The 133,667-nt window shown below is 40.7% G+C and overlaps 6 protein-coding genes across 16 annotated transcripts in view; 2 read left to right on the top strand and 4 right to left on the bottom strand.

Annotated features, from left to right (window-relative positions):
- Positions 1-16,370: 16,370 nt before the first annotated feature.
- Positions 16,371-18,424, bottom strand: LOC131247950 (late embryogenesis abundant protein At5g17165-like). Its single transcript, XM_058247933.1, has 2 exons — positions 18,259-18,424; positions 16,371-16,897 (listed from the first exon to the last, which is right to left on the bottom strand). The coding sequence occupies exons 1-2, from the start codon at positions 18,366-18,368 to the stop codon at positions 16,633-16,635; spliced, it is 375 nt and encodes a 124-aa protein (XP_058103916.1). The 5' UTR covers positions 18,369-18,424; the 3' UTR covers positions 16,371-16,632.
- Positions 18,425-68,884: 50,460 nt separating this feature from the next.
- Positions 68,885-69,547, top strand: LOC131249459 (protein PELPK2-like). The gene has a single exon (XM_058250270.1). It carries the CDS (start codon positions 68,885-68,887, stop codon positions 69,545-69,547), a length of 663 nt encoding a protein of 220 aa, XP_058106253.1.
- Positions 69,548-70,917: 1,370 nt separating this feature from the next.
- LOC131247949 (uncharacterized) lies at positions 70,918-92,953 on the bottom strand. 8 transcript variants are annotated; one of them, XM_058247928.1, is made up of 24 exons: positions 92,454-92,572; positions 91,996-92,137; positions 86,214-86,552; positions 85,850-85,918; positions 85,633-85,770; positions 85,400-85,517; positions 84,828-84,910; positions 83,816-83,911; positions 83,041-83,209; positions 82,818-82,960; positions 82,641-82,727; positions 82,340-82,525; positions 80,620-80,787; positions 78,064-78,184; positions 77,904-77,973; positions 77,570-77,657; positions 77,355-77,475; positions 76,312-76,505; positions 76,095-76,203; positions 74,431-74,586; positions 73,427-73,529; positions 72,723-72,896; positions 71,988-72,133; positions 70,918-71,218 (listed from the first exon to the last, which is right to left on the bottom strand). In XM_058247928.1, exons 3-24 carry the CDS (start codon positions 86,454-86,456, stop codon positions 71,025-71,027), a joined length of 2,976 nt encoding a protein of 991 aa, XP_058103911.1. In that variant the 5' UTR covers positions 86,457-86,552; positions 91,996-92,137; positions 92,454-92,572; the 3' UTR covers positions 70,918-71,024. The 8 variants fall into 8 exon arrangements, with proteins under 8 accessions (XP_058103911.1, XP_058103913.1, XP_058103908.1 ...); XM_058247930.1 differs by having other exon boundaries at positions 86,214-86,505; XM_058247925.1 differs by lacking the exon at positions 91,996-92,137 and having other exon boundaries at positions 71,988-72,054; positions 86,214-86,505; positions 92,454-92,911.
- Positions 92,954-94,759: 1,806 nt separating this feature from the next.
- Positions 94,760-96,081, top strand: LOC131247948 (protein SENSITIVITY TO RED LIGHT REDUCED 1). Its single transcript, XM_058247923.1, has one exon. The coding sequence runs from the start codon at positions 94,848-94,850 to the stop codon at positions 95,727-95,729; it is 882 nt and encodes a 293-aa protein (XP_058103906.1). The 5' UTR covers positions 94,760-94,847; the 3' UTR covers positions 95,730-96,081.
- Positions 96,082-97,776: 1,695 nt separating this feature from the next.
- Positions 97,777-119,173, bottom strand: LOC131247946 (E3 ubiquitin-protein ligase SINAT2-like). 2 transcript variants are annotated; one of them, XM_058247921.1, is made up of 4 exons: positions 118,869-119,173; positions 101,825-102,450; positions 99,875-100,261; positions 97,777-98,238 (listed from the first exon to the last, which is right to left on the bottom strand). In XM_058247921.1, the coding sequence occupies exons 2-4, from the start codon at positions 102,035-102,037 to the stop codon at positions 97,918-97,920; spliced, it is 921 nt and encodes a 306-aa protein (XP_058103904.1). In that variant the 5' UTR covers positions 102,038-102,450; positions 118,869-119,173; the 3' UTR covers positions 97,777-97,917. The 2 variants fall into 2 exon arrangements, with proteins under 2 accessions (XP_058103904.1, XP_058103905.1); XM_058247922.1 differs by lacking the exon at positions 101,825-102,450 and having other exon boundaries at positions 118,869-119,166.
- Positions 119,174-125,544: 6,371 nt separating this feature from the next.
- Positions 125,545-133,667, bottom strand: part of LOC131247945 (uncharacterized protein At1g51745-like) — a 10,631-nt gene continuing 2,508 nt past the window's right edge. For 2 of the 3 annotated variants that reach the window (XM_058247919.1, XM_058247920.1), the window contains exons 2-3: positions 132,797-133,667; positions 125,545-127,918 (exon numbers count right to left, since the gene is read on the bottom strand). The exon at positions 132,797-133,667 is cut by the window's right edge and continues 205 nt beyond it. In XM_058247919.1, coding sequence (XP_058103902.1) covers positions 126,570-127,918; positions 132,797-133,667 — 2,220 coding nt within the window. In that variant the 3' untranslated portion in view covers positions 125,545-126,569. The remainder of the gene's footprint in view (positions 127,919-132,796) is intronic. The other variant, XR_009172101.1, reaches the window with a different exon arrangement.

The following is a 133,667-nucleotide window of genomic DNA, read 5'->3' as shown; positions in this document are numbered from 1 at the left end:
ATTTAGATTTCATAGGGAATACGTTCTCAAAGAACTCTACATCCCTAGCTTCTATAATTGTATTAAGATGTAGAATATTATTTTTAGTTTTTAAAACTAGAAACCTGTAGGCTGCACTGTTTTGTGCATACCCTATAAATACAAAATTGGTCATTTTAGGACCTAACTTTCTTTTCTTAGTTTCATGTAATCCTACTTTTACAAGATACCCCCACACTTTAATATATTTTTAACTAGGAACATGATTCTTCCATAGTTCATATGGTGTTTGTTCGGAAGATTTAAAAGGAATCCTATTTAGGATATAACAAGCAGACAAAATTGTTTCTCCCCATATATTTGAGGGTAAGCCTGAACTGTTTAACATGACATTCATTATCTCTTTTAGAGTTTTATTTTTACGTTCTGCTATTCCATTCTGTTCTGGTGTATAAGGAGTTGTTGTTTCGTGAACTATTTCACTCTTTTCACATAATTTTCTAAATTGAGAAGATTCATATTCACCTCCTCTATTTGTTCTAAGTCTTTTAATTTTTATATTTAACTGATTTTCAACTTTAATTTTGTATTTACAAGAAGCATCTAAAAATTCATCTTTGTTTCTTAATAGATAGACTCTACTGAACCTAGAATAGTCATCTACAAAAGTTATGTAATATCTTTTTTCACCTCTAAACATGTGATTTCTAAAATCACCTAAGTCACTGTATATCAATTCTAATAGAACAGATGATCGTTCTATTTGTTTAAAAGGTTTTCTAATAAATTTTGATTCTACACATGTTTCACATATATCGAATTTCTCATTAGATATACTAGGTAATAAACTAAATTTTTTTATTTTCTTCAAAGATACTACATTCACATAACCTAATCTACTATGCCATATATAAAAAGGTTCAACGATATAAATAGAACTGGATGTCTTATTATTATTATCATTAGATGCATTTACAATGAATAAATCATCACTACAGCATCCTTTATCAATAAAAGTTTCATTCTTAGTCATTACAAGTTTATCTGAATCAAATACTAACTTGATACCAGCCTTATTGAAGAGCAAACCAGAGATCAAGTTTCTTCTAATGTCAGGCACATGTAGGACATCATTCAACATTAGAGTCTTTCCAGAAGTAAGTTTCAGAAGTACTTGTCCTTTCCCTACAACTGGAGATGTTCTAACATTACCCATGAACACTTATTCATCATCTCCTGATACTTGGTATGAGGTAAACATGGTACGATCCTTGCACACGTGCCTAGTTGCACCAGTGTCTAGTACCCACTCAAAATTGTTTACAAGAAAGATTTCTGACACCACAGCTACTATCATGTCAGACTCATTGCCTGTTTCTGTAAGATTAGTCTGCGACTTATTTTTAAGTTTCTTAAGCCTGTATGTTTTAATGTGATGCCCAAGCTTTCAACAGTTGTAATAATTTTCATTTTTCTTGAATTGATTGTTTGCATTATTCTTTTTGAGCCTGCATTCACTTGCGTAATGTTTAGGTTTGTCATAGTTATGACAGTTGTCATTTTTCTTATTATTTACCCGACTTGATTCCATAAGATTCGCCTTTGAATCTATCTCATTTCCATTTTCTTTTTGGTCCCTGATTCTATTAGCATCCTCTATTCGTATATAAACAATAGTGGTTTTCAAATAAACACCGTTCTTTTTATATTTCATTCTATTCTTATATTCTTTCCAGGAGAGCGGTAACTTTTCTATTAGCGCTTCTGAAAAAAACACTTCATCCAACTTAATTCCTTCTGTCCACAGTTCATGAACTAGATTTTGAAAATCATGAATCTGATTAGTGATGGATTTATCTTCTGTCATTTCATAATGAAGGAAATTAGCAATTGTATGTTTCTTAACATCTGCATCTTCCAATATTTACTTCTTTTCTAAAGCAGTCCATATGTCTTTAGTAGATTCATAAGAAGTATACATGTCATATAGTTCATTGGACAAAGAGTTTAGAATATAGTTTTTACAATTATTTTCTTCTGCTACTTCTGTTTGATGTGCAGGATCTATAGTAAATGATTCAGATATTATGTATGAAACTTTAAGGATGGTTAATGCGAACATCAGTTACTGTTATTGTAGTCATAGTCTATGTAATTCAACAAATTCGATTTCAAGATTGTTGGAATATTTGGTTGAATTAAATAGACTATTAAAATCGAGAATCAAAAAAGAAAATAAAGTTTTTGAGAAAAATGACTTATTGAATTGAGTCGAGGCGTGACTGAGTCACTTGGCTTGAAATCGAATTTGCTCCCCTTAGACAGCATCCCAAGTGCAACAGGTTTCCAGAGCAATCGACCTCCATGATACAACGACTATGACTTAGTCCTAGCGGTGCACTCACTGTACGCGAGCTCAAACCACTTACAGTTTAATCCGAAAGTGCTGAGTTGACTCAGCGATGAACTCAGTAAAATTCTTAAACCAGAATAGCAGAGAGAGTTTTATAAAAGAGAAGGATTTTCATATTTTTGAAACTGGAACGGAAGTCCTTATATAGACTCCGAAGTGGTGTATAAGCACCATTTACAAAGGGTTAGGTCCGTTGGGTTTAAACCCAACAGATGCAACCAACCGGAACGGACACACCTCTCTGGTTTAAAATGAAAAGGCAAAAGTGCGAGTAAACTCTCGCAAATAAAGTCTCGCGAGTACCCATACACACACACCCACACGAGTATACTCACACCACGCCCACGCCCAGCTCAGCCCGTCTCATCTCGTTGCGTCGCACACACGCACACACACATGGACATGGACACGGACTCGGACTTGAACTTGGCTCAGCTCGACTCGGCACGGCACGGCTCGGCTCGGCTCGGCGAGTGCGCGCGTGTGATCAATGGCATATATTAGAGCGATTGGCATAGCCCCCCCTCAGGACTAAATTCACATGCCCCCTGAATGGGGCTCAAGCCCAAGGCAAAACGCCTATTTTACAAACAAGAGAATTTTCTTTGTCAAATTCGATGTGGGATAAAACCCACACCTCAAAAACACCAAAATTTAACTGTGAAGGGAAACCACCGAAAATTTGAAAAATTAAATTTTAATATTATTTTAAAATAAAATACAACAACCCTATCCACCAAAGTTGGTGGGACTGTAACACCCAGGCTTTTCAGGGGCCGTATAAGAACTCGGCTCCCGAATTCCCAGGTGCCACTGGTGCCCTAGTGGGCTTAAAATTTTAATTACATTTGGATGATCTCTTAAACAATGGAGAGTTTAGCAAGGCATGAAGCATAAGTAAGTCATAAAGCAGTATCAAGTGCCACTAAATATAAATGTATCAAACCCACAAATCCAAAATCATCTAAATAGGGAACTAGGTCCCACCCATACATGACCCAAAGTGACTAAATCCTTTGCCCATACCCCGCGGTAGCCCGAACTCTGACTAAAAGGATCCGCCAAAAGTCTGGAAGCAGGGAAGCTCCTCTACCTCATCCATGCTCATCCCGCTCATCTCGTCGAGCTCTACCTCACCTGCATCTAATGACGTATCTGGTTGGTGTTTTAAAATACCGTCCCAGAGTAGGAGTGAGTAGCTAACTCAGTGGTTACTATTAGCCTTAAGTTACAATAAGCATCAATTATATGATGAATTTAATGAAAGGCATACATTCACAGATCCCTAACTAGTCTTGTTAATGTATATGTATGTATTATGATATGATACATGACCTCGCAACAACACTCCCTCGAGTGACTTCATCTCACGCTCGCTCATGACCAACACTCCCTTATTGCGACCTCAACTGCCGAGTTACCAAATACTAGCTAATGCGATGCATGAATAATGTTAACCGAGTATTTAATTAATTTCGTTCATCAAGAAGATTGGAAAAACTGGTACACCCTACGTATCATTGCCTTCAACTGGTTGCGAGGCCAAGGCCCCTCAATGTGCGAGGCCAGGATCCCGCGATCCTTAATCCCATCGGGTTCCCCATCTCTGATTTCAAGCACATGGGGAGTGCTGAGAAGAGAGATCGCTCGCGGTCACTATGGGGAGGCTCGTCACCCCAGCGTAAGCCGACAGTTCGGACACAGTGTCCCATTCCACCATGCCCGGCTCTCGAGTCTGTGGATCGGTTTCGAATGGTTATCAATAGGCTTCAATGGTTGAAGGGTATTTCAAGTTTTATACAGGCGTGAGCAAACAAGGTTAACAAACATGGTTGGTCAGTAAGTGGACTAGACCATGCGAGTTCAGGCGAGTGCACGACGGACGACATCGAGTACAAGCAACCCATGTAGTCCAACTACAATCGTCCATTCGCATCTGCCCAAACCCACTGGTTTAGCCGCAAGATGGTCCTACCAATGGGACCACCTCCTCCCACCTCAGCTCCCTAACTAACTTAGGGGTTTGATAACATTCAATAATATTCCAACAATTTAGGATTCATCTCCTAACACTAATAAGGTCATGCACTCATACATCAAACATAAAAATTCAGATTTTCTACAATGCAACTACTAACAAAAATTGAAATTAATGTATGTGCGCGTTTGTAACGTCTCAAAAAAATCCGTACAAAGACCCGAGTACCACCTCAGACAGAAATCACCCAGAACCAAATCCTTTAGAGATTAGGTTAATATTAGCAAGTGCTAAACAAGAGTGCTTATGAAATTAGCACTACTCACTTTAAATATGATCTGTAAGACCCAAAACGTGCAGAATCATTGACACTACATTACCTTGAAATCTAGAATCCATCTTAAAACCCAGTTGCTCTCAGGAGCACATTGAAACTTCGTATCGGACCTGGACCGCACGTCGAAAGTCCGATTACCCCAAAACTATATAGTTATGACCGCATTACTGGACTTGATAACCGCCTTAGAAATCGAGTCCTAACTGTGTCTAGAAATGCACAACTTGAGCCCAGAGCGAAGAGGGTGAGAAACGTGAAAATATTTAGAAATAAAATCTAAATTTAAGTAATTTGAGTCGTGTCGCTTGCGGGCCAAATATAAGGATTCAGATCATCAGAATCTAACCCAAATACACCCTCGGATCAGGAGAATTGTCCCTCACATGTTGATGTACTTGTGGCCCTGATCGAGTGACCGTGGCCGCTAAACTGAAACTGATCCGCCACGGCTGATCTGTAAATCCGACAGGGATGAAAACTCAGCCTAACCTAGATCCATGGTCAGGAAGCTTAAGTCCGACTGCACGTGAAAAAGGGGCCACCAGAAGTACTCCGTTGGACCGGAACGGCCCATATTTGGATATAACTTAAGTATACCTTGGCCCTGCGGCCATTCCCATCAAACCTGGGCCTATATAAGGACCTTAAGCGCCCTCTCTCATATGCCATACGAATTTGATAAAATCCTAGTAGAGAGAGAAGAGAAAAGAGAAGGAAAAAGAGAGAAAGTAAGGGTGAGAGTTGGAGATTCCTTCTGGGATTCGATCTCATTGCTCCTCGGCCTTAGCTACCGCATCTACATCGCTATTCCAGCAAATTTCATTCCACTATTGGGTAAGTAAACCTAACCCTAATCCGTTTTAGGGTTTCTGATAGTGTAGGTTATCAAATAGCTAACCTAATTTATCCTATAGGTTGCCAAATCTGCCGTAGGCAAAGACTTAGCTTTAAACTGAGTTCATTACAAGTCTACCGGCGAAAGGTGTGGACTATAAACGTATAGGTTATGGTTTTCAAGGCTTTCAATGTCGGTTAATGGTTTATTACTGATGTGGGTGCAATTTCACATGCCAATTGAAATGTTTGTATCGCGTTTCTGATGTATATGAACTATATTGAGTTTAGTGTATTCCATGTATATGTAGAAAGTATCATATACGTATGAAATTTGAACGTGTGCTTGCCATGATTAATTATCATATGTTTATGCTAATTGTATGTGTAACAACTCCTTGGGGAAAGGATTTGTCCTAATATGTGTTATCACCAACATACATCATGTATGTTGGAATATGTAGTCTAAGTGGTTGTAGAAATGTCTGAATAAATAAGTGTGTAACATATTGTACTTTTTATGAGCGTTGAGAAGAGATTCTCAATTACCTTAACGATGTGTATGATTTCCTCCATGTAACTTATCTTCTTTGTCTGTTTTACTTAGACACTACTTATGTGTGAATTCATGTTTAAGTTGAAATCCATCAAATGCTCACATGCTTGTATGATTGGAATTGTTGATCCAATACTGTTTTGATTTGCTTGTATGAGTATCTGTTATAATTGAATGTGTTTGGGACTACGGAATAATCCAGGCAATCGGTAACAGGTTCTGATATGGTGGCTGAGGCTGTCTCGCCACATAGGACGTGTTCGATGAACATGAGTCATACCTTGGTTGTCGGTAGTAGTTAGGCCACACGGAGTGCTTACGCACTTCATGTCGGTCAATTCAACGTGTGCTCGTACCAGTCGAGCTCTTCAAGTAACCCGATTGGCCCTAATGTATGTTCACCATGTATGGACGCTGCTTCTTGAATCTAAGGTACCAAACTCACCAGTGAAAATTTTTTTAAACCTTGGTACCTCGATCCGCTAAGACTCATGAGCTGGGCATGATGGTATGGGACACCGTGGTCGAGCTGTTGGCCTACGTTGGGTGACGAGTCTCCCCGTAGTGACCAGTGAGCAACCCAAACTCGTGAGCCGAATACGGTGGTATGGGACACTGTATTTGAGCTGTCGGCCTACACTGATAAGGTGACGAGCCCTTTGTAGTGACCTCGAAAGTACACTAAGACTGCGTAGAGGCGACGAGCCCTTACGTAGCAACAAGATTACACTAGGCCTGCACTGATAAGGTGACGAGCCTTTTGCAGCGACATAGAACCGTATCATCGTATGAGATTTACTAGGATTGATGACCCTAGAATGGATCATTGTTTGAGAATTGATATAAGGGAGGTACCTTAGCTTCCCAATCCTGCTGTATGAAAAGGACTAATAAGAACTTGGTAATCATGCTCATGCACCGCATTACGTGTGCATTTGGCGTAGCAGGTCAAGCACTGTGGCAGTGTTGCATGCGCGATCGTAAGACAAAGTCGCTGAGGGAGCGTAGGCGAGGGCATGCATCATTATTCATATCATTCTTGCATTAATCACAGTACTTAGGAATGTTTGCTTGTATTGTGTTTTCATTACTACTTGACTGAATTGATAACATATTAACCTTTGCTTTATTGTTCTACTGAGTTGATCACTTACTCCCACGTTCTGGGACGGTGTTCTGAACACCCACCAAACTCTGTCTTAGTTGCAGATGATGATGCGACTCAGGAGGCGGAGCCTAATTACTATGATGATCAGGACGAGTTCTCGTATATGCAGTTCTCCGGGGGTTTCGCTTAGGCCATTCGGATCGACGGAGACACAGGGTTTATTTTTGTAGTTGAACTATTTTGAACTATTACTTGTATATGATGACTCAGTGATGTATTCATACTCTGGAGACCGATCGTAATCTTTTGGTTCATACGCATTTATATATATTTTTCAGTCTTCCGCTTGCGTTATATGAATTGATCTGGAGTATGAATTACTATTTTGGTATAATCCCACTCGTGATTAATGCACTAACACAGACAACATTTAATCATCATTATTTATGTTACATAAGTGATGCGTTGGAACTCGTGAATTGAGTTTATGCTCAACTCCCGATTTTCAGGGCGTTACAGTGTTGAGTGGGGTTACCGACGAGATCAAGAGCTAAACATCATTTATAGTACAAACATACAATAAGGATTAATGTTAGCACAAACTTACAACAAGAATTTATGTAAGCACAAACATACAATAAGAATTTTATGCAATCATACATGCCACAAGGAAGGTTATACTAGAATCACATATGAGATGTACATGCCACTTCAAATCAAGGCCAATCATTTTGAAGAACAAATAACCAACACTTAACCATTTCATGGGATTTAGGAGGACCTATCATGTAGGGTCTTGGCTAGGTTCTCTCTAGAATACTCAAGCACATCATCCTAATATTCATAATTATTAAACTCATAGTAGAATTGGTGCTAGGCCACCTGAGAATAATAATCCGTACCTTATGACGAATCGTTAGATCCACGGCACCCGTAGGGTTATGGTGTTAGGAAATCATTGTTGAAATGTCTAAATAAGCATACAAGCTTGTAAGAATTGGAAGGAATTTAACTCAAGACCTAAACCTACATACATAACTCCATGCTTACCTTCAATCGTCGCCGAATCGACACTAATGAAGGATGATGTTGCTATAGAGGAGATGAGAGGGTGAAGGTACACAAACCCTCATGCTTTCAAGTTCTCCCTCTCTCTTTCTCCTCTTTACTCCTCTTTCTCTCTTTCTCTCTTTCTCCCTTTCTTTCTTCTAGGGCAAATCGTATGAGGAGAGGGGGTGCCCAAATGAGGCTCTTTTATAATGCCAGATTTGGTGTAAATGGCCGCAAGGGTTGGGTTTTTACTATATTAGTCGTATGGGAGGGTTTTTCTAGCCTCTAGGTCCCATTACAGGGTGTACATATTGATATACACCATAGGATAGTTAGCCCTAATAATGATCTGCATATGGACATATTCGGCCCGCCATTTGGATGCGCCGATCGACAGATATGATTAGAAGTTTGTTCAACAGTCACCGATGGTCGATCAGGGCTATACGGATATGAGCAGAAAAATATCCTTACTCCCCATGTGAAGTTTGGTCGTAAACCGACGATCCAAAATCCTTAACTTTGCATAAGAGTGGACAACCCAATTCAATTAAGTTTCAGCTTCTTCCTGTAGGGTATTTGCACTTCTCATGCACTCGTCATTTGTCTCAAGTTGAAAGATTCTGGAAAGTACCCAGGTTCGACTCCCGCAATGGACGTCAAGCCCAGTAAGACGTACATTATTCTATAGTTATAGAACTAGTGGCCCACCAACAAGCGGTCTAGAATTTATTCAGAAAATCGGGGCATTTCTGGAATGAATTATGTATTAAGATTTCTCATAGGCAATGATTATGGTTTGGATTAACTATGTTCATAGTGTGGCCTATTTATAACTAGTGAAAGTGGAGATTTGGTCATGATTACTCTAAACCGTCGATTTTAGGGTAAAAGAGTAACGGGGTTGATTTGGTCTATTAGTCAACATCCGGGCCTTATCTAACTCGACCTCGGTTAGATATTTAATTTAGTTATGATTGTCTTGATTAGTTAGCGATGACTCGATTAGATTTGGGCCCTATGTGAGTAAATCATGGGGCTAAACTTGATGTTCAAGTGATTGGGCGAATTCGTTGGCTTCCTATGGTTGATTAATCGGACTTGTGCGGTTCTTTACTGGTTCCACCCGTGTATAAACTAATATTGAGTGCTAATAATCAGTAAGTAATAATATAAGTTAATTACATAAAAAATTCAATGATTTTTGAAAATCCAAAACAGTGAAAATCCAGGACGTTATAGGGACCCTGACTGTGGGGCTGATAGTGATGTATGTGCCTTAAATCTACACCGTCCAACCATTTTGAAAGCTGACTCAAATTTTAGGTGAGAAACAGTGGTAATTGACCGTTAAAAACTTCAGGTGAGCCATAAAAGTTTTGGATTAAGCTGATATTTGTGTGGCCTCTTCGGCCAAATCTTTGTGACCTTATCAACGGGTTGAATGGAAAAGAAATATCGCGGTGATATACGCTTAGCATACTGATTAAACTCTATAAGGTTTAACATGATTTAAGTATTTTATCTACCCTGTCTATTCATTTTATTGATAATTTTAGAGTTTGAATACAAAAACGAAGCATATAGAAAGCTCAAATAGACCACACTACAACAAACCTTGTGGATTTAACATATGCTGTTGCAAAATTCTTGGGGCCATAGGAGTTTTGGTTCAAGCTTATGTTTGTATTTTTCTTTCATCCATGTCAGTATGAACTTATGAACTTGCTGGATGACAAATAAACATCACTGAGGGGGCGTTTGGTGCATGGTGTTAGATGAGATTAGGTGGGATGGAATTGCATTTGGTCCGTGCCAATTCCACCCAATGTTTGGAAAGAGTGGAAAAGCATGGAATTAGATTATATGGAGTTACATTGGGTCCGTGCCAATTCCATTCAATGTTAGCATGTTGTGTAGGTCCCACTATGATATGTGGGCTATATCCACAGCGTCCACCCATTTTTCAAGATCATTTTAGAGCATGGGCCAAAAAATCAGAAAGTGGACCCCACCATAGAAAGTAGCGGGGATTGAATACCTACTGTTGAAAACTTCTTTAGGGCCACATAAGTTTTGGATCTGCCTCATTTTTAGGCGCATGCCATGAAATGAGGTTACAAAACAGATGAACGGTTTGGATATAACACATATGTGTTATTCTCAATAGTTACAAATGATGGTGGGTATATCCATTCAATGTACCACCGTATTACAGACATAGCATGGAATTAAGCTTATCCCATGGTAACAGGGACAATCGCTGCCATGTGTACATTTTTTTGAATCCCATCCCACCTAATCCTTCCCAATGCCATGCGCCGAACACCCCCCGAGGGGCTTAGAAAGGTTCCAACGGTGGAAATCGTCATTCCCACTGTTTCTGGTGGTATGATCTACTTGATCTTTGGAAATACTTCAATTTTGGGATCAACCTCTTAAATTTGATGGAAAAAAAGGATGGACGGCGTGAATAGACCAAGTAAATTCACGGTCGGACCAGTTGAATTTACTTAATAGGATAAGAGCATACTGAGTTACTCAGTACGCAATCCAATAACATTTAAGGCACATATATCAATGTGGGTACCACAGTTATGGGTACCACTCACCTAGGTGGACCCAAGGTCTCCCCTAATCCGTTCGTGTTGTATGGGCAGGTGCAGAATCCAATCCCACCGGTGGAGTACCTAATCCGACTCACCACCGGAAATGGTGATTACAACATGTAATTTGTGTCCGGCCCATGCCCGGACAGACTAGTTCCAGGCAAGGTCTCCACCAGGCATACCGTGATGCATGTGTTTTATCGATGTTATCCACCCCTTTTCATAGATCACCTTACGAGATGAGCCTAAAAAAGCAGCAGATCCAAGCCTCAGGTGGAATACACTGAGGAAGCAGCGTTGAAAATGAAATCAAGGTTGATACATTCGTAGAGCTCATCATAATGTTTATTTGCTATCTAAACTAATCATAAATGAAAAGAAAACACAAATATCAGCTTGATAAAAAAATTCTACTGCTCTTGTGAAGTTTTTAATGGTGATCCTTTAACTTCCATTGTCTGGTCTACTTGCCTCATTTTTCAACTCATGTTCTAAGATAATTTGTCAAAATGAATGGATAATATAGATAAAACACATGCATCACAGTGGACCCCTGACAGCCATGCCATGATTTATAAAGATCCTTACAATTGATACGGTTGCTTGGATTATATACTTTGGTGGATGGTAATGATTTTCATACTCGGGTCATCATTGTCCAGTCATGCACTTTTTTTTTAACGGATGGGATAATTTACACATGTGTCACATGGCAAACAAAATGCTGTATTGGTTGTCCATTGCTTTCTATGATGGGCCCACATGATGACTATATCAACTTTAATCCTTCACTGCTTTCTGCAGTGTGGTCCACCTGAGCTCTGGATCTATTTTATTTTTGGGCGAAAGACTTAAAACGATCTTGCCAAATGTAAAAACGGTTTACATATAACACATACCTCAGGTGGGCCCCACAGAACTTGGTAGCTTCAACGAACCACCAAGGTATGTGGTGTGGCACAGCAAGCAATCCGCTCCCGATAAGGTAGGGACCGCATGAGACCGAACATGGAGACACAAGAAAAGTCAGAGCATGAATATTGGTGCCTACTCTTCCTCAACTTTGGGGATTTGGATAGCTTTTTGGCACGATCCACAATGTGATAAAAAGTTCAATGACGTGGCACAAGCATCCTAAGCTATCTTATTCATCACGGGCTGGTTCCCCAATACGCGTCGGTATGCATGATGTAGATCCATCTTAGAGTTACTACGGCAGTAACTTGGTGGGCCCCACCTCGATGTTTGCATGATGTAGATCCAAAATTCAAGTGGGTCAAGTACAACATGAAAAGGCCGAGACGTAAAATGCCCACAGAGAAATCCTTGCGAGTCCACCGTGATGTTTGTATGACATCCCAACAGTTCATAAAGTTTTTTTAAATAATTTTTAAAGAAAGGTGGAATTACTCCGCAACAGTTTATAAAGTCATTTCCATAGGGAAGAAATGAAAATACAAAACTTGAACGGGTTTGATGAAAGATCCATGGCCTACACAAACTACAGTTGGGGTCTCCTCTCCATTGTTCCATGTGGTGTGGCTCACCTAAGCTGTGGATTTGGCCTATTTTCCAACTCTAGACCTAGCATTAAGGAGGTGCCTCATTAATGGGCTGGATTCCACATGGACAACATGGTGGGCCCGAAAGAGGTTGGTATTTTATGTAGTTGCGGAGGATTTGCACGCCTAGCCAACTTGGGACACGCATCCGTGTTCTGCGCAGCCAAATGCAAAGGGAGAAGACCCTGGTTACTTAGAGCGTGATGGCCGGGCACTTAAAAAAGTTAATTACTTGGAAATTGTATATATGGCATGCTAGTAATTAAGTGAAACTGTCCAAAAGTGGGCCACCAGTTTAGATATATTACGAACAAAAGTTATACTTATTTGAATTTCTTACAGTCAAATTGGTGGATATTTAGGGCTCGTTTGGATCATAAGTTGCTTAAGATAAGTTACTTATGCCACAAGTAACTTATCTAATTAGTCTCTAATTATTAAGAAGATAAATATGTTTGATAAACAACCTACTTATCAGCTTCTCCTCTCTTTTCATCTCTCCTATGTCTCTCTTCAGCAACTTATGAAAAGTAGAAAAGCTAATATATTTAATTATAGTAATTAAGTACATTTAAGTAAAAAGACTACTTATAACTAATCATAAACTAAACTTATATTATTTATTATCGATTGCTATAAGTAGAAAAAGTAACTTATTTGGTGGTACCCAAAGGAGCCCTTGCTGTGCGGCTAAAACTGGAAATGGTCCACATATTCAAGTTAATACCTACCATTTCTGAGTGCCCGCATATCAACTATCAATACAACCAGAGTATCAAATAACTGCCCCAACTTGAACGTGACAATGTGGAAGTGAGACTGGTTGTGGTTCTTAGGGCGAGACCGTCTATTAATGTACACTAGTCTAATGATAGGCCATTCTGCTTATATATAGTCACACTTGTGAGATCTTTGCTAAGACCACACTCATGCAGTAGGCATGTTAGCACATTAGTTCAAGAGCAAGAGATTCATGAAGACATCTAGAATCAGACCAGTCTGTTTGACGTGCCAACTCTAAGAAACAAAAGGATGGCTTGAAACAATAAGGGAATGCTTTTTAGGTCATCAGCCTGTTTCTAACACTGTGGCGGCCCAACTGAAGAATGGGAATAGACTGATTTTAGGCCAGATCATCTACATGATCAGGCCCATCTGACGGGCAGTTCGGATCTCGCTCTGGGGAATGGCATGCCATACTAGAACATGTAGAAGATGTCTTGCACACGGGCCCCATCTTAGGTTGTTTGGATGAGAGTAAATGGAGGTAAACGGGCGAATTGGGAGTAAATATGGGTAGATGGCATTTGAGGAGAGTTTGGTGGGAGTAAATGCGTGGAATTGAATTGAAATGGGAGTAACAAGCTTCTAAATGGGAGGATTTGAAAGTAAATTCGGTGAAATGCTCTTCCAAGCTCTCATGGAGAGTCGCACAAGTAAACAAAGATGGTGATTAGCACATGTTTGCCATTCACATGACGAACTAATGATAATATGAAATCATCCTATTATCAGCTACATCACTAAAATCACACAAATAAAATTATCCAAATTGTTTAAAAGGTTAGCCATCTAGATGGATATGTACAGAATATTGGCCAATTGTTTCTTTGCAGTCTATTCATCTGTGGCCTATCCAAGGCTTAAAATTTTCTCATTTTCTGCCAAAGTATGTATATGGTTATGGTTAAATCTAAGTCGAGCCATACCAAGGTTGACTTAGAGTTATCAATAAGCAAAGCTTCGGGTCGATAGTGTCCGACCCGACCCGATTCCAAGTTTTTTTATAGAACTTTGACACCTACCTGGAACCCGAAAGAAGCCATCACACATCCGACCCGTAGACTCCGACTAGGATTAGTTCACTCATGAGCTCAGACGGCCGTGAGTAAAGCTCGACTCAGATGAGAACGTGGCCAAAGATTGTGCCAAGGGATTAACTCCTGTAATGCATATCTGGAGCGTCATTTGGGGCACGATCTCCGGGTAACGGTCGACAACAACGTGCACGTATCTCTCGCATGATGGCGGAGACCGTGCCGAGATTATCGAACATGTTTATTTCAACCCGAAGGTATATATAGGGGACATTATAACAAAGAAAGGTTTGCAATATCTCACACCCCAAACCTACTCTACTCAACTTGACTCAGATTCCTAGCCTGACTTTGGCATCGGAGGATCTCCTGCTCAAACCAGGGTCTCCTTTGTCTTCCCTCTATGCAGGATACGGGGTTCGGTCCAAGTACCTAGAACTCGGTGAAGGGTTAGCCAAATTTTAGCATCAACATATATCATTGGGTTTATTACAATCATTCTCTTAAGTATAACATAAGTACACTAATTTTGGATATTAAAACTAATTTGGAATGTTACTTATGTTCCTGTAAAATATACTGAAAAATTTCAATGCATTTCATTTTCTTTCATTGACACCCAGCCAAACAAACTATTTGTATTTCAAATATACATCTAATTTACTCTCATTCAAACGTAACTGAGTGAGTCATTTACACCCAATCCATTTACCTCTATTTCATTTTCCATTTATCTTCATTTACAACCCAAACGAGAGTACCTTCATTAGGGAGCAAGGTCACCATGCACGCATGTATTGTATGAAGTGATTTAATAGACATTGAGTAATTGCAGGATATGGTGTGCATCTTAAAATCAAGGCACCAACCACAAGTGTATTATCTTAAGTGATGTAGAACGTGATACATTTCTAGCATAGTTGGATCAAAAGAAGGTGGATAGTAAATTGATCATAACTTTTGATCTGGATATCGTTATGAAACGCAACCTATCAATCTTTACTTTAACGGGCCATCCGAGGTGAACCGACCTGCACAGTGGGTTGCATTTGTCTGTTTCACTAAAAAACGTTCAGCTTAAAATGAAAATTTAAAAGAAAAATTAGTATATTTTAGTAATTCTGATCTTTAAATATATTTTTTATTTTTAAAGTTTTAAATTTTCTTCTTTTTAGAAATAACTTGTAATAATGCTAAGACTCTTTGAGCAAAAGTTTATTTGAAATTTTTATTTTTAAAAATTAGGCTTTAGAAGAGTTTTAATAAAATTAAGATTTTTATTAGAGTTAAAATTTTACTATTTTTGGTTTTTTTTTTCTTTATTAATGGTTTAATAGACATAACATCAAGCAATTTACGAATTTTTTAGAATATTATTTCTATCTTCTTGTTTTTTTCTTTTAAATTCGAAAAATCTTTGTGAAGAGTTCAAAGAAAGTTTCATGGATTCGAATTAATTATCCTTGAGGAAGACAGTGATCAATCTCATCAAGTTCATCCCTGTGCGAGTGATTGTAGGATATATACGTAGGGTGCATCTCAGCACTTTATGGTCAGGTTTGCAGTTATAATAAGTGGGCCCAAGGTTCACTAATTGAAACCATTGCTCTGTTGTCTCTTAAGTTCATGAGTATGGTTTTACAAAAAAAAAAAAAATTCTCGTTGAATTTGTTGCTTCTTGATAGACGGTTAAGAAAAGTAATATAGCAACGGTCTATGCTTAACTACTGAAAATTTTCCCCTTGGGACATTTTAGGGCATTCACCACCTCACCAGCGTCAGCTAGGGCCATGGGGCCCATTTTTAGAATTGTTAGATGATTGAAACCATCCCATCTTTTGAGCTCCATTCTAGATGGGCCAATTTCCAATGACCGTGCTGAATAGGGTCGTGACTATTGATTTGCCGGGTTGTGTTAACCGTTTAAATTTTCATTTTCAATGGACCAACTTCATCAGTAAAACATCCATGGTCAGACTTTTATCCAGAGTCGTGGATTACGGTCCAGAAGATGAACGGTTCTTATCATTCGACCGTCTATGTACTTGAAACCAAAGAGGAACCCCGTGCTGGATGAGAGCGGGCAAGTGTTAATGCATGAAGAAAACGAATCGCGACTAATTTCCATTTCCCAAGCAAAATAAAGTCTTTCTACGTATATATGAAACCAGTAGTAACACATGGAGCAAGCTCCGACCGTAGTACAGACGTATTCGGCAAACATACCAGTACAACATACGTACATGTATTTATGAATATAACAAGCTTGCTACGGCTACTAGGCATACGCAGCGTAGGAAAGGAAAAGATAATACTAATAATGCCAGTGGGCCACACGAGCAGGACCAGAGGTAATCGTGTGGAGCCCACTCCTTCCCCTTCCTATATTTCACGCGTGGTGGTCCTTGTCGACGCCGTCGACGGTTCGGAACCAGGCCTGCTGCTCCAGGACCGAACCATTCGCGGGGATTGGCAGGGGTGAGTAGCGGCCCCCACCAGAGCAGCCGTTGAGCTCGGGGGGCCCGAAGACTCCGGTCTGGGGATGTGGGGCCCAGTACTTGTCAGACGGGGGATCGATCACATCGTCCGGTACCACGGTTGGACGTACCTGATCGTCCACGTTCTTATCGTACACCGAGAAATGCACGCCCCTCCTGTTTCAAATACCGCAACAGATATAAGCAATTCAGTTGTTGACAGAAATGCCCTTCGAAGCTTAACTTATTACCATATAAATACCGTACAAGGAAGCTATCGAATAAAGGGCGTAAAATCTTCTTCTTTTTTTCTTTTTCTAAATTAGTTGGCTAAGAGACACGTGGCCATGTTCACAGAAGAATCGGGCAAATGGAAAACCCTTGATCAGAAAATGGGCTTGTAAGAAGTGGGTCCCACTTTCTTTTATGGTGCATGTACTACCATGCTCCGGCGGATTGACAGAGCCAGGCGATCTCATGATTTATCCCCACCAACCGTCGTGTGCAACGGAAAAGGATGGGTTGCCTGTGACGGAAGCGATGGGCAGCTGGGGAGTTCTTAGACAGATACCAACCAACGGCTCAGATCGTCAGATTCGAGGTCCACGTTTTCCGCATAGGGTGCACGGTAGTATTCTATTTCTCACGTACTCGAAAAGGAGAATACCGAAATAGTACAAGAGCAGAGTTAAAAGAGACTCAACACCAAAGTAGAATAAAGAAAAGAAGAAATCCAGAGACATGGAAAAGATAGTCCGAGACACCATCGCAAATGCCGTACGGAAGACATTTCTCGTGCTTCTCGCGATATTTTGAAAATATCTTGATCCATGGTTGTGCTGGACTTGCCAGACACAACTCGGCATCCGCAACCAAAGAGAAACGGAAATACCTCGTAAAATCTCGAGAGAGAATCCGATAAATTGATATATAACTCGAGAAATCGACTCGGGAAAGAGCCTTGCTCTTGAAGCTCAGGAAGGTAGCAGTTTGTCCGAGAACAGTCTTGGAGAGAGGTTCCGTTTTCGTAGTCCGCGGACCACGGAATAGTCGAAAGTACAAAACCCACATGCTTTGAGCTCTGGTGCTTTCCCTATCAGAGTACGTCTTTTCAAGAAATCGTCTCGTATCGTACTGGACCGCCGTTCGTCATTCAAATCGGCGGCTGAAACGCAAAGACAAGCGAAAAAAAGGAAGCCGAAATTCGTACTGACTACAAGGAAACGATGATCCGTCCGAGTAGTAAAACTTCTTTTCAGAATCTCAAGAAGAAATTAAAAAAAAAAAAATGGAAACCTGCGATTGCCAGAAATAACAGAACGGAAAGAAAAATGGCGTCAAATCGAGTTTCGAACAGCGGAAATTCATGAGATTTTCGATCAGCCTGGCCAAACGCGGCACCAGAATTCAAATTCCTCAAAACAAAAGAAAAGAGAGAGAGAGAGAGAGTTTTGGGGATTTTTTTTTTTTTATCATCCCGGCCAAACGCGGCCTCAAAAATTCAAAAAAGGGTAAGTTTTAGGGATTTTCGAGATTACTTGACAGCAGAAACCGGCGATGACGGATCTCGAGAGCTACCGATCCAGTTTCCTTTGACGAATCGCTTCCCAAAGCTCGCGAATCCTCGCCTCTGCAAATTGGCTGCCATGCAAGAGAGAGAGAGAGAGAGAGAGAAGGGGGGGGGATGGGTACGATGAAGAGTCTGGTATTCTCGTTTCTATCGCCCCCGTAACTATTTATAGGATTTCGCAATCCGACACCAACTCCGTAACTGCTTATCTTTCCGTCGTGGACAATGTAACCGTACGATATACATTTACGGGCACTTAACGGCGTTAGGGACACGATCTCCACGCGGAGGTGAATTGTTTCTCTCTGACCATGGCATATTCGTTTCCTCACGGAACCTATTAAACGGCGTTTGGGGTATCTTGTAACGGCGTCATCCGCATTTGGTTGTTAGCTCGTTGTTGAAAGAGAATGGTTAGGTGAAAATACTGTAGTATCCTTAAGTTGTATCCATGCTACACGTGGGAGGTTGATCTATCAATCATGACCATCCATAAGTTTTATCCCTACAGTGGATGGAAAATGGTATGAGATACACATGGATCGGATAATCTTATCTATGTGGTGGCCACCATCAGTTCAACGGTATAAACCAAAAATGAAAATGTTAAGGGCCTGTTTGGCCGGACCGATCCCACTGTATTAGGAGGGATTGGATCACGACATTCCAGGATATGCATGACGAGCCAAACAGACCTGGTGAACTTGTCCTGGGATATAAGTAATCCCATGGATCTTAAAACAATCCACTGACATCACCATCATTACCTTAAAATTGATCCCATCCCTTAGTTGGACGGATTGGAAGGTAAAATCCTGGGATATGCCGGGCGTGCCAAACAGATCCAGTGAACTTGTCCCGAATATAGCAATCCCATGGATCTTAAACCAATCCATTTACACCACCATCATTACCTTAAAATCCATCCCATCCCTCCTAAGCCCACGGGATTCGCCCGGCCAAGTAGGCCCTAAGGGAGTGGTGGTCAATGCTGTTTGATTTGTGTAATTTAGGAAATTGAGCCATCTATCATGGGTCTAATTTATGAACAGCCTAGATCGGCCTTACCTGACCAACTTAGATAAATGGCTCTGTCATATTTGGGGAAGCGGATTGGCTGGTGTACCTCACACCAGCTATATAGCTGCTGTATTGAAGTCAGCAAGTTCCGTGGGTCTGTTCATGAGGTATGTGCTATATCCAAACCGTCCATCCATTTGGCAAGCTCATCTTAAGGCTTGAAACTAAAAATAAGATAAATCTATTAATTATCAAGTGAACCACACTGAAAAAGGAAGTGGGAGATTGAACGCCTACCATTGAAACCCTTTTTCGGGTCACAGAAGTTTTGGATCAATATGAAATTTGTTTTTCCTTTTCATTCAGGTCTTTGTGACCTTATGAACAGATTGGATGGAAAATAAACATTATGGTGGGCCCTACAAATTGTTTAACGGTGAAAATCATTATCTCCACTACTATTTATAGTGTGGTTCAGATGATCTTTGGATATGATTCATTTTTGGGATAATGCTCTAAAATGATCTCTAAAAATAGATGAACGGTGTAGATATAATAAATACATCACTATGGGGCCCATAAAACTTTGATCTCCTTTGAACCATTCGTACAACTCGGAGCTCGAGAGCCACCGGTGCTCGTCTTCGCGCAACACGTACCTACAGCAGCTATTTAGCTGGTGTGTGGTACACTAGGCAATCCGCTTCCATTTGGGTTCTTACGGCAGGATGCTGTCATCTTGCGATAGCGTATTGCACGTGTCCAAAAAAAACAGTTGCTTGATTGAGCGGGAGCGGACTAGGTTTTACCGGGTAACACCTTAACCTTACCACGCGGCCCACCTTGATGATGTGTTATATATTCACGCCGCCCAACCGTTTCACCAGCCCATTTTAGGACGGCGTCGTAAAAATTAATCATATTCAAATTCCGGTGGACCACACCATAGGAAACAGTCGCGATTGAGTGTCTCAATTAAAAATTCCAAGGGGCTGTTGTAAGGTTTTCAAAATGTTTATTTGCCATCCAACTTATTGACAATGTTGATAATATCCGAATAAAGGAAAAATACAAAGATCAGCTTGACCAAAACCTTTATGGCTCACAGAGAGTTTTTAAATGTCGTTCATCACAGTTTTTAGTGATATGGTCACATTTGGAATTTTTAAGGTTTGGGTGGGCTTTTTAAAATAAGATGGAAAAACATATGAACGACATCAGTATACAAAACATACATCAAGGTAAGTCCACACAATTAGAGTAAGACTGTCTAAGGTGTGACTGGGATAACAGCTAATCCACTCCAAGTTAACTGTGAGTTCGGTCAAACTGTGATAGTGGGCCCACCTTGATTTATGTGTTAAATGTATGTGTTGTACATCTGTTTTGCTAGCTCATTTTGCATTTAGATGCAAAAAAATGAACTAGATTCATTGTCTCGTAATATGTGACCCACCTGAGATTTAAATCTTTTTTCTTTTATTGCATATGCACTAAAATAAGCGGGTAAAACGGATGGACAGCATGAACATACAACATGTACATCAAGATGTACCCAATGGTCATGGATTGACCAAACTAGGTTGCCTGTGCGCCCACCGTGGAAGTTCCTCTACTATGGAGGCTAAGTGGGGCTTGAAGAGATGCCACTGAGAAATTCACTTTGTTCATTAGCTTTTCAAGCTCACAATAAGATAGGAGATAAAAATCAGGTAGATCCAAAACTCGAGTGAACCACACCACATAAAATTGAATTCCTTGTTATTGAGAACTTTACGAGCACAAAAGTTTATGGACTAAGGTGACATTTGTGCCTACAGTTTATCCTAGTTGTTGGTGGTCATGTGTAGTGTGTACAGGCGTGCCAGAATCAATAAAGTGGGTCGATCCAAACCAATCAACTTTAACCTTAAAGCGCTGAAATAAGCAGATACGTCCAACATGAATGTATATGACCAGATTTTGAGAAGATCAATTGCTTACTCAGTCACTTGCAAGATTTTATAGTGATTAGGCGATAATTAGAGGGTGAAATTCTTCCTCTAAAGATAGGTTTCTTTGTGCCTTCCACAAGAAAGTACTTTTCTGAATACCAGTGTAATCAAACAAAAGGAAAAACTCACAATCGATTAATAGAAATGACTGCAAGAATGCCTCTCTTGAAAGAACAACATAATATTAGATAAATTAATGACAAACCCAGCATATGAGCATAGATTCGAATTACAATTAAAATTATAGCTAATAATTATATGTAACGCTCCGAATTTTCAGGACCCGAATATATGACTCGTTTCCTAAAAATTCACGTGTTAACCTTAAAAGATTGTCAAATTCGAGTATTTTTTTTTCTTTCATCAGAGTAAGCAGATGAGTGTAGAATGGACAAGGAAGTATAAAGAAACATTTCAAATTTCATTTAGAATATACAAGAGGTTGCCCATAATGACGTATAAAACCAATATCTCCAAAATTAGCAAATACAAGAATTACATGATCTAATACATGAGAAATAGTAGAATGTAAGTAAATTTGAGCCGCAAGACCCCTCAGCTTCTCAAAGTAGATACAATCATGCAAACCTGGCACTTGAACCCGCGTCCTCATCAGCCCGAACTTGAAAACCACTTAAGCCACCTGTGCTACCTATACAGTTATATTTATTTGATGGATAAGTGACCAACTCAGTGTGAATTTCCATCAAGATTACACACCGCTGCATTAGGTAACCATAGTTATAAAACAAAGCATACAAAACAATACATGATGCAAGTCTTATTATGTGCATAGATGCATGAATGCAATCATCACCCCGGGGATGCTCATCCGTGCGAACAGTGGGCTCGTCACCCATGCAATCATCGAACCTGAAAAAATCATTCAGTCAGAATAATACATACATCACGTATGATAGCAATAGATGTTGGTCTATATCATGTCGAATTGTTAATCCATGATTAGAAATTTTAAACATTAATTGAGTCATGATTTCACACATCATACCTAGCTTACACATTAAGGCTTCAATTTGATATTGAATTGTTAACTTGGCGATCAGTAAGCATAGAAGGAACCGACCTGGAGAATTTGTCCATCATGTTAAAAAGAAAAAATAAAAAAAGGTTGTCTATTGAAAGGGTTGGGTGAATGGTCTTCACCATAAGTTTGCTCCCTATACGTGAAGGTTCGATTCCCCAAGGTTGACATTCAAAAATTGTTGGGTGACTGATCTTCACCATAGGTTTGCTCCCTATCGGCGAGGATTTGATTCCCCTCCTTGGCGTTATTTTTAATAACAAAATCAAAGGATGGTAAAATGAAAAGATGATCTATGAGGCAAGTTTTGGTTTGGGTTTTGGTTGTCCTAAATACTCGTTTTGATTATCAATGTTAGCATGAAATTGACGATTAGATCTTTTAATGATGATAAGCCAAGATTGCACCATACACCCATGAAACTCAATGTTTAGAATTATTTTTAATTGATGGATTAATACTTTGAACTTGATTATAAAGTTTACCGTGTGCTTGAGTTCAGGAGAAAGTAATGCCCAACATTCATGAATCTTAGAATTCTAGTATCTGGATTGCTTTTCATAAATCACTCGAGTTCATAGAAATTGTCCTGTAATTCTCAACTTATTTTTCGCTTACTTTGCTCAGGACTAGCAAAATGCTGGTTGGGGGTTGTGTTAAGGGTTGAATATTACATATTAGACCCTAGTTATTACCTTCTTTTACGAACATAATACTGTTGAATGCCCTATCTTAATCGTGTTTATGTTGCAAGGTGACTTTAGGAGCTTAGAGTGAAAAAGGGTGTTAAATGCATGGATTTAACACTCAGAATTCACCAAAGCAAGGGAATGACTCCAGGGGACCAAGATCGACGGATTTACATGCCAGAGATCTGAGAAAATCGAGAAACTGAAGCTCAAGTGGCCTAAAAAGGGTCCAGAATGCGAGATCATAGGGTTCTCACCATCCGTTCGGCTCTAAACTTTATATCTGGCCTTAGGACCCTAAATAAACCATACACATCGACTTTCAACCATTGGATCCCTGTGAAAGTGGTCCAAAGTTTAGATCAGCCCATTAATTATTGATTCGGAGCACACCTGGTCTCTGGATATGCCTCAATTTTGGACTCAACGCCTTAAATGGGGAGAAAAAATGAATGGATGGATTGGATTTCTCATAAACATCACAGAGGACCCCACCTGAGTTAGGTGTGCATAATGTACAAGTGCACTAGCCGCGCACGGCTATGCAGAAACGGTCAAACCGTTTGTTGACCGCAAAATTCAAAAACGGCAATAGCCGTTCTCTGTTGTTGTGAACAGAGCCATCGGTTGGGTCTTGTGGGCCACCATCGTGCATCAAAGGTCCGATCCGAACCGTCTATGAGACTCACCTGGCCACTCTCATTCAGGTCTATTAGGCAGTATTTCGAAAGATAGCAGAGAACTGATCTAAACCGTCCCAACGTAAGATGAACGGCAGAGCAAAAGATCCTGTGGACCTCATTAAAAGAACGAAAAAATTACACATTTCCAACCTAAATTCTGAGACTAATCCGGTGGACGGCGTGGATTTTTCAAATTTCAGATGAAGTGTGCCTCACCAAGTTTCAGCGCAGCTCCCCTGCGTATGGGTTGCGCAGGTACCGCGCGTCCAAAAATTGCCCAGATTTTCTGGGCTGTTACACGTCTGTGGAGAGGATCGGATGAATGATCCAGACCGTTCAACCTCTTGAAAGGGTGGTCCTAACTCTATCCATGATGTCCGTTTCGAAATAATTGGATAGTCAGTTAAGCAAACCGAGTTCAAAAGCAAAGTGTTTTCGCTCCTTTTTACGCACGCTGCCTCTCTGCTGCGAAAGCTCTCCAGCCGAACTTGCTAGTTCTATATAAAGGAGAGGGGAAAAGAAGGAAAGGGAATCAGATCCTATCCAGGGATTCAATTCAAGCGAGGAGCTATGCAGCCGTCGAGTGCAGGAGAGAGTGTGCTTTTGTTTCCTATTTTCATGTTTTCTTTCTTAAATTTTGAGTGTTCTAACTAGCCTCTCCATGTCAGGCTAAACCTCTTAGCTAGGGCTAAGAGGTGAAACTTGTAATGTGATGGGGTGATTTTACGTCTTGCATTCATGTTAAACTGAATTGATATTAATTTTAGTTTGATTATTAAGGGAATGTTTTTAGTTTTTAAAAGTTTGTTGTGACTAAAATTACAATGGGTTTGTGATAGCTTAGAGCATGTTCTTTTCCTTATTTGATTATGATATCAGGAAGCCCTGTTGTCCACCATCGTCTCCTGGGCATGGTTGGATGACGGTACCCTTCCTAACCTTCATACATCTTATGATTGGTTATTAATTAGTTTAATTCTTTTGTTTGTTTTGTCTCCTGGGCATGGTTTGGTGATGGAATCCATTATAATTTATATACCTTTCATTTCTTGAAAACTAGATCAAAGAAAGTTCAGTTCGATTTTCATGGTTACACCCTCCAACTGGATGAAGATGGGACTTTAAATCCAGTTGAGTTTTTGAAGTAGGTATAAGATCTCCCTGATCTCTACAAGTGGATCCTCTGAATCTCTAGTTTCCTACTTCTGATTTCTCTAAGTTTTAAATAATTATTTCACCATTATTTCATAAATTTCATTCGATTTAGATTTCATCTTTGGCTAGTTTTAATTCTACTTAATTTCATATCACATACAGGTTCCAGTCTCTCGAGATTCGACCTCGGTCTCACCGAGTTTATTACTATATCACAACTCTATACTTGGGGTGTGAATATCGAATAGGCTTCGACCAGTCGAAGGGACCTTCGACTAGTCAAGTTAGCCTTTCGATTGGTCGAGAAGTACGGTGAATCAAGATTTAAGACATCTGTTTTACGAGAACTTAAAGGATTGCCAGAGCATTGCATGAAATTAAAATAATTATGTCAAAACAAGTTTGGACGTTAAGTTGCCCACCCACCAAATAACTTCCAACATGCATGCGGCATCCAACCCATTCATCCATGCTGGACACGATCTTCCACTGGTAAATTTTTTGGGCATCATCTATCTGAAGTTGTTTTCATAAAGCCTTCAATCGCAATCAATGACAGCGAGGAATGCGTTGGCGGTGAGGTTTTTTATCATCCGCCGTTAAAAAGTAGGGCCAACTATATTGACGGTCCGAAATGCACAGGCAACAAAACCAAATGGTTGTTGGTGCGGCAATGATTTTTCTTTTAAGACATGGATTTAGTAAAACACGAGAACATCGCTTTCCACTATTCGTTGCCAGCAGCTTCCTGGAAGTTTCGCGAGGAGACTTTGGTACGAAAGCGTAATCACGGAAATTGGAATTTTGGAATTTCGATTTCTTTACTCGACCTGTCAAAGCCGACGAATTGATAAGTGAGGTTCGCGAGCAGACTGTTTGGCACGCGCCATTCGCACCTGCCTACTTGTCCCTCATGCGTGAGGAACAAACTGCCATGATGGTTATACCGTGTAATTGGTTTGCATCAAATCTCACACCGGTAGCATCATCTGGTGGGCCACACAATTGCAAAAGAAATGAACGGTAAAAATCTTCCCACATTTAATGTGCTGTGTTTCCCTATCAAATCGTCCAAACTTTGAGATAACGGTATACTGTGGTATGTTCCACCAGATGGATGGCTTGGATCTTTCACAACTATAATATATTTGCAATAACAGAGTCAAGTGCAAATAAGGCGCAGTCGGTGTGGATGGCCATTACATTTGATAACGTAGAGAGCGGGCGGGTCCCCCGCGACCCCCACGACACGTCATCAGGTGTACGGATATCTTGAGACTCAACTTCCCTTGCCAGTAACGAGACCGGACTCAGTGTGCGTCCAGTAACGTGTAGTAAATGGTATCCAACCCTAGAAAAGAAACGATGGATGAACATTTGGATCAATCCTAACCGACTAAAAGATGGGCTACCTTGTGAATTGGCTATTAACAGGATTTGAAACGGATTGGACTTTTATATTTTTATGGATTCTGACCTTTTATTGATTGATAATTATGGGTGATAGATTGAATCGTTATCTACTTTCAAACAGCCTGAATATTTTGACACGGCCCATACAAGAGATGTGGCCCACTTATTGGATGATCCAGATCATCTACCACATAACCACACAGGAACTCGTAGGTTTATACCATTAGTTAACTATTTACTAGATAGTAGTGTCACATAAACCCTCCGTCTTACAACCGGTCCAATCAGATTGAAGGGTGATAGATTCCCTATGGGAATACATGACAATTGCTCGTGTCCCACCGGTGGGACTGGCAATTGATCGCTCCACCCTGACAATTTCGGACGCGGATTTCCTGCGAAAGCCTTTCACAGGAAGTTCCTGCGCTGGGAAATTAGGTGGGGCCCACTGTAATGTTTGTGAGAAATCCTCTCCATCTATCCTTTTTGTGAGTTCATTTTAAGACATTTTATCAAAAATGAACCGTATCCAAAGCTCAAGTGAGCCGAAAATGTGATAATTAAATGTCCACGGTTGAAATATTTGTGGGGACACAGAAGTTTTGATTCATGCCAATATTTTTGTTTTCAGTTTATCCCAACATGAATGATGTTATTAATGGTACGGATGACATCTAAACATCACTTTTGAACCTAGAAAGGTTTCAACGGTAAGAATTTCCCTAACCACATTTTCTTTTAGTGCTGCTCACTCAAGCTTTGGATACGGTTCATTTTTTACAACATGCTCTAAAATGAACTCAAAAAATGGATGGATGGAGAGGATTTCTCACAAACATCACAGTGGGCCCTACCTAAGTTCCCAGCGCTTGAACTTCCTGCGAAAGGCTTTCTCAGGAAATCCGCGTCCGACAATTTCTATCTTGTTACGTGCGTGGGACATCCACACCATCCAAAAGATGGGTCCCACCATCAGAATTAACCTGTGCATAGATCGGCTGGATCCATTCATCAAGTGGGTCAAACCTGTACTTATTTCTATTTTATCAACTGATGAGCGGATCCGGCTGATATTTGCACGAGGTGATTCTCATGGTGGACCATCTTATTGGATGGCTTGGATGTTGCGCACACATGGAAACAAAAGTCTGATGGAGCCCACTATGTTGTACATATAAAATCAACTCCGTTCATCAAATGATAACCCTTCTATTCACCGTACAAACAGAAATCAGCCGGTCAAAAAACTCAGTAATTTCCACGCTAGTGGGAACAACATAAAATAGCGCTCAAACCTCAGGTGATGGGGACTACTCCTGTCTAGACACACCGTCAACCCGTCTGACCATCTTGTTTGGTCCTGATTTTCAAATATTGGTATCAATATTCGCATTAGAGGTAATCATACATCTATATTCACATAATTAGAGGTTTTGAACTATGTGGCAAGAAATCTTTATGCGCATTGAAAATCATAGTGGCATTGTAAACCCATCTCTTAAATAAGTTATTTATACTCTTGTCGAGTACCATTCTTGAGACGAAGGCTCAAATGAATTGTACATATCACATACATGGTTCAAATTCAACTTTTGCTACAACACATTCCAATGATTGTGGGACCTACTTTTGCTAAGACATATTCAAATGATTAAATTGTTTGAACAATTCAACATTTCTAAAGTATCCGGTGATGGTAATGATGGCTATAATGGCCACCACCATAACCTTAATTATAATACAGGTTGTAACAATCCATACGGTCTTGATAACAATTGTTAAAGTATATTTTTTTAATTATTAAAAAAAATTATATTGTATAGGCCGGTGAGGGATCATTACAAGACTGTTACGGCTTTTATGGACAGCGTAACGGACTATTTCAGCTTTTAACAATTGCTGCTATTACTTTTATGTAACAACCTTCACAGATTCCTAACAACCGTTACAGCACACCATGATCACAAAACATATATTTATTGAAATGATATTATGGGATATTTTTTGACTTTTAAGTTTCCAAAGAATATCCAACAATCTTGTGATACATTTAGACTCAAACCATAGTTTCATGATATACTTTGAATTACTTGCAATCAACATCTGCAGAGTCTCTAATTAATTTCTTAGTGTTTATATATCACTCATCGGACTCTGCTAGAGTATCAAAGTTATAGTTTAATGGAAAGGTTGGAAAGGTTGGGGATTTGTGAGCATACCGTCCTGAGTTACACACAGGCAATAAGAACTTACAAACGTGGTGCACATGTGACTTGCAAGAAGCCCGTTCATATAGTTGGTACCCGTTTAGATGGACTGGAAACTAAATTTAAACAGATCTAGTTTTCCAACTAGATAATTTAGCATTTAATGGATGGTTGAGATGAAAATCTTACAATGTTTCTGTCTGAAATAAAGAAATCCGCACTAAACAAAGGTTACAATCTTTCAATCAACCTTAATTTTGGAAAATAATGTAAGTGAGTCCACAATTTGGGCAGTTTGAGTTGAGCCATCGCATGCCGCGTGCACAGTTTCTAAGTGCCTACGTTTCAACCGTTGCACTCTATCAAAGTAGCAACTAGCTAACTGGCTAACTCTGTAAGTGACGCAGGGATGAACATGATGAGGATAACTACTCCAAATCCACGGAGCCTCTCTGAACTACTCACAGATACTTCTCGTATCCACTAGGAAAGAAAGCAGAAAATAGAAATAAATTTTAAGAAATTCGAAATTGATTAATTGATGAATAAAAACAAGTTCACAACCCTTTAAATAGGGGTACCAAGCAATAGGAAAGAAATCAGAATCAAACTATAACTCAAACTCCTAGAATCCGCGACTTACTATAAATAGTAAACTTATTATTTATAGACGATCGTGATGTCTACTAGTGCGCAAGGTTTTCGGTCAAAAATAGTAAGTGTCCTATTTGGCTTCACCAAACCGTTCTCCTAATTATTCTAAGCTCTTTTCACGCTGGGCGCAACTCCTAAAGCCCGACGGATGAAGAGTTATAATCAAACTAAAACTTACTATTTATAATAAAAATGAAATTAAAACAGGAAAATGACCGTCGATCCAGGAATTTTTCGTAATTCCGGGTTGCGCAACCCAACGTAGCGGGGTTGGTTGGCTAAAGTAACTCGTTTTACCCCAAAATCATATATTTTACGTCAGGTAACTCATTCCAGATTGCAAGATACGCCTGATCTAAGGTTCGACAATCCGGATCACTTCTGTCATCGACCGAGCCTTTTTTTATCCATCTTGGGCATGAAACTGTCCGCGACCCGCTCTACATCAGCTAGGGAACTGATTTAGTGCCTCCACATCGTTTACTGTAAGTGACATGCTTAAATTTGAACCGTTAATTCAGCAAGTCCAGCAGTGGATGGGGCCATAAACAAAATGTCAACCTATTGCGATGGTCCTAACTGAAGACAAAACTAGTATTGAATCAGGTTCAATGAAAAATAATTTCTATGCTTAAATGATTACAATTGTCTGATCATATGACAATTTTAGGTTAGTGGCCAATCAACAATGGAACCAAGGGGATGAACGGTCTGAATCTTGTCCAAGTTTTCCATATCGTCTCCCTTTTCCTTTTAAGAAAATTGACATTTTAATAGTATGTAAGTCATATGCATGGTTTTTTAAACTCCGTGACTCCGATAGATTCGTTCAGTCCGAGGCCGAGTCACGACTCGCTTGAGTGGGGTGTGTCAGCCCGACTCATCTGAGTCAGGGGTGACTGAGGAGCGACTCGCCGTATCAAACCGGATTGGGTAGTACCTAATCCGAGTAGACTCGGACGAGTCCAATCCATCCGATTCTTAAAACCATGACTGTATAGTTAAATAATTGCCGTTTAAAATGGGAGCTGATCCTGTGCATTCGGAGGCATGGTATTTATCTTGCACACACATTCTTTACTATGCACGTGGCACACATGGATGAGATCCTGACTGTACATCAAATGGGATTCAGTATTGATGGGCTGTTAACTATGCCTTGATTAGAAAATCCTCACCATCTAATCATCAAATCTCTTCTCATTGCATGTGATCCCTTGCTACTTTTTGCCGTCCACCTGTACACCGTGGATTAAAGTGTAAGGATATGATCAGTCGGATTTCTCGTTTATAGTCTGTCCACTGCTGGACCAGATAAATGCATAGTCCGAATCTCCTCCATGTAAGCGATGCGGGGGCACTATAAACCCGTATCACTAGAGGCACCGGATTAACACCCACTTAGAATATTTCATAAATTGGGCCCTTTCTGCTAAATAAATAAATAGCAATTCGTGCCGCATACTACACGCCTTTGGTCATGCCTCGGTCCTCACACCGCGGCATGGACAATGTATGGTGCCACGTGTCATTCTTATCAACTAGTGATTTTGGTGCTAGCCACGCGTCAAGATAGGGTAATCTCGGCGGCTAAGCTTCGTAATTGTAGGACGGTTGGTCTTGGCGTATGGTAGTAGTAGGGGTAGACTTCCAATCAGAAAGCGGCACGCGGCGTTCAGTTGGAAATCGGATTGCATGGTGCATGACAGAGCACCGGTACGGTGTATACCTGTCCATACAATTTACCAATTCATGAGTCAAAAAATAAAATAGGGTATATACTAATTCCAAAAAATACTAAGTCATGACTCATGAGAAATAGTTGAGATAGAATGACCACTGGCGAAAACTTCTTCAATGACTGTGTGATCTTATAAAATTAAAAAAATATATATCACCGTGAGCCTCGGGAAGGTTCCTAAGGTGAGGGATCATTATCTCCTTCACATTGGGAAAGCAAAAATGTTTATCTGCTATCCAACATTTTGATCATGTCATGCGGACCTTGACGAAGGAAAATGATAAATATTACTTCGATCCAGAACTTTTGACCCTTGAAAAGTTTTAATGTTGTGGATTTTAACGTTGGGGATTCAATCACAGTGTTTTTTGTGGTATGCTTCACTTAAGCTTTTGATATGCTTCATTTATGGGCTGGTGCGTTAAGATAAACTGAAATAATGGATATCAAACATATAAATCAAGGTGAGCTTCATAGTCACGGATCCAACAGACCTTTGTAGTTCCCTCGATTGCTTGTGACCCACGGGCAGACATATTCCTGTGCCCAGGGCTGTGTTCGGCTCTCAGATGTGACAAATCTGCCGGATACATCTATTTGAAAGTTCAAGGTAGGATAGGACTCTAAAAATAAAGAAAGATCCAAAACTAAGGTCCAACAAACGAAACAGTGAAAAGAGAAATGTACACCGTTGAAACTATCCTGGAGCTGACCATGATATTTATATCCCACCGAAACAGTTCATAAGGTTTTTAGCACTTCGATAAACTGTACGCAAAAACATCATCCTCATACAAACCTTCTGTCACCAAAGACGTTCAATCCCCACTGTTTCGTATAGTGTGGGCCCACATGACTTTTGGATATACCTGACTTTTAGACTCCAATCCTTATTGTCATCTGGCAAAACAGATGGGCGTGTAGGATTTTTCAGGACATCTCTGTTGGCCCCAAACAGCACAGGGCACAGGAACATCTCTGTGCCCTGGTGACGGGCAATCCGCTTCGTTTGGCCGTGCACACAAGTACACAAAGAAGTGCTCCTCACTGATGAGATGCAACGGTACATAAAGGGCTTCGTCAATCCACACCCTCTATGCTTTGCCACGCTTGCCATGTATGTGGGAAATCTAATCCGTTCATTAAGTAGGCCCCACTGATTCCATGGACTATTAAAATGTCTCGGCCGGGCCACTCATACAGTAGGCAACACGTGAAAACTAGCGGACGGCTTTCGAAATTGTTTCCATTGGTCCATATTCGACACGTACTATAGCTTATCTGTTTAGTCAACTGTCCTGATTTTCCTGAAAAATCAACTGCACCGCAAGTTTCAGCTGATTCCATGGTTCTGATGCCGCACACTCAAGCTAGGTTGGCACGTGTCACACGATCAGCGTTGCGTGTTCGCCCAGCAAAGAAGTATCAAATAATAAAAATGTCACTTTCAAGAAAAAAAGCATGAAATGGAGCTTTATTATATTCCCATTGCTGATTTTCGACACAATAAAGATATTCTCGAGTGTAAATTACAAATCACGTCAAGCAGATGAACAATCTGCCCCCGCAATCTTGAGACCTCTTTATGGAGTCCACTGCAGTATTTTCTTCTTACCGTCTATTTTAGGTAGGCCACATCCTGACTGACATTTTAAACTGGCATATACTAAACTATCATTATGCTAAGCATATTAGGATCCCCGCCCACCATGGGTGGTGGAGGTTGATACACCAAGAATCTGGGCTCCCTAAAAAGAACGGCCTTATCGATGAAACTATTGAGATATAGAGTTTGAAAAACTATTTAAATAAAATAAATTTAAATTGATAATAAGAAAAAACTTATCAGTTTATATAAGTCAAGGCGTGATGTGAGTTACTCGGCTTGAAATCAAATTTGCTCTCCTTGGACAGCGTCCCAAGTACAATAAGTTTCCAGAGCAATCGACCTCTAGGATACAACGACTATGATCCGGCCCTAGTAATGCACTCATTGTACATGGGCTCAAACCATTTGTAGTCTTAACTTGAACCACAATTTTTTAAAACAAAACCTGATTTTGTAAATCCATTACAAAACTTAATAGCAGAAGTCTATTTATAGACTTTGTGAAGACACTCTTAAAGGTGTAGAGACACCCTTTCAAAAAGGCTGTAACTATTAGATTTAAACTCAATTAGTGCGACCCTTAGGTTTCAAAAGACACAACTTTTCAAAACAAAAATTGAAAGGATGTAACCTTTCAAACTTAAGTGAAAAGACACATCCGTAGGAGCCCATCTCAACGAATATTTTGAAATATTAAATTATTTTTAAATAATTTAAAATACAATAATCCTCCACATGTTTCAAAATTTTTGATATTTCCGGTTAAGATAGAAGAGTTGTGCAATGGTACCGATGTCACCATAGACTTGAACCGACATTAGAATAAACATGACAGGTCTAAAGAAAGCAGGTGACACCATAGTATTGAACATGATTCCTTTTGTTGTAGATCGCAAATACATGCCGCTCATATAACTTTTTCGCTACAAGTGATACTGCGGTTCGGTGCATTTCGGTCATGCACCATTACCTAAATTTCTTGAGTGCTCTACAGAATTCGCTTAGATTTTCATAGGATGCGACCTTCACCTCCACACCTATATAGGTGAATTTTATCAAGTGTACGCAGTAATTAGATACACAACCAAATATATGGCTATGGATTCATTAAAACTTCAAAAACTCATCCTTCTTCATTGTTACTTGCACTATATACCATAAAATGGGCTCATTTATATCAATACAATCATCTACTTCGTGTCTTGTTGTTTAACCATTGAACTTATCTGATAGGATCTCTACTCGTATAGGTTGAGTTGTCAACACTATTAGCTCATATATTAAGCCCAGCCTCATCCTCTTCGATGTATTATTGATTAATCTTTTAGATGGTCATTTGGTCAGAGAATTTATGACCTGTAGGCTTTTTACCTCTACCCGTCATTGATCTTTCAAGCTTTCACTTATTACGGAAAATTAACCATTGTTATCTTCCATATGAGTTAGTCCATATCTTACTCTCAGATCATCCTTTCAGACTATTTATAGATCATCACCTTGATAAGATATTGCTTCATCAACTAACTACACAAAAACGAGCCTTTGGTTGGGTGGATTCCTCTTTTTGCTCCTTAATCAACTCTTCGGTAGTCAGTTGCATCCTTTTTTACTAATCATATCTCAAGTCAACGCATACCAAACTCATTTCCAAACTCACAGAATCAATAATTACGACTCCATTAAGCAAGATGCATTTTATCTTTCATATGAGTTAGGCCATATCTTACTCTCAGTGTGGCTGATCATCCTTTCGGACTAGCTATAGATCATCACCTTGATAAGATACTGCTTCATCAACTAACTACATAGAAACGAGTCTTTGGTTAGGCGGATTCCTCATTTTGCTCCTTAATCAACTCTTCAGCAGTCAGTTACATCCTTTTTTACTATTCATATCTCAAGCCAATGCATACCAACCTCATTTCTAAACTCACAGAATCAATAATTACGACTCCATTAAGCAACAGATACTTAGCATCACTTTTATTATGATATCATTGGCTCTTAATACAACCAACTTTCTTAACATTGAATATACTCTTACCATTCAACCAACTTCACTAGACCACGTTTAACTAACTGGTGGTAAAGTCAATGGAGCTTATTGTATCTGCAGTACAAAGAGGCTGAAGTAATATATCATGCATAGACATATGACAACTAAAATAGAGTATAACCTTCATGTAATCATATTGCAACATTATCATATTTCCCTGACACATGAAAGGTTAATCAGTTTATTAATTAGTGATTAGAATTCAATAGAATTAATGAATATTTGGTAACTGAATATGGAGGAGAAATGTTCAAGTTCATTATCAAGTATCTTGATTGACAGATTAAACAATGTGCTTCATAGGTGCATAAGTTTAGCCATTAGATACATTTGTTGATGGTAAAACAACATATGAACTTATAGTCTTATATGAATACCGATCTCAAATATCCAAATTTAGCCTCCAATGATAATAAAATATAGCCTAAAAATCTCATTGATCTAACAATCATCTTATGAATTCAAATCACTAATAATATTCTACTCAGTATGTCACGCCCCAAACTCGGGAACCGGGCTCACAAAATTCCCGATCGCCGAATCTGGCGCCGACAGCCTCCGTAGAACCCCATTCTCGGCTCCCAGCGCCCATTCGCCAGGTTCCGATCCTGGGATACTACAAGGAGGATTTTTAACATCCGTTTGATTCGTAATAAGCATAACCAAAGGCATAACCCACAAACAACAACCAAAAACTCCATCACATTTCCACTATAATCAAAAACTTTACAGGTACAATGAGCATAAGGGAAATACAATGAAGATAGACCAAAACTCCAAAAGAAGATCAGCCACGCGTCCAAGCCTCAGCGCTGCTGCGATCCAACGTCACCTGCACGCAACGGTCGTGCATAAGCTTATAGAAAGCTTAGAGGGTGGTGAAAGTGTATGCTCAAGGTGATAATGTAGTGATGCAGTATCAGAGTAATGCGGAACATGCTGATGAATGCTAAGAATCCCATTAGCCGTACCAAGGCCATGCGGTGCAAAGAATGATGTCGGCCATACCAAGGCCATGCAATGCAAAATGCAAGTCAAGCATACAAATCCTCATCTAAGTCCACATGTCAATACGGCTCAAATCTAGAATATCACCGGGGTCTAGTACACTCCAAGCCAGATTGCCGCCCCATCGCGCGCAATAAGGTGAGTGGAAAAGACCTCACTATCCGCCTGCCAATATCGGGCTCGGCTCGTCAATAGCGGACCCATTCCTCGAGCTGGTCAGACTCAGCCTAGCATTGCCCCCTACTCTCGGGCGGGTAAGGCCGCACCCCCTTCCAACCGACCACGACACAGTGGAAAACGCAACCGTCTGGTAATCGGCAATCAGCGCTCATGCATCCACTCGGTCTAGACGTTGGAGCAACCTCCTGGTACCATAAGGGTTTAGGGACTTTCACCCAGGGATATCTATCGCACCCCATGTAGAACAATATTTTCGGTATCCAATCCTGCCAACCACGATGCGTCTGTGGAGGCTATGGCCCTGATGTCGCTAGGGCGTAGAGTAACCATATCACACAATGCGAATGCATGAATCACACTATTCAGTCATGCAGCAATCCTGCGCGTATCGTGCGCTCATGTAGGGCAACACCCCCTATGCGGGAGTCCCTAAACAATCTACCCAAAGACTTATGCTATGATCAGTCATCTCTCATATCAAGCATACATATGATGCATATGATCATGAATCATGGAATTTAAATATGTTATATGGGGTGGATGACGTGCATAACGAAGGTGGGCCTAGACGGCCTACACATAACATGCACGAGCCTAACAATGGGCCCTAGGGAAAGTCATAATGCGGACATTTAACCACACTATACTTGCAATGTGGACATCAAACCACCATTGCTCCCAAGGCATAGACGTGAACATCATCATGTTGGGATCGTACATTGCAATGGACCTTGTGCACGTCCCATTGGGCCTTAAATACGTCAAATGGGCCATATCATATGGGCCTGTACTCATCAAGTGGGCCACATCATCGGGCCGCATCAATGGCCTTATGTGCATTGCAATGGACTATAAACCGTGGGCTTTAGAACGTATCAAATGGGCCTAATCTTATGGGCCTTATGTGTATCACATGGGCCACACCAATGGGCCCTGAATGCACATCAAATGGGCCTCAACCCATAGGCCCCAATATGTCTCAATGGGCCTTAAAACATGGGCCCTTAATACCTCAAATGGGCCTTGACCCATGGGTCCATAATACATCAAATGGGCCTCGACCCCTGGGCCTTGCACATACATCAAAGTGGGCCTCAACCATGGGCCACAAGTACTGAGGTGGGCCTTACCTATATATCAAGGTGGGCCTCAATCAAGGGCCTCAACATAGGTAAAAAAATAAATATATATATATATATATACATAAATATAGTATATAATATAGATATAGTATATAATATATATATATATATATAATACATAAAATATTATATGAAATATAATATTATATATATATATATATACACACACACACACACACACACACCCAGTGGCTCCACGTCCACCGTCCAGGCGGACGGTGGGAATGAAACACATACATCAATGTGTGCTCCATGTGGGGCCCACCATAATGTTTATGTTCCATCGAACCTGTTCCAGACCTAGGTGAAGGGTGAAAATAAATTTCACCCCGATCCAAAACTTCGTGGCCCAAAAAGGGGTTCCAAGCAGACACTAATTCACACCGCTTTTTTGATGTGGGCCGCCCGAGTCTTGAATCAGTCTGATTTTTAGGGCTTACGCCGATAGTGGCCCACCCGATGAACGGTTAGATGAGATATAAACATCAAGGTGGGGCCTACTACTGTGGTGGTCGCTTCACGACACGCCGCCCGGGACGCGCGCAGTCCGCGGCTCGACGCAAGAAAGAAGGCGCTTGCTTTTATTTTTTTTTGATTTTTCGTTTTTCATGGAATTTGTAGTGTGGGTGGTGTCGCAGATCTGCTCCGTCCAATGACTCCCCATGCTTCGCAGTAAAAACAAGCCCAATATTGGGCCTGTTTGTGTATAGGAGCAATATGGGACATTTCAATGGTAACCTCAGTTTGCCATGTTATGGCTCACCTGAAAGTGATCAGCCCCATCTTTGGGTTCAACGCCTAAAAATGGCTTGGGAAGGGAATGGACGGTATGGATTTAATACATACATCAAGGTGGGGCATACATGAATAGGCCACCCCAAAACTTGGGAAAAAGTTGATATTTGTGTTTTTCCCATTTACACGTCCAGCGTCCAGGGACGACGCTGGACTGTCTGGACACTTGAGGTGGGCCTGATCAGGTGGGCCACCACTGATGAGTGGTGTGGGTAGTACACATATAAGGTGGGCCCCACTCAAATAAAATACTTACTACATGGTGGGGTCCATACAAGCGGGCCATACAACCTTATCATCATACAACAAGATAAAAATAAAATAAAATAAAAATAAAACAAAAAGGGAGAGATATAGAGAGTGAGACTGTGATGGAGGGACCCCGGCACTATGGGCCCTCCCTTGCACTAAATCATACATTAAGTGGGTCCCATTACAAGTGGGTCCATGGAATTGAAATCCAACGGTGGAGATCCCTTCTCCACTAAAATAAATGGTCTAGATGACCCTAAACATGGAAGGAAATAAACATCATGATGGGGTCCATGGAGAATGGCCCCATCATGGAATGATCATGATGATCCAAGTGGGCCATCGGCCACAACCTAGGGTCCAAAGTGAGATCCGAACCATTGATCGGTTGGCCTCACTTGGCCCATCTTAAAAACAAAAAAAAAACTATCCTATCCAAACACCCACCGCTTGATCTTCTTGCTCCCTTGGCTTCCTTAGCTCCTTGTGCTACCCTTTGATGGAGGAAGATGGGAAATTGATGGTTGAGATGAGAGATGAAGGGGTAGGAAAGGTGGACCTCACAAATGAAGTTTTCTCACCATGGGGGACTCATACGTATGGTGCTCTCTCTTGGATTTTTCTTTTAAAAAAAGAATAAGAGAGATAGTTGTAAAGGGAGGGAGAGAGAGAGAAAGAGATGGGTGATGGAGTGATGGGGGATGTACTTGAGGTATGGGATGCTTTAATGGTTGATTGATGGGACTAATTGTAGAGATTCCCTCGAAATCCGCAACGCGCGGTGTTTCTTCGGAATAAACGCTGATCGGCATCTTCTTGCCTGGATATCGGTTCAGTGCGCAAGTCACGGCGTTGGAACCGCGGCGACGACGCGGTCGCTATGATATATCTTTCAGACCAAGCCGACGTCGGTGCGCGGGACCTGGCTTAGGATCGTGCGCAAACACCGAATACGGTGCGAAGGTTGCCGGAATTTGACCGAAAGGACCGCGGAAGCTAACGGAACAGCATGGATTAGGACACGGGTCTTACAGCTCTCCCCTCCTAATAAAAATTTCGTCCTCGAAATTTACACAATCACCGCAACAAGGCAGAATTCAAGAGGGAGAAGAAACATAACATCACTATATAAAATCAGAGATAACATACAACATGCAACACAATCAATCATCAAAAAGATGGGGATAACGCTCTCGAATCTCAGCCTCACGCTCCCAAGAAGCCTCCTCAACAGAATGGTGACCCCACTGAACCTTCACCAACGGGATGACCTTAGTCCGGAGGACCTGTTCCTTCCGATCAAGGATACGGACTGGCTGCTCAATATAGGAAGCGTCCTCACGAACCTCTAACGGCTGCCAATCGATAACAGGAACGATGTCTGACCCACACTTCCTCAACATGGAGACATGAAAAACGTTGTGGACGCCAGACAACTGAGATGGCCGATAGGCCACGGCGCCAACGCGCCCAGTGATCTCAAAAGGTCCTATGAATCTCGGGGCAAGCTTGCCCTTTGCTCCAAATCGAACTACGCCCTTCATGGGCGAGACCTTGAGATACACATGGTCCCCTACATCAAACTCCAAGGGACGACGCCGACGATCAGCAAAACTCTTCTGCCGGCTCTGAGCTGTGCGCATCCTCTGCCTGATGATATCAATAGCCTCTGACGTCTCCTGCACAAGCTCGGGACCTAAGAGACGACGCTCTCCCACCTCGGCCCAACAACTCGGTGATCTGCATGGTCTGCCATATAGTGCCTCAAAAGGAGCCATGCCGATGGTCGCCTGATAGCTATTGTATGCGAACTCCGCCAATCGCAGATGCTCATCCCACTACCCGAAATCAATCGCGCAGGCCCGAAGCATATCCTCAAGGATCTCGGTTGACCCTCTCGGTGCGGCCATCGATGCTGCCGGATGGTACGCGCCGAGCCGCAAATCGTAACCCATCGCTCTGGAAGCTCCCCAAAACCGAGGCGTGAACCTCGGGTCTCGGTCGAAATGATCGAGACAGAACGCCATGCACTCTCACAATATCCTCAATGAATAATCTCGCAGGTCTCCAAAGGCCAAGTCGCACGTATCGCGATAAAATGTGCCGACTTCGTCCTTAGATCAATGACAACCAGATGGCGTCATGACCGCCGAGTCCTCGGCAAGCCCATAATGAAATCGCCGACACGTGCTCCCACTTCCACATCCGGACACTCAAAGCCAGGGGGTCTCCGATGATCGGCCTTGACACGCCGGCACGTGTCACACTCGTCACAAAGCCGGCGATCCGGCGGTTGGCCAAAATACTGTCGCCTCATGTCGCGGTACATCTTCGTCGAGCCAGGTGGATAGAAAACCGCGATCGATGTGCCTCGGTCACCATAAGATCTCGGCGTAACTCGAATATCCGGGACACATAATCGGCCTGCGGCGAAGTCCACCATCTCGTACTGCCAATCCGTCCCGACTCTCGATGCCGCCCGCTCGGTAATCCTGTAACGACTCGTCAGTGTGCCGAGCCTCGATCACCCTTGCGACAAGAGAGGGTTGAATCGTCAGGCTCGATAACTGCACGATAGAAGACTGCAAGCCAAACTCAAAGTCGTACTCTGCTACATCCTCGAGCATCCGCCACTCCTGAATCATCATATGCGCCACCAGGCCTCGTGGCTGACGGCTGAGGGCATCCGCCACCACGTTCGCCTTACCCGGGTGGTACTGGAGATCGAAATCATAGTCCTTCAGGAGTTCCATCCAACGCCTCTGCCTCATATTCAACTCAGACTGTGAAAAGAGGTACTTCAAGCTCTTATGATCAGAAAAGAGCTCGAACCTAACCCCATAGAGATAGTGTCTCCACACCTTCAGTGCGAAAACAACTGCAGCCAACTCTAAATCATGCGTGGGGTAGTTCAGCTCATGGATCTTGAGCTGGCGAGACGCGAAGGCTACAGGTCTACCGTGCTGCATCAGGACAGCACCCAAACCAATATGCGAGGCATCGGTGAATACAATAAATCCGTCACTCCCAGAGGGAAGAGTGAGGACAGGAGCGGACGTCAGACGGTCCTTTAACTCCATAAATGCTCGCTCGCAGGCGTCACTCCAAATAAACTCTGCGCCCTTCCGGGTCAACCTGGTCAACGGGGCTGCAATACGAGAGAAGCCCTCAATGAAACGCCGATAGTAGCCCGCTAAACCAAGGAAACTACGGATCTTGAACGCGTTCGTGCCACTGACGCACTGCTCAACCTTCGAGGGGTCCACTGCGACACCCTCCTCGTCACCACGTGACCGAGGAACTTCACCTCCTCCCGCCAAAACTCGCACTTCTCCGCTTCAAACGGGTGTGCGCGGAGGGTCTGCAACGTAACCTCCAAATGTCGCTCATGCTCCTCACGAGTCCTCGAATAAATCGAATGTCGTCGATGAAGACTACAACAAACCGATCGAGATACGGACGGAAGACCTCGTTCATCAATCGCATGAACACTGGCGCATTGGTCAGAAGGACATGACCAAACTCGAAATGACCATAACGCTTCCTAAGTCCTCGGAATGTCCTCCTCTCGGACCGAATCTGATGATCAGAACGCAAGTCAATCTTCGAAAAGAACTGTGGACCGCTGATCGAACAAATCATCAATCCTCGGGAGCGGTACTTGTTCTTGATCGTGACCTTGTTGAGCTCGCGGTAATCTACGCGAGCCTCAACGAGCCATCCTTCTTCTTCACGAAGAGTACGGCTCTCCCCATCGAACTGCTGGGACGGATAAAGCCTAACTCACGCAACTCGTCCAATCGTCAGCAGTTCCCGCAACTCCAATGGTGCCATGCGATACGGGGCCTTGGAAATACGCGGTATCGGGCACGAGATCAATCTGAAACTCGGTGAGTCGATGAGGCGGTAATCCGGAATCTCCTGAAACACATCGGAAAATCGCAAACCACGAGCAGGTTGACGCTCACCGCTAAGGGCTCCTCTATGGCACAAGACATCAAACAAGACAGGCTCTCCTCGGCTCAAGAATGAATCGAATCGCAAGGGTATACAAAACGTGATCGCCCTCGCGGAACAATCCAATATGGCGTGATACTCGGCAAGCCAATCCATGCCCAGGATGACATCGAACTCGGACATCGGCAAAGCAAAAAGGTCGGCGGCAAAAACATATCCCCAACTAAAACGGCAAGACAAGCAAAATCGGCCCAACATCAGTCTTTCCCAAGGGAGTTGATATTGGCCAACCCTCACGAGCAGACTCCAATGGCAAAACCGGTCGATCGGCAAAACTCTTCAACACAAAAGAATGCGATGCACCGGAATCAAACAACACACGTGCAATGCATGCAAATACCGGAAGTATACCCTCAACAACTCCTCCGGATGACTGAGGATCCCGCTGGGCCGCATAGAATCGAGCTGAGCGGCTGGAGGAGGTGCTCCCCTCTCTCGAGCATGCTGCCGCTGCGCCGAGGCGGTCGAAATGCGCTCTGCGCTGGCCTCGGAGGCGAGTGCTCGATGCTGCCGAGGTGGTCTCGGTGGTGGGGGGCCGCCGCCGCCTTCTTTGTGGGGGCCTCTGCCCGGCGCGTGGTGGAGAGGCCGTGGACCTCTCTGCTCTGCTGGGCGAGACACTCCCACATACGGTGTCTGCCGCACCGCACCTAAAACAAGTGCCGAGAACTGTCTCGGAGGTGGTGCCTTGGAGGTCTGGGGTCTTCTGTGCTCGAAAGGTGGGCGACTGTGCGTCTGCGGTGTCGACCTGCTGGGTATCACCGGAAGGAGCTTGCCTCTTCCGGTCCTTCCTCTGAACCCGATCAGACTGAGAACCGTCCCACTCGGCCTCAAAAATCGGGGCCTTCCGCACCACTTCCTCGAAGGTAGGGAGCTCATGCCCAATAACACGGCCTCGAAGACCACGTAAGCCGGCCTCGAATCGGCGGCTCTCCGCTCCTCATCATCCACTAAATAAGGTGCAAATCGGGACAGTGCTACAAAACGAGCGGCATACTGAGCCACTGTCATATCACCCTGCACCAAGGCCTCAAACTCCAACGCTCGCTGCCGTCGGATGTGATCAGGAAAATACTGTCGGTCAAACCGATCTACAAAATCCTCCCAAGTCCATACAAAGTCAGCGCCTGCTGCTCGGGAGACTGACGCCCACTAATGCTCAGCCTCACCATGAAGAAGAAATACGGCTAATCGGACTCGCCACTCAATCGCGCATCCCATCGTCTCAAATATCTTCTATACGTCGGTGCGCCATCTCTCAGCCACGGTCGGGTCTGGCTCACCCTGAAAATGCGGGGGATCGAGGCGTCGGAACTCTCGAAGGAGGGCACTCGAGCGCTCCTGCTCTGCCTGGGTTGAACCGGGTGTCTGCTCTGCCACTGAAGTGCGGCCGTCACGGCCTGCAGCATCTGCAATCGGGAAGCACTCACGGATACGGTCGGCTCCGCACTAGTCTCGGGTGGAGGAACTGCACCCATAGGCTGGGCAGCATGAATCCATGGTGGCATCCTCAGGTGGGGCAGTAGGGATCTCGGGTGGTGGGGCAGGAATCGTAGGTGGTAATGCGGGAGCTGCAGGTGGTGGAGCGGGAGTCGATCGGGTCACTCTCCTGCGCGCCATGTCCTACAGGAAAGAGTGAAGGTGCCTATCAACTTTGAAAACTCTCGGAGGCACACTCGTTAAGGGTCGGTAATAAAAGATCGCTAGACTACCCGAACTTAGGACTTAAATCATTCATAGCAGACATGTAATGTTGTTTTTTGGTTATTCCCGAGTTATGCTCTGATACCAACTTCTGTCACGCCCCAAACTCGGGAACCGGGCTCACAAAATTCCCGATCGCCGAATCTGGCGCCGACAGCCTCCGTAGAACCCCATTCTCGGCTCCCAGCGCCCATTCGCCAGGTTCCGATCCTGGGATACTACAAGGAGGATTTTTAACATCCGTTTGATTCGTAATAAGCATAACCAAAGGCATAACCCACAAACAACAACCAAAAACTCCATCACATTTCCACTATAATCAAAAACTTTACAGGTACAATGAGCATAAGGGAAATACAATGAAGATAGACCAAAACTCCAAAAGAAGACCAACCTCAAGAAGATCCAGCGTCATCGCCTCACACACAGCGGTCGTGCATAAGCTTATATAAAGCTTAGAGGGTGGTGAAAGTGTATGCTCGAGGTGATAATGTAGTTATGCAATATCAGAGTAATGCGGAACATGTTGATGAATGCTAAGAATCCCATTAGCCGTGCCAAGGCCATGCGGTACAGAGAATGATGTCGGCCATACCAAGGCCATGCAATGCAAAATGCAAGTCAAGCATACAAATCCTCATCTAAGTCCACATGTCAATACGGCTCAAATCGGGAATATCACCGGGGTCTAGTACACTCCAAGCCGATTGCCGCCCCATCGCGCGCAATAAGGTGAGTGGAAAAGACCTCACTATCCGCCGCCAATATCGGGCTCGGCTCGTCAATAGCGGACCCATTCCTCGAGCCGGTCGACTCGGCCTAGCATTGCCCCTACTCTCGGGCGGGTAAGGCCGCACCCCTTCCAACCGACCACGACACGGCGGAAAGCGCAACCGTCTGGTAATCGGCAATCGGCGCTCATGCATCCACTCGGTGCAGACGTTGGAGCAACCTCGGTACCATAAGGGTTAAGGGACTTTCACCAGGATATCTATCGCACCCCATGTAGAACAAGATTTCCAGATCCAATCCCGCCAACCACGATGCGTCTGTGGAGGCTATGGCCTGATGTCGCTAGGGCGTAGAGTAACCATATCACACAATGCGAATGCATGAATCACACTATTCAGTCATGCAGCAATCCTGCGCGTATCGTGCGCTCATGTAGGGCAACACCCCTTGTACGGGAGTCCCTAACAATCTGCCCAAAGACATATGCTATGATCAGTCATCTCTCATATCAAGCATACATATGATGCATATGATCATGAATCATGGAATTTAAATATGTTATATGGGGTGGATGACGTGCATAACGAAGGTGGGCCTAGACGGCCTACACATAACATGCACGAGCCTAACAATGGGCCCTAGGGAAAGTCATAATGCGGACATTTAACCACACTATACTTGCAATGTGGACATCAAACCAACATTGCTCCAGGCATAGCCCTGACGTGAACATCATCATGTTGGGATCGTACATTGCAATGGACCTTAGGCACGTCCCATTGGGCCTTAAATACGTCAAATGGGCCATATCATATGGGCCTCGTACTCATCAAGTGGGCCACATCATTGGGCCGCATCAATGGGCCTTATGTGCATTGCAATGGACTATAAACTGTGGGCTTTAGAACGTATCAAATGGGCCTAATCTTATGGGCCTTATGTGTATCACATGGGCCACACCAATGGGCCCTGAATGCACATCAAATGGGCCTCAACCCATAGGCCCCAATATGTCTCAATGGGCCTTAAAACATGGGCCCTTAATACCTCAAATGGGCCTTGACCCATGGGTCCATAATACATCAAATGGGCCTCGACCCCTGGGCCTTGCACATACATCAAAGTGGGCCTCAACCATGGGCCACAAGTACTGAGGTGGGCCTTACCTATATATCAAGGTGGGCCTCAATCAAGGGCCTCAACATAGGTAAAAAAATAAATATATATATATATATATACATAAATATAGTATATAATATAGATATAGTATATAATATATATATATATATATAATACATAAAATATTATATGAAATATAATATTATATATATATATATATATACACACACACACACACACACATCACAGTGGGCCCACACACTCATCACAGTGGGCCCACGCACTCATCACAGTGGCTCCACGTCCACCGTCCAGGCGGACGGTGGGAATGAAACACATACATCAATGTGTGCTCCATGTGGGGCCCACCATAATGTTTATGTTCCATCCGGACCGTTGATAAGGTCCAGCAGACCTAGGTGAAGGGTGAAAATAAATTTCACCCTGATCCAAAACTTCTGTGGGCCCAAAAAGGGGTTCCAACGGTAGACACTAATTCACACTGTTTCCTTTGATGTGGGCCGCCCGAGTCTTGGATCAGTCTGATTTTTAGGGTGGGCCCACGTCAGATAGTGGCCCACCCGATGAACGGTTTAGACAGCATATAAACATCAAGGTGGGGCCCACGGCTACAGCCGTGGGTGGCTGTTCACGGACACGTCCGCCCGGACGCTGGGCGCGGCCCTGCTTGCGCGGCAGCGGCCTTCTTTTTTTTTTTTTTGATTTTTCGTTTTTCATGGAATTTGTAGGTGGGGTCCACCTCTTGCAGCTGCTCCGTCCAATGACTCCCCATGCCTCGCGACAGTCAAAACAAGCCCAATATTGGGCCTGTTTCAGTGTATAGGAGCAATATGGGACATTTCAATGGTAACCTCACTGTTTGCCATGTTATGGCCCACCTGAAAGTCTGATCAGTCCCATCTTTGGGTTCAACGCCTAAAAATGGCTTGGGAAGGGAATGGACGGTATGGATTTAATACATACATCAAGGTGGGGCATACATGAATAGGCCACCCCAAAACTTGGGAAAAAGTTGATATTTGTGTTTTTCCCATTTACACGTCCAGCGTCCAGGGACGACGCTGGACTGTCTGGACACTTGAGGTGGGCCTGATCAGGTGGGCCACCACTGATGAGTGGTGTGGGTAGTACACATATAAGGTGGGCCCCACTCAAATAAAATACTTACTACATGGTGGGGTCCATACAAGCGGGCCATACAACCTTATCATCATACAACAAGATAAAAATAAAATAAAATAAAAATAAAACAAAAAGGGAGAGATATAGAGAGTGAGACCGTGTGATGGAGGGACCCCGGCACTATGGGCCCTCCCTTGCACTAAATCATACATTAAGTGGGTCCCATTACAAGTGGGTCCATGGAATTGAAATCCAACGGTGGAGATCCCTTCTCCACTAAAATAAATGGTCTAGATGACCCTAAACATGGAAGGAAATAAACATCATGATGGGGTCCATGGAGAATGGCCCCATCATGGAATGATCATGATGATCCAAGTGGGCCATCGGCCACAACCTAGGGTCCAAAGTGAGATCCGAACCATTGATCGGTTGGCCTCACTTGGCCCATCTTAAAAACAAAAAAAAACTATCCTATCCAAACACCCACCGCTTGATCTTCTTGCTCCCTTGGCTTCCTTAGCTCCTTGTGCTACCCTTTGATGGAGGAAGATGGGAAATTGATGGTTGAGATGAGAGATGAAGGGGTAGGAAAGGTGGACCTCACAAATGAAGTTTTCTCACCATGGGGGACTCATGGTGCTCTCTCTTGGATTTGGATTTTTTTCTTTTAAAAAAAAGAATAAGAGAGATAGTTGTAAAGGGAGGGAGAGAGAGAGAAAGAGATGGGTGATGGAGTGATGGGGGATGTACTTGAGGTATGGGATGCTTTAATGGTTGATTGATGGGACTAATTGTAGAGATTCCCTCGAAATCCGCAACGCGCGGTGTTTCTTCGGAATAAACGCTGATCGGCATCTTCTTGCCTGGATATCGGTTCAGTGCGCAAGTCACGGCGTTGGAACCGCGGCGACGACGCGGTCGCTATGATATATCTTTCAGACCAAGCCGACGTCGGTGCGCGGGACCTGGCTTAGGATCGTGCGCAAACACCGAATACGGTGCGAAGGTTGCCGGAATTTGACCGAAAGGACCGCGGAAGCTAACGGAACAGCATGGATTAGGACACGGGTCTTACACAGTATGATTCGACAGTTTGATTTATTTTCATGTTAAGGTTATGTTGGGCTCAAGTTATGAGAAAATAAATTGCAAATTTTGATATATAAAACGAAAGGCTCCTAATGTCATATCATGATTTGAGAAAATCTACTTAATGCAGGCTTTCTCAGGAGTCAACAATCTTGACATTATCCAAGAGGTAAGCACTATATATTTCTTGAATTTTATATATGTGTGATAAAATGGCATGTGTTTGGGATATAAAGACCATATGTAGGTCATAGCTTTAGTACCCAAGATAGCCTTAGCCCGACCCATCTGACAACTTGAGGATTATACTCTGTACTAACCGGGGTTACAACATACCCGGCCAATTATTCAGGAATTCAGGCCTCTCATATGTTTGATCATAATCTAACCATTCTCAGTTATAGATATCAAGATCTAAAGTACTCTAACTATTATCAGTCGGTGCATATATTCACTTTTATACATGAGTTTTTACATGTGATCCAAAAAACTTACATAACAAGTATCTACAAGATTCTGACCATTAGGTGAGATATGATAACTTTAGATTCTATGGGTCATGGTTCACAAACCAGGTTGGTGTGGTTTCATTTTGGGTTATTCCAACCAAATAGATACAACCGTAATTCTTAAATAGTTTTTCAAACATATTCGATTTCAAAATTGTTGGGATATGGATTTTGAAAAACTATTTAAACAAAATAAATTTAAATTGATAATAAGAGAAAACTTATTGGTTTATAGAAGTCGAGACGTGACGTGAGTCACTCGGCTTGAAATCGAATTTGCTCCCCTTGGACAGCATCCCAAGTGCAACAGGTTTTCAAAGCAATTGACCTCAAGGATACAACGACTATGACTCGGTCCCAGCGATGTACTCATTGTACATGGACTCGAACCATTTTTAGTCTTAACCCGAACCACAATTTTTAAAAACAAAACCTGACTTTGTAAATCCATTACAAAACTTAAAAGCAGAAGTATATTTATAAACTTTGTGAAGACACTTTTAAGGGAGTAGACACAACCTTTCAAAAAGGTTGTGACTACTGGGTTTAAACCTAATTGGTACGACTCTTAAGTTTCAAAAGACACAACTTTTCGAAACAAAATTGAAAGGATGCAACCTTTCAGACTTAAGTGAAAAGAAACATCCATAGGGGCCTGTCTCAACGGATGTTTTGAAACACTAAATTATTTTAAAATAGTTTAAAATACAATAGAAATTCAATAATCATTGTTTAAAAAAAGAGAGTTATATGAAAATCAAAATGTTTAAACAATTCTAACCTTTGATTGGTCGACGCTTGTACATTGAAGCAGGACAATTTGATTTTATATATTTTTAACAATCTAAGTAAATATCCACCAATCCAATATTCCAATAAATAAATAACCGTGAATTTTATTTTATGACATATCTTAATAGGGATCCATGATTTGGACAAGTATTAAAGTTTTTCTTTTATGGGTTGTACTTTGAATCCTATGAGGTCCATGTTCATGTACTTGCAATTGTCCACCGGAATCTTATATACACCTATATATTCCAAGTGGACTTGGATTCGGTAGTGACCCCTCCATTATTGAAATTGATGCTAAAAAGACTCTATATATCCACCCTTCAGTATTTGTTCTATGCATAGTGCTCATCAATTCTACCAACTCATTTTATAGCATAAGTAAAAAAAAAAAAAAAATGTGGAAGATTCAAATATCAGGTGGACACATTACAGGAGATGCATGGTAGTGGTTGAATGCCCATCGTTAAAAACTTTTTGAGAGCTACCAAAGTTTTGGATCAAAATGATATTTGGTTTTTTCCCTTCATTCAGGTCTCCGATTAATCAACAAGTTTGATTGTAAATAAATAATACAATGGGCCTTAGAAAATTTTTATTTGTGGGTGTTCAATCACAATTGTTTCCTATGATATGGTCCACTTGAGATTTGCAATTTATGCAAGTGATGAAGGGTGATTGAACGCCGGCCATTAAGATTTTCTTTAAACGGTCAAAATTTCACAGGCAGCAAAACTAACCAGTTGTTGGTGTGGCCATGATTTCTTTTGCCTTTTGTCTTTTGTCTTTTTCTTTTTTTAACCGAAAAGCAAGCCATTGATTTCATAATATACAATACCCATAAACAAATTTAAAGAAATAAAATTACACTACATATTGAACGTCTGCATGAACCCAATAAGTCTCAACTTTTACTACTTTTAAAAGAAAAAAATAAATGAGAGCATTTTTGTAATTTCATTCTTCATAAAGCAATTCGATGTATATGTAGAGCAAGTCGTGGATATATTCTTAGCGCAGCTAGACCAAATGAAGTTCAAACGGAGGCAGAAGTAGCCTCTTAGATTTGAGCCAATTCCTAGTAGGGCATGGTATAATTGAGCCCCAGGCATGTCCCGTTTAAGGAAATTCATATAAAGAGCATGTACAGTTTGAAGTTTGAAATGTAATTTAGTCATAACTTTTAATCCAGACATTGTCACAAAATGCACAACATTTTGATCTTTATGTAGGGGGTCATTCGGGGTCAACTCATCCCCATAACTGGTCACGTCCGAAAACACACTCTTCAGGTTTAAAATTATGATTTTATGAAAAGTTTACTATTTTCTTAAAAAAATTATTTTCGTCGCTTCCTTTGGAATTTAAGAATTACGGTCTTTTTACAAGTTGCATGTAATAAATTGAAATATTTCGATAATGTTTATCAAACTTTTTATTTTTTTGGCAAACTAAGCTTTATAAGAGTTTTGTTATTTTAGGTAACTTGGAAACAAAGTAGGATTGCTTTAAAAGAGTTTTACTATTTCCGATAACTTCTAAACGCATTAGAGATTTTATTTTTTTATTTTTTTATTTTTTTTTGTGACACTTTCACAATTTTAATGAAAACATTACTCGAGAGTTAAAGCAATTTAGTTTAGACTTTCTTATTCATTTGAAAAAACTATTTAGTAATTATAATAAATATTTTATTTTCAGAGAGATTTTTCTAATTATAGCATTAGAAAAATGACATACATCTGAGACTCTTTCGAGAAATTTCCAGGCTGAGAAATTGCCAAGGATAAGATTTGGAGAAAGACGTGGACGCTTCCAGGTTGAAAGTATCCTCTGAAAAGGATACATAAATCAGGTACACATAGCCTGATGCATATACCTGTGATGTCCATGATTAATCGTACCGTCGTATGATCCATGTTAGGACAGCTACTTTGGGTTAACCCAAACCGGTCCCAGTTACAACCTAACCTGTATTGGCCTGGAGCAGCCTGATATGAGACGTTATGACCCGGCATGGGTGGTTTATGATAAGATGCACCAAAATCAATTTTTAAACTTTTCTGTAGATACATAAACATGAACAGTAATCTAGTGGGTTTGATTTCAGCCAAAACATGAACCTGCTTATTAAATTCTCGGGTCCAGAGCTCTCCCGACACCGTCTAGTGCACCAATAGTCGCTCATAATTCCTTGACTGTATCTGTCAGGTCCATGTCATAGGCCATAATTAACAGCAGGGCCCATTAGATAGACGGTCCAAAATTCAGCAGCTGCAAAACCATGCGCATGTGGATTTGATAGTTTGAGCAACTTATTCAGCCCTGAGATGAGTCGCTACTTTGCTTGAATCGGAGGTGACTCAGGGTATCGAACTGGATCAGGTAGGAACAATTCCAAGTGAAATGAACGAGTTCCCAATCTTAAATCGGAACTTCGTTTTCAACTGACAGAATGTTTCGGGTGAGATTCCTGAAGATTATGAATTTTAGTAAATAATGCCTCTAACAAGGATAAAGAAAGAGAATTTGTCTGCCAAATTCCTTAAAAATTCGAATTTTACCGAAATATGCCTCCACAAAATAGATTTAATTGACATTGCTTTTCATGAGATGAAATTACCAAATTACCCCATATGCACCACCCCACGATGATGATTGCTCAAACGACGAATCCAACTGATAGAATCATCAGATGGGTTATGTGTGAGTTTGGATGTTTTTGGGCATTGAATATTAATTTTTCTGTTATGGCCGCTTTCTCATATTTGATCCAATAGAATTTTCATTTTTCCAGATAAGATTCATCTGTTGGATAGGTTGGATGTCATTCACATGCAATCGGCCTCAACGTTCCAGAAATCCAAGTACAACGGCCTCAGTGTTCTCGACTCCATCATTCTCGTTTGAAGGAATAACAGGAAAGTTTCATAATTTCATCTCTCCAAAAGTTCCGGTTTTGGATTCTTGCCATAAACAATATGGTGAAGTGGCTTTGAAGATTTAGAAATTACAAAATTACTCTCATTTATTTATTTATATATTCCTTCAAACATGTGCTGGAGTTGAAAATTATAAAATTCATGTTGAACCACATGACGTCTAACCCGTCCGATTGATGAACCCTATCACAAAAATTAGATGAATGAAATTAGAACAAATCCAACCGGTAGGGAGGCCACATTAAATAAAATAATAAACACAGCTAAAAACATCTAAATCCACTAATGATTATTGTTTATACCTAACCTGACACAGTCCACGTCAGCGAACGAGAAACCACCACATGTCGGCACACATGTACAAAAGATGTGTCACCATTGTTCTTATGGTGTGGTTCACTTGAGATTTGGATCCGCCTCATTTTTTTAGATAATTCTCTAAAATGAGGTGAAAATGAATGGCCATCAGGGATAAGATGCATACATCATTGTGGGCCCACAGCACCGACCAGTACCAAACTAGGCACTAGAGGGGTCGCTCACGGATCTGAGACCATGAGCATCAAGCATTATACCATCTAGAGTACCATCTGACTTCATGACTAGTTAAATGGGCCAACATCTAAATCAAAGACAGTTAAATCCACTTCTTTCTTCGCACTAATATCACATCAGACTCTACATTTTCTCTGCCAGCTCAACAGATTCGGAGACAGTAAAATCGACCTGAAGTTGACATTGGATTTGGTCCTTGTTTCTGATAAATAAACAAAGAAGTCTTAAGACCAACATGGTCCACACAATGGATGGATTTCAACTTTTCATTTCTACAATAACCAACCTGTCCGATTGGTGGATCATAGTGAAGATAATCTTGTGATAAATTCAGCCCCAGCCATATAGATGGAAGTCTTAAGACCAACATGGTCCACTCATATAGATGGACGGCACTTATATTCAGAGACAGTAAAATCGACATGAAGTCGACATTGGATTTGGTCCTTGTTTCTGATAAATAAACGAAGAAGTCTTAAGACCAACATGGTCCACACAATGGATGGATTTCAACTTTTCATTTCTACAATAGCCAACCTGTCCGATTGGTAGATCATAGTGAAGATAATCTTGTGATAAAATCAGCCCCAGCCACTCATATAGATGGACGGCACTTATATTTCACCATTTATCTATGAGTAAAAGTTGTTTCCTATGATTTGGTCCGCCTAATGAGAAGATGGGATGGGGAACTAGCTCATCCTCCGGTGGGACCAACCAGTTGGAAAGGTTGGATGTTGCATGCACTTAATTAATAAGTTAGAAGTTATTGGTTGGGTGAACCGGAACTTGTGGTTGATGGTTTGGACATGGGACCTTCTCGTAAAATAATTAAAATTTAAAAATTTAAAAAAAAAAAAAACAGTACATGTCCAGGTCCAAACCATCGACCACAAGTTCAGTCCACATTATTCAATGAACCCCTAATTTCGGCCTTGGTCCATGTTGGGTGAAAATAGTCTAGCACAAAAAGTTTATGATAAGCTCAAGATTCGGCTGGAATGAGATAGGGGTGAAGTTTTTTAAAATTTTGTATATTACAAAATTGCCCTTATATATTCTAATGGGTTGCGTTCGTTGGATTTGAGCCGCATTGATTGACTGTTGTACATGGTCCAAACATAACACAATTGAAAAAACATGCTGGAATTTTAAGCTCGAATCAGCACTCTGGCCTAATACTCCATTGCAAGTCCAACTCAAGGCAGGCCAATCTTGAAAGCTCAACAACACAGCCTAGTCGATTGCTAACCCTACATATCACTGGCATATGCAACTACCAAGTTGTGTTGCAGGGTTCACCATGTATCATTAGACAACAATGCCAAGATTTTGGTTGGTCAAGTTCGTTCTCTTGAACTTATGATTGCATGGAATGAGTTTTTAGTGTGAATATCATTTTCAAAATTTTTATGATTTTTTTAATTTCCTATAAATATTAGTTTGTTATTTCCATTGCAAGTTTTTCACTCAATTATTATTTAAAAAATAAATAAATTAAATTAATATATGGTCTCTCTTATTTGATAAACATATCTATTCAATAATATATTAAATTACAATCCCATCATTCAAACACGATAAAAGTAATTTCTTTTCAAATATTATTTTTGCAATAAAAATTCTCTCAACTCCATTCATTTCCAAACATCTAAATTGTGTGGCGTCCCATGCATCACAATGTTAAGTGTCCTAACACTGTATTTTATGCAAACAAATATTTGTATCAAATTAAAGAAGATTAATAATGAAATATCATGATATTTAATGCAACCAAACGCACCGCAAGGGCATTGACTAAACTTCGAAATTCCATATCATGTACCCACCAAACCCATATCGCGGCTCAGAATCTCGCACATGCTTTTCTTGTTCGCACGTGTAGATCAATTATACTTTGGCAGGTGTGCTCTTGGGTACATTCTACTTGGGTGGGTCCCACCTCCTAGTTGGTAGGGCATTCGAATCGCCACCGCCAACTCATGGATTAGATATCGGAGAATAGTTTTTGCAAAGAAGATCTCCCCCCTCGTGGGGAGAAGAAATGCAAACCTCGATTTTTCACTCGTCTCCAAAAATCAAGCTTATCCAACCATCAGGTGGGCCATCATATCAATTTAAAAGTTTTGGAATGATTGTCCATTGTTTTACATCAGCTTAATTTAAGAAGCAGGTGGGCATCACGTGATGCAAGCGTTGGATGGCATGCAGACGTACCCAATACGGTGCAACGCACAAATAACATTTTAAAATTATTTTTTTTTAAAAAAAAAACATCCATCAAGAAACCTCCAAATTGGGGTGGTGGCCCACATGATAATTTGATCGGCTTGGCTTTTATGTATCCAACTTTCATGCATGGTGTAACCCTGATGAACGGATTATGTTGGACACACACTCCGGTGGGCCCCACCCGCAGCACTCGTAGAATAAGTTGCGATTCTGCTGAGACTAGCACTCAAACGGGCGGCGGAGAAAAAGTAAAGCCGGATGGTAGCTAGTACTAACGATGGTAGCGGGCAACTTGTTGGGCTGCAATGGCAATGAAGAGCTTGGTCAATCTCACACGCCCATCTATGACTGTCCATGCTTTCCATGTATATTAGAAATCCAAGCCATTCGTATAGTAGGAACTACCGATAATATGATCTATTCAAAAATCCAGGCTGATCGACTAATAGAGCAGACAACACCTGTAAAAGGTGATGGACGGCCTTGGAAAATATTCTCGATCCGAACTGTTGGACATTCGATTGGTTGATTGTACTGGTTTTTTCAGAAGTTCAACCACACATGATGTTTCAGCTGATACAAGGGCTCCGATGTAGCATGCTCATGCCAGTATAGCACGTGTGACAACGTGTGGAGTTGGGTGTTCGATTAGTTAGAGAATGTCAGTTTTATAGGACAACATTCGAGAGAAGTGCATGAAATAATGCTCTATCAATTCTGACAACTGGGCCCCATAGTTCGGCAATCCAGACCATTGGTCTATTATATCCCATCCTCGATTGACTATGCCCAATGAATCTACGATATTGGATGATCCTAGCCACCAATATTAGAACATTTTTCAGTTGAACGGGAAACACCGCAGTGTTTCTCTTGTTAACCGTCTCTCTTTAGTCCCCATTGAAGTGTTAGGGCAGTCCGATTGAGGATACTTATGAGGTACGGTCCATCCAGAGTGGGAACAGAACCTGTAAAGAGTGGGAACAGAACCTGTAATTGTTATTTCTCCCTTTCATTTCCAGGCTGACGGTCTAGATATAAAGGAAAAATGTTTGGGTGGACACTAGCATATTATTCTCCCACTCTACATCAACGGTGGCCCCACATCCTGGCTCTTATTCCAAAAATGGTGTTAGAATTTCATTGGATAAAGCCCACTATGGACGGTAAGAGATAAAGAATCCAGGATTGCAAAAAGGACGGCTCTGATTGAAGCACCTCAATGACCGTAGGTGCCGACTCCCTCAGATGCGGGACGCGAACGGCCGTGCCCTCGGCCCAAGGATATTGCTGTGCTCAGAAGCTACATGAGGTATACTAACATGTCCGTGAGAAATCCAACCCATCCGTCCGTTTCTCCAGCTCATGTTAGGACATGAGCCCAAAAATGAGGCAGATACTAAACTTTAGTGGACCACACTACAGGTAACCCTAGCGATGGAAATACCCCGTATTAAAACCGTTCTGGGGCCCACCATTACGTTTTTATACCATTCAAACTGTTCATAATATTATTCTAACTGGGATGAACGGAAAACACAAATACTAGTATGATCCAAAACTTCTGTGGCTCTATAAAAGTTCCGACGGTGGTTGTTCCATGTCCGCTTTTTCCTGTAGTGCAGTCCACTTGAGTCGCGGATCTGCCTTTTTTTTAAAAGTAATCATAATGTAAGCTGGAAAAAACTGATGGACGGGGTGGATTTCTCACTGAAATCTTTGTGGGGCCCATATACGTTCCGACAACACGAACTTCATGTGAGCGGGGCACAGGCAACTGGTGTCGTTAAATGAGTGCAGAAAGCAAAAGATAAGGTTGTTGTGTCCTTACGCGTTGTACGGCGAATTGGATCGGTGGACGTTCCTGTCATTTCCAAAGTGCGTTTGCACTTTTAAACGCACGGCATCCTCCGCACCCTACACGAATTGCCTGTTACAGGCAGCCAGTGTAGCACAAAGTTATGTGGATGTAACAACCCCTTTTTTCTTTTTCTTTTTCCAGGAACAACCCCACCGTCCAACTGTGTGTGGCGCACTTGAGTTTTGGATCAGCTTCATTTTTAACCTTTTATCCTCTCACGGCTAGGTCAAGATGATGAATGGAGTAGATTTATATTATCGTTAGTAGGACCCACCGTATCTTTAAAAAATAATAATAATAAAATAAAAATAAAAATTATATCTTCTGCACGCCAATTAAACCACTTTCTCCATTTTTCCTTCCTTTTCGTTCGATAATGGGCGCTGATCCCTCTCACTAAATGAAACCGTTGCATAATCCTCACTCTTTTATTCCATTACGGACATCTTTATAATAATAATAATAATAATAATAATAATAATAATAATAATAAAAGAAAGAAAGAAATGAGAGAAACAATCAAATCAAAAATAGAGAGAGGGAGAGAGAGGGCTCTATAGATGAAGAGAGAGAGATTAGAGTGGGGCGGATTATCAGACTTTTAAAGTAGGTGATCTTATCTTAAGGTTTATCATTTTCAGTTAATTATTATGCTTTCTATTCCAAAATTTTGATAGGAATATTATTGTCAGTTGATTATTATGTAGGGAATCCTACTTATTTATAAATTTCTATTTTATATATTTCTCATATTTAATGTTGAAATAATTTTTTTATATATACATAGGGAAAAGGTATCATGCGCTCGACCTCACAATAAGCTCCCATGAAGTCGAGCTGTGTGGGCCCCACCGTGATGCATGTCGACCATCAATACCGTACATTTAATGGGTCCCCTCTAAATTATGGGATATCCCAAAAATCAACCGTATGCGGAACTTAGGTGGGCCATACCATCTAAAATCATGTGAAGACACCGTTAAAATATATAAAAGCACTTGGTGGGGCCCACCTGAGTTTTGAATGCTGCTGAAACTTGGTCTGAACCCTCATGCAAGTGGGACACACATAATGGATGGGCTGGATTTGCAAACCACATCTCGGTGGGCCCAAAAAATGATTATAAATGTTTTAATGGTGCACGGCCCCTCCCCACTTCTATATGTGGTGTGGCCCACACAAGTCACGGATTGACTTGATTTTTGAGATCTAGGCCCACGATGGAATGGTGCATCTAACTGATGGGGTAGATGTTCGAAACGCATCACGGTGGGGCCCACACAACTCGACAATTTACAAATTAAAATAAACAATTTATCTAAGTTTATATTTTAATTTAGAAATTTTATATATAAAAAATTATTTGTTAATATTAAAATTAAAATGAGTTATTCCTAAAATTTAAAATTCATTTATATAAAGGTAAATGATTAAAAATAGAATATGTTCAAATTAAGTTATGAATTTTTTTTAAGTCAGATGTAATATAATATATACAGATAAATTTTATTATTTTATATCAGAATTGTTAAATTTAACTCAGAATTATTTTTAGTAAAACAATAGAATTAATAACTTAAATTAATTTGTAAATTTTAAGCCTTGTTTAATATATGTATTTAATTTCTTAAGTAATAATTAATTTAATTTAATTAATCTAGATCGAGTGAAATTTCAAATATTAAAATAATTTATTATTTTAATTTAAAGTAAAGTGGTTACAATTAAATTATTAACAAGCAGTTAAATTAAAATTTTAATTTTTTTAGAGTTTGAGAATTAATATTAATTATACTAATTGGAAATTAAAAATTATTATTATTATTATTTTGTTGTAAGAATTAAATTAATATAAATCTAAATTTAAAGTGATTTTGAAGGCTTTAAAAATAATTAATTATAATTCAAAATTTTGGTTATTTGGTAAGTATTATAAACTCTGACTTGTATGATTTCTTAAATTAATTAAGTCAAAATTTATTATGATATTAATTCAAACTTCTAATTATTATTCTAATTTAGACTCTAGTTTAAGTTATAAAAATAAAATAATAATAATAATAATAATTTAAATATAAGGTACAACTAAACTTTTCTAAATTAATAAATAGAAATTTAAATTTTGAATAAAATAATTTACTTACATTGTAAATAAGTAAATAAATTAAAAATTCAAATTTTGAGACAAAATTGGTATTTCAGCATTTTTAGAGTTCTTGTAAATTTTTCAGCACTATTATAAAAATCAACTTGATATTTTAACAAATTTCAAAAACTAAATTTTAATAACATCGAATTTATGCACCTCGTATAAAACCTCCATTATAGTGTAGAAATTTGATTTATTAAATTATTATTTATTTATTTTTGTTGATTTTAGAATTGTTCATGTTATTCATGCTTTTCTATTGATTATTTAATTGTAATATATATATATATATATATATATATATATATATATATATATATATATATATATATATATATATATATATAAATTTGTATCAGCAAGTAGGGCGATCGTGTCCCTTGGGTGAAAGACCCTAAAGCTAGCAAGTAGGGCAATTATGTTCCTTGAGTGAAAAATCCTAAAGCCAGCAAGTAGGGCAATTGTGTCCCTTGGGTGAAAGACCCTATAACCCACTAGATTCTTTGGAGTCTCCTTTATGACAGCGTATGAGTACAATTGTGTGCGCGAACATACATCAGAGGTATAACTGGAGTAGTAGTCTGACCAGCTAACGTATAAATGGGTCCATCACCATGAGGTACTAGTGCGTGGGCGTTAATGCAACGTGACCACCCACTTGGATACGGTGTTGTAAGAAATGATATAATCGTTATGAGAATTCATGGAAATTATCACATGCATCGCATTTTCACATTTCTGTTACTTAAATTCATTATTTGTATTATATTTTTCTCCATTGTTAAAAAAAATGATATTATCTGAACATGTTAAATTTTGGATAAGAAATGACCTTACTGAGCTGTTATGCTCATCCTACTAAAAAATGCACAAGTGTAGAGCTGGAATACTATGAGCAATGGGCCTCTACTATTAGTTTTATTTTTTTCTAGAAAATTAGGTTTAGTTTAAATTCAATTCAGTTTTTGTTATTTAAGTTTAATTTATATTCTAAATTTTGATGTAGAAAAAAATATATCAAGAGAGTTGAATTTAATAAACATTTCAGTAGTATTTTCTTTTAAATGACGTTGAATATTTATTGAATTTGATTGAATTCAGATGGATTGTAAGAAATATCATTATATTATAACTCACGAACCTTGGGATTCGGGTCCCAAATACCTTATTCAGGTACCTGAATTTCTGGGCGTGACAATGGGGCCCACCGTGAAGTCTATGTTACATCCACTCCATCCATTAGGTTCTCATCTCTTGTTAGGATGTGATCCAAAAAATAGGCAGATTCTGAGAGTCAGCTGGATCAAACTACAAGATTGAACACCCACCATTGATATGTTGTTGGGGCCCATATGTGACGTGTATATGCCATCCTATGGGTTCATAAGGTGATAACCACTAGGATGAAGGGACTGCACAAATATCAACTTAATCCAAAACTTTTGTGGGCCGCAACCGTTCAATTCCCACCGTTTCGTGTATTGTGGCCCACTTGCGTCCTAGATCTGTCTCATTGCTGTAATCACATCTAATCCAGAGTTGAAGAAACCAATGGATGGAGAGGATATCCTATAAACATCAAGGTAGGTCCCACAGGGTGTTGTGTAACACGGGCTCCATGTAATAGGTAGTTAAAGTGCAACCCATTTCCAAAAACTACCATGTGCAAAACACAGGTGGACCACACCAAGGGAAAACCTGTAAAACACACCTAAATTTCAATCGGTGGGGCATCAGGATGATTTTTTGAGTGTTTGTTTATACTAGTGAGATGCACGTGATGAACGGGTTCGTGAGATGCACGTGAGAAGCACACAAGCTTATGATTGATGTCCCCCTCACCTATTGTTCCTAGCTATGTGGCTTGGTCCACCTGAGTTTTGGATTGGGCTGATATTTCTTTCTAGGCCTTACTTCAAGGATCGGACCTGATGGATAACTGGGCCCACAAAGATTGACTGTTCCAGATAATTCCGGTCCCCGTTACACCGTCAACCCAGAGAAACAAAAGGCTTTCGTGCTCAGGCGTAGTCAAGTGGAGACGTGAATATTTGTTGACATTGATGGTGGCCTTACCTGGATGAGATCCAACCCGTCCATCAGGTGCCCCAACTTTTTTTCTACAATATCTAAAAATCTGGCCCATTCAAAATCTCAAATGGGATACACCAAGGAAACAGTTGAGATAGAAAGTCTTACCGTTAAAAGCGTCCAAAATGTGTGTAGCGTACACCGGGGGTGTATACACCATCCAATCTAGTTATCTGACTCGACAGACCAGCATGGATGGATTCCCCAAATATGGGACAATCCAATACTTATGTCGGCTACACCCAGAGAATTTAGAGTTCTTAAGCGTGATTTTACACCTTCCCCTTCCCTAAGGTGTGGCCCACTCATGTCTTGAATTGGACAAACTTCATGGTGAAAATGTGGGCATGCCATTACCACTTTGCTATACGTCATTTTCATTTAAAACATTATTGTATACCACTAATAATTTAAACAACTACGCAAAATTTAAAAATCTCTTATTTTAACCATTAAATATCACATAGACAGAAGTCTAATTCACTGGGTTAACTCGTCTAATCGAGTTGAGCTTTTGTTTTTTTAAACAATTATGGTAGCGTGCTGCAGATCCATTTTTAATATAATTAAACTATAAGAAGCCCAAAAGACAACAAAAGTAGTCCATTAAGGTTCTAATTAAACATGCTCAATTCAAAAATTTTTCATTTTAGATTTTAAAGAATTATTGTTCAAAATTTTAATTGCAAAAGAACTTTAAATTTTAATATGGACATCATCACGAAACACATGATCTATCAATCTTTATATAGTAGCGCATCTGGGTCAACCAACTAATGTAATAGGATGTGGACATTTGTTTCAAAAAAAAAGTTTTAGCAGAAGGGTCATAATTTATTTTTTTTTTAATTATTATTTTTTTGTAATTTTCATTAGCATCATCTCTTTATTTTTTAAATTTTTAAATTTTTAAATTTTTATCTTTTTATAAATTATTTGTAATAATGTTGGAATGCTCTGATAAAATCTTGTTGGCGTTTCCATTTATGGAAAAATCAATTTTTCCATAAGATTTTGCTATTTTAAATAATGATCTTGCACGTGTGCACATGTTAGCATGTGTGGCTTTGCAAGAAGAAACAGATATTGACTTCCTTAGATACGTGTGATCTTGTGTGGAACGATAACTTACGGAATATAATTATATTTTATTCGTTGTACTTAACCAGCATCCAAGTACTTAATTCCAACCGTGCCTTTTGCACGGAAGCGGATCGGTTGGTGTACCACACGCCACCGACTTTGCTGGTGTGTCGACGCCACCAAGTTTTGTGCGTCCAACCATGAGGTATGTGTTATATCCAAACCATCCGACCATTTGGTGAGCTAGTTGTAAGACTTGATCTGAAAAATAAGACAGATTTAAAGATCAAGTGGACCACACTGCAAAAGGCAGTGGGAAATTGAACCTTTACCATTGAAACCATTTTAGGGGTCACATAAGTTTTTGATCAATATGATATTTGTATGAATGTTTTAACGGTGAAAATCATTGTCCCCACCACGATTTGTGGTTTAGTTCAGCTGAGCTTTGGATATGATTTTTTTGGGCTTAGTCTAAAATAATCTCGCCAAATAGATGGACGGTGTGGATATAATAAATGCATCATTGTGGGCCATGTAACTTTGATATCCTTTGAACCGTTCGTACAGCCCACAGCTCAGCGCTCGTCTCGCACGACACGCACACACCAGCCAGATCGGTGGTCCATATAACTTTGATCTCCTTTTGCAATTTGTAAGCCGTCAAATCTTGTACTGGAGGATCTTTTAAAAAGAAATAATAGATCCTCGATCCGACCATTTTGTCATAGTATGCTCGGTTTTTAAGTTTCGGTAAGTGGGGCCCATATTGCAGTGATCGAGACCATTGAGCTTTTGCATCACGCTGTGGACAGACCATTCCCCAAAAATCTCCTTTCTAGGATGATCCAATCTCCTACAGATAGAATGGTTCCAATGTTAACGGTAAAAGTCCAAATATCGGTGGCTGTGATCTTTCAGTCTACGAGGTTTTTACTTTTTACCACCTGTCCCATCAACGGTGGGAGATGGTCTTAATTATCGGATCATGGGCCCCACTTGTGCAAGTGGAGACCCGAGTGTACTGTACACTCGCATAGCTCCTCTCTTTAAAAAGTAAAAAGTCACCGAATGATCGTCACCTTTTATTATTTTATGTTATAATTATTGGAGCTTCCTAAGCTCACACGCCTGCAATGAAGCACGTATACATGCCACACGCAAACCACACATAGGTGCAAGATCTAATCCATCTACCAGGTTGGTCTAACCTTCTACATTTCTTCTAAAAAATGAATCTCATCTACTCAGCATGTGGACCCAATATTAGAAACAGGTGAATGAGATAGAAAGCTTCAGCCAAGTTTTCCAGAGCTGTACATTTGTTTTAGAAACCGTTGCTCACCTGACAAGTGGATCAGACTGATTCTTGGACTAGATTATCAATATAGTTCTTCCTTTTTGATGGATGGATTGGATCTGAAACCTATTGGACAGTACTAGTACTTGTGTGACACGTACGTGAGCTTGATTGCACTAGTGTGGAAGCATAGTAAAGCTCTTATTATTGTATTGTTATGATCATTTTCAAAGATAAAGAGGCATGAGATGCCTCATTTCTAATGCCTTTGTAAATGGGTAGATAGAACTGAGGGAGGCTGTATCTATATCTGGACAGAGGTTTCTGATCTATGATTCAGATAAGTGAGTCAAAAGATCCCGACTTTTATAAATTTATTAAAATACACTAGTAGGTATGTCTAATTTTATTAGAATACACTCGCGCATGCAAATTCACTTGTAGGGAAGAAGCGGTGGAAGGCATATAAAAAGCCGTTGAAAAAGGAGAGTTATTTAGTCTGCCATCATATAACACCTGATACACATACATATAGAGCTTGTATGCATAGCATGTGCTACTGAATTTAACCCTCCAAAAAAAAAAAAAAAAATCAAAAGTGATCATGTTGTACAAGAAATCCTAACCTTCGATTAGTAGATCGATGTGATGAATTCATATCATAAGATATGTTTCACCGAACATCCTTAAATGTTTACTAATTGGCTATTTGGAGAATTAAATCGAGCAGTACAATAATTTAGTTCATCTTACATCAATTTGATCACAAAACAATGCCCTTACGATTATCAAATTCCTCTCCTTCTTTTCCTTTTTCTAAATACATTGGGGATTTGGAGAAAAGCTTCCACAAAAGACATCCTTGCTCCGCATCTTATGGCACCTTTATTCAATTAGGTGTGAACCAACAGCACATGGCTACGATAATCCGAGAGAGCATGCTCGTATTACAAAACCAACTTACTATAGGGCTCACATTGAACACGGCACATGTACCCATTGTTCTAAATATCGACGAAATCGGCCGATATATCCCACGATATATATTGTATCCCACCAGTGCGATACGAAACGCACAAGTAGTACAATATATTCCGCATATTATCTAGTGAGTATTTTCAAATTTCGATGCTCTTATTTTATGTAATTCATGTTAAACTAATGTCAAATTGTTACAAATTCATGATTTTTCATATTCTACATGAAAATTTATGGATTGAGAGCTTTGATTTCGATATTTGGAGGAGATCAGCTAAATTGTGAAAAATTGAAAAAAAAAATCAAAAATTTTCAATTTCTAGTAAATCGTCTGCAATCTATGTTCAAACATCACATTAAAAATGTTTGTAACCTAATCTAATGATTCTTCTTTTGCTTTTAAATGTATTACTTTCCACATGTCTTTTTACATTTATAAATTATATGAATAAATATTGAATATCTTTGCATCAATTCAATTAAACGACGCATAGATTAGGACCTCATACAAAGAAAACCTATTATGTGTACTTGTTTTTTGTAATGTTTTGATTTATAAGTGCATATTTATATCTTTTTTAACAATCACCGAAGTTTCATCGAAAAATTCAACCAATTTCTCAACGTTTTCCAATGTTTCCAACAACAGCGATACATTATACCGATATTTCGAACACTGCATGTACCATAGATCTAAAGCTTCATGACTCAACTCAAAACTTGAGTAACTCAACTCGAAGAGATTTTGAGGCAAGTCACTGAGAAACACGCTGTGGAATGAGACTCAGTTCTAACTCGTCAAGTCATCACTGACTCGGTCAACTCGACATGACTCAAACTGAGTCACTGGCTGAGTGGATGCCATTTATTTGAAAATATAAAGTAAGGAGAAAGACTTGAAAGCCGGACGGGACCCAGTGAATTAGGAACGGACGTCAATACCACTTGGCCATTTGTAGTTTTCGTGAAAACATAAACCATATTTTACACTCATGACTAACAACATGTATTATTAATATAAAATCTTCCTAATTTAGTTATTAAATACCCGACCCAGACCGAACAATTGAGTTAAAGTGGTGTTTTGGGGTTTTGAACTATGGTCCCAACTAATTAGGGTCGGCATTGGATGGAGAAAGTCCGTCAAACTAGCTCGAAATGGAAAGCTCCCCACCATGCCCTCTCTAGGGCTTTCAATGGTCTGGGGCCTTGGCTCAGTAGACCTGGCCCGACCTGTTCAAATCCGTGCCTGAAACCAATGCCTGTCCCCTGGCAGGATTAGCTACCTCTAAATGGGGAGCTTGTGTCATCTCTATGGCCATTCTAACTCAATCCAAACTTAGGCGAAGTGAGTGTTTTCACTCTAGAGCTTTGCAAAACTGATATGACTTCTGCACATGACTACTTGTGACAATGCATGGCCATCAATAAGGTGACGCCCACCATCTTCAAAACCCCAGTGTCACACCACATTTGACAACTGAGAAACTTATCCAGCTCTGCATAATATCCTACTATTCTACTGGAGATAGTCCTATCAATAGGCCAGGCTGGCCGGCTTCAAGACATTCTTGGGCTGAAATAGTAGGCCCAAGGGATGGGTCCGGGCCTAAAATTATCAAGTTTAACAACGGGCCGGACTCAGGTTTCATTTAGGAGCCCACGATCATGGCCAGAGCGTGGCCCAGCCTGGCCCATTAATGATTTGATGAACACATTTAATGAACAGCCTAGATCTTATACAAAAGTGGGTGCTTGGGCTAAAGCTCAGGCTGGATTCATGCTCGGGTCATGGTATAATCATCACGTCGGGGCTCAGCCCTTTTTGTTCGGGCTGTCATGGTCCTGGGCCGGGCTCCCTTTCCGATCAGGCTTCGACAGACCTCAGGCCGGCCTACTGACAGCCCCGAACGGCTGAACTGGAGATGGTTAATCCATTGGTGTATTTGTCAACTCAATCGTCCCTTTTACCATACAAACTCCACTCGAATGGTTTGGATCATCTAAAGTATACGATTTTTGGGCATGACCCATCAATGATAGGGCTTACCGATGAACGGTTCTGATGTCATCATTCCTCATTTCTAGTTAGGAGTGGTATTGGGCAGGTATGGTCGTGTCCGGGTTCGCTTGAGCCCATCCGATGCGCCTCTAGGCGTTAGGCATTTGGACCAATATTCAGCCCATGTACTGCTTAGATGGCCCACACTATATGGAACCATGGGGATGGTGATGGGGATGGGGACGCCCACCATACATTGACCGTGGTTCCCACCATGTTGTCTACATGCCATCCAACCCATTAATCAGGTGCCCCCCATGACGATGAATGGGTGTACTAACAACGCCATGAGCTCAACCCAAGCACCTCAACCTCATACATTTCCACCCTAAGTGTAAGAAATTTGTTCCCCTTCTTATGAGAGGATCCACTATGTAAAGTACTGTGATTAAACAACTTAAGAGGGACCATTGTTGGAGTTGTGTTCTGAAAACCAATATAAATTTTGTTCACCGATGAATTAGATGTGATATCGATGATCTTACCAATAGATCATAACAACCATGTCCTAGATAGATAGATTGCAATGCATTAGCTAATATATAGAAATTCATTAAAACATGTGTGAACATGAGTTGAAAGAGAGGGATTCTTCTAGTTATCCTTGGAAACTTGAGATGGAATCTTAGTACCCTGTTATGCTGACCAACTAGCAGGTTGTAGAACAAGATGTGTTTGTTGTCATCATTATGTCGATAGATGTGGCCATCATATTTGAGGGGGACTGACGATGAATCGGGATGAAAGGTCTTTACTAAAAAACATAATGATGAGTTAATGTGTCTTCGCCCTACTCTACATAAGACTGAGTGTTCTATGAGAATAGGCTCTTGGTGTTGAACTTGTTGGGCACTTGCACTAGTGGATTGAAACCAAGTCTCTAGATTTTTGAATGAACATGCTTTGGATCCAATTAATCCTTCAATCTCAGGATGTGTAAAAGTTTAAGGTTTTGATAAAATGTGCTTTGGAATCCATTGATTTTTTAAGAATTTACTTATGACTGGTTTTTCCATTGAATTCAATATTCAAAATGTTTTACAAAATCAATTCAAAATGTTTTAAAAGATTTTGTAAATAAGTGCTTAACAATAAATCTTATCCTAGAAGAAGAAGTTCTTATCCTAAAGTAAGAGGAGCCATTGACATAATAGGAAGAGCCTTTGGGCATCCCTTTGTTAGGCATCACACACATGCAAGGTCTACCTCATGGGAATCCCATGAGGTTGCCTTTTCTATGCCCCACCGTGATGTGTGCTGGACATCCACTCTATGCATTTGGTGGGTCCCCTCTAGTTATGGGATGTCCCAAAAATAAGTCATATTCAAAACTTGGTTGCGCCACACATTCTGAAACTATGTAAAAATTATGATTAAAACATCAAAAATCACTTGGTGGGGGGCCCTGATCCTTAGAATGGCCTAAAATTTAGTGTGACCCTTCACCCAAGTGTGACACACATAATGGATGGGATATATGTCTGAACGACATCTATATGGGCCTTATAAACGATCAAGAAGGTTTCAATGGGTTGCCATCCAGTCTCAACCGTTAGTCTATGGTGTGGCCCACCACGAATTAGCTTGATTTTTAGACCAGTGGCCCGCCATGGAAGGGTGCATCTAATTGATGGTGTGAATGTCTGATAGGCGTTATAATGATGCCCAAGAGCTTTCCACGAGGCCAACCTCGTAGAAACATTTCCACATACACAGATCATCCCTTCCCTCCGCCTTACGATGGTGCCCAAGAGCTTTCCATGGACTGCCCTACACAATCGCTGACGTGTTTGGCTCTCAACTCTTGGACATATTTAAACAGCGATTCATGGGGTTTAATCTTATAATCTGAGTTTTTGAGAAGTTTTAGTCTGTTCCTTTAAAAAAAAAAAAAAAAAACTAACACCCATGCGAGTGGGAACATTGGTCAGGCGTTGTGGCCCACTTGAGTTTTAAATCAGGATGATTTTGTATCTTCCCTTCATCCTGATGAATCACACATGATGAATGGGTTTGATGCAATATACACACTACGATGGCCCCTCTACATCTAGATGATTTATGGCACTAGGGCCAGAATCAAGGAATACACCTGATGGACGGAGTGGATTTCACATACAGAACATGGTGGGACCTAAATTACTTGTGTTTTACGCTTAAACAAGTTTTATAGAGGATTCCAGTCCTAATAAGAGAGCTCATGGGTCCTCGAGGACGTAGGTCCAACAGACGGACAGCCTAGATCATCAGTCCGTGCATCGACATGGACCCCATATTGATTAGCCAACACATGGAACTCAAAAGCACATGGCCCATTGAAAGAGCAAGAAAACATTCCACTCCAACCATAATAAGATAGTTTACGTGTTTTGAGTGATTTGGCTTTCTTTAACATTTGAAAATATGGGTAAGAAGGTGAGCTAACAAAACAATCCCAAACGCCCACTCCCATACCATCCCAACCAACACATGAAAGCAAACCACCTAACTTGAACCATTTTATCATGTAGACCCCCTTATAAAATCCCAACCGTAGCTGACCACTGATTACAACCACCACCATCAAATCTTCCCAACACCTTCATCTTGCATAGCCATGACTTCTAACACTAGCTTCTTCTTCTTCTTCTTCTCTGTGTTCCTTGTATCCTTGTCATTGATCAATCAGCATTGCCATGCGGCCCGCCATGTGTTGGACACCCAAGAGGGGGTGACCCCTCCTCCCGCCTCACCGACCATCCCAATATTGCCTAAGCCTACATTGCCACCATTGCCTGCGGCCCAACTACCCACTCAGCCGACCGCACCTACATTGCCTAAGCTTACATTGCCACCACTGCCTGCAGCCCAATTACCCACTCAGCCGACCTTGCCAATGTTGCCTAAGCCTACATTGCCACCACTGCCTCAAGCCCAGCTGCCCAGTCAGCCGACCGTGCCAACATTGCCTAAGCCCACATTGCCACCATTGGCTGTATCACAGTTGCCCACCCTGCCGGCCATGCCAACATTGCCTAAGGCAACACTGCCGCCATTGCCCGTAGCCCAGTTGCCCACTCAGCCAACCGCCGGGCCAACATTGCCTAAGCCCACATTGCCACCATTGCCTGCCAGCCCTACGATCCCAACCATGCCTAAGGGCACATTGCCACCAATCCCTACCATCCCAACAATCCCCACCATCCCAAAAATCCCTTCCATTCCGACAGTCCCAACTCTCCCTTTCCTCTCTCTACCCCCATCAACCACTAGCCCATGATGGCCCACCTTGCTTGCACCCTACCTATTAATTTGTGGTTATTAGCATTGGATGCTAGTAAAACATCATCATCATTAGTAATGTTTTGTATAAGGTCTTTTTTTTTTGTGGGGCCTACTTAGTATTTGATTGTTCTTTGGAGCCACGGCTCGTGCGAGTTGTAGGGGAGAATGAGGGGGCACGAAGGCATGTCGCCGTTCTTCTTTTGCTTTGTATTTGTATTGCTTATGAGAGATTTGTTTGAGCATTCGATGAAATATGTCAGTCACCAGTTTTATTGACTGAATGGCTAATGCATTTAAACCATTCACAGCTACTTCGCATCAGAATGCCAGCACGATATGTTATTAGAGACCCGATTGACAACCTCCAACGCAATGCATGGGCCCACTGTGATGTGTGCATGACATCCAATCCGTTCAGAGATCGTTGGTCCCACCAGACCATCCAAACTCAAAAACCTAACTTGATATCTAACCGGGCTGGGTCAACCCAATGACTCGACCTAGTCTTTACCATATTTCAGCCGTGTCAGGTTGGCTCAGAGACTCTGATTGGTCTTTACTTGACTCGACTAAGAGGTCTTAGGTTCAAACCCTCCGATCAAGTTTTTCAAGGTGACTCATTATGCCTTTAGCTGGTAAGAAAACTATATATAAATACACACACACACATTGCCTGGAAACAGGTGAAGTAAATAAAATACCCATTGTTGGATATGGACTCGTGAGCAGCCCACTTGTGGGAAACCACTAGTGGGTGGGTCCCACACGTGATTCTACCATTTCTTCCTTTCCAATTTTTCTCAATGTTTGAAATTAAATTTTAAAGTTCAAATTAAAATTTAACTTACCCATTGTCCATTTGGCCAACCCCATAGCTAATCTAACCGTTGATTGTAAATTGGAGGCTATCTTAACTGTAGAATCAAAGAGGTAATCATACCCACTCTACTCCGTAGTGGGTGGGTGAATCACTGAAAATGCACCGTCCATCTTTGGCTTTTGTGAAGGTCTTGGGATCCTGCAGGCCCACCCATTCAGCCCGTCTTTCACCCATATTAGAACTTACATGCACCACATGGCTTGCTAGTAGCAAGTTTCACCTCCCTCAGACGACACTCCCTTCGCACTCAATTTTTCTTTTGTAATGAAAGACAGTTGACTGGGCAAGTGACTCGATCGAGGCATGCCTAGTCGTATTGAGTTGACTGGTTTTTAGCTGACTTGATGAGTCTGGTCGAGTCCTGACTGAGTTACGCTCTTCAGTGAGTTTCCACGGACTCGGCTCGGAATCTCAAGTCTTAAGTCACCGGGTTTTAGAACTTAGAACTATGGTTCAAACAGAAAACACGATTATGGCGTGCATCCTTGGGTCAAAGTTCCTATGAGCTTTTATTGATGAGGGATGTTTAGCTGACAAAGAAAAACTGTTGTTTGCATCATCATATCTGATAGCCCCCAGATAAAACCCATGCTTATGAGATTGGTTTCACCTCATATTCATGAGATATTTTCAAAGGAGTGTCTTTTGAAACTGGCCTCTCATCAGACCACAGCTCCATGTTAACTGTTCCAGTCCCCCAATGGACCACGCATCTTTTAACCACGTCGATGTTAAACCGATTAATGAGACATAGGCCCGCACATTTATCAACCAGCATCCATTCTCCTGAAAACAGAAATATGACAACAGTCAAGAACTTTATTTATTTATTTATTTATTTATCCGATAAACTCTTGAGTGAATTCTGAGGGTGACAGACTTACATGGAAGGAAAATCATACAATACTGACCACAAGAAATGTACATTAGCATCCTTGGATGTTTGTACAAGGTGGAGCGTTTAATGCAATGATCCAGACTATTTATCTGATGGGCCCCACATTAACCCTGGTCCAAAAACACCCTCAATGGGCATCATCCATTCCATTCATGGCCTGTGAGTAGATAGTTCGGGAAAGTAAGACAGTTACAAACCACATTCAACTAAACGGAAGGTCAATTGGATAGTGGCATCTCCCATTTTGGAAGTTTTCTTGAGCATATCCATCCACAGGGAGTTCAACGGATCAATGATCGGGATCATGAACCATGAGCCCCACCAGTACAGAACATCCCCAGGAGAGTATCAAATGGTTTCTTGTTCTGTTGATGCATGATTTTATAACCCGGGTTAAGCTTGGCGGACAACCAATCTAAAATTTGGGCACTGTGTAATTAGGACATTCAAACCATTTTGTCAGATATCCATAAGTTTGAAATTTAGAATGATCTGGCCAAGAAAATTATTGATCATTTAAACCAGTGAGATTTTTCATTCACATAGCCGAGTTAACTCAGAGACACAAAGATCAAGTCAAATCTGAGATTTTGAACTGCCATTGTAACAGGTTACTAAAAGAATGGGATCTATAGGTGATGAAATTAAAGAGATTACCACTAGGCCGGAGATCCCCCTCGAACTGCTGCTCACCTGCTTCAGGCTGAATTTCATACTTTGATCCCTTGATAGAAACGAATGAAACAAAAACTTCTGTTGGGTGCAAGAGAGTGAATGTCGGGTGCACCCGTAAACAGACCACCCTTTGATACAAGAGATCAGAAAGGTCAAGATCATCAGGCATTAGATAGGAAATAAAGAATTTACTATTTACGCTTTGTATCATTGTGTAACTGATAGTTGAGCGAATAGGTGAATTTATCAGTTGGAACAAGTGCCAATAACAATTTCCCTTATGAAAATCATAAAGATTACATCCCTATTTCTGTTACTTCGAGCATTCAAACATACCCCAAAACTAACCATGGTTATTTGCTGGCTGCCGCACACTATTTTGTGAAGGGAAAAGAAATGCTAAAGCTGTTTCATGGACAAAGTTAGGCCCTGTTTCATTGCCACTTAGAAAATGAGTTCATCTTCTTATTGTTAACAGTAGTTATGTCTTAAATATCATAGTTTATATAAATTATGGGTTATCAAGATTATTTTTAATCCTTACAAAATCTCAAATACATGTTACTTAAATGAGTGAACTCATCTTCAAGTGGCAACTAAACAGGGCCTTACGTTAACAGGAAACGGGGAGACCATTTCTCTAGTTTGTAGTCTAATTTTTGTTATTCATATCATAGTATTTTCTTCTAATAATTAATCAGGATATTGCTAACAGACCTTGAAAATCCACCTGAACCAGCACCAACGCTGCGAGCTATAATGCCAGAGTCAATTTGGAGAATCTTGGAATTGTCTTTTGGAATAACTATTTGGCGTCGAAGAACCAATCCACCACCAATATCTCCTTCTAAGGTAAGAGATTCCTCTTCTCCTGATTGCTCAAGAGTACGCCTGCAAAATCAGAAAATTTTACAGGAATCACACTAGTCAACTCCCTAGGTACACCATACGGTTTTCTTAAAAAAATAGGTTAGGGAGGTCCTAACTAACAATTTTCCTGAAATTCTCCTCTTGCTCTTCTCCAATAAGAAAATGGTATGGTGTCCCAAGGGAGCAGCAAAAATAAAATACACAACATTTATTTTTCTCTAACATATCAACCACTATTTTCTCAAATAATTTGCAGAAACTAAACAAATGTCATCGACATAAATAAGTCCATATTCTTAATTTTTAAGAAGTAAAAGTTTTCAAAAATATCATGGCTGGAACTTGCAATAAAATCTGTTTATAGCAAGAACATACTGAACTTTCCATCAAAACAACCGAGAGAAATTTTAGATACTTTATTTCAGTCCTGGGCTGAAAGATTCCACTGGATATTAATATAATTTGGGATTTAAACCCCAGCAGCTACCAAAACCCCAAAATATTTTGTATCATTAAAGTGAGTACAGAGTAGATGATTTTCAATAACTCACTCAGTTATAGCATATTCCTCAGTGCATCCAGCAGATCGGTATTCAACTCCACCGTATTCTTCATACCCATCAACTTCGACCCTGCTTTGAAGCCACTGAGTCCCTGAAACAGGTACCCAGAAGGAGAAGAGTCAAGGATCAACTCTCATCATTGCAATGTATAGTTGAATGTCCTTTGCTAATGCTTCTCAGTGGTTATTATGGTACATGCATTTCAGCTGGCAACAACTGTCAAGATTCATGTTTACTTCCATCAGTTTCTTTGGCCTTTACATTTTTGTGGGTAAATATTTTTGAACATCAGACAACCTTAGGTTTCACACTTTCATCCTAAAGCTGTGAACTAAAGCAGCCTAAAGATTGTAGCAGTAGTCTGACTTTCCTCTTCCATTCAACAGTCATACGGACCGGATTCTATAAACAAAACTTTAAGACTTTAACTATCACAACACTTCCAAATATTTAATTAAGCGAAACTCTTTTGGAATCTACACCCTTGGCATACACCAAATTCCCAACTACATTTTAGATAATAAACCCTCAAGCAAGGTAGAAATGTTGAGTGTGCCCCAACTACTTAAAATGACCTCGAGTAAAAGCACCTTCTAGCCCCAGGTGGCAGCGTACTTTTACTCATTTCTTGGAATGCCTCTGCTTTTCTCTTTGAATGATTTTACCCCATGTCAAAAGTCGATTTGCTCCACTCTAGTCATAAGATCGTGTTTTTATCCTGAGAAAACAAGTTCAAATTAAACTAGTACAAGTCTAGTATAGCAGGGATAATGCTCAGCTGAAAGACAAGGAACGTCAAATACTCATTCTCCACTACAAACAATGAAGTATATTTCCAACTCAAAATACCATTGCAGTAGTTAGTAAATTAAGAAACAGTAAATTCAAGAACCATTAGCTTTTCCCAGATGTGAAATCAGTTTTATCTTAAACATGGTTTTTGAAAACAAAAAATTAAAAAAGAATAGTTACATTTGGAGCATGGACATTACCAGAAGGGAGATGCGTCATAGAGATTAATCTACCACCAATCCAGGGCACCACTTCAAGAACCCAATCGCCACTCTTTAGTTCAACAGGAGTCCTTGAGAGTTCTGTTCCCTTCTGTCCTGGGAGCTCATCTGCATCTGGAATGCACTTCACATTTTCTGCGTAATTGACTTGTATCAGCACAATGACAGGATAAAAAATGTAATAGGCAAATATTCAAGGTAGAAAGGACTTCATACTCTGCAAGCTTCAAAAGGATTTTTCATATTTGAACTTTGCCAGTTTCTTCCATCTCCTAAAAACATTTTATGCTACAGAATTTCCACCGATACTAGAATCCTCGAGTCATTGTGAACACCAATGTTTACTCAGGTACAGTGTTCGAAGTATCGGTAACCGGAAATGCGGGGAAACATGGGGAAAATGGTGGAATTTTCAGTGAAACTTCAGGAGATGTTAAAATGTACATATTTTCAATTAGAAATAAAAAAAAAAAAATTACAAAAAGAATGCATACATAACAAGTTTCCATTTAATTGGGCCATAAAAGCATGTGTTGTTGTAAGAAATCAGTCCAACCATCTCATCCAGCCTATTTAACCATCCAACCTTCCATCCAAACATCCATCAATATTGCAAAATATCAACAACACATAATATTTCACCAAGAAATCATCAACAATTGGAAATGAAACGAAAGATTGTGGTCTCAATATCGCACATGTTGTGATATCGATAATATCGAGATATTATCAATATTATCAATGACAAATTGAACATTACATACAACCATGCGCCTGTGAAAAAAAAAAAAATTTGTAATAATTTTTTTTCTAATATAAAATTTTGATGATATCAATACATTAGCGATGTTATTGAAATATCATCAATACACTTATGATACAAGCATTACCTAGAATTTACATAGTCGCTGATATTGATGCATTGGCAATATAAGCGACACCTAGAATTTACATAGTTGAAAATATTGCCGATTACGTTAGCAATATTGATAAGTTGGTGATACTTAGCGATACATTGCTACTACCTAGAATTTCTGATATTATTAGCATTATCGGTATCGCTACCAATGTTATCGGTATCGCTGAGCTTGAGATAAATATAATGTCGGAGATATTTCGAAAATATCGGAGACAATTCGAACATTAGCTCCACCTAGCACCCTCCTCTACCCCAAACCTCCACACCCATTTCCCAAGCAACACTTGATTCATCTCCTCTAACTTCCTCATACCTGCTCCTCCTTGGGAACGTGGTTTACACACGCCCTCCCATTTCATAAGATGAAATTTGTGTTTCTCCTCTGAACCTGTCCACAAAAAATCCCTCCTCCGCTAATAGCCTAATATTGACAAAGTGAATAATAAAAATTTTAAAATTTTAAAAATTAAAAAAATTAAAAAAAGTGAAAAAAGAAACAACAGATATATTGAAATGAAAACCTTGAGAATATATTTATCAATTTGAGACAACTGCAAATTTTGATGAATTATAAAGATATTTCCTCGCAAATATAAATTCTAATCAAAACAACGGATTGAAACCTAATTAAGCTAAACATATATATGTGCCAGAGATAACCAGCAAATACAGGAAACATGGGGATACTAAACATGAAACACAGGGATATGTGGGCGAATATAACCTAAAAGAGCTTTGTATTGATTTTCACTTGTAGCCACTAGGTTAGACACCTCAGTTTCTGAAGGCATTCCAATCTGCAGCTCCTCTCCATCAGTGCCCCATGCATCAACCTTCAAGAAAAACAAAGTTTAGAAACAAACCATAAGAAAAGGGTTTTATCTCCTGATTAAACATGTTCGTGTTTCCATGTTCATTGCAATCTGCAGTGACGATGATACCTTGGCACCTCCACCAAGTAACAAATGTACATGAAGACGACGTATTGGCCTCCTCCATGATCCTTCTGTTTTGGAAACTTTTACTGTTACAACTGAAGATTGAAGCTCAGCTACGTAATAGGTCAAGAGGTATTCCCCGTGTTGGAATCCATATCCATCGCCATCATCCTCAAAGAGAACACCTTCTGCTTTACCTGTAAAAGATATACCACAGATGGCAATTGCAGAGTGTGTGCCACGAGAAAAACTGAAAATTATTAATTCTATTTAGGAATCATGACTTCTTGGCTGACAAGTTTGCCTATTCCAGATATTGGATTTGTAAGGAAAGGAAACAAAATGAACGTAATGGAGAATGAAAAGTTGAAGTACAGACTTCCAACTACTCAGGAAAGGAAGACTGCAAGTTAAGAAGTGCAAAAGGAAACCCGTGCCCCTTCAATTGCTAAAATGAGCACGAGGAAGATTTTTATATCCAAAGAAAGATTGAAAGCAATAAGCAGTATCATTAGGAATACCATCAAACATTTTGAAGCTCTATTTTACAGTTCAAAAAATGCCTGAATAATGCCAGAATCATTGAGGGAGATAGGAACCCTTCTGAAATGGATAAGAAAAGCCAAGTCCTAACTCTGTTGGAGAATAAACAAAGACAAAGGTGTTCGTGCAAATTCAGGAGCATTAGACAGGGCTTTCCCAGCCAATTACATTGGCAGTCAGGTTTCTTTCTAGTCCAAGTCCATTGCTCTTCCCTGAAGTGAGACGATTTCAAAATCAGTTTCTTTAGAGATCAGTTCAAGTAGCTGAAATCAACATATAAGTCCACCTAAACTCCAAATAATTCAAAAGGAGTTCAATATTTTTATGCTCCAAATTTCTGAAAGTGCTCATTCAGATGACCTTCTGAACAAACTGCATGGACACTGTACTGGAAGCATTACCATTATACAACTGGTATTAAGGTCAACTAGTTCAGGAACTGGTTATTAGGAAATAGAATGCAATAACTACAAGGTTAAAGGAATGTAACTCCCAAAACCTACCATGTTCATCTAAAGCCATAAACAGCAACAAGTCATCCGTTGGCTTTGCTTCCCCAACATGCTGAAGAGGAGGTCCCACAGGAATTATTGATCCACCTTGTAAATACAGTATAGGTAAATCCTGAAAAAGGAAAGAAATGTAAATGGTCATCATGAACTGTGACACCATGATAACTCTTCAAATGGACAAAATCTAGGTGGTTAAAAATATTTACTGGATGCGTATCACCAAAGTCAAACCGCAACCAGATACCCCCAGGCAACACGTGCTGCAATTCATGCGATCCCTTATCAGGCATCGTGCTGATGACCGTGCCAACAAGGATGTTAGAAATCATAAAACTTTAACAGAATTTTTAATAGAATGAAAAAACAAAAGAAAAGTAAACACAAGGCATCATCGTTCTTAAGCCATGTTACATAAGGAAACTCAATTTGGACTTATCTTTTATCTTTGAAAAAAAAAAAAAACCCTATGGTATTTCCAAGATGCAAAAAGAAGAAAGCCAGGACTTTTCCAAGAAAGCACAAGAGTTGCTTCTGAGGTACCTTGCACATATTAAAAGAGGCCCCAATAGAAAGGAATTTTCAACACTCCTCAAACTCATATCTTTTGGATCTACATGAAACATAAAGCACCCTCCCACTTCAGTTAAGATGCAAATCCACTACCAATACTACGGAATCCAAAGAAGGTAAAAGGGCGAACCAGCGAAAAATGTTGGAGCCACAACAGGTGTACCCTCGATATGAGCCATATAAAAAAGAGTATATATGTGTTGTATAAGCCGGTAGCGTCGCATCAATGCCAGGCGACATACTTCTTCACACTAAAAGATAGAGTGGAAGTTAGTATTGATGGGAAAGCTCATCGTGTAGTTGAAGCTCAATCTATGGCCGGAAGAGCATCCAAGGCATGGAACTGTAATATGAGGTATCCTTGTACCCAAATAAGGATCAAAATCAATCATTCAGATGGATAAGAAGATAACACCATCCCCATTACATTTAAGACAAAAGACACGTTTTTGTAAGAAAGGAAAGCTTGTAAAAGAATATTTAGTGAATCACATAGACACCAAAAGGGAGTAAAAGAATGCAAAGGCATGATGAAAAAAAAAGGGGGGGGGCGCAGTAAGAGAAGCCAAAATCAGTTGTAGATTGGATGTACAAACAGTGTGATACAGGCTTATAGTTCTTTGAATAGATGCTTCCACCTAACAAATACATGAAAATCATCGCTTATATTCCAGTGCATTGCCCAGCTGTCTCAATGTTTGGGCAAATTGCATTATTTTCATTTGTGATGAAGAAATGATATTAGAGACAATCTTAATCAAAGGAGAACAAGAAATCCCCTTAATGCTTCCCCCAATATATACAAGATTTACACACGACCAAGGCCCGCAAAACTGAGAGTAAAGCATCATAATTGTATTATTATCATGATACATGTCAATAACACTAACCTTCTGAAACACATTAACCAGGGCATAATCAAATGAAACTACCCCAAGCCAAGATTATATAAATAAATTCCAAATTAAGTCCCTACAAGGGTATGTACTGTCAAACAACCACTTGCTCTAAAAGCTCAAGCCGTTATATGATGGTGTATCAATGTATATCAAGGGACTTTAACACTCCCCCACACGTGCGGGGTGGAATTCTACATGGGAACATACTAGGAGACTAGATTACGGAGGCATATTTGTTGCTCCTGGGATTCGAACACATAACCTTCCGCCCTAATACCATGTCAAATAACCACTTGCTCTGAAAGCTCAAGCCTTTAGAGCAAGTGGTTGTTTGACATGGTATCAGAGAGGAAGGTCAAGTGTTCAAATCCCGAGAGCAGCAAATATGTCTCCGTAATATCTTCGCCTAACTGTTTTCTCAAACATGCTCCATTATACCCTTTCTTTTATGGTCTTTGAAAACAAACTAAAGTAACAGCCAATGTTTTAAATATCGTTATCGTTTAATGTATCGCACCCTTGGGATACGGATACATATCGGTTATCACATGGGATATATCGGTTGTATTGCATATTGTATCGTTGTTGTTGGGAAACATGGGAATATTGGGAAATTGGTTGATTTTTTCAATGAAACTTCAGGGATTGTTGAGAAAGACATCAATACACACTTAGAAATCAAAACATTACCAAAAAAAAAAAAAGTGCACATAATAGGGGTTTCCTTTGTATGGGGTCCTAATATATGCACTTACCAACTGAACTGACGCATATATATTCAAAGTCTATTCATATAATTTATAAACGTTAGAAGACATGTATAGAAACACAAGCACTACATTCAAAGGCAAAAGAAGAATCACTAAATCAGGTTACATACATGTTTAATTTTTTGTTTGGATACAAAGATTACAACTGATTTGCAAGAAATTGAGCAATTTCGATTTTTTTCTCAATTTTCCGCAACTTGACCCATCTCCACCAAATCTCGAAATTGAAGTTCCAAATCCATGATTTTTCATGGAAAACATGAAGAATAATATACTTGTAACCATTTAACACTAGTTTAACGTGATTTACAACAAAAACATGGATTGAAAATCGAAAATGCTCACTGGATCTAATAGGTGGGAGATATCGGCATAACCTGTGCGTTTCGTATCGCACAGGTGGGATACAAGATATATTGTGGGATATATCGGCTCATATCGTCGATATTTAAAACACTGGTAGCGGCATTAAACCTCCATTTCGAGGCATAGCCCACAGTCATAAGGGCACAAGGGTCACCTACGCACTGGTTTTCTCCCACGGAGGAGAAACTCATATCCATTCTCCATCTATTGTAGGTGTTTTCGGTCGTCTCTAGCACATGCTATATGAAAAGCATGTTACGGTGGATCTCTTGAGGAGTACGCCAACCTCTACACCGTACAACTCTTAACCCAGCTGTTGTCTAGGTGCTTAGTCCGAGCCACTCAACTCAGTCGCTCTCACAAGCGTCTAGACGAAGTCTCACATATGGCTTATTCAGGCTATATGACCCTAGTGAGAACCATCATGCTCGGTCCTATAAAGACCTCATCTTAAACCCAATTCAAGGCGATCTACGAGTAACACCAAAGTCTAAAAATACTATATTAACTATAAGCAAAAATTGCCATAAACTCCCAAGCAATCAGTCAATAGAAACGAAGAAAAAAAAAAGGGTAACATTTCCATTTGCATTAAAAGTTTGAAACCAGCAAGTGCAATTAGCTGATTTTATTTAGTAGATGAGAACATACCTCTTGTCCAAAAGACCATGGTTCATGGTCATTGGTGCCCATTTCAGAATGTCCACGAGAAAAAGGAAGCATTGCACCCACCCCCATCCATCTTCCAAAAAGCCTGGGTGTTGCATTCCCAGCATACCCACCAATATCTGGTCCTGATAATGGCTGACCACTGAGGCCCTGGATAAAAAATACTAAATGCTACTTATAAATGAACCTTGTGAGGAATATGAAATGCACTTGAGACCATTTCAATGGCTGCGCTCAAACAGAAAAATGCTATTTGATTTATCTCAAGCCGTAACTCTCTTGGCATATACTTTACAAGATTCTAGGGATTATGGAGAAACCAATATGGTAGAATCAATCAAGATGACCAATACTAAAGTAAAGAAAATTCCATTGCCAAAAAAGCAAAATTGAGTATATTTGAACTACTTATAAACCAAGGCATCCCTTCTTCTTTCTTCAAATTTTATTTTTTTTTCCTACAAAGAAAAACAAGATGAAAAAATTGAATTACATGATAAAGGTACATGACTATGAAGACTCAAACCAAGCCATGGATGCCATATGGCTCCAGTATGTCCTTCTCACAACTGACATATGCACCCATAGTAGCAAGGGAGCCATGTGGAACTAAATGGATCTCTGGAACCTGATGAGGAATTTGGGAGTTGGGGCACATACGGTTGTGAGACTTGTAGTTTGACAGAAGCTTCCCAAATCCCACAATCAATGAGAGCTACAGAAACAATCATTCTTTCTTGTTAGTTACCCACCACTGTGGGCAAGATCGGGCCACCAATGTTGGCTGGTGTTTCATCAGCTCGGATGTTGAGCAGCATATCAGTGATTCCCTACCTGACAACATTATGAAGGGTCTCGATTATGTCCATTGTCACACCTTTGAGTTATTAAAAATGGTTCATAAACATTTTTTTTCTTTAGGGTCATCTCAAGGAATAGTTAATTAGGTATATCTCAGGGAATAGTTAATTAGCTCCCATCTAATCCCACCACTTGCATACTACAGGCATAACAAGATTACAAGTTGACCTGTTATGAGGTTTGCTAGCCCCACATGCAGCACACATACCAACCTGGCAAGTGTGTTAGGCATGTATGCAGTGCATAAGGTGACATCCACTGTGAAGATGAACATATGCGGAAAGTCAGACCAGCCCACTCAACGGACAGGCCACACATGTACATTGAATGTGGATAATTGGTATGTTTTCTATACCATCAATTCATTTTTTCTAGAGGCAGCACACCTGATTTGTGGGCCAGCCTGACTTCTGCTACAGTCATCATCATAGTAGGGATCACACACGCACCATTCATATGTCCCATACTCCCACACACTGGCCAGGCTGACATGTATGCTGTCAGGAGAGGGTGCATGTGGAGAAAGCAAAACTCTCCTGTTACAGCACTAAATTCCAACTGATTTGCTACCAAACTTTTCACTTTGCAGAAAAAAGAGACTGTTCATCAATAAATTACAAATGAATCAACAGAGATATAGCTATTACTTTAAAAACAAAAAGGATGGCAAAGAAAGCAAGAGAAACATTATTTGAATGAACCAGAAGAACCACTTTTCAGTTCTGATCCAATAATGAAAGATCCTGATCTAAATTACAGAAACAGTACACACCATTCATAGAGATCTATAGCCCTACACTGAGAAATGTAGGTGCAGCACCATAGAAGGAGAATTACTTACCAATTGAATCGCCATGGGTATACTCATACGCAAATGCTCCCAATTTGATAGGTTATCTCCAGTCCATGTTGCAGCATACCTTTGACTACCTATATACCCAGCTCTGGTGAGAACAAATGGGCGTTTTTCCCCACTGGCCATTTGCATTCCCTCATATGTTGACCTTGCCATCAGCATGCCATAAACCTAACATGAAAATGATGTTAAGAATTAAAGGATTCCAGACTCAAAATAAGAAAGTAGCTGCCACATGAGTGTCACATATAAGGCACCAAACACAGCTGGAGTGGATGAACATTACATTGTGATAATAAGCATGATCCTGACAGCCACCAAGTTCAATGTCTCCTCTGTGAATGTTGCTCTCTGGCATGGTTTTTGTTATAGACTGAGAAGCAAAAAATTAATTTTCAGTAGATTAGAAACCTTTAAGGTGACAAGACCAAAAAATCGCAAGTGGCAGTTACATAAGCATTACCTTGAAAACTGTAGGCTCGTTCATATCATTCCATATCCCATCAACACCATTAAAAATGAAGTCCTTTACTAACTTAGCCCACCACAAACGGGTCTTTTCTTGCGTAAAATCAGGAAAAACACAAGGCCCAGGCCATACATCCCCTAAGAATGGAACCACAAAAGACTTAAATGCACTTACAATTTACCAATATGTCAAAAATAAATGCATCAGGAAGCATTACCAACAAAAGCTCCCCCATCTGCTTTTTGAACCCATATGTCAATTTCAGAACCACTATCATAAACAAAGTAGCCCTCTTCACACTTAATCCCCGGGTCGAGCATCCAAATTGCTTTAAAACCATTAATATGAAGCTCATTTGCCAAAGATTTTGGATCAACGAAATGCTCCTAGAAGAATTAACAAACAGTAAGTTTGTTGTGAAGATACAGAATGTCCTCAGGATTTACATGGTAAAAGGCAAACCAAATCAAGTCATAGACAAAGTATGTCTTCATGTTTCTTACCATACGTTGTTGTAAGTCTACCGATGTCATAAGCCGAAGAAGAAGAAGAAGAAGAAGCAAGAGGATGAAGATGATTTTGAAACCATTCTTTATCTAATAAATGTGAAGGACTAATATCTAACTAATCATATTCAACTCCTTACATATCAGAATAAGAACGACTCATGGAAGGCAAGATGAAGTAGAATGAAAACAAGGAAAACACCCCCAAACTAAATGCAAATCACTTTAACAACAGAGACCAAATAATCAAGGTAGTATTAAAATCCAAAAGCAATGCTAACCCACAAGTTTAATGTACCACTCTTATGACAGAAGTTGCTTGCGTTTAATGACATTCATGTCACATGCTAACCGTTGGTGGAATTTCCAAAAAACGGAAGTCAAGATAAACATTGATTGACAATTGTAAAAAGACGTGTCAGAGTGGCCATTGAGGTCGCTAACATCATAAAATATTTGAAAGTCATAGTCTGGAGAATAACATACTTGGTCGAAAGTAAAACAACGGAAACCATCCATGTAGTCAATGTCCATCCATATGACATCACAAGGTATTCCCTTCTCTCGGAATGTTCTAGCAACCTGCACACATGAATATCGGGAAAAAATTATTACAATAAGGTGATAGCATATTTCATGGTCATTACAAACATTTGGAAATAACAAGTCCAAAATCTCCGCTTTCCCCAATGAACAAACAAGAGACGGACAAACTTCCAATCCCCAATAAAACAAGCCCATTTGAATAATAACTTTAAGAAGTTTACTGATATCAGCATTGCAACAAGAACATAACTCAGTGAAATCCTTTTATCTTCATCTAGCCTCTTTTGATTCATTGGGAGCCAATAGCAACACGGGGATGGTCTGGTCCTATGGTGCCCCTCTTAAGGTGGGTAGCCTTTGCTTGGCTTCTTGGCAGGAACTGAATCCTAACTGTTGATAATCTCAGGAAAAGGGGTATGGTTTTGCCTAACACTTGCAGTCTTTGTCTCCAACATGAAGAATCTCTCAATCATCTCTTCATCCACTATTGCTTTTCCGCAGAAATTTGGAACCAAGTGCTGCAAAAGGCTGGAGTGTCCTGGGTTATGCCAGAAGATGCCAAAGGCCTCTTTCACTTGTGGCATGCAGAAGGTCTTCTCGGCAGAAAGAAGTGGCACATTATCTTCCTTGCAACCCTCAGGTCAATCTGGCTCGAGAGAAACAATTGGTGTTTCCTTAACTTGAGAATCTCTTCAGCCAGGGTCTTTAGTAAAGTCTTGAGTCTGTTCAGGGATTGGGCTCCTTAGCTGTAGGGAGCCTTTTGGGGTGTAGCCAGCATTGGGGCCAGTGGTTGTTCAGATTTTTCTTTCATTTTTCTATTTTGTTTTCTTTTTCTGTTTTGTTTTGTTGGTTTAATAAAATTTCATCTTCCCCCACCCCCAAAAAAAAAAACAAACAATGTGATGGTTGTCTCTGCAAACAAAAGTTTTAAAAGTAACAACAGATTGTCCACCTTAAGAACTTTTGCATCTGAATCATAGCTCCAACGACATTGATGATAGCCTAGAGACCATTTTGGAGGCATAAAGACAGTCCCTAAATACATGTTGAGGAAAGATCAGTTGTAGGAACAGAAGTACAACAAAAAAGGGAGAAAAAAAAAAAAAAAAACAAACAAACATTATCATTCCAAGCCAACCATGTGGAAATTTTAATGACAAATACTATAAAAACAAACAGCAGCCCAGGAATAAAGTCACAGTTTCTTTTGCAGCAAAATTTAAACCCCATCATGCTGAAAACATGCACCATGGGAGGATATAGTAGTATGGTTGCAGAAAGGGACCAACGATTGGTGCATAATATATATACAAAAAGGATATAAGGAACAGTACAAAACAAAGAGAAGAATGGAGTTCAACAGCGAAAGTCAGTTTCACTTGAAACATGTTTTCATAAAACAAGTTGAGGGGTCCAGCCGGAAAACTCTATTCCCATGATTAATACAAGATAAAAGTATATGCACATGAATGCACATATTACTGAATCGTGATAACAGTAAGGTTCAATGGTTTAAGAAGAAACCGATTGCATGAGATAGAGATATCAGGACTGCAGTTGGCGACGTAAATGGACCGAATGTAATAATTGGATATGCAGTTGGAGAAGCAAACTTTATTGTTGATTCCTTCCGTAGGTCGATCTGTTTAAGAAGTTATTGATCAACAAGTTACGGTGGACTCAACATAGACCTCCATGAAGTAGGGAACATGTGGGAGGTAGAGAGAATCATTCATAAAGCAGAAAACTAGCTAGACCTCACAACGTCGAGTTGTATCCGCAAGAACCCCAAATGCCTCTCCATTTGGAAGGATAGCAAGGACCCAAGGATGTGACTGATACAAGGATGTTGTTCCCGAACCATAACCCCATGCATCGGTGTTCCATGTAAATATCTGAGGTGAAACAAAGCTAGTTAATGACTAGAACAAAACAATAATTCCATTTCCTTCCAAAATGAACAACATGACTTACTCTCTTTCCAGTCCGCTGAAGCTGCCCACTAACTTCTCCTGTTCCATACAAAGATGATCCAGTAGGGAGCTAAATCATGAGAAAAATAATCAGGTTAATTAAAGAAACACGGAATCATAAGAACTCAAGATATATGTTTTGCCACGCCATGCTAAATGTCCATCAGTTAGACAGTTACGATTGGTTGACTAGTGGGATTCTTGGGCTATGCCCCATCCACATGGAACCCATTATTTCGATGTTCTGGATTGACATACATGTATGCACATGTGTGGCAAACTCAAACTAAAGTCTCACTCAAAAGAGAATTGCATTGCAGAAAGAGGCTTCAGTTGAGATTGCAAGAAAAGGCAGCAGAACAAACCTTGATAGTGACAACCTGTTGCCCATGAAGGAGTTCAAATGTAGGAATATACACGGGAACCTTATGAATCATGATTGGTATGTCCCTCGATTTACAATCCACGAAAGAGAGACTTGGATATGCCGCATTCCTATAATTTCCAGAACAATCAAAACGGAAAACCCCCTCCTCAAGTACAGGTTCGAAAACCATATTCCCAGAAGTGACATCTGTGGTGATCTTCTCCCCTTCGTATTCAGCCATTTTGGCTGCCAACCTTTCACCACTCAAATTGTTTATATGCCTCTGCTGTCTGCATGCCAAAATTTGAATTAGGAAGTTTGTCTTCTGTCAACTTTCCTGTTATTTTACATTTTGCAAACATTAGAAGTAGACACAATTAATCATTTTCAAAAGAAATAAATTCACTGCAACAATAAGTAACACAATGTAGGACCATGCAACAACTAACAAACTCCATGTACACCCATAAGCAAGAGAATATATATTCAAAACAGCAACAACAGAGACAATATATTCAAAACAGCAACAACACTGGCAGACTTCAATGGTAAATGGAAGAGGCATATTCAGATTACGTTGGTTTTCTAGACTATGGGGAAGTTCCTTGTGTTGGAAATTTCTGAATTTAGAAATTCTGGACACCGAAAATAACAAAAAGAAATTGATTGGAACTAGGCTGAAGCACGTATTAATACGTTGTCCTTGAAGCGTGATTTGCCCCCTCTCTTCTGTTATTTGAGATCGTTGTTGGGTTATTGGCGAATTGCTTCCAGGATACGACAAGCCTTGTTTGGTCCAGCGTGCAGTAATCACGAAGGGACCACCTTAGGAACTCGGCTAACACAGTCAGTCTTGTTTGGTAGACTCAGTGTTTCAAAAACTCGGTGAGTTCGTGACCTCAGGGAATTACAAACTTAACTTAGTTGAAAGAAAAGGGAGACAATTTGTTGATTTTTCTTGTAAACAAGATCAACTAGATTTCTTATGCTCTGGACCTGGAGGGATCCGATTTATATAGATGGAGAAAGTGGACTGTTGCACCTGATGCCATCAAAGTTCAAAACATTGCAAAAACGTTTCTGAACGTTGGCTCATTAATCCAGATGTTTCAGACCATTGGAGTTGAATCTAAACATTGGATTAAAGATTTAACCGTTTGGATCATTGAATGGTTGGCCATTTTCGGACTGTTGGCATTAACTAGCATCAGTTTCTAGCGTTCTCTGCAATGGATGGATAGAACCATTTCCAAAATCTTAGATGAGTTAGCCTTCTCTCACATTTCGCACCTCTCGTACCGCGCTTGCACCGTCTCGCATAAGGTCGCGAGGAAGCTACTACTCGCGACACGATGCACATGTGCAAAGTGCAAAGTGCGCCACTAGCGCCTCTACAGCCACCCGGCTACACTACCTCATGTGCCAGCGCTCTCTCCCTCTTTTCTCCAAGTAAGATTTCCACAAGATAGTTTATAAACTCCCAAAATTTCCCATCTCTAAGTGATGTGGGACAAAGGAAAAAATCCCACTTTTCACATTATTCAAAAAACTTTTTCAAAATGATTTTGGAGGGAAACCAATTTTTTTAATTTTATTTTTCAAAAATCAAGTGCATTTCCTCTACTCGATCTCGTGTCAACTCTATTTCTTCCATCCAAATTGATAATTCTATTGTTTTTGATAAAGATGTTATATGTGATTCTATCATTCAATTCTTCTCTCAGTTGTTGACTGCGGAGGAGGTCAATCGTCCAAGGATCAACAATCTTCTTCTTCAATCGATCTCGGAAGAAGAAGCTTTGCTATTGGAAAGCCCTATCAATCTTGATGAGACTAAAGCTGCTATTTGGGCCTCAGGGTCTAATAAAGCCCCCGGTCCCGATGGATTCCCCATTGCGTTTTTCAAATCTTTTTGGATTCTATCCTTATAGCTAATGAGTGTATGGATTCATGTGCAAGGGAGAAAAGATCGGGTGTTCTATATAAACTCGACCTCCAAAAAGCTTGCGATCATATAGACTAATCATTTTTGGAATACATGCTCCACAGAATGGAGTTTGGGTTCTCTTGGAGAGCTTGGATTAAGATTTGTGTGTCCTCTCCCAAGTTCTCTGCCCTCATTAATGGGGCCCCTTTTGGTTATTTCAGAGCCACTAGAGGGCTTCGTCAGAGGGGGGTCCTCTATCTCCCTTTCTTTTTGTCATAGTTACTGAAGCCCTTAGTGCCATGTTTTCTAGGAGCCAGGGAATGGGTCTCTACAAAGGTTTTCCTATTCCTGATCTCCCATTTCGCATCAATCATCTGCAATTTGCTGATGACACCTTATTGATTTGTGAAGCATATTAAGTCAATGATATCCCATCTCAACATGAATATTTGTTGGTTCCAGGTTATTTTCTGGTCTCAAGGTAAATATGTCCAAAACTGAATTTTTCGGCATTAATCTGAAACCTGAGGCTTGTAGTTCCTTTGGAGCTCTCTTTGGGTGTAAGGTAGGATCTCTTCCTTTTCTTTATATGGGTCTTCATCTCTATATCAGTAAGTAATGCAAGGACGTTTTCACACTGGGCTCAAGTGGGGTTGCTTGTGGGATGCGGAGACACACTCGAGGTGGGCGGCCCATGTGAGGCGGGTGGCTCGTGTGAGGCGCGCCCCATCCGTGTGAAGCGGGTGGCTTGTGTGAAGTGGAACCCATGTGAAGTGGGGCCCACGAGGGGGGTTCGGTCAAAGTCTTAACCCATGCGATGTGGGGCATAGGCTATGAGATAAAGGAATTAATTCGTCATACTCTATCAGTTCGAGCCTTTAGAGCAAGTGGCTAATTGTCCTACATCAAAGTGATATTAGAGCGGGAGGTCTCGTGTTTGAGACTCCTCACCGAGAGTGATTAATACAGGGGCATTTTCACACCGGGCTCGAGTGGGGTTGCCTGTGGGATGTAGGGGCACACTCGGGGTGGATGGCCCATGTGAGGCGGGCCCCATCCATGTAAAGCGGGGTGGCTCGTGTGAAACAAAACCCATGTGAAGTGGGGCCCACGAGGGGGGTTGTAAGCCTCCTCTATCTTTGTAGGATTGCATTCTTGAGCATATGGAGAGGAAGTTGTCATCCTGGAGATGCAATGTCCTGTCTCTTGGAGGCAGAATTAACTTGAACAAGGCTTCCCTCTCCAACAAGCCAATTTACTTCTTCTCCTTATTTCCTAACCAAAAATCTATTTTTTCTAAAATTGACAAAATGAGAAGGAAGTTTTTGTGGCAAGGGAATGTTGATTCTTTCAAGTTCTCATTGCTTAATTGGAAGGAAGTTTGAACCCCTTACATTGAAGGTGGTGCGAGCATTAAGAATTTGGAGCTTATGAATAGAGCCCTCCTGGCCAAGTGGATTTGGAGGTTTGCATATGAACCTGATAATCTCTAGAGACATATGATCACTGCTAAATATGGTACCTCTAACTCTGGTTGGTGGATGAGGGAGTCTTCCTTGTACAGAACTTCTTTCCTTTGGAGGAATATTGTTAAGATAGCTCCCTGCATTCAACAAGATGTGTCCTTTCCTTTGGGCGATGGTAATAGAATCAGCTTCTAGTTCGATCAATGGTGTAGAAATTTTACGCTAGCTAATGCCTTCCCCTCTCTATTTTCTGTCTGCTCAAACCCTTTTATTCCAGTTAAAGATTGCTTCTATCATAATGGGCAGGGAGGGATCTGGATTCCCCCATTCAGAAAGAATTTTTCTGACTATGAATTTTAGGAATTCAGTTCCTTGCTCTCCCTTTTACAGGACTTCCACCCCAATCCAAGCTTTGAAGATTCCATGGTGTGGAAGTTGTCCATCTCAAGGACATTCTCTGTCAGATCTCTTTACAATTTCCTCTCCTTAGGGAGGTCCTCATCTTCCTGTTCTCATACTAGAGAAATCTGGGCCTATTCCATTCCTCCAATGGTGGCGGCATTTGGCTAGCTTGCAAGCAAAAATAGAATTCTCACGATTGATAGCCTTCGTAAGCAAGGGATGATTCTTCCCAATGCATGTCCTTTGTGCCTTAAATATGAAGAATCTATGGACCATTTGGTTATCCATTGTCCGTTCTCCTCGGATATCCGGTGAAGTGTGTTACACCTGGCAAACATCTCATGGGTGATGCCATCCTCAATCAATCATCTATCGTGTGTGTGGCATTCAAATCAAGGTAGTAGTCTGGGCAAAAGGAAATGGCACTTTGTTTCGTTGGCCATTCTTTAGGCGGTTTGGGCTGAGAGAAATAATCAAGTGTTTAGAAATCAGAGTGTTTCCTCAGCCTTGGTTTTCTCTAAGATTATTATTCTCTTTCACGATTGAGTGCCATAATTTGTTTGTTGAGGTTTGCTTCCTATTGGGGGATTTTTATTTTTATTTTTTGTAGCCTTTCTAGTGGACTAGTTCCTGCCGCCTTTTCAATAAATTCTTATCTTTCAAAAAATAAATCAAGTGCATTATTTGATTTAACCAAAAAGAGAAGGAATTCTCAACACCTTGTTCTGAGGATAACATGATAAGCTAGAGCTGAATTGCAAATGACATATGTTCATGACATTCTCTCACCAACTTCACTTGTGATATGGGTGGGAAAAAGCCAGAAATAAAAGCCAGTTTAGTGCACGTTCTATTTTTAACACCGCTCCAAATGCCAAGCCCACCTTGTTGGCTCAGGATTCCCATCAATTGTGATTTGGCAGTACATCACATGCACCTTATTGTGTATTTAGCACAAGAGGAATGTTAGAATCTTCATCAGAGTCTCATGAAGCTTAAGTGTTGTCACTGTTGTAAAAGTTTAAGAAAGAGTTCCAATACAATCATACTTTGTAGGGATGTCCTGGGCTCAACTATCTACGAGTTGGATAGAATCATGTGGGTGCCATTCATCCGCCTTCAGCACAAGAGACTTGTGGAAGGCATCCCAACAGGGTTGGTTTGAACTAAATTTTGTGATACCCCGTTTGTAGGTCTCAAATTACTCTAGTCACCAACGTTGTCGTCGTCACCATCACCATCATCTAAGCCCTACCTAACTAATTGGTGTTGGCTACGTGAATCTTGTTCCACCATTCCAATCTATCAAGGGCCATAACTTCAATTAGGCGAGAGCTCATCAAGTCTTTTTTTACTGCCTCCACCCATGTCCTTTTGAGCCTTCCCCTTTTGCCCTTTTAGAGTCTTCAACTTGTACCAACTCACTCCTAACCAGTGCAATCTTTGTTCTCCATTGCCCATGACCAAACCATCTAATTCTAATTTCCCAGATCACTCACTCTAGTGATGAGAGCAAAGTTGTCGAATTCTCACCTTTGAGATAAAATTTAAATTATGAAAAGAGGCACAGAGTTTTAAATGAAATCTTGCACTTGAAATCAACAAGTTGAAAAAAAAAATGTACTAATTGCACTTGAGCAAGTAGCAAGTGCACTTGCCAGTACACTCGTGGTTCACACATTTCAATGATCACAAGTATGCAAGACACCGGCTGCTGACCAAGTCGGCCCCACCATTACATGCCCTGTTGCAAAAAAAGATCAAGCTGATCTGCTCGTGGCCGTGGTGGGCCAGACACATGCAAAACAACACTGTCGATTAAAATAATTTGACCAACAGCCCACATTCAACTTACATGTGTGGCCCACCAGATAAGTGGGGTGTTCTGATGTTTCAATCAGGATATCTACACAGTAGCGCCCAACTGATCAGTGGCTCAGTTCTTGCAGATGTGTGCCATGCCAACTGATGAGTGGAGTGGACACCGGATGAGTGGAGTGGCCTGATATTTCGGTCAAGGCATCTACGCAGTGGGGAGCAAGCCACGCAACTGATGAGTGGCTCTGATCTTGCAACTGTATGCCATGCCACTAAGCGCAACTGTGTGCAAGTTGGGTTTCAACTTCTCTGAAAACAACATGCAAGAACTGTTTCATCAACAACTGAACTGAATCAAAATTCAAAACTCCTTCCATAGAGACCTCATCGCAATAACTAAATTCCCAACAAACATATAAAACTAGCAAAAACACACATCAATCAGAAAAATAAAAATAAATAAATAAATAAAGACCAAGGAAAAAGGAACTCGGATAGCAAGATACGAATGAATGCATATTCAGCCTTCTCAGATTATCGTCAACATAAACAGTTCGATCGAACTGAACTAGCCTATCCCTCGACGACCTAAAACCTTGAGAATCTATGAAAGAAATGAACGTACCGTGGAGACGGGCCTGGATCGATGGAATGCTTGAAGTTGCTAAGCTTCTGCAGCTTCAATGGCGATCTGAAAACCCACAAATGCAGAGGGAAATGTCCCTGAAGGCGGGTGAAAGCTACGGTACTTAGTTCCATGGAGCTTAGCTCGCTCTCTCTCTCTCTCTCCGCTTCTGTTTTTCTGCTCCCGACTCTACGATTGTTCGTCGCAACTGCGACTGTTTCGACTTTTATGCTCGCGCGCTCTCATGATCACGAGCGCACCAGGTATGGACAGGTGGTCGATTCCCACTGCTTGGTTCCGAGATGATTTGGTGGGGCCGGCGGAGAACCAGAATGCCTTTGTTGGATCCCTATAATTTATTTCCCTTACATCAATGCCGTCCATCTGTTTTTACAGCTCATTTTACGGCATGATCCAAAAATTGAAGCATATCCAAATCTCAGGTGGACCACACCACAGGAAATAGTAGAGATTGACCATAAAAACTTCTTGTGGGCCATAAAAGTTTTGGATCAACTTGATATTTGTGTGGTCCCTTTTTACAGTTCTTTGTGGACTTATCAACAGGTTTGGATGGCAAATAAACACTCCGGTTGCTGCCAAGAAGTTTTGAAGTTGGGAGTGCCTCTTCATGTGGGTGGGACCCTTGACTGTAGAGCTCACAGTGATGTATGCGCCTTAAATCCACACCGTCCAACCATTTTTACAGATCTTTTTAAGGCATGATTCCAAAAATTAATCTGACCCAAATCTTATGTGAACCACAACGCAAGAAAAAGTTGTGATTGAATCCCTACCATTAAATTTTTCATCAATTCCACCAGATTGTTTATTTTCCCTCCAACGTGTGAGAAATCCACTCCTTTCATCCGTTTTGCAAGCTCATGTTAGGATCGATCCCAAAAATGAGGCATATCCAAAACTCAGTAGGCCACACGACAGGCAATAGTAGGGATTGAACGTCCACCATTGAAACATTAGTGGGCCCAGAAGTTTTGAATCCGGCTAATATTTTTGTATTTTCAGTTCATCCCAGTGGGAGTGACCTTATCAACAGTTTGGATGGACCATTGACATCAAGGTGTAGTCAGGTGAGGTTTCAACCCTAGGCATTTCCCTCACCACTTTTTCCTGTCGCGTGGCCCACTTGAGTTTTGAACCCACCTCATTTTTAGAATCATGCCCCAACATAAGCTTGAAATGGATGAACGGCGCGGATTTCTCACAAACATCGCCGAGGGACCCAGTGTAGCAGGCAGTCCGTATCCAATATTGAACGCGTCCAAGAATTATACCTATTGTCCAGAAAAATGCGAGATATTGTGGTATGCTTTCCCAATCTCAGACCGTGAAATGATGGTTCGTTAATGACCCATCCAACCTGAGCCGCTAGATAAACAATCTCCCCATCAACAATCCATTTTTCTGCATACACGGTTGAGATCATTGGAGACTGAAATAGTATAAAGCTTTTTTTTCCGACTGTACGCTTCACTCTTAAACCGCCGTCTTTTCTCTGCCATTCGAAACTTACCTTTTTAAGATATTATCTTTATGTACCGGCGGCGTATTTTTATCGGTTCGAACGGCATGGGAAACGTAATTTCTAAATGATACGGATTGTAACCGTAGCTATTAGCAAGCATGAAACCAAAACAAGAAATTTACCTAACTACATATAGCTACGGTTTAAAACCGCAGCTAATGAAATTGAAAAAATGCAGATATGCCTACCTCCTACGGTTATAATCCAGAAAAAATGCGCCCGTAAATTAAGTATGGAAGGGGCAGATAAAGGACAGTAACTTAAAAGTAAGGTTAAATAACTCAAAACGACCTGTATCGTACTTTTGTTATCTACTATGCATAATCTGCCTGAAAACCTAGGTGGGGCCATCAGATGTTTGTGATAAATCAACTTCGTCCATCCATTTTTTGCGATGATTCTAGCACCAAGATTCAAGAGGGCCGCACTAAAGGAGAAGGTGGGCAGGGAAGTTCCTACTGTTGAAAACCCCATGGGTCTACAGTGATGTTTACATGCCATCCATACCGTACACAAACATTACCCTATCCAAAACCTCTGTGGCCTACGAATATTTCAACTGGTGTACGTTCATTCCTCACGTTTTCGGCCCACTTGAGTATTAGATCCGGCTAAGTTTTGACTTCATATCCTAAAATGATATCAAGAAACGGATGGACGGGTTGGATTTCTCAAAAACATCACGGTGGCCATTCCCAGCGCAGGAACTTCCTGCCAAAGCTTTCGCAGAAAATCCGCGTCCTCAATACGCCGTGCTCCACCAAAATATCATACTACTCCCACCATCTATTTGCGTAGGATCCGCGAGCAGAGACTCGAGAATCGAGTCTCGTCCTCGAACCACTTCAATGTCTGCCGCTGCAGAAGTAGTGTCCGCAGCTGCAACAGAAAACCGCAAATCCCAGAACCCCAACGAAGGTTGGACTCTCGTTCTCCCTCGCCGTGCCAAAAACAGATCCAAGAAATCCCAGATTCCCAAATCGCAATCCTCGAAAATCCCAATCCCATGGGTTCCTACCGATTTGGGATCCTCCCAAACCGACCCCTCCACCGAATCCAAGCTCCTGCAGAAGATACAACTCTCCGTCAAGAAGCTCGAGTCCTCCGATTTCTACCGTGCTCTCGCGGACCAGCTCCGAACGCCCCAAATCCTCCACAGCATCTGCAGAGCTTTGTCCTCTCACCTCAAGATGCCGATGGTGATCTACGGCATCGGCAGCATCGGGTCCTACGACCCGTCTCGGCTCCAGCTCGCGCTGGCGATCTTGCTCCAGCGAGATTTCGATTGGATCGGACGGATCGAGATCTTCGATCCAGTTATCTCAGCCGTTGAATCGAGGGTCATGGCGGCTCTGGATTGCTCGGTGTTGTCGGTGGACGAACAGGGACGGAGAGCGGCGGAGGAGCCGACGCTGTTCTTCATGCCGCACTGCGAAGCGGTGCTGTATGACAATCTGATTGAAGCGAACTGGAGACCGGAGCGGCTGAATAGGATTGTGGTGTTCGGGAACAGTTTTGGGCACTACCGGCGGGTCGTGTCGGAATTCAAGGGGTCTGCGATTGCCGATTCCGCAAGGCATGTTCTGGCTGTGGGGAGGTTCGTGGAGGAGGTCGGAATCGAGACGGTCTCCGATGATTTCTTCCGTGCTTTCCATGAGACGAGCTGGCATTTCTTTGATTTGGATCCGGGAATGGATATGGAGAGTGTGAAATTGGAAAGAGAGCTGTGAAGAAAATGCAACGCAGCTTGAATGTCTGATGAAATTCATCAACCAGACATTGTGTTTCTCAGGCTGGGTTCGGCCCTACTCATGTCATTTGTGTGTGAGCACTGCTGTGGATGGGAGTGGAGCCTAACAATCCGAACCATCCAACTTCCTACATTTTTTTCCATTTTAAACACCATTTGAACGGCCCACATTGAGTTACTGATTAATAAATTCTTATTGAAATTTGGTAAGACAGAACTTGGAACATGCTGTGAGCTTGCTACACGATAGAGAAATGAATGTAATTGTCGTTGCTGGCGTTTTAAAATGAAGAATTTTTGGAATAAAGTAATGGGAGTCTCCCTATTCAAGATTTCTATACTTTCACCGGTACCTGTGTTGATGATGAGTCATCTCACTGTTACATTGGTACCACTCACTGGTACTTGTGTTGATGATGAGTCATCTCTCTGTTAAATTGGTATTACTTTTCTGTGATGCCTTTGCAAGGATCAATCCGATCGATTGGAAAGTGATAATTGCGATTAAAGGCCATTTGATTAGCAATCTGAATATATTGCTCAGCGTCCGACATGAAATGGGATGTGCCCGTTTGCATGAACACAATAGCTTGGGCCTTGACCTAGGCCTACATAATAGACTATTACGGAGTTTGTGCTCTCATTGTCGGTCCCAAGCCGGAATTTTACATTGCTGGTTCCAGGGTGGTACGAAGGAAAGTAATTGAATTATGGCCCTTGGTAGAGTGGAATGGCGGAACAAGATACTGATAGCTGAATTCTGTTTGTTGGGATAAGGTTTACATGATGGTGATGACGATTCAACTGGTAGGAAGTGTAAGTGTAACCTGTATTGTCAGCCAAATCGATTTAACTGTCAGTGGATTTTTTGGACAGCTATTGGGAATTTCAGCCTGATTCTTGGGCTGGGACATCTAACCACTGGGGCCCACCTAGGGGTCTGGACCATCCAAATCATCACCTCTTGCATAGTCCAAAATCGTTATGTGATCCTAACCACTCAATTGGTGGCCATTGAATTGATAGCCCCAAAAAAAAAAGGTCAGAATTCAAATTCAAGAGGCAAAATCAGACAGTTAAGATCATTAACTCAGTGCAATTTCCAGGATCTTTTCCATCCACACAGTATTGCCATGAGCTGGACGTTCTTAAACTCACCGGTAAGCAAGAGTCTTGTTAATAATGACAGGCACCATTGTCATTTTTCCAAAGCCCTGCTAATCTCGCATATTGCTATTATCTAATCTAAGAGCATAAAATTTTCTCTTATACTTTGGATTGTTAGGCCCACTGCCAATGCACACTGCTTGAGGTGCTTGGCTATCAAACAAGCGAGATTGGCATTTTCCATTTGCCACAAGGGACTTTGGATACTCTGGCAGGGATGGATGATCAGCAGGCATTTAGAAATTATGTAGAAATTGCAAGCATAGAATACAATTAATTCATATTGGAAGTGTACGGTTAGTGGCACCAAACCAAAGATTACACTGATTTGACCATCCGACTATTAGATTGGTGAACATTTATTCGACAGTTAAAAATGACAAAATATACAAAGGTCCTATTTCAACAAACGAGCGACCAGAAGTCACCAGGTTATTGCTCAACCAATCTGATTTGGGTATGTGGCTGAGATAGAGTAGGTTAGGAATTTGGTCAGTTTGAGTCAACGTATGATGCATGTTCAATTTCTGAGGGCTAGTATGATGCAGTGCCGGGTATCAAGTGTCGTATGCTGCCAAGTATGGACTGATAAAATCTTGGAAATTGTCCGAAGATCGGCAATATCACAGAGCTACTAGCATGCAACCAGGGCAATGGACGCTGCTCTATCTTGCAACCTTGGTATGGCAGGTACACCACTCTCTCAAGGAAACATACTGCAGTTTTGCGTCATGCCCTAGAGAATGCATGAACCGCAACCTTGAGGGCATGGGCCCTGTGCCACCTCAGAGAGAGAGAGAGGAAAGGGGGGGGGGGGGGGGGGGAGAGAGAGAGAGAGAGCGCACTCATTCACATGCATGTAACAAGCAAAGTACTGATCATTTACAGATCTCTAGGCAGGCATCACCACATCTCCAAGTCCTCTTCACAGTGAAAGTGGAAAAGAGCAAGGCAGTTGTATGTGAGTAACATCATACAATCAACAGATACATATTTTACAATTACTGTTCTTTCCAGATGCGGCCCATCACTCGCAGCTTCAGCTCCTGCCTATTGCCTCCGGAGAAGAAGAGCGCCATATTGCGGTGAATCACCAGACCATCGTAGCTATCCCTAACCTTCCTGTGGCTGTCCCTTATGCTCCTCGGTATCCCCTGCCATATCAGTTTCCGGCCGTTGCCGCCCACTTCAAGGCTGTAACAGAAGTTCTTCGCCTCATCATCCTCACCCATGAATCTCAAGAATGCCATATAAACAGGTGCCATCCCCAACAGGAATGCCTCGAAGTGAAGGCAGAAGTATTGCCCAGAACAGTTGAAAACCTGAAGGAATAAAACAAATGCCCATTGAGAGAGTCAACTACAGTTCCTACGGAATGTGGAACATGAATTGAATGGAAAAAAATTAAAAAAAATCAACATTGGAAAAAGGAACAAGATGATCAAGAAGAGTGAGAACACGGAAATTGGGGAGGAGGTTTGCCCAAATCCATCATGCGTAGGGACTTTAGCCTTTGAATCGTTTTCCAATGATCCAAACCTTTTATACGACGAGTCTCAACTTGTGTGGTGGATGGCCAACAAATAAGATCTCTACACATGGATTATTTCAACCATTTGAAATTTGAGTTTCACATTGGAAATGTTCGGTCACCATAACCCTTGTGAGATCAAAGGGTTGAATATTCACTTGATAAATTTTGGGCATCCCCCATCCAAGGAAGCCCTATCACCTAAACAGTTTGAGGCATTGAAAAAGAAAATTTTCAATGGATAAAGTCCCGATGTATCATATTGCAATACATCGGGATCAATTTAAGCAAAGATCGTTTTTCTTTCTTTTCTTTCTTTTTATTTTTTCTTCTTTTTTCCCCCGATGTATCATATTGCAATACATCGGGATCAATTTGAGCAAAGATCGTTTTTCTTTCTTTTCTTTCTTTTTATTTTTTCTTCTTTTTCCCCCTTTTTTATTGATGAGAGACAGAGATAGCATCAAAATGACAGGAAATCAAATCTGGGCCAGATGTAAAATGTCTTTCACACCACTAATCAGTAGGTGTCTACAGTTTACGGGTTTCATATTCTCCCTTTAAGTCACACTTCAAAATGATATAAAGAACGAATGGAGCTAACAAACAAGACCTTTTGAGTCCTTATAACTTAGGCTGCAATTGGATGCTCAAATGAGTCTACCTGAAATGATTGTAATTGGATGCTCAAATGCGTCACGTTGCAATGATTCAGTGCTATAAAATGTAAGGCACTAGAACCAAATAGCCATTCAGATCACTTCAAGTTTAACTTGAAATGCATGGCATGGCAATTAGGCATCAGTTGTTAAGAATTAAAATGGTCCCACCTCCATTTTAGTAATTTCTGCCATATTGTATTGAATTATTGCAATTCAATCCAACCAAGCACCTAAAATGCACCTCACAGGTAGAACTCTCAAAACCTAAAGATTTCATGACAACTGGCAAGCTGGTAAAGGACACCATGGTTTTTAGACTCAGCGACTCTGATCAACTCATTCATCTCGAGCCAATTCACAACTTGCCCAGGGGGTGTATGACGCAGGCTGATCTGGGCCTGGGCCAGGCCCATTAAATCCAAGCCCAATAATTGGCCTGTCAATAATGGGCCTCCTATTTAGGTAGCTAGCCTATTTAGCTAGTTAGCTAGCAAAATCAATCAGCTAGAAAAGAATAATCCAGTAGTTAAACGTTTTTAATGCATTCTTATCTCTTCAATCTATTTTCCATATTTGTAATAAATCATTGGTTGTCAATGACATTATATTTTTCCTTGAATGTAAGTTTCAAAAGCCTATATAGGGGCGTGAGATGAGATATGGAGGCATCTTAGAAATTGAAACAGTCCAACAATACCTCCTATAATCAAACTAGTGCTAAGAAACCATAATTATGGAAAATTAAAAGAAAAGGGGAGAGCCTACAGTGAGCATCCATGTCGCATTCTCGACCTCATGTGGGTTGGACTTCACATAACGATGATTGAATGTGCATCCATCATGCATGTCCACCTTGTGGCCATTTTTAAGGTGAGCTACAAGCGATGGAATATCACCAGTAACCAGGCACTCAGAACCTGCATAAGGACAATTATAGGGCCTGAACCTGCACTGCTGCTCATGTTTCAATTTGATGTAATATGGAAATATGTCAGTGCATCCAAGGTCCTGATATCTACAGGGAAGTTCAAGAGACTCTGCCACTTTCTCGAGAGCTAAACATCTTATGTTACCCATTTCATATCGACAAGTAGGGCAGTGATTCTGCACTCTGAGCTTGCAGCTTGAGCATAGCGTGTGACCATTTGGGCACTGCAAAAGACAACGACAGGTACAACTTTGGTTTAGTCAAGAAAGAAACACACCTCTTGCATTTAGTAGAATGACAAGATTTTTTCTGGGAATCAATTGATGCGACAGTAAGATTAGCATTCCACATTAGAAAGGAGCCTGGAAATACAGTATGGGTTTGACAACTTTGTTTTACTGCATGGTTTTTAAGAGAACTTTCCATTGTGGTATCCATTCTTTGGTTTGACTCAATCAACTGGCAATGTCTGAGCTGAAAAGAAAAATCCCTTCAATATATTCAAGTTCTTCTTGGCCAAGTCAATAACAGCTTTTTGGTTTTTATGAGTTCACTACACAAGTTTCAACTCCTATACAAGAACAATTACAAACTTTCATGAAATTAAGAAGAAATGAGAAAAGAACAAAGACAAAGCCGAGACCACTCCCAATGCTATCAATCATAAGAACTGTTGAATGGCCTATAAACCACTGGGAAGTATCAATGAATCATATGAGGGTTACTGCAAATGCCACTTACGAGAACTAACACCACCAAAAAATCAAAAAATCATTGACATTGTGGCTACAATATGGAATAAAAACAGTAGTGCCATCCCAAACCCTGGATAATCTTTGAAGCATCATAGTTCATGTAATGAACAGATAAGAACATGTTATCCAGAGCACTCACAAGGCTGCAATTTTCAGCTATGCTTTCTTTGCTCAAGTTCTATACTGGTGCTTAAAATTTAAAATAAAAAATAAAATAAAAAATAAAAAAAGTTGCTGAGAATGGCAGTTTTAATGCAATCTGAGAGGAAGATATAATGGAGAAAAGATATGAAGGAGAATGGCAGTTCTAGTGCAATCTTTCAAAAAATAAAAAAGGATGTGAAGGAGAAAAGACAACAGAGAATTCACCCCAGAAATTATGAAAAACATATAGGGAGTTGTTATTTAAAAATAAAGTTTCAAGTCCTGGACTGTAAGTCACCGTCCACCCAGCAGATAATTCCAACCTTTCATGTGCGTGAGACATCCAACCCATCTAATAGGCTGTCTACATCATGAGGATTATCTTGTGCAAAAATCAGCCACATCCACTCATTGAGTGGACCACAGTTCTATGTTTTGTTTATCAATGGCTAGACATTGTTTTCTATGGTGTGGCCCAGCTGATGGGTGCATAGGGCTGATTTTTGCAGAATGAGATCCTTGTGGTGGGGCAAACCAACTGGGAGGGTTAGACGTCGCACAAAGATGAAAGGTTGGAAGTTACCACTGAGTGGACCATAAATTATGGTCCAACCAGTTGGACTTGAGACCACCTCGTATTTAAATAACAACAGAAAAGTAACCCTGTGCATGAAGACTGTTTCAACTCTAACAAAAACATGGCTAAACTATTATTGAGCTTTTGGGCAAATAGATAAATAAGACACTGTTGACGAGCCAAAGATGAATTTCAATGGAGCAGCACTTTCAGAGGTTAACAAATTAACAACAGTCATGTAATCAAAATAAAGCATACTCCATAGTTTAGAAAGGAACAAGGAGAAGTTTAGAAAGGAGCAAGGAAAAAACCTGATGAATGGGAGGGTACATTGAGTTTGTACATACTGGGCACTCAAGAAGCTCATGCACGCCGTTAGTGGAAGATACTCCTGCTTTAACACTAGGAGCAATGCTATGTTTTGTGAGTTGAAAATTTCCCAACTCCTTGCTTGCAGTGCATAATTGATGATCTGCAGCCAGAGATTCGGGAGCTTCCTCACAAATGCTGCTTCCTGGAACCATGTTGTCTCTCCTATCTATGCAATTCTGTCTTAGTTCGTGATTAAGATGCGCAAAAGGTATAAGTAGAGAGGCGGCTGTGAAACAGCAGTTCCCCTTTTTCCATTGAAGTAAGGAGGGCCTCCTTCCCCACCAAATTCACTGATATCAGTTACAGTCCATGCAGACAAAGGCCAGTGTCACATTGCAATATCCCAACTGCTTCTCGCACCCTACCTATTTCCCTTCACGATATCTTAAAAAATCTTCCATCTTGCATGGAATAAAGTACAATGATAAATGAATTGCTAATCTACAACTGCCTTTTTGGTAAGAATGTAATGGCTTCTGAGGCTTGTGTAGCTTAACAATACACAGAACACAGGTTCAGGAACCTTGGCTGTAGACAGTTTCAGGAACCTCGGCGGTAGATTCACCTAACCCAAAAAATTAAAAGTAAAAACCATGATTATGGTTTCAGTAGAAATGACCTAATTTACAAAAAAGCTTCTGATGTCATTAATTCACAATTTTTCAACTAAGGTAATGATGAAGGTTATAGGGATTTCATGAGAAGAAAGCATAGACAGAAAAATCAGGTTTTAGCACTCACCATAAACAATACAGGAGATTGATTACAGTTTTTCATCCTCTGCAAGAGAAGTAATTCTCCCTCAAAAATAAACTTTTATTCAACATTCAAAGCCATCAGCATTTAGTAAACAATATTTGTGCATAATCCTAAACGAGGCAAAACCTACCTAACTCTCAGTCCTCAATTTATTTCTTTTGAAAAAAAAAAAAAGTTATTGTAGTGTCACTATAGTATGTATTGTGGCTCACACTATAGTGCGGCAATACAGTGGTCAGCATTCAATGCATTGACACTATCAGCTGATATACAATTGATATTATTGCATTGTTCTGATACGAAATAAAAAGGATATAACAAAAAACCCCACATATTGGCATACATCGTGATATATGTGATATTTCCTGCAATAGCTCCTCAATATTTGCGATATTTTTTGTGGTATCCGTGATATTTCCCATGAACATGCCACCCAGGACTTAAAAGAGTTCAATCCTTCCGCTATACATTATTGGATTCTTTCCTTCTCTACTTATCGCACTTGAGTGGGAGTGGCGAATCTACAATTGGCATTATGCTTTTCTCCCTCAATTTAAGTTCAATTCCTCGCCATAAAATGATAAAAGAAAAAGTTCAAGTTCAATCCTTCTCTTAGCTATACCACACAGGCAAAAATGCGATTGACTAAGAAGGATGTTGGCGATGACATTAGCCATTTCCCTCCTCTCAACATGGCCATATAGAATGCCTGTCCTTGTAGCCAAATCCCATATTTCGTCAAACATAAATACAATCTCCACAGGTAACTCCATGTGGATTTGAGGCCAAGGGGTGTGTGTGTGTGTGTGTGTGTGTGTGTGTGTGTGTGTGTTAATTTTTGTATTGTATATGTTTTATCGCTTATATTGTATGAATTTGAATGATATGAATTCATTTTGGAAATAATTATATCCAGTGTTTTAAATAGCAGTAGCGTGATGCGTAGTGCTCAGCCCTCTATAGCGTGTAGCGTAAATACGTAGCGTGTAGCATAAGCTACACGATACTTCTATTTTTTAATTTAAAACTAGGACAAATATAATAGATAGTGGAAAAAAGGAAAAAAATATATAAAAATGCCTAAAAGATGATTCATTTTATCAAATTATAAGCATATTTAAAAAATTTATTAGTTATCATTTATCAAAAGCCAATCCACATATATAAGTCAAATCAAATAATTATCACATCAACAACTTTCTAAGCAAACCACTTTAATTAATAATGTCTAATTGAAACCACAAGTCACAATTATGAAAAGAAATAAAAATCTCGTAAGTTAAAAGTATCGAGTATAATACAAGTGTCACATTCCTCAACATTAGAAACAAAGAAAACGTGAAAAAAATAAAAAAATAAAAAAAATAGTAAAAACATACATTGTAGCTTACGCTACGGACACTACGCGCTACGTAGTTGTAGCGTACTATTTGGGCCGCTGCGTAGCACTATGTAGCATACGCTAAGGGCGCTATTTGAAACACTGATTATATCGCTAATGGCCGAAAACACACTTTCATCCACAAACAATGAAAAACTAATTACTATAGGTTTTTGTGTGTGTGTGTGTGTGTGTGATGTTTTGAGTTCTAAGTGTTTAATCAATTCTCTTGACATCTACCAAGGTTTCACTGGAAAATTCCACATTCCACCATTTTCCTTAAGGGCTTGTTTGATTTTTCGGCTCAAGTGTAATTACCATGTAAATGGGTAATAATTATTTACCCAGGTAATTATCACGTCTTTCCTAATGCAAATGTCACAACTTACTTTTTTAACACTTAAATCGAGAAATTTACAACATCAATGAGGGGCCCATCAAGATGTATGTTACTTATCCACACCGCTCATTTGTTATGCCAGCCGAATTTATGGTATGAGCAAAAAATGAGGCAAATCCAAAGCTCAAGTGGACCACACCACAGGAAACAACGAGAATCAAACGCCTACCATTAAAAACTTCTTGGGGCCCTTAAAAGTTTTGGATCAAGCTGATATTTGTGTTTTCCCCTTATCCATGTCTGTGTGACCCTATGAACGGGTTAGATGATGAAAAAACCTCAATGTGGACCCAATGAAGAAAATAACTTTCAATGGTGGAAGAATGAAGGCTACTGTTTCCTTTTGCGTCGGCCATTTAAGTGTTGGATCTGCCTCGTTTTTCAGCTCATGCTCCAAAATGTTCTAATAAAATAGATGGACAGTGTGGATATAGCATGTACATTACAGTGGGGTCCACGTATTTAAGTCAACACATTCATTTCAATTTTCGAGGTGCAATTACTCTCATATTTTCAAACAAGGTGAAAAAGTAATAATTACTTATTTACAATGATTTACATGTATCATGGAAAATCAAACAGGCACTAAGTTTCCCCAATATTTACTTCGGATGTGAGACATTACCCAATACATGCAATGTTTCCCAATGTCTCCCATGATATTTCAGTATCCCAAGGCTGTGGTACATATTGCCATACTGATACTCAAAACATTGACAGTGGATATTGTAGCCGGAAACCTTGCACATACTATGTAGCGCCCCTTTTTTTTAACAGAAACACAGTTGTAAATACCTAAAAATGACCAAAAACATATTTAATAAGATAAAAACTCCTAAAACAGTTCAAAAAAACAAATTAATTGAGAATTAGTCCTTGTAGACCCAAATACAAAAGCACAAGTGGGCCCATTAAATGGGCTGCGGGCCAGGTTTACGTAATGGCCATCATAGAAAATAAGGGGCTGTAACGGGCCCATTACATGATGAGCCTTTGGACCACTCTCGATCGTGAACCAACCCATTGGCCACGAATAGTTTAGGATAGTTTGGATTTATTTGTTTTAAATAGTTATTGTCATTTATTTTATTATTTTTGGACTATTTTATGTTTTATTTAAGATAGAGTTTTCTTATGAGAATTCTTTCTTGAGAGAGATTTTTTGTAAAAGTCTCTTCCTAAGATTATAAAAGAGAATTTTTTTTATTTATTTATTTATTTTTTTTTTTTTTTTGTGGTGGAGCCCTTATGCCATCATTTTGAAAAAAGAACTTTGTGTTTTCTCTTCTTCATGTGATTTGAAGAATACTCCATGTGATTTGGAGCTTGGGTGTGGTGTGATTCCATTCTCCATTCAACGAAGGTGTGATGCTTCCCATCTATCATCTTCCTTCTCTCTTCCTTTCTCTCCACAAAGAGGTATTTTCTCAAAAACTTCATCTTTCTTCTTCCCTTCCCATCTAAAAACCATCTCAATCATCTTTTTATTTAATTTTTCATCATCTAACTTCAACCCCAACAATTGATGACCCCAAAACCCTAGCCAACAACCCATATGTGTGACTGTACGGCCACACGTGCGAGCCCCTAGGCTGACCGTACGAACAGCACCCCAATCGCTTGATTTCCCCTTGCTTCCCCCATCAAAACCCATTGATTCCCATCCCTAACCCTACCCTAAACCCTAGATCCCAAATTTCATATTTTCCCCAATTTCTTAAAACCCTAATTCCAAAATCCCCAAACCCTAAAATCCCAATTTCCCTAATTAACCTAAAACCCCAAAACCTTCAGCCACTAAAATCCCTAATTCCCCTCAAGTAATACTCATGCCCCAAAATCCCTTCGCCAATTAAACTGTCTAAACCCTAATTTCACATTTTCCCCCAAATTCCTCAAACCCTAGGTTAGCCTACATTCTAATCGAGCAAACCCTAGGCAACAATACTCCTTACCTTTTGAAACAGACTTATCCCTATGCTATTAGGGTGTTCTTATATCCATTAGACCATAATTTCTAATATTCAATGATCATGCATGGCGTAGTTTGTTGATTGTGGCCTAGACTATTTATAGCTTCATATTGGATTCTTGAGATATTTAATGATTTTGGCGTAATTTGTGATTTTGATTATTTAATTTAATTTGTTGATTGATCTCACTTCATCATTTAACCACGTACATGTGTCCTGCATCAGCCTCCATCAAGGGCCATTGATGGTGACTTTCATCACCAATTCAACAATAAACAACAGTATTCCGGCAAAATCAATAGGTCTAGAGCTCAAATTCAACCCAAACACTAATTGTTATTTCCACACTAGTGTTCTTTGTACTTAACATGAGGAACTTATTGTTGGAGTGGCATCAATCACAAACTAAGTTGTTTGAGTTCATCTTATCCACTATCTTGATGTATTATTTAACTATTTTGGCCCTTCACTAAAAATATAAGCGAGTGCTACTAGTTGAGGTCAAGGGGGAAGATATATCCAAGAAGGTTCAATCTAGATGATTCGGGTCACCAAAAATATCCAGGCCTAGGTACTTCAATAGCGAGAAGCATACACCAGGCCAAGGTCCTCAACTACGGACCATCATAACCAGAGACCTCTTTACCCAGGGCAATAGCTTTCAAGTCCAAGGACGCTCATGTCTAAGCTAGTAGATTTCCAAGTAAGCAAAACCAAAGCTTTCAAGTCCAAGGACGCTCATGTCTAAGCTAGTAGATTTCCAAGTAAGCAAAACCAAAGCTTTCAAGTCCAAGGACGCTCATGTCTAAGCTAGTAGATTTCCAAGTAAGCAAAACCAAGACTCCTCGCCAATGTTGCCTTGGGGGTTTTGAAGAGGCTCATTCCAGATTTCACATTTTTCAGCAGCATCTCTAACCAGTCAAAGAGGTCAACAAAGCCTATGAGGTACATATCAGGCTCGGGCTCTAATGTGGCAACTCATTCATTCCTCCTAGCAAATTTTGATCCATGCAATGCAATGTGATTCGTCTAAGAGGGAGTTTGGTTCTCACCGGGCGACAGAAGAAGGATTACGCTTTGAAAGGATGTTTAAATGGGCGATCGAAGTCTTCAAGAAGATTATTTGAGGCAGGTTAGCTTATCTGCAGATATGGATGTAGTCATTGCTCAATGATATCCGCGCTCCAACTTAGGGTGGCGTGGACCCCTCCGTGTCGAAGGAACTTGTTGGAAGAGGAGGAAGAGTTCGTTAGTTTGTCCGGGCAGCTCTTGGGCATTTCGCTTTCTTCAACATATTCAAATTCATTAATGTGGCTTAAAAACAAATCTAAACAATTTTTACAGTTTGATCTTTTTATAGCCGACTCGTTGGGTATTCTCCCAAAAACGAAGAAGTGCATACCTATTTCCTTTGGTCCTATGGGCCCCTCTTAGGGTATGGTCATTGGCTTGGTTGGTGGGAGAACAAGGTGCTCACGATTGATAATCTTTGGATAGGGGGAATAGCAATAACCAATATTTGTTTGCTTTGCATGTGGAGTGAGGAATCAATTGACCATCTCTCCATTCATTGCATCCTTGTGAGTGAAGCAAGGGAAGAATTCTTAGGCATTTTTGGGATGGATTGGGTGATGCAAAATTTGATTAAGAGAATCGGGTGGAGCCAGCAAGAGAGGGAGGAGATTATAGCAGATGGCATTAGTGACTGACTCGTGAGCTTTATGGGGGGAGTGGAACAATCGGTGCTTCAACAATCTAAGTGGGTTACATCGAAGGTGTTTTACTGGGCTTCTTTGTAATTCTTTTGGCCTTTCTGACCCTTAACCAATAAAATCATAACCTTTCATAATAAATAAATAAATAAATAAAAGTGATTAGTACAAGAGACCCATCCCAAAATAGCCACAACCACTCCCTAGTGCCAATATAAAGAGAAGAATTTGACAGAGTTGACGCAACACACATTAGTTAGAGAACTTTGAGAGAAGAGAGATGACTACCTGAGAGGCCATGCTTACAAGGCACCCAGTTTTTCTTTCTCCTTCCCTCTTGTTAGGAACAAAATGTAGTTTTAAGGATTGGAATATATGTGCTCTAAAATAACAAAGAAAACTGAAATAAAAGAATGTCTGTCATAAATTATTTTTATTAATCTAAGTTCTTATTACATTCCCTGCATTGCCCTTGATTCTAAAACAAGATACAATTAACTATACAATATCAAGTGACAATTAAAAAGAATAATTTCGGCAGCATTTCAACCCCTACGGAGTGTCCATCAAAATGACAGAAAAGTTGTGCGGGTTTAGAACCCCTTCTTCATGCTTTAAAATCGCAATTGAATCGTCTCGAGCTGCAAACATAACCAACACTTGAATCCACAGCTAGGAAGCAATTGCACAATCGCACAACACTGCTGAGTTACGCGGCCGCGCAACTCATCAAAGCTTCAGTGTTCTCCTTCTTCCCTCCCGAGATGCAACTGACTATGGTCGATGCATGAATCTCGGAAAGGACTAGTTGTGCGAGTTTGAAACCCTTGTTTCATGCTAATACGCAAGCCAAAAGAGTTGAATTGGTGGTCCAAAAGCTTAATTATGCGGATATCCACAATATTGTCAAACAAGTTGCACGGAACCACCGTTGCATGGTCGTGCAACACAACCCTATTGCGCGGCCACGCAATAGGCTGAATCCTTGACATTTCTTTGTTCTCCTTCTTCTTACCACCCGCAGGCCTCTCAATACTTGAGTTCTGCAATTCTTTCACTCCCAAAGTTGTCAAATGTTCCAAATATCTAAATGAGAATGTTGGATGAGTATTTATAGGCACCCGCACGTGTGAAGTCCCAATTGTACATAACACAACTTTGTTGCGCAGTCGCACAACACATATTTGTTGTGCGAGATGCATTTTGCGCGGTGGCACCACAGATCTTCCAACCTTATCCTGCTTCCTAGCCCCACAACTGTGTAATCTCTTTTCCTATCTTCTTTACTCAGTTGGGTGGTCACACAACACATCTCTATTGCGTGGCGCACAACTGATTTTGTGCCTCAACAAATGCCCCCTTGATGCTCTTTGATTTCTTCAGAGCGGAAATCAAAGTTGGATCGATTTTCTGTCGCGTGGTAGCTAGAGCAATGGCTGAAGGAAAGAAGTACTCATTGGCTCCCCCGGTGCTCTGTTCTTTATACCAGGCCTTCGGAGATGTGGCAACATATTACAAGCGTCCCACTATTGGAACATCGTCGACATATACCCCTTGGCACTATTTCACATGGTGGCTTGGGATATACTTTCCTTGGACTTACGAAGAGTCGGACGAGGCATACATCAACCTTGATCACCTTCCTCTGTGGCATCATGATGAGGACCGTGTACACGCACGCCCGCACACCACTATGCCTACGCATGTACGTCCGCAGAAGGAGGACCCCACCATCGATCTGGCTCGATGACGACATCCAGGGAAGGCCTCCTAGTGGGCCCGATAGTCAAGAAAAGCCCATCATGAGATCTCATGATCGTGGCCCACTCGTCGAATTGATTTCATATTTTAGGTTTTGCTTATTGTTATTATTTAGAACATTATAAATGCTTTAGATTTCTCTGCTTGGTTTTTATTTTAGTTTACTTCATAGTCAATTAATAGGTTGCGCACATGGTACGAGTTTTGGGGTATAGGATTTTCCCTATAAATAGGCTCCCCTTGTAGTTCTTTTGATTCATTGAAGTTAATAAAAAAAAATCCTGTTTTATTTTTCTGCACTCTTCGTGAGTTGTGGAAGAATTCAAAAGTGGGTGCGAAGCCCTCCCTGTTCGAAGGGCTAACTACCGTGGTGCGAAGCCACATTGATCCTGATTCACCCCCATCCTCCATCATCTTTTTTCCCATCTTCCCCCACCATCCATACTTCAAATTCGTCCATTTTGTTGCATCAGATTTCTTCATTATAGCAGGTTTCCAGATTTCGGCCCGCATGCAAGCTAAAACTTCGGCGGAGCACCACACTCAGACCAGAACTCGGATCGACGTCAGATTTTGGGGTTTTGCAACCCAAGCCTAGCCGACCAAAGCCTAGGAATCCGTTTCTGAATTCCATCCCCCACCACAAGTGCGGCCAGCCCCAGGCGCACGTGCGCCCGCACCTGGCTTGCTATCCACACGCAGGGACTGTCTCGGGTTCAGGTTTCTTCCTATTTTTCTCTCTTTTATACATGATTTCATAAATCCTGACCCTAGATTACATTATCCCTAATTGATTTACCCCTTTTCTCATCCTAGGGTTCCTTGAATTGAGATTGGGGAATCCCTTGGATTAGGGATTGATTCTTATACATATGTAGGTGATCTCCATTTCCCTTTGAGTATTGTTTAGTTCATAATTTTCATTGATTCAGCCCTAACGTGTGTAGGCCTGGATCCGCATAGATTCCCCTTTAATTGAATGCTTGGATTTTCATGTGGGATGTGGAATTTGTGTGATTGTTTCTGAATTAGTGTGATCTAAGCCTGAAATCTTGCATATCGTATTTAAATTCACGTCCTACATCAAATTTGGTATCAGAGCCTACGGTTCTTGTAGGGGAATTCACCACATATTTAGGGTTTAGTTTGTTTAAGTCCTTCATACATTCGGTCCATCATATATAACTGAATTTTAGTAACAGTGTATAGTCTCCTCCATATAGAGTCTCGTAGGGTCATTTAATTTTTTTTAGATACATATAGTTACCATAGCAGGTCCTTAAGTTGAGTTAGCCTATGTATGCCCACACGTGCAGGTCGCGATTTTGGATTGCACCCTACTCTAAACATGGAGCAACTACAAGAATCAATGGCCAAGTTAACCCAGCAGGTTAAGTCTATGTCTAAGCGCTTGGAACAATGCATAGATCAACGCCTTAACCAATTTGATGATCGCGTTACTCAAATAGAGGCCTCCCTCAGGACAAACCCCACCATTGGGGAAGATGCTCATTCTCAAGCAGGTGATCAGGAGATTAGACTAAGGAATGGAGGCGGCCAAGGAGTTGGTCATGGGCGCGCACCTGTGCACCCACCTCATGAGGGACATCATGACCAACATGACCCAGATGCGCAACTCCTCAAGGGAGTTAGAGTAGATGCCCCTACTTTTGATGGCCGCTTAGACTCTAAAGCTTTTTTAGATTGGTTGGCGAATATGGACTACTATTTTGAGTGGTATGATATGTCGGATGCTCAACGAGTCCGATTCACCAAGATGAAGCTTGTGGGTTAAGCAAAGAGGTTTTAGGCGACGGTTGAGCGAAAAAAAAGAAAAAGCGAGGGAACTCCCAATAGTCCATTGGGGAGAAATGAAAGAAACGCTGAAAGAGAAGTACCTCCCTTTCTCTTATCGCCTGCGATTGATTGAGGAGTGGCAGTCTCTTCGACAGGGTTTCATGAGTGTTGCTGACTATATTGAGAAATTCGAAGAGTACTTGACCCGCTGTGAGGTTGATGAGGACCTTGTACTCACCCTTGCTCGTTTTAAAACGGGCCTTCGTCCTGACATTAGGAGAGAATTGCTTACCAAACACATAGACACTATCTAACAGTTGTACCAAGTAGTGATAGATGTCGAGCAATACCTTAAAGCATCTGTGAGAAGGCAGTTTGACTTTCGCGAATCCGGTGCTAAGACGAATCCGGTGCTAAGGCCAACCCCTCTGGGGTTAGACATAACACGGGATTCCAAAACAAACATTCCCCTAATGTTCAGCTCAGACCTAAGGATAATAAGGGTAAAGAGATTGTCAGGTCTATTTCACATGGAAGTGAGGCCACTAAGTGTTTTAGGTGTCAGGGGTTTGGTCATTTTGCTCACCAGTGCGGCACGAGAGAGGGCACCAAATTACTCCTTATTGATGGGCAAGTAGAAGTAGTGCCCCCAGAGAGTAATAGTGAGGAGGAGGAATATGAGCCAGTCAGAACCCATAATGATGAGGAAGAGGGAGCACAAGAGTCTGTGACCCTCATAATTGTGCGTTGCGCCCTGGCTCAAGCCAAGAACACTGATGACTGGCGCCGCAACACGATCTTCTACACTTATGCACAATGTAGGGAAAAGAGATATAAGGTGATCGTGGATAGTGGTAGTTGTGTCAACGTGGCATTGACTAGCACTGTGAGTCGTTTGGGCTTAAAGTTGGAAGCTTATCCTCAGCCCTATAGAGTCTCCTGGGTTGATGAAACATCCATTCCAGTCTCGCACCGCTGTCTTGTCCCTATTCAGTTCAGATCTTATAAAGACACAATTTGGTGTGATGTTGTTCCTATGGATGTGGGCCATATCATTCTGGGTAGGCCGTGGCTCTATGAAAGGGATGTTACCATATTTGATCGTTCAAATGTGTGTACATTCTGATTTGAGGGTAAGAAGGTTAAGCTAAATCCTCTGTCACCCAAGAATACAACTGGAAAAGAATTCACCACATAGTGGTGTGAGCAGCCCAAAAGAAGTGAATGAGTCGAAGTCCAAGTCCAAACCGCTCCATATTTTGAATGCCAAAGACTTTGAGCGAGAGACGGAGGCGAACTCGATGATATACACCCTTGTGGCTAGGGAGAGTGTACCAGAGACTAGCGTAGAGTTACCCACTGAGGCCATTTAGGTAGTACATGAGTTTCGTGATGTCTTTCCTGATGATTTACCGAATAAGCTTCCCCCTATAAGGGATATAAAGCATGCCATTGATTTAATTCCTGGGGCAACTCTACCAAACCTCCTGCATTACAGAATGAACCCGAAGGAGTACGCTAAGTTGAAGAGGCATATTGATGAACTCCTAAAGAAGGGTTTCATTCGAGAGAGCATGAGTCCGTGTGCCGTGCCCGCCCTTCTTACACCTAAGAAGGATGGCACATGGATGATATGTGTTGATAGTAGGGCCATCAACAAAATCACAATCAAGTATCGGTTTCCCACACCGCGTCTTGATGACGTGCTAGATATGATAGTCAATGCTACTATCTTCTCAAAAATCGACCTCAAAAGTGGGTATCACCAAATCCGTATACGCCCTGGTGATGAGTGGAAGACGGCCTTCAAGACGAAGGATGGGTTATATAAGTGGCTAGTTATGCCTTTTGGGTTAACTAATGCCCCAAGCACTTTCATGCGTGTGATGACCCAAGTGTTGAGACCCTTCATGGGGAAGTTCTTAGTCATATACTTTGATGATATCTTGATTTATAGCATGACCAAGAAGCAACACCTCAACCATTTGAGGCAGGTTTGTGGGATCCTTAGGGCCGAGAAGTTGTACGCCAACCTAAAGAAGTGCGCGTTCTTGTCTAGTAGTGTGATCTTCTTACGTTTTATTGTGTCAGTTGATGGCGTATCGGCGGATCCCGAGAAGGTCAAGGCCATCATTAATTGGCCTGAACCCCGCAATATTCATGAGGTACGCAGCTTTCATGGCTTAGCCACTTTTTATAGGCGGTTCATTCGAGGCTTCAATTCCATTGTGGCTCCCATCACGGACTGCATAAAAAAGTGAGAGTTTCAATAGACAAAGGCCGCCTCGAAGGCCTTCAAAGAGATAAAGGTCAAGATGACCAAAGCTCCAGTCACGCGACTTACAGATTTTTCAAAAGCTTTTGAAGTTGCATGTGAGGCGTCAAGAGTCGGCATAGGAGGAATACTTAACCAGGAAGGGCACCCTGTCGCCTTTTTTAGTGAGAAACTGAATGAGGCGAAGCAAAGATATTCCACCTATGACAAGGAATTCTACGCGATAGTGCAATCACTACGCCATTGGCGACATTACCTGTTACCGCAAGAATTCGTCTTGTTTTCAAATCACGAGGCCTTAAGATACTTGAACTCTCAGAAGAAATTAAGCCTTAAGCACGCTAAGTGGGTTCAATTCCTTCAAGAGTACACTTTTGTGCTTAAGCACAAGGCCTGTGTAGAGAATAAGTCTGTCGACGCGTTGAGTCGTCGAGTCGCATTACTCAACTCCATGAGCGTTGAAGTTACGGGCCTTGAGCGCATCAAAGAAGAGTATTCTGAGTGTTCAGATTTTGGGGTTGTGTATATGTCTATTAGAGAGTCTGTCAGGAGCTAACAGTGAGTATTTGATTTTGGACGGATATTTGTTTAGGAGTGACCGCTTGTGCATACCACGCACCTCCCTTCGCGATTTTCTTGTCTGGGAGTTACATTCAGGGGGGGTCGCGGGTCAGTTCAGTCGTGACAAGACCATTGCCCTAGTGGAGGATAGATTTCATTAGCCAAGCCTCAAGCGGGACGTGGCCAAAATTATAGGACAATTCCGTACTTGTCAACTGGCAAAGCAGAGGAAACAGAATACAGGATTATATACACCTTTGTCAGTCCCATTCATCCCTTGGCAGGACATCAGTATGGACTTCGTGCTTGGACTTCCCAAGACTATTCAAAAGCATGACTCCATATTTGTTGTCGTGGACCGTTTCTCTAAAATGGCCCACTTCATTCCTTGTTCTAAGACCTCCGACGCCTCTCATGTTGCCAAGCTGTTCTTTAGTAAGGTCGTCAAACTGCATGGGTTACCAAAAAACAGTGTCTGACCGTGACGTGAGATTCACATGATGAATACTAGGCTCCAATTTTCTTCTGCCTACGACCCTCAGACCGATGGCCAGACTAAGGTGGTTAATAGGAGCCTAAGGAGTTTACTTCGATGTTTAGTGGGGGAGTATACCAGGACATGGGACGCCGTACTACCTATAGTTAAGTTTGCATACAATAGTTCTGTCAATAGGTCCACAGGTCTAACCTTTTAAAGTCGTTACTGGTTATACGCCTAAGAAGCCTATTGATCTTATCCTCATGTCATTGTCCCATAGGCCATCAGAGTCTGCAGAGTCTTTTGCGCATCACATACATTCATTGCATCAAGAAATCAGGCGAAAGATCACTACTAGTAATGAACATTACAAATTTTCTGCAGACCTATATAGACGTTTCAAAGAGTTCAATATTGGGGACTCTGTGATGGTCCGCATCAGGCCCGAGCAATACCCTTCAGGGGCCGTTCGTAAGTTACACGCGTTTAGCGCTGGGCCCTTCAAAATTATAAAGCGAAACGGTCTCAATGCGTATGAGGTAGATCTTCCACCTTCCATGGGAATTAGTTTCACATTCAATGTGGAGGATCTAGTTGCTTTTCAGGGACCCACTGATACTTTGTCCGACCCTTCGCCCACCCATCCTGATGCCCCAGCCTTACCCTTTGATCCATGACCTCTTCCCGACCTTTCATCCCAACCTCTACCTCCCATACCTAGCTTTCACACACCCAGAGAGGAAATAGAGGATATCCTGGACATGAGATATTTTCCACGTTGGATGGCGGGTTTCAGAAATACCTAGTTAAATGGAAGTCACGCCCAGCTTCAGACAACGCGTGGCTCACTGAGGAGGAGCTTCAGAGACTTGATCCCGACATCCTAGAGCGGTTTAGGAGTTTTATTTCGCCAGTGGCGAAATCTTCCCAGCCGGGGAGAGTTGATGAGAACGTCGTACACACGCACGCCCGCACACCACTACCCCCACGCATGTACGTACGTAGAAGGAGGGCCCCACCATCGATCTGGCTCGATGACGACGTCCAAGGAGGGCCTCCTAGTTAGAAGACAAGTTTTGGTTCAAAAAAAGTGGACCCGATAGTCAAGAAAAGTCCATCATGAGATCTCATGATCGCGGCCCACTCATCGAATTGATTTCATATTTTAGGTTTTGCTTATTGTTATTATTTAGAACATTGTGAATGCTTTAGATTTCTCTATTTGGTTTTTATTTTAGTTTACTTTATCGCCAAGTAATAGGTTGCGCACATGGTACGAGTTTTGAGGTATAGGATTTTCCCTATAAATAGGCACCCCTTGTAGTTCTTTTGATTCATTGAAGTTAATAAAAAAATTCCTGTTTTATTTTTCTGCTCTCTTCGTGAGTTGTGGAAGAATTCAAAAGTGGGTGTGAAGCCCTCCCTTTTCGAAGGGCTAACTACCGTGGTGCGAAGCCACATCGATCCCGATTCACCCCCATCCTCCATCATCTTTTTTTTCTATCTTCCCCCACTATCCGTACTTCAAATTCGTCCCTTTTGTTGCATCAGATTTCTTCATTACAGTAGGTTTCCAAATTTCGGCCCGCGGGTGAGCTAAAACTTCGGTGGAGCACCACACTCAGACCAGAGCTCGAATTGCGTCAAATTTGGGAGTTTTGCAGCCCAAGCCTAGCCGACCAAGGCCTAGGAATCCGTTTCTGCATTCCGTCCCCCACCACACGTGTGGCCAGCATCAGGCGCACGTGCGCCCGTACCTGGCTCGCTGTCCACACACAGGGACTATCTCGGGTTCAGGTTTCTTCCTATTTTCCTCTCTTTTATACATGATTTCATAAATCCTGACCCTAGATTACATTATCCCTAATTGATTTGCCCCTTTTCTCATCCTAGGGTTCCTTGAATTGAGATTGGGGAATCCCTTGGATTAGGGACTGATTCTTATACATGTGTGGGTGATTTCTATTTCCCTTTGAGTATTGTTTGGTTCATAATTTTCATTGATCCAGCCCTACCGTGTGTAGGCCTGGATCCGCATAGATTCCCCTTTAATTGAATGTTTGGATTTTCATGTGGGATGTGGAATTTGTGTGATTGTTTCTGAATTGGTGTGATCTAAGCCTGAAATCTTGCATATCATATTTAAATTCACGTCCTGCATCACATTACCAAAGGAAAAGATGATTAAGAAGACTTATAGCTGAGTCATGGATAAGATCGAGAGCACAGAGTCAATCTTATTCTATCAGTTTCCAATCATCAACTATGCTTTAAGAGAAAGTAACGAGTTTTGGCGCGAGCTTTACTACCCGAGCAGGTTCAAGCGTCAGTTCAGCTTCAACTAGACAATATTGGAAACCTGTGAGGCGATTATGCTGATAATGCAAAGTTATCGAGTTGGCACATACAATTGGGCCCTTATATGGAAGCAATTGCTGATGGTGCACACTAGAAAATCTTTCGTTTTACCAGGCTACAACCACCTTGTTCATGCATCATACAGTTGAATGCGCTGGTAGGTACATCAATATTATCTAGTGCGCAACAGCCATTCAGTGAACCATTCTGTCTGGATACCTCCTCCCAACCTCAAGAACTATAGGCCCAATCAAGGAGGAGGAGGGGGAGGAGGAGGAGAATGGATGACCTGATGGACTCAAATGCGAATGGACCATGCTCCCCCAAATCTCCCAAAAAGATTGGAGGATCCTAGCCACCTTTCTTTTTGGGGGTAGGTTGTTTTGTTGTTCCTCCACTCTAAACAATCAAATACAACAAGCATATTGGATCCCTGTGAATGGGGCAAATTGTAAATGCTTTACTGGGAAATCATTTACACTGTGTTTGGATGACCTTTTCTGCTTGTAAATGATTTACAGCTTTTACCCCCATATCATTTACAGGCAAAAAGGTGGGATTTCATTTACAGGCTCTCCATTTACATCCAAACAGCAATATTTTCAAAGATTGGCTCTCCACAATTTACAGGCCATCCATTTACCTGTAAATCATTTACAGCTTACAACCAAACACGACAGGCTGTAAATGGTTAACACCTGTAAATCATTTACCACTTAAACCATTTACAGGCATCCAAATGACCCCTTAAGGCATCCCTTCTCAATTTATCATCTAAACTGAAAACCCAAAAAAAAAAAAAAAAAAAAATCGCCCATAATAACAACCCACATCTCCAACATTTATCAGAAAAATAAGAAAATGAATCCCTGTAACACAAATATTTTTTTTCAAAGGTGAATCACTGTAAAACAATCCACATGCCCGAATCACAAACTAACACAAAAATGTCCAAATTTTCAAACAGAGTTAAGGAGAATAATATGCGGAAATTTGAAACCACCTTTAATTTGAAAATCCGATCATGAACCTAAAAATTCTGCAGAAACCATCGCCGACTCTAATTCTTTCAACCAAAAATTAAAAACATAAACGATTCAAATAAGCAAAACGATGAACACTTACAACGAGATCAAAGAAAATACAAATTCAAAGAAAAACAATCAGCACATCCGGCAAGATTACAAATTTAAATTCAACAAACGCTAATTAACCAAATCCACCAAATCGATCGGCTTACAGACCCCAAAAACATTTTTTCATTCTAATCCATTGACCAAATCCTAATTCAATAAAACACTAATATAAAACCAAAATTCAAATTCTCAGCTCTGTAAAAGAGAATCCCAATCAAACGAACCAATAAAATTAAAAAAAAATAAAAATAAAAAAAAGAACGAGAAATTTTCAAACATGGTATGAAAAACAATCCCAAAAAATGAGATAAAAAAACCCTAAATTTTCAAACAGGAAGCTAATAATCGAAGAACTGAAAGATAATCAAACAAATGGATGATAGATTGCTTACTTTCTAAGGAAGGAAAGACACCAGAAACCCTAATTTTCGCTGGGCCATGATCTTACATCTGAAGCTCTCGAGGGTTTGTAGATATAAATGACATCTCGTATCTCTATCTCTTCCATTCTTCGATTTGGTGACTGTAAACAAAAGGCAAGAAAAAGACAGAACAGAGAGAAAATACAGAAATAAGAGCTCCTCCAACCAGATGAAATTTATTTCATTTCACATCCAACGTTTGTATGTGAATTTCCAGATACAACGACTTTTTTCCGCCATTTGTCATTTCTATAGAAAATCCGAGCCGTTAAAAATGTGTTTCCTAACATAGATACGATTTGGGATGAAAATCAGACTAGTAAGTTTGTTTAAATGATCAAATCCGCATCTGAGTCAGGTCAATGGCTATTACCCGGACTTGAAGAAGGATACCGATGGATGAATCGAAACGCTCCAATTTTTAGTGGGGCCCACATTTGCTTTCTTGCAGAGGTTGCAGGCACCAAGCTGTGACTCCAATGTACGCAAGGCACAAGATTGGACGGGTGGATGATCATTTGCAGGATCTCTAGTCCCTACTCGTGTTGTCTCTGTTTATGTGATCTTTGTCGTCTACCTGATGGGCCCGCATGGATGAGATGGGAATGCTTCAACTGCTCCCATATTGGATTATCCTAGCCCAGCTATGAATCACAGGACCGGTAGGATCTGATGATTTCTATGACCTAACGGATGTAATTTTTTAGCATGCTGGTCGTAAAATGCTGGTCGTAAGTGGGTGCCACGAGATACGGACGCGGGCTTGTCAGAAACGGATTGCGTACCGAGTAAAGGCTAGTTTGGGAGGTGGATTTGAAACCCCAAAATTTAGAAACCTTCTACTATCTTAAATTTAAAAGCTATCCGTTCCAAAAGTAACTATGCATTCTACGTTTACAAAAGTTTATTTGAATTTAATTACTATATCAACTTTAGCATCTCTACTTAGCTTATGTAATATTCGACACAAAGGGACTAACTATTGAAATATATGCTGAGAGTCTTATACCAAGCCACAAACACAAAAGCACATCCAAGTAACTAGCTAATGATTTTTAACGTTGATTTATATGGATAATGTTTTGGATGACACTGATCATTATATTAAAGTAATTATAACGATGCAATTGATAATTTAATTATTTTCGCATATCATCAATGAGTCATGTACGCACTAAATTACTAGTCTAGTGATGCACATGTTAGACTTGCAAGTCTTGAAAGGATTTTAGATGTAATTCAAGTTTTCATTGTAAATTCAAATTCCCTCTTTGAAAGATTTGAAACCCTTTGGCATCTCATGGTGCCAAACAAACAAAGGATATAAGATCACTTCAAATTTCCTCCAAACATGAAATCACATCAAATTTCCTCCCAACGACCCCTAAGTATACTAAGTGAACCAATAGGGTTCATCATGATTTATGTATTTTATCCACTCCATTTATTCATTTTACACAACTCCATCCCAAAAAATGAAGTATAACGAAATCTTAATTGAACCACACCATGAGAAATAATGTGAATTGAATGTCTATTGTTAAAAAATTCTTTAGGCTCATATAAGTTTTGAATCAAGCTTATATTGGTGTTTTTCCTCCATTCATGTTTTGTGATCTTATGAATAGGTTGAATTACAAATAAACATCATTTGGGCTCTAGAAAGGTTTCAACGTGGAATCATTATTCCCATTTTTTACTATAGTGTGGCCCTCTTAATCTTCCACCGTACTTAAATTTTAGGCTAACCCCTAAAATGAATTGGAAAAAGGTATGGACCGACAACGTGGATAAAACACGTATATTCATGGTGGCCCAACATAGTCTACTGGATAAGAAAACAACTATGTCATCAGATTTGGTGTTGCCGTATCCCTGCTAGGAGTCCTTGCAAGGCCTCCGTGGGGCCCACTGTGATGTATGCTTTATATCTCAGCCGCTCATCCACTTTGATAAATTATTTTAAGATACAAGCCAAAAAGTAAGGAAGGCTCGAGTAGACCCCATAATGGGGATTATTAAAAACTTCTTAAGAGCCACATAAGTTGCTATTTGTGTTTTCCTTCATCCATTCGGCCTGAATTTATCATCAGATTGAATGATAAAACACATACAAAAATGTGACCCCTCAGAGCCCGTTGAAGGGGTACCACGCAATCCGCGTCTCCAAATACCGTGGGAAATGCGGATCCTACGTGTAATGGAGATAGGCGCAGAACACGATCTGGATCGTCACCAAGGGACCAAACAAATCAAGTGGTCAGGCGCATGCCCTTTCCGTAAGCTCATATAAAAGCTACACGTGCCATCATGGCACAGGTGCGAAATCCATTCCATCCGCCGAATGGGGACGCCTATATAGATGCTCTGGCTCAAGAATCAGATCGGTCCATTGGTTATGTCAGCCACATTTTGCAAAGCAAATGCACGGTAGTAAAAACAAGCTGAAGTTATAACACTTTCAGCCATTTCTAACATGTGAGCCCACCTTCTAAATGTACCAGATTTATTTCTGGTCAGGAAAACCTATGCTATCGGACCCAACGGATGGATGGCTTGGATTTTGCATCGATTTGTCGGGAGTGAATTAGCTGTTACCTGGGTAACACCTTAGTGGCTGTTGCGCTAACAGTGTGGGCCCACCTTGATGTATTTTTTTTCATATCCACACCGTCCATCTATTTTTCCATTCCATTATAGGACAAGATACCAAACCTAACAAAGATCAAAATTGCAGGTCAAACCACTAGAAACCATCATGAATAACCATTGAAAACTTTTTATGGTCACAAAAGTTTTGGATCAAGCTGATATTTATATTTTTCCCTTCATCCAGGTCTTTTTTACATTATCAACAGTTTGGATGACAAATAAACATTATTAAAACCTTACGATGGCCCTTTGGAATTTTTAACAGTGAGGCACTCAATCACCATTGTTTCCTGTGGTGTGGTCTATCTGAGATTTTAATCTCCTTAATTTTTGATATCATATCTAAAATGATCTGGAGAAACGGATGAACGGCATGGATAGAAAGAAAAAACTATTAAAGTGGGTCCCACGGTAAGGGTAACACCCACTAAGTTTGCTCACCTATTTTGTCACGCTGGTACATGCACTGCCGTGGACGTGATCTGCGGTGTCTATGCGTGTGAGCTTAGAAAAGTACATTTTCTTTAAATACTTTGACCATGTACGAGTTATTTGAAACTCTGGTAGAGCGTGATGGTTGATGCTCGGGCACAAAAAAATCGCACACGTGACCTACATTAGGTTAATTTAAACCATTCAAACTCTGGGATCCACTATAATCTGTTCATCGTTAAAACGTGCAGATTTAATTAAGAATTTTAACCTCTTATTAATAACTTTTTTTAATGAATTTAGGCCATTAATTACAATTCATTTCGGCAGTGCAATAAATGACCATCTATATGCAAGTTAAGACATTAATCGGTGTCGCTTTGGGGTTTACTGTCCAAATAAATTGGGACTTTCGATCTAGTCCGTTTAACACAATTTATAGGAATGCCAGTTGAAAATTTTGGTAGTGCCTGTGTATCAACCATCACACCCCGTCAGAGTATCAAAGCTCTTCTCTTGACCGGTTCTATTCTATTTTTCTTCTGATGCGGACAAAAGGCCTTGAGGTCGGTCGGTCGGTGTCCCACGCATGCGTGTGCATTGTCTCTTCTGGCATTTTCTAATGGCGTGGTTTCAGGGATACGGATGGGATTGCCTGCGAACACTAATGGCAGGAAGCTGGTGGGCCTCACTGTTATGTGTAAGAAATCCACTCGGTCTATCCATTTTTCTACATAATGTCAAGACAGGAGATAAAAAATTAGGTAGATCCAAAACTCAACCGGGCCACCCTGTAGGAAAAGGTGGAGAGGAAAATGGTTGCCGTTGAAACCTTTCAAATGACCTCATCCAAAACTTTTGTAGCCCTCATGGCCACTCTTTCTTTTTTAGATGCGTCCTCACACTCCACACAAACCATGGTGGGATTTCACCACAATAACTACTCGAACCAACGACCTCGTGTCAGTATCAGCACACCACTGAGGCACGAGTAAGGACCCGATCTAGCTCATTTTTGAATTATGTCTCAACTTGAGCGGGCAAAAGAGATGGACAAATGGATTTCTCACAAACATCACAGTACAAGCTCACCTAACCTCTTTATAGGGTCATAGGCAATCTGCCTCTGCCAACATGGGAGTGACCTGATGTGGCAGGATTTGATGGTTCCATCTACTGATGTTAGATGCCCACGAGGTCCATGTTTGAAAGTTGTTGGATGGAATACGTATTAGACTCATCATTGGCCCAATTAAATCCCATCATATCGGGTCAACAAGGACATTAGCGGAGGACATTAGCGGTGATAGGGTGGCTATGTAATTCATGCCCGGGTAATCAGAAGCATAATACGGTGCACTGCGCTCTGAGTGGCAACGTAATGTCTGCATAACATCCATTCTGTATACCAGTTTCACCAGCTCATCTGGTAGTGATGAGTTCAAAAGTTAAAACTGGACGCAGGATTTGGTCAACCTGAAGACTCGACCGTAGAAAGAAAGGGCATATGAACAGCATTTGTTTTCATTCAATTCAAGAATACAAATCAAAATATTTCCATGAATATTTCTATGTTGGTTCTGGCTATTCTTTTGACTCGGGAAGGAAAATTATTAGTGCTTTTTCATTTCGTTTACAGATTCCCCCATTCAAACATGCACAGGGATGGGGTCAATGATCAATGGCCCATATGGACCAGCTCTGATATCATAACAAGTTATGCAAAACTTTCGTATATCCCTTGAGAAGAGGAACATCCTCTTGTATAGTCAATTACAATCTGTATTAAGGAGATTGCTACAGCTATATAAAAAATAAAATCTTAGATTCTATATTAAAATAAGACAATACACACTGTCACAAATCTAATACCATTGAAGGTTTGTTTGGTTGTCCAGTTACAGTAAATGGCTATAAATAAGTAATGATTATTTACTCTTCTAATTGCATCATGACATCACTTACATTTTAACTACAATGATGATTTTGCTGCATTGTTTGTTTTACTAAAAACCCTTTGTAAAAATAATAGTTTTATAATATGAAAATGTAATTGTTATAATTTATTTTACCTTCTTTCTTTTCAACTGTATTTGACTCTTGATTTACTATGCATAAATCTTATTTAAACAAACACCTAAAATTGATAATAATGACTCATGTACTTTGTATTTCGTGGAAAATTGGAAAGCCAAACAGGCTCTAAAGAAAATGTAAGCACAAAGTTTGAAATATTCGCAAGCAATTCCATAGAAAGTGCTCATTTAAATCTGCACCTTATTGGGATGTCCCAAAACCTCCATATTTAAACTTGGGTCTTTTAGATTTTCTACAATAGCCTTTGAGGTATTCGTCCAGTCCAGTCAAGTGTACCAAACAGCTTGATACAGCTCCGAAACCTCCTCCATCTTTCACTAATTGGAAATTAGTAAGGCAGAACTCTTAGAAAAATAAATGGTAGAAATGTGTCACCCCATTTACCCTCCCCAATCCAGATCTGTAAAACAACACACACACCCTGATTTGAGTTTATGATGGACCGTCATTGGTTTAGTTTGTGGGATTTGGTTTATCTTTCAGCATTTGTTCTCACCACGCCATGTTTTGATACTATGGATTCCATGCCAAACAATAGAAAACAAAAATGAATTTTCTTTTATCCATCAATTTGCATTTGGATGCTAAAGGAAAAGGTGGATTTCACGTAATAATTAGTATACTTCACCATTTAAATTCTTGACACAAGAAATTAGTTGACTTTTGCAAAATGACTGATATTTTCACTTGCCTTCTAAACAAGAAATCTAAAAATGCAATCTATATTTCAATACTCATGAAAATCTTCATTGAGCAATTATTATTTTTTCCTTTTCCAGATAAAATAGAATCCATATTTCAATACTACTCATGAAAAATCATCATTGAGTAATTAGTATTTGTTGTTTTTTCTTACCTTTTTCCACTAGATTCCACTTATGCAAACATGCCATCATAGCCTTGTCTGCTCAAATCTATAATTCTATTCTTATTAGGATCAAAGTTTGCAATTGAAAATGAGCGGTAATCTGGGGGATAATTTTGGGTAACAATTCATCCACAATTGTTTCAGAAATTTATAGGGTCCGGATTTATTAGAACTATGCCATTAGTAAGGACAAAGGGTCATCACCATTTTTAAGATCGTGTTAAACCATCATAGCCGTCTGGCTGGGCTGGTGGTGATTTAGACATCAATGAGGAATTACATGAACAGCCCACCTATACAAGTGGGGCCTCCCACCAAATGACTGGGAAGTTTGTAGAGAATCCAAGCTGAAGATCAGCAGCGACCACACACGACAAGACCAGGCGGTGCTACGATGTAGATTGTGGCCAAAAAAAAAAAAATTAGGCTTTTTGACTGTTACATGGCCTGTGCATGTACAGAAGAATTAGGATGTCCTGGCCAGTGCAATATTTTGATTGGTCCCATCAAGGTGAGGCCCAACGACTAGGGCATGCGGGATTGCTCATGAGCTCCCCTGCCAATCAAAAATTCTGATACCAAATTTGACAATAAGCATTAGAAAGCACCAGATGATTTTATTAGATACATGAACATTGGGCAATTAGATACATTAAAGTTCCCATTTTCTACTAATACAACCAAGCCCTTTCTGAAGAAATATGACTGCTGATGAGAAAGTGTGGAAGTTGAATGGAGCTTGAGAAGAATATCCAGGAGTTAGGGAAAAAGGAGAAAAGAAATGTATAAAGAGTCATCTTCACGGCAAGTTACTTCATGTATTAGTTGCAGGATAATAAACACATAAAAAAGTCTAGTTCCCTATGATTCTCATATTCCCAAGTCATCTCTTTGAAATGTTCTATAACAAGTTGAAGTATATTGTAACAAGTCATCTTCCCAGAACAACAGTAAAACCTGGCTTCTTCTTCTTCTTTTTTCCTTTCCTTTCATTGAGTTTGGACCTGCACACTCCTGCAGATCTCTTTGACAAAAGCGCCCCCCCCAATGGTAAGACGGTAAAATCTCGTTCCTGGTTATTTCACATGATCATCTTCGAGAGTCCTTGTTTGGGATTGATCAGGTGAACCAAACAAAGCATACTAAAGGTTTGAAGTACTTTACAAGGGAGCAGTAGTCAGCAACCCATTAATCCAAACGAAGCGCGATCTTTAGAGCATGCCGATTTTTCCAGAACTCCGCTGCGAGAGGATGTGGAACATATGCATGAGAAACCAACTATCCGAGCATCTCAAGCTCCAGAAGGCGATTTAAATATAGATTACATGAGATTTACTTAGAAATGAAATTTACATCGGTTGGTCAGAGACAATGTAGAGAAGAATGAACAGGTTAGGCACTTAGGCTCAAAGACTTTCTCGCTCTCATTTTCCCCAGGAGGCCAGTATAATAAATTCACCAAAAATAGAGAATGGGAGACTCACCTTCAACCGGCCCAAATATGGGGCCCCTGCAATTCCAAGTCTGGCACCCAATATTGTTGTTGTATAGTGCATATACAGCATAGAGCCAGATGTTTGGGAAGAGAATGCCTGATCCAATGAAACAAGTTTGGGTAATGCCTATGATGGTTTCCCCTCTGCAGAACTGGTTGCAGCCTTGGATGGGGGCCTGCCGACTGCTTCCAGGATCCTACTGAATACCAGCTTCACAGGGACACAACTAACTGAAGGTACAGTCTTTTCAGGTTTGATTGTGCTATCCAAGTCACCACTCATGCCATCGAGTTTCGGGTCACTCTTCTTGCCGCTGAGCTTCTGTTGGGTGGCAATTGAAGATAAAGTTCTCGTTTTCTGGCTGGACAAGCTTATTTTCTTCAATAGCTTCTTAGGAAATTTCTTCTCCACCACAGGCCGGCGAATGTGAGAGAAGCTCTTCTTCACCGAATTCACCTTATGATTGTAATGACCAGCATTTGGTTTCTTAAATGGAGGTTCACTTTCCATATCTGAACACTGAGGTGGGTCCGCCTCTCCTTCCAATGCTGCAGATGGAGGAGGACGTGGGACCCGGTGCATGGCTGTCCTTCTGGCAGTCCGCCAAACTGGAGGGAGCGCTGCATTTCCATCGGATTCGGGGAGGTCCTCACCAAAATCATTCGTAGAAAGAAGAAGGTCGGATGAGCCATCTTCCATTGCTTCGATTTGGACTGGGTGCCCTACTATTGCTTTCCCATTTAATCTGCTCATCAAAGAAACAAGAGGCACACGCTCTCCATGATAGCTTGCTTGGACCTTCAAATCAACATCCATCAACCTGCCTCCCACTCCATCGATGAGATTAGAGTACACTGGGTCAAAGCACTCATCTGACTCTTCCCAGTACCGTCTTAGAGCTGCTTGAGATGACCGACCAGCCCCCCGGCTTGATGGGGACATCAAATGCGAGTCGTCGTCTGAACTGGCAGCACTACTGTTGTTTCTCCCTTGATCTCTGGAAGATGCTTTGAGTGTTAATGGGTATCTTCGGTTACCATGTCCTACCATTTGGTTTTGCCCAAAATCATTCTCAGTCAGATCATCCTCATCGTAAGCATAATTTAACTCCCCACTTCTATGGTAGAGGCCTTGTTCCAAGGCCCTTGGGCTATCCATTCTCCCCACCTTTGCAACATTTCCCTTGGCTTCAAGAAACGGTCCACGAATTGATCCATTGCATTTATCAGCAATAATGATGGAATCCCTGCCATCCGTTACCTCCATTGGCCTCTTGGTTAAATTGCGAATATTGCGCTTCCCTTTCAATTGCCATTTGGACCCCCCCATATCAGCAGCAATACCTGCTGTCTGCTCATGAGGATGGAGTTGGGACATGTCACTAGAAAGTGCACACTCGTCTAGCTCTTCATTGTTCATATTTCCTATTTGCTCTGGAGCTCGAAAAATGGTATACCTTTCCAAGTTCCTTGGATCTGAAAACCAGCAAATGTAACACATCAATGGATGAGAAAGAGATGAGTGCAATCGTCCGACCACCAAAACACTGGAGAATTATCTTTGAAAAAAAAAAAAACACTGGAGAATTAAGCAATCAAGACATGCAGCAACAGAATGAATCTAGCAACATAATGAGGAGGTGGTAACATGACTTGAATCATTCAACAAATAAAACCATAAATCAAAACATAAGAATAAGAAACAATTGAGGTCATCCCCGATAAATTGAATTGAGATGGCGGGAATCATTGGCAGAGAGTTCAGCACACCAAGGGGCTAACAGAAACTATTCCTTTAGGGTGAATCATCATCATCATCATCTAAGCCTTATCCCCACTAATTGGGGTCGGCTACATGAATCATATTCCCCCATTCCACTCTATCAAGTGCCATAGCTTCAGTTAGACCATAGTTCGCCGTCTTCTCTTGCTACCTCCACCCACGTCCTTTTGGGACTTCTCCTTGCCCTTTTAGAGCCCTCAACTTGTACCAACTCCCTTGTAACCGGTGCAGTTCTTGGTCTCAGTTGCACATGACCAAACCATCTAAGTCTATTCTCCCTCATCTTATTACTTATTGGTGCTGCTACTAAGTTCCCTCGAATGCATTCATTTCTAACTCTATCTTTCCTTGACTTGCAACTCATCCATCTCAACATCTTTATTTCAGCTACATTCATCCTATGTACATGTTCCTTAACTTCCCAACATTTTGTCCCACAAAGCATGGTTGGTCTTATAGTTATACTATAAAATTCCCCTTTAGTTTTGAGTGTTACACGACAATTACATAAAACTCTAGAAGCAAATCTCCATCAGATTGAATACATCCTTCTCAATCTCTCCACTCTCATGGCTTATCAACCCAAAACATCAAAAGTGGTCATTTTGGGGACCTAGAGTCAGCAATCTTAACCAATTCCTCGTTCCCCAATTCTATTGTTGCTTTCTTTCTTTATTTAGGAGTAACAAGTAAATTTAGTAAAGAAGTGCCAAATGGTGTAAAAAATTACAAAAAAAAAAAAAAAAAAAACATGATCTTCCACAGATTTAATACAAGAAGCCCACTCAAGCACAAAAATATGAGCCTTTAAGAAGACCTCCTCCTTTAAGGGATTCATTACGGAAGTATCTCTCCTATTACTTTCCTCCCAAATAGCCCATAAGGAGGCTAGAAGAACCAATCTCCACATAATTGTAATGTTTCTTCCTAGCCCCAACCATGCCAAATCAAGATCAGATCCCCCACCGATTTGGGCATCACCCAAGACGTGGAAGATTCTAAAAAAAGAAAACAAAAAAAAGAACTCCACGCTTGCTGAGCAAAAGGGCAATGAATGAAGAGGAGATCTACTATCTCAGCGTCCATCATACCAATCACACAAATATTAGACAACACCATCGATTGTCTTTGGAGGTTGAGAACTCTTCATCTTCCAACCAGCCATCTGAATGCCGCAATTTTCGAAGGAGCCCTGTAGTGCCACATCTTGGCCGTGACCACTCTTGAGTCGTCCTTTTCTAAGTGCCGCAATGGACTATAGAAGGACCAAACGGAAAAGAGACCGGATTTTTCCTTCAGCCAAAGCATTTTGTCCCCTTATCTTCTCTGGCATACAATGTTTAAGACATTCAAAGAGTCTCACAAACTCATCCACCTCTTCGCCCATCATGTTCCTACGGCGTAGGGGAGATCAAACCACGACATTGCCAAGGAAAGAAAAGCAGTTGGATACCGTGACGTTCCATTGTCACTTCTATTGTTGCGAAAATTGCACTCCATATACCTTGTACTAGTCTGACTAATTTTGAATCCTCAAGATTCTAAAGCAACCCTCCATAAATCTAGTTTTGTGTTTACATCATCCCTAGTCTCGTCAATCAAACTATGTCATCTGCAAACAACATGCACCATGGGATCCCTTCCTATAAATGCTTCGTTAACTCGTCCATAACCAATGCGAAAGGTACCTGCTCAATGTTGACCCTTGGTGCAAGCTCCTTGAAGGTGAATGATGGTGGTTACGTTTTTGGAATCAAGAACGTCACAGTTATGGCTTCCACACTTAAAATTGAAGTGTAAAACACAGAAGACACGCATATTGGAGCACTTGCGTAACATAACCATGGACTAGCACATTTGGCCTCTTTCTCGGAGAACAATGTTATGAGAATTCGGGTGGAAACATGGGTTCATGTTCAATATTAGCATCCTAAATATCATATGGTTTGATAGACTTAACTAAATTGGCATTGTCTTGCCATTGTACACCACTTTTGTTGCAGGTTGTCCATGCATCCAAGAAGGGGGCAAGTTACCAATCAATAGGGAGATTATAAAAGGGGTTGTACGTGTAACTCTCTTATCATGCTATCATACTCTGTTTTTTGTGATGAGAATCCTAGTCTCTTCTCCAATGTTTGAGACATTGGGCTCTCTCACATCTTAAGGTTGAGACTTGAGCAAGTTGCAACTTTAGTGCTTCCCACAAATCTTCGAGAGCATGTTGCCAACGGCAAGTTGAGACTCAAGCACTCCAAGTCACTACTTGTTCTCACCTTTATCTATTACTAGTTCTGCCCAGTGGTAGCTTGCGATATGATCTCATTACTCAATTGATTGGACCACATCACATCTTTAGAATTAATGAGAATGAGATGAGATGAATGCCGCATCCCGCACCATCCCACAAGAATTTCCATTGAATATGTTCGAACATCGTCAACACCACTGCCGGCATCTTGAGAAGCTAGAGAAAATAGGCCAGAAGATTTGTGAGAGTTGATTTTTGAGTAATTTGGCTGCAAGAGAGCCATCTTCCCTTCGCAAACAAAACAAAAATAAAATAAAATATGTTATCTTTCATGGAGAGAGACATCTTCCCTTCCAAATGCCTAACTTATTTTTCATTCTCTCCACTGCCAGATCCCACACCAAAATCACCATTGGATTACCACCTTAGGGTAAGCCAAGTTATATGAAGGAAAGCACAGCTCTTTTACTTCAAATTTGCTCCATTAAAAATCAGATTCTCTCATCCTAAGAGCCAACTCCATCATGCCACTTCTTCCAATGCCAAAATTTGTCCTCTCTCGTCACAAGTAGAAACAGGGGCATATAACCGTATCAATAATGAAGAAAGCAAGATTCCAGGGTCTAGGAACCTTACTTAAACCTAAGCAACATCTTTTCATAAATTTTTCCCTCAATTAAAAGATGTCTGTGTATGATTTCTTCTTTGTTTTCTTTACTTTCTTTCTTTTTTTACCAGCAAATGGAGTTTTATCAGAGAGAAAAAAGCCCAAAGGGCATTACAAACAAGAACTGACCACCAAAAAGAAGCATCCTTGTTACTAGCATTGGAAATACTTTGAAATTTTCACCCAAGAGCTAACAAGACTTTTCAATTCCTCCAATTACCTGGGAAACTGATTTGCATTTGTTATTGAAAGTTCAGTTATGCCATTCCTTTCGAACAGCCCATAACATAGCCATAAAGCCAAGACTCCAAGCCTTTCCCTTCCAGTGTGCAGGGCCCTGCCTCCAAGCCCCCCAAAGCTGGTGAATGGATCTAATGTTAGGCATCAACCACGCAAAACTGAATTGACTTGAGCACCAGTCCCAAAGTGCAGCAGGAAAATAGCAATGAATGTTTTACACTTCCAGCATTCCCCATGCACATGCAACAATCGCTGACTAGGATTATGTTTCTTCGTCAGAGGCAATCAATCATGCAAATTCCTTCGCAATTTGTCGAAGTAGGAAGTGCGTCAACTTAACAGTAGAGATTACTTTATACAAGCAATGGAGCTAGAAACCTTTTCTTTAGTCACTGACCTATTTACCTCACAAGGAATATTTGTAAAAGAGAATGTGCCTTTAGCAACCCAAATCTTGATTTTTTTTAACGAATCAATCAACCCAAATCTTGTGAACATTCACTAGCCTCCAAGGAGCGAACTCTTCCTCGAAGCTCAGTATATTGTATATAAAAAAAAACTTTCCACTTCCACTTAAAGCTTCTCTCCCAAAGTTGAAGAGATATTTAGTCAGTGTGTTGGTCAAGATTGACAAGCTTTGTTAGTCAATATATGCATCTTTCCAGCTATTCGCCAGTAGGCCAATGAAATGGCGGGTACTCAACTAAGTAGTCATGAGACTTTCAATCTGTATATCATATGGATTTCTCCAACCCTCCCTTTATCCCTCCCTTTTTTGGATTGGTTTGATTTTGCATCTTATGTACTCCTGATTTTCCCATTCAATAGATCATTGTTACTCAAAGAACAATAACAGCGCAACAATCTAATTGCTATTTTTTTGGACTGGTCAAATTTCGGAAGTGGATGCTGCCCATAGATTGTAATGCCTTAGATTTAATTACAAGATTGTTTGGACAAATATTATGCCTATCAGGTAAGGATTGGATGCTACTACTCCCAAACAGCTACTGGCTTCAATTTAAAAGTTTTAAACACGCGTAACACAGAGTGTTACCATAGATTTTTTTATTTTTTTTGGAAAGGTAGTTTTACTATAGAATATGTGAATACGAAAGCGAAAATAATAGATGAAAGGCATGACGGAAGAACCAATCCCAGTTAACAACCCTTGCCCTAATACATCATAAAGTAAAAATATAAAGGCCTTAACTGATGATAGACGAAACCATGTAATAAGTATAAGGCATAAACCAAGTATTGAAAACCCAAATCAACAATGACCCAAGAAGCACAGAAATAGCTGGTAATAGAAAGGTTCAGGAAAAACTTGAAGTAATGCAATCTACACTGACAAAAGAAAAGGCTGAGTGATCTAAACATGGTGTGATGAAGTTTAAAATTAAAATTAACCTGAAAGCACCGCAGCCTCTTCCTCCATGTCAGGATCTGAGTAATCTGTCTCTGAAGAATCGGATTCCTGTGCTTCAATCAATCCAGAGCTTGTGTTGTCCTCTGTCAAAGAACCAGGGTGAAGAAGATAATTGTCCACTCCAAAATGGGAAGGTGATGTCCGCATCTGGTCAGGAGATTCTATGAGATCCAAACAATCATTTGAATCAGCAGGAAGATATACACATCTGCTCCTTTTGGCCCGGCAGATTGCACTGCCCTGATCCATCTCTCCAGGCGTAGAAATAGAAACACCATCACCATTCAATTGCAATGGCTGGCATGCTGGCAATTTGGCACTGCTCTGTAATACTTGGACAAGAGGCCGACGTCTATCACGTCTTTTAACAAGGGACTCCTCGGTCACGCCGCCCAATGATCTTTTCCTTTTGATGGCCAAAGAATTCTTGATGCTGCTAAAATGATTTGCATTCCCAATGTTATGCTGGCCATTAGGAAAAAGATGGGCATGATTCTCAACAGAAAAAGGTTTCCGAGAACCCTCACAGGCAACAGATGTAGAAAGCTTTCTTTTTGATGGAGCAATCTGAAGTCCAAAATCCTGCAAACCTCTCATCCGAGGTATCACTTCAGAATTATCATCCTCCCAGTTTGGATGTTTCACAAGCTTTCCCTTTTCAGTATATACTCGATTTTGCATGCTCTCTTCTTCAAGGAATGAATCTGGTCTCTTTGAAAGCAGTTGTGGTTTGAAATTTATAAATTTGCTATGATCCCTTGCTCCATTATTGCCCACATGATTTTCTGAAAGAGACAAGCTGCCCAACTCTTTTTTTAAAGTACCAGGAATTTTATTGCTGATATAGTTGGA

Source organism: Magnolia sinica, chromosome 6, assembly GCF_029962835.1.
Source record: "Magnolia sinica isolate HGM2019 chromosome 6, MsV1, whole genome shotgun sequence".
Taxonomy (NCBI): Eukaryota; Viridiplantae; Streptophyta; class Magnoliopsida; order Magnoliales; family Magnoliaceae; genus Magnolia; species Magnolia sinica.
Note: the sequence above shows the minus strand (reverse complement) of the source record. Positions and strands in the feature narration are given on the sequence as shown.

What these genes read in the sequence shown, in the direction of transcription:
- LOC131247949 (XM_058247924.1), bottom strand. Translation starts at nt 92,587, where the DNA reads ATGGAACTAAGTACCGTAGCTTTCACCCGCCTTCAGGGACATTTCCCT. An exon ending in AGATGGGGGAGCTTTTGTTG is followed by an intron (nt 82,961 to 83,040) that starts GTAATGCTTCCT and finishes TTCCATTCTTAG; the next exon opens with GGGATGTATGGCCTGGGCCT. An exon ending in ACTTTGGTGATACGCATCCA is followed by an intron (nt 77,476 to 77,569) that starts GTAAATATTTTT and finishes TTCCTTTTTCAG; the next exon opens with GATTTACCTATACTGTATTT.
- LOC131247946 (XM_058247921.1), bottom strand. Translation starts at nt 102,037, where the DNA reads ATGGTTCCAGGAAGCAGCATTTGTGAGGAAGCTCCCGAATCTCTGGCT. An exon ending in TGTACCCTCCCATTCATCAG is followed by an intron (nt 100,262 to 101,824) that starts GTTTTTTCCTTG and finishes TGTCTTTTGCAG; the next exon opens with TGCCCAAATGGTCACACGCT. An exon ending in ATGCGACATGGATGCTCACT is followed by an intron (nt 98,239 to 99,874) that starts GTAGGCTCTCCC and finishes TTATTCCTTCAG; the next exon opens with GTTTTCAACTGTTCTGGGCA.
- LOC131247950 (XM_058247933.1), bottom strand. Translation starts at nt 18,368, where the DNA reads ATGGCAGCCAATTTGCAGAGGCGAGGATTCGCGAGCTTTGGGAAGCGA. An exon ending in TCGCCGGTTTCTGCTGTCAA is followed by an intron (nt 16,898 to 18,258) that starts GTAATCTCGAAA and finishes TATTTGAAACAG; the next exon opens with GAGGGGCGTGCATTTCTCGG.
- LOC131247948 (XM_058247923.1), top strand. Translation starts at nt 94,848, where the DNA reads ATGTCTGCCGCTGCAGAAGTAGTGTCCGCAGCTGCAACAGAAAACCGC.
- LOC131249459 (XM_058250270.1), top strand. Translation starts at nt 68,885, where the DNA reads ATGACTTCTAACACTAGCTTCTTCTTCTTCTTCTTCTCTGTGTTCCTT.